The following is a 144,179-nucleotide window of genomic DNA, read 5'->3' as shown; positions in this document are numbered from 1 at the left end:
TGAGTGAGTGATTGGGGTTTCACAACGTACTCAACAATTTTTCAGTCATATGACGACGAGTCCTTACAGTGCATGTAATGTGCCTCATAGATGTAGGACGGATTTCCACCGCTCTTATCTAGTGCTGCTTCACTGAGACGACTTACCAAAGGCAAGTAAGCGGCCCCGCCCGAGCCATTATACTGATACGGGTCAACCAGTCGTTGCACTATGCCCTTCATGCTGAAGGCCAAGCGAGGAAGTTACAACTTCCTCTTTTAAGGTTTTACGTGTGGCCCGACTCAGGATTGACCCTGGATCTACCGCCTCGCGAAGCGGACACTCTACAAGATATCTGGGCTGGTTAAAAAGAGGAAGAGATATATATGACTTTTCGAAGAGCAAAAATAGAAAGTCCCTTTCCAGCTGAATAACTGTAAAATACACCTACAGATACATCGTTCTGACGTGACAGGAACAGTTTGTTTATTTATTTATTTATTTATTTATTTAAATGCTGTCTACCACCATGATCAAGACGTTTTATGGGTGGAGGAAACCGGTGTGCACACGAGCGTCATCGAATGCATATTGTAACCAGTTGTCACAGAAGCAATTGGAATATTGTTGAAAGCGACAAGAAATCCAAACACTCAAAACAAGTTTCAAAAAATCAACTTACATCTGCTAAAAAGTTTAGTATGCTGGGAAGTTCAGGCATTTGAAAGGGGTACTCTGTGACATTGATTTCACTGGGAGGTACGGGGCACGTGCTGCTGATACCCGCGCTCTGGAGGAATCCTCGAATCTGGTTGGATACTTGTCTTGAGATACCTGCCCAGTTCTCTCGTTCCATGGTGTCCACTAATGTGCACATGTCATCATACGTGCTGAAAAAAAAAAGAACCAGGAAACTACTCATGTCACGTCACAAGTGTCGGGCGAAAATGAAGGAATTTGGTTATAAATTACTGTTTGCTAAAAATATGCGCAGCACGTGTGAATTGTGATCGTCAGCTTTTTTCGTGTGTGTATTATGTGTTAATTTCCATGTTTTTATCTCGGATGATCACCACCATGTCTGCGCGAGTTAGGCATGTAGGGGCGAGTAAAAGAAAATGGCTACTGCCGGCCAGATGTCCCGGATGTTGCATAATCTTACCATGATCCGACGTTAGAGATGCAGGGCACCGTGATATAACCAAGGAAGGTACTCCGTTTAATTGTCAACTCTAGACTCGCCGCACTGATCGTAGCTGAAGAGTGGGCGCTAGACGTAATGCGCATGACACCCGGAAGTATAACAGGCATTGGCGAGATGGACAAAGACTCTATGTGGAGAACTTTGTCAGGGCCACCTGAAGGAGAAAGAAAAGAGAGAGAGGAAACATTAACATCAGAGCCTGTCTGCTAATGTATACAATCTGCCATATTCAACGTGATATTCTGTTAGCCTAATAGAATCTTTATTTATTTATTTATTTATTTGGTGTTTTACGCCCTACTCAAGAATATTTGACTTATACGACGTCGGCCAGCATTATGGTGGGAGGAAACCGGGCAGAGCCCAGGGGGAAACCCACGGCCATCCGCAGGTTTCTGACAGACCTTCCCACGTACGGCCGGAGAGAATAGAATCTATGTTGAATTAGTACATGTTTGTTATATTTAACAGTACAATTTGCTGCAATAGCAGAATACATTCTAGCATTACTCAGACAACAGACTTTCTGTTAAAGTTAACAGATTAATATTTTTAGCATAAATTGCATTTTAGAGGCAAATAAATGTCACAAAATATAGTAAGCCTATTTTGGTGTTGAAACCTACAAGTGTTGCTAGTAGGATAGCATCCTACCTTCCAAGCCTTTCTAAGACCAATAGAACTCTCAGTGAAAGTTCAGGCGAGACCTCTCTTGACTGGAGTTTCCAATACCATTTATTCATTTATTTCCAGTCTGTCTTAAAAATATCGATCAACGCTGTGCTGATTTTGCAAACACGTTTCACAGAATGTTCTAATGCATGAATGATTTCGAAGTGTGAAAAAAGTACAATATAATATAAAATATATCACACAAATCATTCTCTTCAACATGAAAGCTGAGAACAATTAATTATAAATTATTATTATTTTATTCATATAACTGTTGAGAATCTCTGCCCTTCATGAGAAAGTATAGAGCTGCCACTCTGTGATATAACGTCAGTAGCACTGAAAATTATAGGCCCCAGCATTGCAATGTTTCTTCGTCATACGACTGATAAATTGTCAAGACGTAAAGCCCTAAACAAGCATACATACACACATTTTAATTGCACTGTCCTTGTTTTTAGACACTTCCTGAACATTACCACTTGGTTAAGAAGGTTAAGACAGTTGCAGAAAAATGACAGATTTTAAGAACTTTTGTAAGACATTTGCTAATTAGTTCATTGAATACAGACCCAGGTCTATTCGCAGTGTACCTGAGTTTTGTCCAAAAGACTATATTTGACTTGGACTCTGAAGGAAGCTGAACTGGAAATCAAATAAAGGGCCACAACAATTTGACGACAACGAAAACCACATGTTAAAAGTCTGTTCAGAGGTCATTATTGAACAACTTAAGACGAGCTAATATACAAGGCCAGCGAGATGAGGTCAACAGCCTACTTGATACTTCAATTCTCCATCTCCCCTGAACACCGCGACCCTGAACCGGAAGTGTTGATGGGATGTCCACCCTGGTGACGAAGGTGTCGAAAGTTCACTTCCGGAGGAGAGTTCAAGATGAGTTCATACCCGTATGGAAGTATCAGGGATTTACGTGCATGATCCTGTTAGAAAGCCTGTATTTGTCTGTCCATCACCAAATGCTGATTGCCATGAAGACGATCGATGCAATTACAAGGGATTTATCTGCATGCTTGGAGATTTAATTTAATTTAATTTAATTTAATTTAACTCTTTATTTGTTTTATTGAGGATGACCTACAGCCAATGGCCACGAGGGGATCTCCTCAAAAACGACATATTACATACAGATATAAGGGGATATTTAGAGATATAAAGGACATATCAATGAACATGCAAACATGCACATATAAATATATACATATAGGTAAACATTACATTACAGTAGACATAGAAATTAAATCATCAAAATTCTGAGAAAACAACTAAATGGATTTTAGGTAACTATTTAATAGGTAAGCAACCGCCAAACTAAGCCCCAGTACCCTGGATATTCCAGCTTTCTCAGTTTATTTATTTAATCATTTGTTCATGTGTATGTTGTGTTTCTGTGTCAAATGCTGTGCTAGCAAAAGTGGTTTATATATCACTGATTGCTTTTCAGACGAGAGGAGATAAATTCGCATTGTTGTGGATTTGTATTCTTGCGTAGTCCAAAGTACTTCCTCACGAACAAAAGGCATGACTCTTTTGGAGGTAATGTTTGTGTCAGTCTTTAATTCGAATGTATTTCAAAGACAGATGTTCAAGTGAGATTTGACTGGTGGGCGACTGGGGAACTAGTTCATTCTATGAAATCAGTGTCGTGATTGGATGACTTCAACTTTGTCGATCGGTCCCACTACCCTGACAATTCCAGTCATATTTCCTCTATAACATTAATGCGTAGGCTATATCATGAAATTTAAGCTGGTGGGTATACTGATGCTAACTGGCAACTTGTTAGGTATACTGACGTCATCCCATTGTCTGGTAGATAAGCTAACGGTAATTTACAGGTAGTGACGTAGGCTGACGTCATATCAATATCTGGTAGATAAGCTAACGGTAATTTACAGGTAGTGACGTAGGCAGACGTCATCCCAATGTCTGGTAGATAAGCTAACGCTAATTTACAGGCAGTGACGTAGGCTCTCGTCATCTTAATGTCTGGTAGATAAATTCATTGTAGATGAAATCTAGCAGTGACGTAACCAGGCGCCAGCAGAAAGCTCACAGGCTCCGTTATATTCAACATGGTTCTTGCGGGCTACCGTAGTTACGACACCCCCTCAGTCCCGCTCTCACTGAATCAGGTTTCACCTTGGTGTGGAGGCTGGGAGGATGGCCGGGTACAAGGATTCGTGTCCGACACAAACACAGTCTAACCACAAAGCAAACTTTATAAAGGTCAACATTTTTGACACAGCAGTTTGAAGAAAAATGTCCGCTCACGTTTAGATACGAGGTGTGTGTATATATTGGTGGAAGGAGATCACGAGTTTTTACACGAGTGGTTATGTCTTTATACCCACACCAGAACATATGAAATATTTTTGCAAATTTTCGAAGAATGAATAACGCTGTAATAACTTATATTGTTACTTATTGTTATTGTTACTGTATAATGTCAAAATATCATAAGACAATCTTATAATAAATGTTTAATGTCTCATTGTTAGCTTAACTGCCTATAAATATTAGTTCTGTTTCATCGAACAAAGTATGACTACCCTGCGCATGTTCAAAATGTGCTAAATGTATCAAGAAGTATGATGATGAGATCCCATCGAGCTATAGTTAGCCAGGTAGATATTGCATTGTCATAGTTTCAAGGTGATCCCTACACCCTCGCCTTTTGGTGCTGGAATTTCTCACCCTGCCCCCAAATCCTCCCTGTCTGCAATATTTCGGTCATATCACGGCGGTGTCTCCTCGTCATGCTTATTGCAGACCGGTCCTAATGCGGACATATTTAAGGTGCTGCCTCACTGGAGCGACATGCCGAATAACCAGACACGACACCCCCACCCAGTCACATTATAACGAAGACACCAGACACGACGCTCCACCCAGTCACATTATAACGAAGGCACCAGACACGACGCCCCACCCAGTCACATTATAACGAAGACACCAAACACGACGCTCCACCCAGTCACATTATAACGAAGGCACCAGACACGACGCCCCACCCAGTCACATTATAACGAAGGCACCAGACACGACGCCTCACCCAGTCACATTATAACGAAGGCACCAGACACGACGCCTCGCCCAGTCACATTATAACGAAGGCACCAAACACGACGCCTCACCCAGTCACATTATAAGGAAGGCACCAGACACGACGCCCAGTCACACTATAACGAAGGCACCACACACGACGCCTCACCAGTGATATTATACTGACACAAGGCCGACAGGTATACTGTAATATCCCACCCCCCTCTGTTTAGCGACATGTAATGGCGAACACGTCTTTTTAGATAAAACATGTCACAGAGAAACGTTTGGGGATTCAACAACGTCACCGCATGCTCAAAGTTCAGCGCAGTTTGTATGTGGCTTACTGCGTGGCTGTGTGAACTTTACTGCATGGTTGTGTGGCCTTTACGTGATATTTGCATCAGCATTAGTCTTACATAATGTGTCGTCAAACAAGGACCTTGTGTTCAAATAAGTAGTATCGTAACCGTTAATTTTGAAGTTCTTGCCATCCAGTGTTTTTTTTTTTCGGTTTGTTATTTTGTCCGGTTCGATGATTCTCAGAGCGCTTGTTTCAGAGCCAGCAAAAGATCAACTTTTATACGAGAATTAGACCACGCATACAGATTTCACTCTACACATGTCAGTGCTATTTGTTCCCTTTTTTTCTATCTATGGCATAGTTTATTGTGCCATTGTGCACAACATGTGGACAATGTGCCATGTGCATAACATAAGTAACGCTTATATAAACGTAAACTTTAACTTCAATGGTCAAAGCAGAGAAATGCCGACTCTATTCATACATTGCCTATTCCCCGCTCATTTGTTTACGTCACTTCAAAACAATATTTGCATTAGGGGGAAACAAGTAAATGCCCAGAGTTGGTTTTTTGGATTTTGTTGCATATGTACTGAAGAGCCTGTTCTTCCATTTGTTCCGTATATAAACATGTGACTAAATAGCTAACATGTATACATCTAAAAACTGTTATCCTATGAATAATTTTTATATCAGACTGATACAAAAAGAATGACGGTTTAGGAGCAGTCAAAAATAATATTTCCAAACTATTAAGAAAGATACTTTACGAGTCGTTAAGAAATATACTTCACGAACTGTTAAAAAAGTGCTTTACAACTGTTATCCTATACTTTACGAATTGTTAAGAAAGATGAAAGGTACTTTAGAAATTAAGAGAGAAACTTTACGAACTGTTAAGCATGATAGTTTGGAAACTGTAAAAGATGACGCTTTGCATCCTGTTAAGAATGATACTTTAAGAATTACTAAGAACGATACTTTCCCAGCTTAGCTGGTGCTAAGATCTGCCCTTCAGATTTTTTAATTTTTCATGTCAAACAGAATAAAAGCAAAACGGCTTGTACTGGTTTTGAACTCCACGTAGACAAATCAGAAAGCAGCCGGTGTAAACGTTAATTTCATTCGCTTGACCAGACGTTTCCCGTATTTAGGTTACGTATAAATACAAATTAATTTAATTTAAATTTGATTGAACTTCAACATAAACCAAAAGAACAACATGATTGTAAAAAAAATACCTTACCGCAGTCATTCCATGATAGAACACTGTACTCTCTTTTCTGCCTTTTGCCGCTTACTAAAACTAGAACGGCCACTGCCCATATTAAAAACTTGAGAGAGCTCACAGCGACAGTCATGTTGAACTGTAGCTTTGTCGGGCTCTTTCGTTCACACTCAATGTCAACCACCTAATAGCCTTGCAATGCTTAAACGTGGCCTAACGAAAGTTTATATAAGTGTCTCTGCACCCAGATAAACTTTTGCGTCACGTGATCGAAAGATACACCTCGGGATGTAACGAGTGCGTGTAAACAATTCCACGGAACGGATGACGGAAAGAGTCGATGACACATCTTTCTCATTGGATATTATTCTCAGCCATTCTCAGGTTTAGCTTGTGGACGTGGGCAAAAATAATTAATGTAGACAATCCTTATACTGTGTGTACATGATATAGATACATATTGAATATACATATTTTTATAGATAATATTCAACTGCAGACTTTGTGAGTTAAACACATTTCACAACAAGCAAAATGTGAACAAGTGTTGACTATGTTAGAAGAAATCGATTTTAATCCAAAAGATGTAAAGTATTAAAGTTCACTAAAATCACTCACTTTTATTTATTTATTTATTTATTTATTTATTCGCCGTCACAAGGAGAATATTCATTGCGTTGAAACCAGTATGATCTGACTCTATTACATGTACCCTCAAAGCGTAAAGGAGAAGAAAATTTAAATATTAATTAGATACCATTGAATAGACTGTGCTTTTCCTCGCAGGTGCATGCCATAAAAAATTCTAAAATGTGTCCCTCAAGTTGATAAATCATAAAAGTCAGCGCCAAAATCCGCTGTGGGCGACTCCATTTTGCTTAAGGACTAGTCCTGAAGTCTTCTGTCTTAGGAGGAGAATTGCCGTCGGAAACCACCGAAGTTCAGTTCGTACATTTCTGGTAGAACTCTTCTTCCCTGAAGGTAGCGAACAATACAATTCGTTTTCTGCTTGACGATAGGGAAACCGGAATGTTGGACGTAGGTTCCGAGTTTACACGAACAAGCCGGCGGTCTTAACGAATCTCAATGACTGAGAGGAAGTATAAATTACAGGGTGTTAAAGATGGAGGACGCGATGTACTCAGGCTTTACGTGTGTGGCGAGGAAAAATAGCAAAATTATGCAGCAGGCACCACCAGATAAAAAAAAATGTGCTCTTTTCAGCCTATAGTGTCATGTTTTTAAGTTTTCTGCTTTAATCTGTAAATTTGAAAAGAAAGTCTGTTGTCTGACTGATGCTAGAATGTAGTCTGCTATTCCAGTAGAATATTCTGTGAAATATAATACACATGTCGTATTACGTATTAATTCATCATAACCAAGGAGGGAGGGCGGGGGGGGGGGGGGGGGGGGGGGGTCCGTGGCTCAGTTGGTTAGCGCTTGAGTTCAGTTGAAACTCAAGGCGATAAGTGTCAGTTTCGGCCATTAGCGACTATGGCATAATTTTTCTGCGAAAGGAAATAAATCAGCCGGATGTCGTAGCTCAAATAATGCTTGCCTTAAGTGGGCAAAGATTCGTGGAAAGATAACGTGACTAAGGTAAGTAAGCATGTAAACAGAAATGACAGTAGGACCTTGACCCCGTACCCTTAACCCTCTCCACCCCTACCCTCTCCCACCCACCACCATCGTCACTGACACGATTTAACGGCTACAGTAAGTCATAGGCCTAATTTGACATCATCTGATCAAAGGCTAAATTCCTGTCTATATGCGTAGCCTATACATAGCGCCCGATTCTTATGACAACCATTTACACTTCAGCTGGGGAGTTCGAAACAAGCTTCGGACGATATGGTTATACTGTTATGAGTGATGAAGTTTTAGTTGTTTCACGAGCCAATGCAGTGTGACAAGCGCAGTCCAATCACCAGGTGTTGTCGAAGCGTATGCGTATTGTAAGGTTGTCTGAGATGAAATTTTGTAATCATGCACTCTCCCAACCTAAGACAAAATAAAAGCTGTATTTTAAAGCTCTTAAACTTGGGACATCGGTATGAGACATTTTACTATAACACGAGCAAACTGAAATATATAGCGCACTTGTATATTATATAAAATTATACGGGGTCCTGGTAGGCTCAAATAAATAAATAAATAAATTACACAACCGTATAATTAAATGTTCTCCCTTACTTCTCGAAAGTGTAGGTAATTTTTTTTTAATGATTTTATTGTCGGGTAGAATAAGAATAGCAAATATCCCTCTTTGCGTGGAATGGCAGGCGTTTTACTAGATTTCTTACCTTATGTTCTGGCAAATTTTTAATTTTGGAAATTTTGACTCTTAATAGATGGTCCACATATTTTTTTTTAGATATCGCTGTAAGATATTTAAAATTTTTTCCGAGGTTAGTCTACGGAAAACAACATGAGGGTTTATATGCATAATTGTTTAAATTTTTCACTTCTGAACTACTGAATATAAATTCACTGGGCGATGGACATTGACAAATTGTATAACACTGAGAGGCGGCAAAGAGACAGGGCATCATTTTTTTTATAAATCAGTTGTTATGGCTAAATCAACAAACGACGTTTGGATTTAGATCCTCGGAAAATATTTCAGAAAATCTATAAGCAAATAGCCCTTTTTCAAATATAAGGACATGGCAAACCATTTTGATACATTTCTTTTTAATTACGAGCTAAGAACAAAAATTAGTTTCCAATTAGGGTTACTATACAGGGATCACGCCTGGGGTCCATCGCATTCAGGGTCATTCGTGTGTCAGCTGTCAAGTACTGTAATGGGCATTACGGGTCTATCCATTAACCGCAGACGCATTCGGTGGCCTAGTGGTTAGAGCGTCCGCCTCAATGTCATATCATGCCTGGTGTCTTCAACATGACATTTTAGTGGCGGCTCATGAAGACACAATACATGTACACACACATAATGACTCCTCGTCGTCATACGGCCGCAAGAATGTGAAGTACAACTTTAGACTCCAAGCATACATACATGCATTAACCCCAAGACTAAATTCAAAACTACGTTAAACTGGGAAGAATTATTGTATCCCGTGTTTAACGTACACAAACCACCAAAGATCTAATATACAGATTATAATAAAGTATAAGACATTCAGACGGATTTATGAAGAGAGAAGCTGTCTACAATGGGAGACTCGAGGAGGAGGTACACAGGCCGTCCGAACGACAGAAGAAGGCATCGTTTTCTTCTGTGACGTTGCAGGACGTGTTTACTTCATATATTTTTATGAGCACACATACACCGATACCGATATACGTAATAAAGGAAAGAACAAATTAGTTCACAGCTTTGGACTGTCTTGATACAGACGGGAAGGAGTTTTACGAGTTCCCCATTGCAATCACTCCGGTAAGACACAAGGAATACCTGTATTTTGGTGTATGATACAAACCAGTATCCACATCGCGTACCTCACTAGTTCACATGTTCACATGTTGGTGTACCTCAGGTGCACACTTTGGTCGTAACTGTTCATACATCGAACGTGGCTATCCTATATCTGAACACAATCACAAACAGTGACAAATATTTTGGACACTCCGTTCGTATCTACAAACATTCACATACTTTTATTAATGAAACGAGACACATTATATTCTTACGGCATAAAACACCAAATAAATAAATAAATGCAAGGGGAAATTGTGATATCTTGATTGTGATGCTATGTATGTGCGTATGTTTGTAGGCCTATGCTTGGGGTTTTACGCCGTTGTTAACAAATTTTCAATCATATAACGACGCCATGAGTCATTAGGTGTGTGTACCTATACTGTAGCTTTTTCCATGCCGCCATTTTAGCATCATGCCGAAGACACCAGATATGACACCCCCACCCAGTCACATTATACTGACATTGGGTCAGCCAGTCCTTTCTCCTTGTTCTAGCCTCCAAGAGCTGAGTGCCAAGCGAAAAAACAACAAGTGCCATACTGACGTGTTGGTATGACCCGATCCAGGCTTGATCACAGGCCTCCAGACTTCGAGGCGGACGTTCTAACCCTTTGGCCACTTAAGCGGTCGTCGTATATAATGCTATGTTGTAAAAATTTCACATATTTATTTAGTGTTTACAGTGTATGTATATTCATTTCAGAACTTTTATTTTAACAAATTTCAATCACGTTCCGGAACAATAAGATCGCAAGCTCGAATACAGCCCTCGCTGGTTTGACTGTAGCTTTTTGTTAGGTTTGTGAGGCACCTGTTGAAGAGGCGGCTGTTTATATACTACGATCACTTCGGATTCTTAGACCTATATAGATTTGTGAAAAATTCCATACAACATTCAACAAGCTACGTTAACGGCTTATTCTTACTAATTATAACGTGCGTATACGACTGACAGCCGGGATCAGAGGTCAGGGTCAAAGGTCACGTTCAGACGCCGACCGCTTTAATACGAAGGTCACAGATTGCCTTATGTAACTGAAATTTGTTGATATAAGGTAAACCCTATATCAACAAACGAGTCTACGTTCAGTAATGGACGGATGTATTGAATTACAAGAGTAACTCATCAGAAGTGAACATAAGCGTGAGTTTGTCAAGATCTGAGTAGATTTCGACGTACTAGTAACTTTTTTTCGCGTTACCTTATGAAAGCATACATTACATGCATGGGCAGGTTGAACAGAACATGAGAAAATTTGAAATCCAAGAGCAGTATGTATGCCTGGGGTTTAACGTCGGTATAAAGCACAATTCTCTGAATGTGTGTATACAGATTATACATTACAAGTATACCCTGACAAGCATATATCCGTCTTTACAAAGAAACATCCGCATAGGAAATTTGATTTCTAAGAGTCGCTATCTAATAGGAAGCTTGAAAACCATGTCCGCCTTTATGCTCCACAAGGTAAAATTCTGAGAATCCAAATGCCTTCGTCAGTTATGAAAAAAAAGCCACCACTTGAAGTCTGGAAATACATCGTTTGTTACTGACGTTACAGAAATGCTTCACGGGACATTGAGAACATTTCTGTGACTGCAAAATAAGCATAACGACATCCGCGATCAATCTTAATGAGAATGAGCCTTCATGGCTGTACTTGATTTGAGGCTGGGATTCCGTCGAAACTCTGCAAATATTACCAATGGTCTAGATCTCAAGCAAATAAAGCTCTCTGGGTATATTTGTATTATTAACTCAGATTCTTCCGGCATCAAACCCGGGTCTGGTCATATCAAAGACTTCAAAAATCATGCTTGTTGCTGCGTCGCTTGGCGTTGATCACTGAGAGGTAAGAGCAAAAGAGAACTGCCTGGTTGCCCGCTGTCGGTAGAATGTGACTTCGCGCGGTGTCATGTCCGGTGTTTTCGGCATGATCTTAGAACAGCCCAAATAATTATACCTTTCAACAAATATGAGCTTAGTTTGTGCACGTGTAAATAGTACAAATACGAGTCTGATATTTTCTGAAAAGCAATAATCTGAGTTATTCTATTTGGTAAAGCCAGAAAATGTGTTTTCTTTAGAGAATGTGGATTTTTTACCACAAGTCACGTTTCTAGCAGAGAATTAATTACATCCCGTTGTCAGGGATACAGGTTAATAACTTCTATACGATGAGTGGATCATTTGTTATCGGCAGTTAAGGAACATGGTTCACTGGACATCGAGAACGCTTCTGTGACTCAATTTGCATAATGACTTGTTCGGTCAGTGTTGACACAGTGCCAGGTTTGAGTACTTAGCCCATTCATAACAATAATACAAGTATATACAACGCAAAACTGTGATGCATGTGGCATAGTAATGTATTCGCTGCACGTACATGTAGGCTACATTATATTTGATACAGACGTACCGTGCAGCATTTAGGGGGAACTCCATGGCCGAGGTGTTTAGCGTGCTAGCACGCCGCAATGACTTATCGTGCAGGAGCCTCACACCAATGCGGTCGTTGTGAATTCAAGACCAATTCATGCTTTCTTGTTTTTTGTTTTATTTTGGTCGTACGTGGGAAGGTTATCCAGCAATCTGCAGATGGTCGTAGGTTTAATATTGGCTCTGCCATCATAATACTGGCCGCTGTCGTATAATTGAAACATTCTTGAGTATACGGCGTAAATCACCAATAAAATAAATAAATAAATAAACCCACAGCATAGAGAGTAGAACCAGAGCAGCCACGACAGTGTGAATAGCTGAAAAATGGTCACACGTAACCAGAGTCAGTTTGCTTCAGCTGGGGTTTTATTCGAACTGTTCATGTAAATGCTTAAATGGTACCAAACTGAACGACCCCCAGCAGCACACAACAAACACTTGTGTTGTATGAACACAAAATTCCCAACAAAAGTCTTGTGTCATATTTGAATTCCTCTATCACGTGTTGAAATAACACAAGGTCTTCTTTGTGTTTTATTACTGTGTTACACTTCACATTTATTTAACACGTTTGTGTTGGGGTAACACATTTCTGTCTTGAATGAAACGGTCGTGGTGTCAAATTTAAACAGTGTTTTTGTGTGTTAAAAGATGCAGCGATGATAAACATAGTAATATATTAGAGGGCTCCAGGGCTTGGGGTTTAATGTCGTACTCAACAATTTTTCAGTCATATGACGACGAAGGAATCTTTAGGGTGCATGTACGTGTAATGTGCCTCCTTGTAGCAGGACGGATTTCCACCGCTCTTTTATTTAGTGCTGCTTCACTGAGACGACTTACCGAAGGCAAGTAAGCCGCCCCGCCCGAGCCATTATACTGATACGGGTCAACCAGTCGTTGCACTATCCCCTTCATGCTGAAGGCCAAGCGAGGAAGTTACAACTTCCTCTTTTAAAGTCTTAGGTGTGACTCGATCAAGGATTGATCCTGGATCTACCGGTCCCGAGTAATATATTAGAGGTCGCTGATCTAGAATTACTTGAAATGCTGTGTTGTCATCACATTTAACATGCAATAACGTTATAACAATGCAAAAGGACCAGGCCTCGGGGATGTTTAGTCCGCCAGGAGGGACCAGGTCTCGAGGATGTTTAGTCCACCAGCAGGGACCAGGCCTCGGGGATGTTTAGTCCACCAGGAAGGACCAGGTCTTGGGGATGTTTAGTCCACCAGGAGGGACCAGGTCTCGAGGATGTTTAGTCCACCAGCAGGGACCAGGCCTCGGGGATGTTTAGTCCACCAGGAGGGACCAGCTCTCGGGGATGTTTAGTCCACCAGGAGGGAACAGGCCTCGGGGATGTTTAGTCCACCAGGAGGGACCAGGTCTCGAGGATGTTTAGTCCACCAGCAGGGACCAGGTCTCGAGGATGTTTAGTCCACCAGCAGGGACCAGGCCTCGGGGATGTTTAGTCCACAAGCAGGGACCAGCTCTCGGGGATGTTTAGTCCACCAGGAGGGAACAGGCCTCGGGTATGTTTAGTCCACCAGGAGGGACCAGGCCTCGGGGATGTTTAGTCCACCAGCAGGGACCAGGCCTCGGGTATGTTTAGTCCACCAGGAGGGACCAGGTCTCGAGGATGTTTAGTCCACCAGCAGGGACCAGGCCTCGGGGATGTTTAGTCCACCAGCAGGGACCAGCTCTCGGGGATGTTTAGTCCACCAGGAGGGATCAGGCCTCGGGGATGTTTAGTCCACCAGGAGGGACCAGGCCTCGGGTATGTTTAGTCCACCAGGAGGGACCAGGCCTCGGGGATGTTTAGTCCACCAGGAGGGATCAGGCCTCGGGGATGTTTAGTCCACCAGCAGGGACCAGGCCTCGGGGATGTTTAGTCCACCAGCAGGGACCAGGCCTCGGGGATGTTTAGTCCACCAGCAGGGACCAGGTCTCGGGGATGTTTAGTCCACCAGCAGGGGCCAGGCCTCGGGGATGTTTAGTCCACCAGGAGGGACCAGGCCTCATGGATGTTTAGTCCACCAGGAGGGACCAGGCCTCAGGGATGTTTAGTCCACCAGGAGGGACCAGGCCTCAGGGATGTTTAGTCCACCAGGAGGGACCAGGCCTCAGGGATGTTTAGTCCACCAGGAGGGACCAGGCCTCGGGGATGTTTAGTCCACCAGCAGGGACCAGGTCTCGGGGATGTTTAGTCCACCAGGAGGGACCAGCTCTCGGGGATGTTTAGTCCACCAGGAGGGACCAGGTCTCGGGGATGTTTAGTCCACCAGGAGGGACCAGCCCTCGGGTATGTTTAGTCCACCAGGAGGGACCAGCTCTCGGGGATGTTTAGTCCACCAGGAGGGACCAGGCCTCGGGGATGTTTAGTCCACCAGCAGGGACCAGGCCTCGGGGATGTTTAGTCCACCAGCAGGGACCAGGCCTCGGGGATGTTTAGTCCACCAGCAGGGACCAGGTCTCGGGGATGTTTAGTCCACCAGCAGGGGCCAGGCCTCGGGGATGTTTAGTCCACCAGGAGGGAACAGGCCTCAGGGATGTTTAGTCCACCAGCAGGGGCCAGGCCTCGGGTATGTTTAGTCCACCAGCAGGGGCCAGGCCTCAGGGATGTTTAGTCCACCGGGAGGGAACAGGCCTCAGGGATGTTTAGTCCACCAGCAGGGGCCAGGCCTCGGGTATGTTTAGTCCACCAGCAGGGACCAGGCCTCGGGTATGTTTAGTCCACCAGGAGGGACCAGGCCTCGGGTATGTTTAGTCCACCAGCAGGGACCAGGTCTCGGGGATGTTTAGTCCACCAGCAGGGGCCAGGCCTCGGGGATGTTTAGTCCACCAGCAGGGACCAGGCCTCGGGTATGTTTAGTCCACCAGGAGGGACCAGGCCTCGGGTATGTTTAGTCCACCAGGAGGGACCAGGTCTCGGGGATGTTTAGTCCACCAGGAGGGACCAGGCCTCGGGGATGTTTAGTCCACCAGCAGGGACCAGATCTCGGGGATGTTTAGTCCACCAGGACAATAAATATTTATTGTCAATATATTTTTCCAATGGAGTTGATTTACGTCTGCAATAACTGATGTCTAGATTAAAATTTCAGCAAATAAATGTCATAAGACATTACTTTTGGTGCCAAAACTGGCCAGTAGGATGTCATCCTGCCTTCCAAACACGCATCGAAACATCTTTCTAAGAAATCTGGCAAAATGAGTGAATACCTGCGCCTTCACTCAAAAAAGTATGTTATTGATTTTGACAAAGTCTGAATGATGCTAAAATGTATATTCTGTTATTATGACAGAATAATATTCCGTTAGTGAAACACAACCTTTATGTCGAATTAACGGACCATAAGTGCATGTGTACTTGTCTGCTGCAGTAACAGATGATATTCTGTAGCATCGCTAAGCTCAGTTGGTTAGCGCGCTAGCACAGCGTAATGATCCAGGAGCCTCTCGCCAATGCGGTCGCCGTGAGTTCAAGTCCAGCTCATGCTGGCTTCCTCTCCGGCCGTATGTGGGACGGTCTGTCATAAACAATTAAATCTTAAAATGCTTTGTGAAACGTTAAAGGGTTTTAAAGGTGAAAAGTTCGTCAGCGTGGTAACAAATATTTCTCGGTTTATCAGCAACCTGCGGATGGTCGTGGGTCTCGACTGGGGTCTGCCCGGTTTCCTCCTACCATAATGCTGGCCGCCGTCGTATAAGTGAAATATTCTTGAGTGCGGCGTACAACACCAATGAAATAAATAAATACATCAAACAACAGACTTTTTGTTAAATTTGACAGATTATTATGTTGTTGTTTTTAGGTCAATGGCAACGTTATATTTGGTGGAGCAACACGTGCAACACTTAAGCCATATTCAACGCTACTTCTAATGTACTTCAGATGCAAATAGTACAAATCCTTGATACTCCCGTATCGTATAAGAGGTTACATTTGCATACTGGAGCCGTGCACTCTTTTGAATATGCATGAGTCGTTTGTGATTTGTCACTTCAAATCGATCGTTATATAGTGCCAAGCAATTTCTCAACTCGCCTTATTATCGGAAACGGACAGTGTGCTGAGGAATATATACGGGTGTGTAGAACGGACTTTGAGCACGTCCGAAATCACATGTTTTGTAGCCTAATCAAAGTGAAAATGTTAACTGTGTGCTGGACTTTCGTCTGGGTAATAATACTGCAGAAGAGAGGTGAGAAACATTTATTTAGGTAGTTAGTTAATTAGTTATTTGATTGGTGTTTTACGCAGTACTCAAGAATATTTCACTCATTCGACGGCGGCCCAGCATTATGGTAGGAGGAAACTGAGCATCAAGAGCCCGGGGGGAAAACCCACGACCGCATCCGGAGGTTGCTGACAAACAGAGAAATATTTGTAACCACGCTGACGAACAAAGCATTTTAAGATTTAATTGATTATAAATTTTTTCTTTCGTTTTAATAAAGCTTCCGTCCTGGCGGGCCATGGCTACCATCACGAAAGCGCTCTCCGGACTGCCATATTCGCAAACTACACCCGATCAATACGGCCCGTATTGGACCAGTCTAGATCGGTGCACGTGCGAATCTCATTCGAGCTGCTAAACATAGAGTTACTGGTAAGACTTCTTTTACTGGAAATTCCGAAATGTATATGATATATTCTTATAGACAAGCTTGACCGTTGGAGCCTATGTGTGACGTAAGTAAGAGTACTCTCACCGCTTATCTTCTCGCATGGAACCAAATCAGTATTCATCAATAAAATGGTTTCAGGCATTAGTTTGAATCTTGTTGTGCGTATTTTGGATAAACAGAATGCGTTTGTATCAAGTATTATCAGAAACAAATGTTGAAACAGACCGTTTGTGATGTCTGACATCATTTACTGCCTCATCACCGTGACCCGTGATTTCAAGATTTTTCTGTGGTAGTGATGCAAAGCGAATGTCGCGAGCGGCGCATGCGTTGTAAGGAGTTTGGACCCTTTCCGGCCTAAAACAGTCCGTGCTCTGGTCCATTTTTTTTGTCTGTCCACCCTGCTGTTTGTATAATGTGTATGTTAGAGAACTCTTCTGCCTAAAGAATTTCTGGCCCAAACCATGTGGCCAAACTGGTAATTGCGTGCCAAATGGTATACATATTCCAAAAACATAATCTGTTCATTTAAAGGGAAAGTCTGTTGTCTGAGTGATACTGGGATGTATTCTATTATAATATCTATAATAACATAATGGGTCATATTCGCATAATCGCCTGTTAGTCTAATACTATCTTTACTATCTAAATACTTTGAATTTATAGCATATGTTTGCTGTATTCAACAAAAACAAAAATATGCTGCAAAATGACAGAATAATCTGTTGTAGTACCACAATACATTCTGACATAATTCAAACAGCAGACTTTCTGTTAAATTTGACAGATTATTTTGTTGAGAGCCACTGTGTTGTTTTGTTCTGATTTGTTTTGATTGACGTCTAATGTTCCTTCGAACACAATTGCATTCAAATGTACTCTTATGCAAGTTGGACCTACCCGAACATGAATTCATAGTGCCGCCTCGCTAAAATGCTATGCTGCAGACAACAGATTTGACGCCTTACCCATTTACAGTATACTGACACCGAGCTCACCGGTACTTCTTTACCCTAATTCCTCAACCTTTTCGCATATGAAAGAGCAACTTTCAGTGCCATTTACGCATGTTTTAAATTTGATTATGGAGAAAATTACATTGGCTCGGTTTGGTTTTTCAGGGGTTAAAAAAAAAGTATAATTTTATCAGTCTTCACAGAAAAATCCCGCCAGAATTTGCTTGAACGAACACCTTGCAAACACGCCAAAAGGCTGAAGAATTACAGTATTTTATTTATTTCCTTGTTGTTTGTACACCTTTCTCAAAATTTTATGACTTCATACGATGAGTTTGAGTTGTGTTAACGAAGCCAGTGGGCCCGGGAAAACCACATACCTTTGTTAAGTTACTGACGAGCTTTTCCACGGGTGATATATATACTTACATGACAGACAGTGGTCTTCGTCAACGAATGTTATGCTGCACAAACAGACCCACTTCATCGGCCGTTCGTTATAGACACGGCTCTTGTAATGCAAAATACCGCTTGTCAGGGCGAATTTTGTTTTAAAAAACCCCCACAAGACTAACACGCGAATTTCACGCCGTTTATGGTCATTTAACACACGCACTCTCCAAGAAAAAAATGGAAAATATCTAATAATCTAAAATTTAGCCGAAAGTCTGCTGCCTAAGTTATGCTAGAATGTGTTTTATGACTTCAGTAGATTGTTCTGTTAAATAAAACCCACGTACTGTATTAACTCAACATAAAGAATGTATTAGGCTAACAGGAATTTGTGCTGAACATGACATTGTATTATGATATAATAACAGAATGCATTCTTAGAAAGTTACTGGCCGCCCTTGTATAAGTGAAATATTCTTGCGTGCGGCGTAAAACGCCAATGAAATAAATAAATACATATAAAGTGATTGGTGTCAGACTGGGCCACTGGTTACTAATATCGTGTCTGAAGGTGTCTCACTGTGTGTTGACAAAACCGAAATTTTGTTTTTCTTAGAACACATCCATATCGCCAGAGTTATTTTCCCGTTATACACCATCCCAGTAGAATAATCGGATTTCCTGTTAATAGTCACTCACTCCTCCAACATGCAACTGTTACATCGGTCAGTTACTTTGTGTTACAGGATATCACCACACAGACCATGAAAGTCACGGCCTGGTGTACAGCGGTAAGTCACGGTCAAGGGTTTTGTGGTCAGTCACGGTCTCGTGTATAGCGGTAAGTCACGGCTTGGTGTATAGCGGTAAGTCACGGCCTGGTGTATCGCGGAAAGTCACGGTGTATTGTGGTAAGTCACGGCCTCGTGTATTGTGGTAAGTCACGGCCTGGGGTATTGTGGTCAGTCACGGTCTGGTGTACCGCGGTAAGTCACGGTCAAGGGTATTGTGGTCAGTCACGGTCTCGTGTATAGCGGTAAGTCACGGCTTGGTGTATAGCTGTAAGTCACGGCCTGGTGTATCGCGGAAAGTCACGGTGTATTGTGGTAAGTCACGGCCTCGTGAATCGTGGTATGTCACGGCCTGGGGTATTGTGGTAAGTAACGGCCTGGTGTATTGTGGTAAGTCACGGCCTGGTATATTGTGGAAAATAATCGCCCGGTGTGCTGTGGTAAGTCAAGGCCGGGTGTATTATGGTAAGTCACGGCCTAATGTATTGTAGTAAGTCACGGCTTGGTGTATTGCGGTAAGTCACGGCTTAATGCATTGTGGTAAGTCACGGCCTCGTGTATTGTGGTAAGTCACGACCTGGGGTATTGTGATAAGTCACGGCCTCGTGTATTGTGGTAAGTCACGGCCTGGTGTATTGTGGTAAGTCACGGCCTAGTGTATTGTGGTAAGTCACGGCCTGGTGTATTGCGGTAAGTCACGGCTTAAGGCATTGTGGTAAGTCACGGCATCGTGTATTGTGGTAAGTCACGGCCTGGGGTATTGTGATAAGTCACAGCCTGGTGTATTGTGGTAAGTCACGGCCTAGTGTATTGCGGTAAATCACCGCCTAATGCATTGCGGTAAGTCACGGCCTGGTGTATTGTGGTAAGTCACGGCCTGGTGTATTTGTTGCCCTTCCTATGGTCTGGCGCAATGTAGGGCTGTAACACAGACGAGACGAGACAAATTATTTAGATGGCACAGAACTTTTAATTGAAGATGGCGGACAGTCAATCTCAATACAACGTATACAGTGATATCACATCATAATTCCGGACAGAGTATTTCCCCCTGAATTAGAATGCCATTGAGAATTGTCTCCCCTGAATCGCTACAATCACAAGCGGGTTTATGTACACCCTTTCGAACATTGACTGAATTAAGTCACTTTGTTACATACGTAACTACACTGAGCTCTTAGGGTTACTTGTATCATGAATACAAATGCATCAAAGCTATGAACTCTGCCATACTAGTGTAGCATTATATCTCAGACTAATTCTAACAAGGATTTAACGCTCTTGGGCTTGTAACAACAAGCGAACATGTACTTTTAGAGTTATGAACTATTCTTCCAAAAATATCTTCAAAGCTAATCGCCAGATCAGCTAGGAACTACAACACAACAAGAACTAAATGGCGTGTTACCGAGGGGCAGGTGGCTTCTGAATCTTACCTGTAACACAGACGAGACGAGACAAATGATTTACATGTCATAGAACTTTTAATTGAAGATGGCGGACAACCGATCTCATCCTCCCGATCAACCAATCAGAACGATCGTTTCGCTCAGTGTCAACGCACATGTTGGGGATTCCCCTCCTGTGTAACGCCTAAGAGTTATGTCCCTTAGAACAACATTGCTAGTTACCTACGATCACTGCATACTGTGGTAAGTCACGGCCTGGTGTATTGTGGTAAGTCACGGCCTGGTAAGTCACGGCCTGGTGTATTGTGGTAAGTCACGGCCTGGCGTATTGCGATAAGTCACGGCCTAAGTCACGGCCCCCACGACACTAGGATGGATGCATATTTTGTTTATCCGTCCATTTCAAACAATATGATATTTAACATTAAAACAACGCACCAATGCCATCGCTGCGAGTTCAAGGCTGGCTTCCTCTCCGGCCGTATGTAACAATGACTCCAAGCGAACTACAGTGCTGACCGCTGTCGTAAAGTGAAATAGGCCAACTCTTGAGTACGGGGGATAAACAAATCAAATAAATAAATAAACTGAAAAATCATGTGCTTCGAAGGGAATATATCCTAATATAAACTTTTTATTGAAGGAATTTCAAGGTTTCCCTGGAAAGTTCTCCACTATTTACATCGATTGTGACTGCGTAGTTTATGTTGGACAAATTGAGTTCGTAAACAATACACATTTACCTTTAAATCTGTTAACTGTCATTGAGAGAGCTATACCCATTTTTCACCCAAAAGGGGGTGAAAAGTCTTCCTGTGTTTCACCTTTCTTCTTTTATGCTCAAATATTTCACCAGCTCAGTGATTCTCACAACTCCTGACCTTTACAGAAATGGAAAGACGAGTTGTTGGTTTGGGATAAAATCCAATATGGTGGCTCGGGCAAGTTCTACGTCCATGCTGAAGACGAATTCGACGTGTGGACCCCATATATCATTGTCATGAACACGTGAGTACCGTTAGCATAATAATACCATTGAAATACGTGTAAATTCGCATTTCGTTGGGTAGGGCCTATTAGTAAGGAACTTTTTCCGGCTACATGTCTGCTGTAATACTGACCTAACCTGTGTAGTATATTGTGTATTCTTGCCCTTAGTGTCTAACATTACTTCCTGACGCCAGTGACCTTGACATTGTTCAAGATTTTCTGTGCTAAAGTTGCTAAGCGACAACGTACCCCTGCATTAAAGGGGTACGCTTCTCACTTGGGTTTTCAGGATTGGTGATTTTGTGAAACTAGGAAACGCCGATTTTCCGATGGTGGTAAAATCATCAGGCGAAGTTACCATGGAAACGGGAGTGTCTCTCTCAACGCACTGTGACGCGGACATCACGTACTATCCGTTCGACACGCAGTCATGTGACATCGTCATCGGAACAGTTGTTTACACTCAATCTCAGGTCAACATGACGATAGAGGAGATTCTTACCGAGAATTACCGAGAGAATGGAGAGTGGGAGCTGGTTAATCTTGCGGGATCTCGTCACGAGATCACGCTGGACGAGGAAACCGAGACGTTGTTGACATTGACCTTGACCTTGAAACGTTTACGTCCCTTTTTCCTGATCAATCTCGTTGTACCTCTGATGTTGCTCAGCGCCCTCAATGTGGTGGTGTTCGCACTTCCGGTGGAATCAGGGGAGAGAATTAGTCTATCGATCACAACTTTACTCACGTATGCCGTGTTCCTTTCGGTCATCGGGGACTCTCTGCCCAACACATCGAGGAGCTCACCAATTGTCGGTAAGCCTGGACAGCTTGACAACAGACCTTTCCGAACTGTCGATCAAAGACACGCAGTTGACCGATCATAAGTAACATTGTTGCAAATATATCAACCGATGTTCCACACATTGGTTACAAATGTTCAATCTCTGTAACGTCATGACGTACAATATATCTTAGATCTGTTTCATTCTTCCCAGCTTAGCTCTCAAAAATACAAATTTGTAGACTACCGTACTCTTCCATTACTAACCTGGAACTCAGTCCTTCCCCGTGTGCTGTCCTCAGCAAGCCAAGTTGTACGCTACAAAAATGTGTAATCCTTCAGTTATTCTTACCATTAGGCTACCGTTAACACAGATGTATCTGTGACATCGGTGGCAAGCCAAATTTCGCTAACCGCCATTTTGAGTCTGCCGCACTCGGCATCGTTCGGAAAAAGATAAACCCGTCGACTGATTTGATTGAAACCAATGAGATGTACACCATCTTAAGGGCAATTGACAAATTGTTAGGGAGTATTACCTTTAATTTGTGTGTTGATAATGAAGAGAAATGATATATGATCAATTATATTGTGACAAAAGATGGTCTGAAGTTTGGGAAGCGCAGCCTAGTCTACCCTAGCAACCGAGTCACGTGATTTGAAAATGGCAGCTTGCGAACTTCTGAAAAAATAAATGAAAGTATTTTTACGTATAGTTTTCAGTTGTCTGTATGGTGAACTTTACTTCATATTTAAGCTTTCTTTTACTTTAATGTGTAAGCTAAGCTGGGAACATGGCTAACCGATCTCAGAACTAGACATACAGTTGCTTTCACCGAGAATTGAATGAAAAGTAACGTTGTCACGACAAGGCGTGGTGGGACATCTGATGTGTTGGATCCACCCAAGTCATACTGTATCACGTAATCTGTCAAAGAATGTTAGGCAACTATTACTGATTATTAACTATAACATGGGCGTTTGAAAACGTTTCCCAAAAAATTATTTAGAGTAGACGAACTATGGCGAAAACTGAAGGGTTTGTGACCTTGAGAAGTTTCCAAAGGGAAGGGGTGTCATTTGTGCTTCTGGAACACAGTGAAATAAGAGAAAATTAATGTTTTTACCTTTAACAACAAAAAGAGTTCAAACTCGAAACTCCTTTACCGTCATTAATTTGAAGAATCTAGGTTAGGTGTTTGTCTGGCTTGTTTGTTAGTCAGCCGATCCACTGATCCAGGTTAAAAGATCCAGGTTATAACATTGGCATGAGAAAGTAGGTCACCTGTCAATCAAAGTCAGATAAATCAAAACAAAGCACCACCAAACGAGAGACCAAAGAAAAAAGCGGAAACACCAACACAGACAAGCAAAACAAACAAGCCAGACAAACACCATACAAAGTTATCCCCCTTGAACCCCTTTGGCATCAATGTGAAGGAGGAAAGGATTCCCCTTGGACCCCTTCGAGGAGGGGGAAACGATGTCAACTTTCGATGGAACTTCCTTTTTGTCTTTCTTTTTTTCTCTCTTTTGATTGGTCAATCTGTGGCTGGTGTTTGTCTGGCTTGTTTGTTTTGCTTGTCTGTGTTGGTGTTTCTGACGCATTTGCCTTAATACAACGTTTTTAGGTATAAGTTGTTCCAAATTTTAACTCATAATTGTCTGGGTACATTCTCAGTAATGATAAATGAGAGGCCAAAAGAAGTCCAAAAGTATCGTTACCTACTTGAAGATGTCAAAGTCTAACACCTCGGCCTAACCAGATTTTTTCGTAGAATCGAGGTCTACCGTCTAGAACGGAGGTAAATGAGTAGGTACCGGTACTACTTCTCAGGTTTAATTATTCATTCTTGTTTTTTGTGAACGCTGTTTATTTTTCATTACAGGAGTGTACGTCCTGAGTACATTTGTACTGAGCGTTCTGGCAGTCTGCCTCAGTGTTCTGCTTCTAAACCTCCATGGTCGCCAGGGGGAAACGGTTCCGGTGTGCCTGCAAAGGGCGTTCAGATGTAGGCTCTGCGCATGTCTGACATCTGGATATCGAGGCTGGAACGGAAAAGAGAACGCCAATGACCCACGTGGCGATTGTAGCTATAGAAAAACCGGACCTGCACCAGAGGTTGTTTCTGTAGAAAAAACGGAGGTTGTGAACGGTGAGGAATTTCCCATCGAAGTTCACAAAGGATCTAGGAGAATAGAAAGAGGAATGGTAGGCGTCGATGTGAAGAAGACGGCCCCCGGAAAACTTGAACCTGACGTTGATTGGCACACCGTTGCCCGAGCTCTCGACAGAATCTTCTTCTGGTCCTTTCTGACCGTCTGTATGTTGGTCTGTCTGGTCGTTACCACACTGTGGGTCTCCCACTGAGCATTGATCATTTGAACAGACTTTGTTAATGAGTGCTCTGCAACTGACCGCTTTAGTTGCAAATGTACTATCCATTGTGCCTAAGACAGCACTTACCTCATCGACTCAAAGGGAGATCGACTCATTTCTACGATTTTTCTCGTCACGCAACTTTTCTTAAACCACACAGCCCTTTAATGATTGTCTATATCAGCTTTAAGTAACTCTAAAATGAGAAACCTTGTGGACATTGCTGTTGTCAAACGTGATATTACGTGAGTTCAGTTTTTTTCTGACAGTTCACTGAGGGCATGACTGAGTAACGTGCGTGCTGTTATAAAAAAAGACATAAAAAACAAAAACAAAAGACAAAAACAAAACATATGCTTCCGTCCACTAAATCTATTTCATTGTTTTTAACGCCCGACTCAAGAATGTTCATTCATAGGATTTATTTGAGTGGTGATTTACACGATTCTAGAGAATATTACACTTATACAACTGCGGCCAGTATTAAACAGAACCCGATGGAAACCCACGACCTCTCGCAGGCTGCAAGCAGATCCTCCTATACTTACCACTGGAGAGGAAGCCAGCATAAGCATTGACTCCTGACAACCACATTGGTGACAGGTTCCCGGGTACACTAACCTCCTCCGCCACTTCACGCAAAAGATGGCGTTAAGGTTTACATGTGGTTCAAATCCGGAGTACCTTGGGTGAACCACCGACCTTAGACAAGTTACCGATGAACTTTTCCACGTGTGTCGTACAAACTTGCTCAACATTCTGGTGGAAGAAAACAACATTCTGGTGGAAGAAAAATCCTACCTGCCTTTACAGCACAGCGGTCCAATTCCTTAGTTCTCTCGCCACTCATTTAAAGTTGTCAAAGAAACAACTATGGTGTACAACTTGTACTATTAGTCCTGAACTTAAGATTTGTACTTGAACGCTAATTGTCATTCATAAATTTCTAAGATGGTTCTGAGTATACTGATGATGAAAATTCCTCAGGCAAGTCACCATTTTAGCAAAGGCAACTGTTCCGATATTAAGATTAAGTCTGACTGAAGTCTAAGACTGATTCGTGATCTTGGGGCCAGAACATAACTGGCAGCAATACCAGAATCAGCGGCCACAATATCAGAAATAACTGGCAGCAATACCAGAATCAGCGGCCACAATATCAGAAATAAGTGGCAGCGATACCGGAAATAGGAGGAAACAAGATCAGAGATAAGTGGTGACAATATCAGGAATAAGTGGTGACAATATCAGGAATAAGTGGCAGCGATATAGGAAATAGGAGGAAACAAGATCAGAGATAAGTGGTGACAATATCAGGAATAAGTGGTGACAATATCAGAAATAAGTGGTGACAATATCAAAAATAAGTGACAGCGATATCGGAAATAGGAGGAAACAATATCAGAAGTATGTGGCAACAATACTGGAAACAAGTGACAACAATATCAGAAATAAAGAGGCAACAGAATCAGACATATTGCAACTGGATTTCTACTTTATTTCATAGAGACCCGACATCCGTGAATCCCAATCAAACCTTTGTGGGTCCACAGCTTATCACCTGACAGCATTGTGATGGATAAATACAGAACGGAACACACACTGGGGGAGGCGAAATGCACGAGAAAGGTCCGAACAAATCACACTCGCGTCGGTTTGTCCGTTACATTTTTCAACAAATGGATTATATCTAAAAATTACTTAATAGGAAAACGTCCAATACAGTTCGATACGTATAGAGGGGTTGCAAGAAACATTACAAACATGTCGGAACAACAGCATGTCGGTCATACTGGAGTCGTGCTACCATGGCTTGGTACAGCCATGGTATTCCAATATGACTGCCAGAAGTACGTCATGCAACCCCTCTACTGGGGTGTGCCTTAACACACAGTTTCCATTACGGAACTTCGTAAAATGCTGTGCACTTTCGATCGGGTTCATGGTTTTCATCACAACGGAAATTCCTTTATTTTCCCCCCTGTTCACTTAACGGAACTTCCGTCTGATTACGATAATTCTGCTTAATCTTGGGTCACAACCTTTTCACCATGGACCATTCGCCAACGGTAGCAACGTGATTTGTTCTCTTGGGAAATGGAATATAGTCTCGTAAAACCTCATACGATCCCCGATGTTTCAAGGCGTCCTTTGAACAGTGACCTTTCTGATGTCATTTGCGGACGAATCTAATTTGTCAACAATCACATTTAATCATTAAAAAGGAAAGAAAAAAACCCCAAAAAACCCCTGAATGTTCAAGGAGATCGTCAAATGCATTCTGTTTAAAAGAAGTCACCTTTTTCTACTGTTTCATTCCAAGAAATAAGCAAAAAAAAAAAACGCTTTCGGTACTAGTAAAACACCAAGTAACGCGAGATTACATGTACTCGAAATTTTACGAGACTACACACTTGGCCACCAGAAGAAAGGAAAAACAAAGGGAATTGACAAAGACAAAATAAAATCAATATTAGATATAACAGCCGTTTAGACATGGAAATCTTGGGTATATCGTAATAATGCTAATTAGGTATCAACTCGTCAAATACTGCGACAATCCGCATTTTGATAGAAAAAAGCGTGAGTGCATACTTAAGTATAAACCACACATGAAACAAACGAAAAAGTTTCTATATAATAAATTGTACCAACATTTAGGCCCTACATAAATAAACAATGCCGCTGATTTGTTTCTGTGGGCACTTCTACACGTATCATTATTTAAACACAAGTCCTTAAAGAGAAGAAATCGTAAAACCGATAGATATAATCCACAAGATGCAATTAATGCTGGGAAAAAGAGGTGCAATTTTTGCAACTCTCGTCACGTTGAATCGATTCATTTTCAATCAAAAATCCAATGGGGAATCTCAGAACAACTTCCGGTCACGTGTTCTATGTACGGTAACAGGCAGCTTCCCCTTAAACTATAGTTATAGTTACCATTACAGATGTCATCGAAGTGGGTCGACAAAGAAGTGATACAATTATATGAAATATTACAGCAAAACAAGTGGGTAAACCCACACAGTCTGTCAGCGATCACTATTTTTTGCTACAGCATTTCAAACAATCGCATATAGATCACAGACTCCGTAATTAGGTACGTCTTCGCATTTTTATCCCAACTTCATATCTCTTGCGCCCTAAAACTGCAGAACATTATATATATATATATATATATATATATATATATATATATAAAGTGGGCACTAAATCTTTTGATTGATAATACACAGGTCAACAAACAGTCCACGTAAAGTGTGGTGTACATGTGCATTGTAAATAAACTATACAAGGTATGTGTGTGTGTGTGTGTTTGTGTGTGTGTGTACATATATGTACACACACACACACACACACACACACACATATTCAGACGCGAACACAAACACTAATCAACTCACTCACGATTTTTCACGACATAATTTAATATATATATATATATATTAAACATTTCTTCTTATGTGGGATTATCCTGTACAAGATCAACGAATTACACAGATTAACTATCACAAAACTCTCAATGAGGCGATATTAATCAAAGTGTCAACATAAATTAATTATGAGTGATCAATATACATTGCCATCAAGAGACAGTCAAATAAACCTACAACTGATATTGATAAACTTCCAATACATGTTATTTACATCAGTGCGCTCTATCCTGTTCTTCTGCAATTATCGCGGGAACATTTTTGCTGAAAATGTAAAATTCTACCATGTGGCAGGGCGATCAATAACAACTATGTGCAAACGCCTAAACGGAACATTGAGCAAAAAAATCACAAATGCGAAAAACAAAAAAATGATAAAATAAAAAAAAATTATGACCAAAAGTACTAAAAAGAAGATTATGCAAACTATAGGGATTCCAATAATGTACAGATAATGGTTTTAGAACCGTTCAGAGGTAGAAAGAAACGCATGCTTTTCTCCAGCCTTTGGAGCGAATATTGTTGGTAGAGCTATAAATATTTATACCTCCCTACATGCAGGTGTAGAAGGTAAGCCGTCTGGAGAAATGAAGGTACAAAGCGGTATAAAGGTCAAGGGTACAGCTCATCTCGAACCTCGACAAACTTCGACTTTGTATAGACTGTCATGTGAAAACGCTGCCATGCCGTCCAATCACAGTCATATCTGGTCTAAAGCATTCATTTCGTCTTGCATGAATTTTACGACCTATTTCCGACAATAACGTAAACATCACAGGTTTGAGTGGTACTTCGATTGATAGAAGCAACAGCATTTTTATTATGAACAAGAGTTGTTTGAACAAGATGAAGAAGGGGAAAAGGTATCTTGGGGAGTAAAAGCAATTTGCGCAGAAAAATCACAATCCGAATAGGTAGGCCTATGATTCATTGTGGTAAATATCTAAAAATGGAAAAAAAAACAAACAAAAAACCCCACAAAAAGACAAAAAACTAACTAAAACAAAGCCTTAATTGCATTTTCTTGAATATCGTCTGTACACCCTGTTACCTTTTACACCTTCATTCCAAGAGATTCCAAGATGTTGCCATGGAGATAATAAATATGCATCACATAACCATCACTGATGTTGTACTACAAAACACGCACAACAACGACCACATGTGACCTATGTAAAAACACTAGGGTAAATATGTCATAAATCTATACCAAAGAAAAACGTCAACACAAATACTATGTAGTAAAAAAAATACTAGAGCACAAACTGAATATAGGCCTACACTTAGACCACTTGATGGTGTTCTAACGATTGGCTAAAACAATAAAGTAGATGCTGCTAACGTAATGTACATTTTTTTAAATTACAGTGTCTTTACGGCGCTGATGTAATTACTTCACACTACTGGATTTCTTTTTCCAAACTTCAGAAACAAAACAGGTCTTAAACTGTAAATATTTTCAACTTTCATCACTTTGACTTTGTGTTTATATTCTTGAAGTTACCAGCTTACTCTTCAAACCCACATCATCGCAGACAAAAAAAGAAATTCAGGAGACTACCCATGTAGGACATATTGCAGAGTCCCAGCTAACAAACATGATGTCGTCTTACATCAAGGATATACAAGCAAGTTCAAATGGCTTTCGAATCACTCAATCTTTCACAATTTAACATTCCACTTTGTATTTTAATGAGGTAATTTATGAGCAAAAAAGAATGCACTACACCATAAAGGTTTGTTTAAAATTTACCGTGACTTTAAAACATGTTTATTTATTTATTTGATTGGCGTTTTACGCCGTACTCGAGAATATTTCACCTATGCGACAGCTGCCAGTGATATGGTGGACGAAAACTCACGACCATTCGCAGCAGAACATTTTTGAAGCCACTGGTACAGCTTCTATGATGCATCGAGATTTGCTTGCAGTCCAAGTCAAACTTTCCTTATGAGCTTTTCTAATGACCTGGTTAAATTTTTCATTATCCAATTTTCTGCTGGTACAGATCTCTTATTACTGAGGTTTCCTATCAACCGTGGCCAGGTTTGCTGTCTTTGTCAGATCTTTTGTTATGACATTTGTTTTAGTCTAGTTCAGTTCAGATCTTTCATTATGAGACTTGTTTGCAGTTACAGTTACACGTTTAGTTATAAAGTCAGTCAGATATTTAATCGTAACATATTTTTGCAGTCCTAATCAGTCCTATCCTGCACAAAAACTTTTCGGGATAAAAACAATTTTCAGAACTAACATGGGTTTTGCATATTTTCTACACTTGTGTCCATTAAGATGTTAAATCTCTTGCTCTATTTATTATTCTCCTAAAAACAGACCCATTTCAAATGTTAAGCTTTCCTCCATCAAATATATCCAACAATTCCCACTATAATCAAATCTTTTAACATTTGAGACAATTGACATATCCCTTCTTTTTGCAACTTTACACATCAAATCTTTCATGCTGAAACCTCCTAAATCAAATTCTTCAGGATCATCCTTTCCAAATTAAATCTTTTACGCTCAAATCTTCAGAATCAAATCTTTCAGGCTCAAACTTTTAATCTGAATCCTTGAACTGCAATCTTTCCAAATCAAATTTTTAGAATCAAATCTTGCAAATCAATTCTCTTAGGCTCAAATATTTCAGATTTTCAAATCAAATCCTTGAGGCTTATACCTTTCCAAATCAAATTTTCAGAATCAAACCCCCAAATCAAATCTTTCAGGTTCAAACCTTCGAATCAGACCTTTCATTTCTAATCCTTCATGCTCAACCCTTCTTATCAGCCCTTCACCCCTTTCAAAATCAAATCTTTCAGGCTCCAACCTTCCAAATCAAATGTTTCAAGCTCTACCCTTCCAAAAATCCCTCAGGCTCCAACCTTCCAAATCAAATGTTTCAAGCTCCACCCAAATGTTTCAAGCTCTACCCTTCCAAAAATCCTTCAGGTTCTAACCTTCCAAATCAAATGTTTCAAGCTCTACCCTTCCAAAAAACCTTCAGGCTCCAACCTTCCAAATCAAATCTTTTAATTCCAGATCTAGGATAATGAATCCAGGAAAATGATGTTCTGTACCCAACCATACAACTATTTATATATACTTCCTTACACAAACACAATTGTTATCTTAAAAATCTAACCACGTCTCAGATAAATTACACTCTTGGATGAGACAATAAAATTGACACAAAGTTCCTCTATGATTCTTACTTCTCTGCTTCCAATATTTCTTCAATATTATCCTTTTTACCCATAAATATTTTCTTCCTGATATTAAAAACAATGTTACCATTTAACAAACCCGTACACAGGAGCTTATTTCCTGGTGACTATAACCACAAATGATCTGGCACCATTAATAAATAAGCACATCTTTATTAATTCGCTTTGCCTTTTTCATGAAAATCTTAATAGGAGAGTTTCCAGTTCAAACTCTTTTATTACTGAAGGTAAAAGAAGTCCTACTGTATCAGGTTACCTGTCAAAAATTTTAAGGCAAGTATTGCGAGATCACATTTACTCTCACACAGGCATGTGAAAAAAGCTTTGCAAAAAGTTTATTTATAGTAGACAAATGTTGTAGACTATTAAAGCGTTGAATGTTCGTGAACTTCAGGAGTTTCTAAAGAAAAGAGGGGTCATTTTTGACTCTGGAACACAGTAAGACAAGTGATTGCTAAATTAATGTCAACAAAGGTAGTTCATGAGTCACATGATACGTAAGGACAGTTTTTACCTTCAACAAAAAAGGAGTTCGAACTTGAAACTCAACTATCATGCTTCCCTAAATGACATAAATGGTAACAAAATGTGATAAAATACCAGTAAGGCATACGAGAAATCGTCTCCCAGTTCATACATGGTTACAGTAACACAGTTACCTCCCTTTGTGCTTGCTGAACATTTCACCAGCTGTGAGGCTTTCAACTAGCCTAAATCAATTTACGATGCATGTAACAAGCTGACACGCCAAATTTTTGTAAAAGTGTAACCTTGACGTGAATCAATGACATGACACAAAGGGAGGCCACTCTGTAGCCAAAACATCATAACTCCCAAGATCTTGAGTGAGTGTGAAATCACCAGTCCATCTATCACAGCAGTAAAGCTAGTCCTTGTCTGGTATGTCCTAAGAGATTTATGATTTACAATTTCTCTTCCAGATCCATCCATCTTTGCACTCTCAGCCATTTTGTTATTCACATATTTACATTAACGCAAACCTGGTGGTACCAAAATGTTCAATTCTTTTCATTTTTAAGTTGATCTTCTCATTAATAATTGAAAGCGGCAGTAGGAAAGTCTTTTCCACAGTGTACTAACTGAAAATTAATATACATGGTTAATATTCATTTCATATCTTGTTCTTTATGACTTGTTCAGCTATGCAATACTGTAAGTGTCGTCAAAGACGACAAGACATAAATCAAACAGTAAAAAACCGCAAAATGGGGAAAATAATGTTCTGAGATAACTACAATGTCCATTTGTTCACATTACAAAACAATATCACAAATAATAACACACTAAACAAAACAAAAAGATCAAACAATTGTAAAAAAACAAAAAAAAAAACAAAAAAAAAAACACAGAAAAATCCAAATCCAAATGCATGCTAATTTAAAGCCTGTGCTAGCCTGAGGTTATGGGGTAGGAATGATTCGGGGGTGTGTGATGGACAGTAACAAGAACGCTACTGTCGTGATACCTGCTATAACAGTGAAGATGACCAGCAAAATCATCAACACCTAAATTGTCATCTTTAGTATGGGTTAATTATAACAATACTTGATGTAAACTACACATTATTAATTCTACCTATCACACTGTAGAATGCTTGAAAAAATGTCTCGCATACTGCTGGAAAAAACCTCGTTAAATATCACGACCATTATGCGTGAAAAGTCCCACAGACATTCTCTCACTTGTGCACACTGTCTCACTTGTGCACACTGTTTCGCTTGTGCACACTGTCTCACTTGTGCACGTCTGTGGAACTCGTTAATTAATTTGCCTATTAAATCATAATTATTGAATGTCAACTGCCCTGCGCAATGTCTTACTTGTGCACAACTTGTATTCAATGTCTTACTTGTGCACAATTGTGGAAAACAGTGTTTAGTTTGCTTATTAAGACATTTTTATGCCTAATCTTAAAACTGAGCACATGCTGTGCTACTGGAACAACGTGCAACATAAATTTCACTTCACCGCTACAAAGGACAATTTGAAGAATGAGAATAAAAACAAAAAAGAGCCCAAATGAAGCCTACACAATTAATTAGCATACCATCTATCCAAGCCATGGTGTCCACTTCATTTCTGCATTGTGGACTTCCAACATGCTGATCAAACACAGCTTTCAAGAAATCCCGGCTCATGAATCAATAGAAATCTAAAGAATTGAAACAGAGCTTTTGTCACCTAAGAAAAGCATGGTGGCGAATCGTATCGCGCTGGCCACCACAACAGACAGAGCAAGCGTAGTAATACCTTGATCTGGCTCAAGGAGCTAGGCGCAAAGCTTACAAGGCAAACCGCACAGCGTTACGCCTTACTGTCACCCGGCTCAACCGGAGATGATAACAATGAGCCTGCATCACTAGGGGGATCCACGACGATTTCTGGAGGACGAATTAGCTGCTCTTTTTCTTCGTCATCTATGTAGAAGGTAACCGGGACGCCTTTTTTGCGATTTCTCGTCTTTGGAGAATCTGCATCTTCAGAGGAAGGATCTTTGGGACTGCCAGGGATTGTGGGTAATTTCTCGCCGTTCTCTCCTTGAGCTTTATCCTCCTTGCGTTTCTCTGACTTCTTGCTGTGCCTCTTCTTCTTCCTGTTAAGTAACAAATGATTTCATAGGCTTTATGTTCTGCAGGCATTACGTTTATCCCTGACATCCTGTGGGGCGTAGCCAAACAATCTACATGTCTACATTGTAATTCTTCAACCTTTTCACAATGTTTGCAAAGTGTATGTTCAGGCATATTCTGAAGGCATTATTTTATGTAGATTGATAAAGATATACTTTTTGTGAAGTTCTAAAACTGGCCAATCCCAATCCATGTAGTTTTGTCTCCAAGATTAAGTTATACATATGTATAAATATATGTAATATATAAGTATATGTATATGTATACATAGCACTTGAAGTTGCTCTTTCAGATGCAAACAAGTCAAGGAATTAGGGTACCAGGGTATTAGGGTACCAAGGAATTAGGGTACCAGGGAATTAGGGTACCAAGGAATTAGGGTACCAGGGTACCAAGGAATTAGGGTACCAGGGAATTAGGGTACCAAGGAAATAGGGTACCAGGGAATTAGGGTACCAAGGAATTAGGGTACCAAGGAATTAGGGTACCAAGGAATTAGGGTACCAGGGAATTAGGGTACCAAGGAATTAGGGTACCAGGGTATTAGGGTACCAGGGAATTAGGGTACCAAGGAATTAGGGTACCAGGGTATTAGGGTACCAAGGAATTAGGGTACCAGGGAATTAGGGTACCAAGGAATTAGGGTACCAAGGAATTAGGGTACCAGGGTATTAGGGTACCAGGGAATTAGGGTACCAAGGAATTAGGGTACCAGGGAATTAGGGTACCAAGGAATTAGGGTACCAGGGTATTAGGGTACCAGGGAATTAGGGTACCAAGGAATTAGGGTACCAGGGAATTAGGGTACCAAGGAATTAGGGTACCAGGGAATTAGGGTGCCAGGGTATTAGGGTACCAAGGAATTAGGGTACCAGGGAATTAGGGTACCAGGGTATTAGGGTACCAGGGAATTAGGGTACCAAGGAATTAGGGTACCAGGGTATTAGGGTACCAAGGAATTAGGGTACCAAGGAATTAGGGTACCAGGGTATTAGGGTACCAAGGAATTAGGGTACCAGGGAATTAGGGTACCAAGGAATTAGGGTACCAGGGAATTAGGGTACCAAGGAATTAGGGTACCAAGGAATTAGGTTTCTCTGACGAGATTCAGTTGACAAAAATTTCCCAATCTATGAGGTGTTAGGCTCACTTCTTGCTATTGTTTTCTCCGTGATCAACTTCATCCATTTGTCTGATGTTTGTGTTGGAGTCTGTGGCCACGATTGTTTTCCAGATCGCAGTTTTGGACATTTCCTCGGAGATGTTCACCTCTTCCGAGAGATCTTTAGTAAGAGTAGACTTTTCCACGGGCAACATCACATTCCCGTTAATCGGGAACAACGGCAGACTGTTGTTCTCCAATAAGGCTTGCTAAAAAAACAAAACGTGATAAATTTTAATTACTGTTCTAGATCGCTAGCACTTAAATTCTTAGTAAAAGTTGGAAAACTGGAAAACAAAACTGCCTCTTTTCGCTCACACTCCATTATCTTTCCAAGTCTCCGTAGTACACAAACATAAAAGGTACTCTGAGAGCACACATCTCCACCCACCACGGCTAAATGTGCTACAAATCCCCCGAACCACAAGACAACATTGCATTTATGTCCTCTTTCACAATAGTAAAAGACATTCAAAAAACTTCCAGCCCACAACTAAAATGTAATGCATTGGTGCTTGACTCAAGGTCAAACAAATGCATTTTCCTTACACAGCCAGACAGATAAATAAACGCTGGCAAAAACACAACAATCTTATAGCGCTGCCTCAATGGAACACCATGCTGGAGACACCAGACAAGACACCCCAACCAGTCATATTATACCGATGCTGCAGGGTTACCAGTATTTAGCCCATTCATCTTATGTTGAGCACCAAGCGAGATAGTGCCACAATTACCACTGTTAAAGTGTTAGGTATTTGGTAGGTGTCCCACATGTTAGGTATTTGGTAGGTGTCCCATATGTTAGGTATTTGGTAGGTGTCCCACGTTCCTGTTATTCATTTCCCTCACTTACATCTTCTGGGCCAATCATAGGTACGTACTTGTAAACAGCATCTTATGTTTAAAACTCTGCATAATGCGTCTGCAGATATACCTGTAGTGTTACAATTCTGCAGACGGAAATGGATTTATTTATTTCTTTATTTGATCTGTGTTTTACACCGTACTCAAGAATATTTCACTTATGCGACAGCAGCCAGCTTTATGGTGGGAGGAAACCGGTCCAAGCCTGGGGGAAACCCACGACCATCTGCAGTTAGCTTGCAGACCTTCGCACTTACGGACTGAGAGGAAGCCAGCATCAGCTGAACTTGAACTCACAGCGACTGCATTGATGAGAGACACCTGGGTCTTAATGCTGCTCTAGCGCACTAACCAACAGAGCCATGGAGGCCCCGCTGGAAATGGAAAGGAGAGTAAATATGGTAAAATGACCCAAAAGTTTGTCCATGATTATTTAAGTTGCTTATTTTCCTTGATTCTTAAACTTGTGTTGATCTTACAAAGGAAATTTTGTAGGAGAAATCGAAGGTCATTTACCATAATGACCTGCAAGTAAAAGAGCAAGGTCACTTTTTAAGAAACAACAATTATGTACCAGTCATAACAAAAGGCTAGCTAAACGAGTAAATCTAATGAAAAATAGAAAATCTATGGGGTAAACCATGATCCCATATTGCTATTAAAATATTAAGCTACAAGATAAAGCAGTGTTCTACTGAATCCAATCAGCATATACCTGTATTTTGAAAATTTTCCCTTTGAATCCAAAAACACTTTTAACTCCTAAACACTGCCTCAAAAAGACAAAACCAAAATCCCATGCAGAATAAAAATTTGTTATGTTATAAAAAGCAAAGCCCAGGAAACGTTAAGGGCAAAAAGGGATAGAGGTAACAATGCAGCTGAATGCCATATGCATCAAATCTTTAAAAATTACTGATGCAAATGATTCCCGATAGCAAAATAGTTCCTTTGTTTTATCTTTTTGTTTTTCAAGAACACAGCAATAAAACAGAACAAAACTTATCAAGAGACATTTATCCAGACAGTCAAAAACCCACAAAAAGATGAATAAAAACCTAACGCAAGAAAAGGAATACAAATGGTTGATTTCCTCACCCCCAAAAAACAAGAGAAGATGGACTGAATGCCTGATGTCTAACCTCTAAAATGTAATTATGGTTGAGTTTTTACCTCGTACTTAAAGGAGAACAAAACATAAAAATGACGCCACAACCAGATGAAACAGCGTCAAAACTTATTTGCAAATATGATGTTTAATATTTTTGGGGATTTTTTTTTCACGAGAAAAGGGCATTTGAAAATATTTTTTGTATGGTGGGTATTTGGGACCAACCTTTGGTATTTATCATTGTTGCATAATAATGTTCTAAATAAGGATGTGATGTTGTCTAATAAATGTATCTGAAGATAACTTTGTTGTTTATATCGAAACATATGCATTTAGCCCCAGATTATGATAATATTTATGAACATATTAAGAATATAACTATGATCCAAATTGAGGTTTAATACATTTGTTAGTAGAACAAATTCTAGCACAAAACTATTTATTAAACCTGTGTTACATCCTCATTTATGACATTATTATACTAAGACTATATATATATATATATACCAAAAGGTGATTCCAAATACCCACCACACAGAAATCATTTCAAGGGTCTTTTTCTCTTTGACAAAAAAAAAAAATCGAAAAAAAGTTGAAGACTGCATTTACGACTTTTCTCACTCTTTCATCTGAACTTTATGTCATTTTTATGTTTTCTCCATCTTTAACAATTATTCTGTCATGGGATAAATGAGTGAGTAATATATATACTTTGATTGCTTGTGTTTTCTTAGGTCCATGCTGCAAAAGTGTTGCCACCACTGATTAGACACCAGACATGACACCTCACCCAGTCACGTTATACCTAACAACCACCCAACCAGTCCTGTTTCCTTTCTTTGACCACTCAGTGCTGAGTGCCAAGCGAGGGAGCACTAAGTACAAGTATGACAGCTGCGATCACTACTGCACGAGTAAAATTGACAAATGTCCGGATGCCAAAGGTCTCATATACGATGGCAGCCAGCTTTGAGGAAACTGGAATACCTGGAGGAAACCATAAACTACTGGTTCACCATGCCTGATTCATATGCTCGCTTGTTGAAGGTTCAATATACTTGCTGTTTCACGCCACAAAATTTTTCACTTATCCAGCAATTTGTTCTATGTCAGGACGAAATGTTTAAGCTTTTCCATAAAAATAAAATAATGACATAAAACAGAAAGACATAACATAATATCCACAGTATGTATGACACCCATAGGAACTTGTCTGTATGCTGGTAGCCTTCTGAAAAGGGTGCAATGGCCTTTGTTTTTAGTAGCCTTTAAAATAGGGCCCCAAAGCCAGCCAAACAAACATACATGAAGACAACAATGTCCTCTGGCCAAATTGACCAGTATAAGTAACTTCATATTTATTTATTTATTTGATTTGTGTTTTATGCTGTACTCAAGGATATTTCACTTATACGACGGCAGCCAGCAATTACGATAGGAAGAAACCAGGCACAGCCCGAAGGAAACTCATGACCATCTGCATGTTGCCGGCAGACCTTCCCATATAGGGCCAGAAAGCAGCCAGCATAACTTGAACTCACATCAACCACTCTGGTGACAGGCCCCTGGGTCATTGCGCCATGCAATTTTAAAGACTGTCATTTCAGCGAACCATTTGTTTTCAGCAAACCATTTGCGATATTGAAATGGAGTTCTATCACACGTCCTACATATGACATGTGGCAGAACTCCATTTCAATATCGCCGAACACTTGAAGACTGCCACTCTTATACATGTGCATGATGTTGCATGATTTTCCTGAAGACTGTCCGTGGATATGTACACTGTTCAAACAGGAACCAAGTTTCCCAGATGACAATTTTATGTAAAAATACACAATACATGTATATTTATAACAATGACAACAAGTGTGTGATTAAAAAGGTGCTTAAAATCTGTGGAAAGCTCTAGCTTGTGAAGTGCAAAATATGTCTAGGTTTTAATAAAAAACAACAAGTGATCCTAGACAAAGGAACAAGCGACAAAAGATATCACCTAAAAGAAGATTTAACAAGGCCACCATATGGATAAAAAATTTATCATGTCTGAAATTAGTGAAGTATCTCTTGGCACAGATGTCATAAAGGTTAAATGTAGGTTGGCACAGAGCTTGGTGTAAGACCGCATGAAAATCACTATGCAGTTATAACCAAATTATGCCTTCACATACTAGCTTAAAAGTGGTTCAGAAAAGTTCTGATACATCACAATGGCCTCGAATCAAAAATGTGTTTTACATAATATATAAATTAAGGAATGATAAGCTTCGTTTACAATTGCATTAGAAATGCATTTTAATGAAATTGCACTTCATGGAATTGAGAAAGATGCAATTTCATTGCTGTGGAAAAACTTAAAATCAAAAAAGCGAAGCCCTTCTTCCAACCTTTTCAGTTCACACATTGGAATTTTGCATTTGTAGTCTTGGGAGTGCAAACTCCTTTTTCACTGGAACAAATTCTTTCTTTCTGTTTTTTTCTTTGGCAACTCTAGAACTGTTAGATCCTTTAAAACCTTATGGATGTGTGCACAAAATCCATGCCAAAAACCATGACAAAATTGCCACTTTAAAATGCACCATCTACAGAGTGTCATCCACACCACAAAGCATTCACAAAGGGAGGTAATCACACTTGACCACTGTGACCAATGACAATAAACACAGACACCGCCCTAAAACACCTTGTGGAATTCTGGCACAGTCATGCATACTTACCCTAAGCGAGTATTGCTGAAACGTACAGGAATCCAACATTTACCTCCATACACAGAAGAGTTACACACATGCATTGCTTTCAACCTGCATCCCAGACCATTACACATTTGGTTGAAGTTTTATACTTATTAGCCACAGTTATATGTTGACAGTCAATAGTCAGATTTTAGTGAAGGGGGGGGGGGGGGGGAGGTTAACACAGAATGAAACAAAGACCAAAATATTCCTCTCTCTGATAAACAATTTCTTTTCGAATTTTGCTAAATGGAAGAATCATGCATTTCAGATTTTGGGACTGTTTTGGACAGTTTATAAAGAAAACAATTCAAATCTAAGCAATGAGACTGAAAACTAAAGAGATAAATTCAATGAATGCAATGTTTTAACTTCCATAAAATAACTGTGGCCAAATTCATGGTGTATATGCGACTGGTAGGATATGACACACAGTGATTTCATACAAACCTTAAAAGGCGTCAGCAATGTCTGGCATGCCCTGATTACAAACTGTACTGATAGGTCATGCTACTGGCGCAGCTTGAGCTTACAAAGCAGTCGCGCGTTTGTGTATGTGCAAATTTCATGATTATCATTTAATTATTAAAATCATTTCACTTGACCGTACGTAAAATACCATTTCATTTACCAAGAATTTCAGCTCACAATATCTGTCGCAAACTAAACGAACTCTCACAACGAGGAGAAATGAGTAGCTCAATGGTAAATGGCAAAATTTTCGGCAAACTACAGTGCCTTTGATCATTACACAAAACTGCGACTGCTTTGTCAACAAGACAGGAAAGGGTCATTCGTATAGGTATGAAGACTAAAAATACCACTGTGTACACTAAAGGATGCAACATCCAAGAGGACCTAGACATTTGGGTGTAGGGTGGAGCTAACCCGCTAAACTAGTGGAAAAAGTGGAGGATTTGTAAAATGGAAATGGGTTTTTTTTTTTTGTTTTATGCCTATTCAGGGTCCAAAATTTCAGTAAAAGAAAAATAAAATAATAAGAAAACCTCAAAATGACACGAAATTCAAATTTTAATAATGCTTTTTAATACTTTGAATTATAATTTGATATTTCACGACAGAATGTTTACACGTTTATCCTATCAGTTCGTCATTAATACAAAGTTGCAGAGGAGAGTGAAAAGGGGTGTGGACCAAACACCTATTATGGTCTATAGGGAGTGTCTGTCTAACTCCAGTGAAAGGTGTTCCAAACTGAGGTTCATTAAGGAAGTTCTCTTTGATGTTTTTGGCTGTAACATCTACATTGTAACTGTCGCCACTCAGGGATGAATTGCACACTGCCACAAGGGTAACGGGTACATCTGTCACCAGCAGCAGAAGGAAATTGGCAAGACTCAGGCCCTATTTAGAACTGTGTTTGTGTATTTTAGACAAAATGATTCATGTCACAAAATCACTTTAAAGACCGCAAACTCCAGACCCTCATACTGAGAGTGTATGTTGAACGCAAAAATAACATTGTGGGCGTGGCTTAGCAAAGGAGTGTGGTCTGAAAAGGGTGTGACCTAAAAAAAAAAAAGGTGTGGCCTAAAAGAAAGGGGAGTGGCCTAAAAATGTGTTACCTCCTGATCAATCTTTTCCTGGTCCTCTTTGGCGCGGCGGTGAGACTCCGGCATGATGTCATCCAGCCATTTCAGCTCTCGCTGGGTGAATATCCAGTCCAGCCCTTTCCTCACAAAACACATGGCCAATACCTGAACAGAGACGGAGGCTTATTTAGGCTACTATGACAACGCACAGCCAGTGGAACTCGTCAGCTGAAGGTGTGCGGCTTAAAACCACATCTTGGGAAAAAGTGTGAGAAATTTCAATCACAACCTGGCACATTACCTGGTTACATTACATTATTCGCTAAGTACCAGAGTTTATAACAGTTCTGCTAGAAGACTGTCGGATGGATGCTGGTAACACGAGACAGATGAGATACTTCAAAAAAGTCAGATAGACTCTTTGGAACGTAAACAAACTCACAGCATGCCAACAAGGGTTAGAATTGGCAAAACCAATGCCCAAGCAACCAATAGCAGCACCATGTGGCTTTATTTAAGTTCCTAATGCAAAACCACGATTTAATGTATTGTCACCAAATTACATCGAACATCCTAACTCCGTGCCTAAGGCCGCCTTTCAACATGTACCTCATGTGTTGATGTGGCCGAATTACTGACTCACCATGATGGGAAAGGCAATGGAGATGCTCTTTATCGTCTTGATGACCCACAATACGACCAGGCAGATAATCTGGATCAGGGTGAAGATGTGCACTCGCTTGGTGCGCACGTGACGCAGGTACATGTAGTCTGGCTGGTACTTCTGTGGCATGAACAGGATAAGGGTGCGACTCACAAGCTGCATACCTTTCAGTGAGGACACTCCCATGTAGAGGAAGACTCCGTACAACACGGGCATAGGGATGTACTGAAACAGAGAAACAACCACTGACTGACTAACTGACTGACTAGTAAATTCCTACTTGATACTCAAAAATACTCAAGAATTTTTGACTTACATGGACAGTCGGTTTTTTGATTGATGGATTGCTAATTGGATGCTTTTTTAACTCACAATTTTTCACTTAAGAGATGGACTACATGTATAAAACCTTCAGGCTTAACTAACAAACTTTTTTAAGACATGCATGGCATACTGGTGGTAGACAAGTGGTTTTCCATGAAAGCTTAGACTGTGTCGTCATCCACTTTATATTTTTAACAAACATAGCATATTGAATGGAGAAGTCCAACAGTTTGTGTGTGTTAAGTGGCAAAATCCTCAAGTGATGTCATTGGTCCCAATATGGTCAGACATCAGAAAGGCCAATGTAGAATCCAAATGCATTTCAAATGCGTTTTATTATGTTGACAAAATTCTAAAAAAATAAATTAACCTGCTTTCCTGGACAGTGTTTCCTGGATGGTCTTTCATATTTGTATCTTTTTTGCCTTTCAACAAAATTCCACATAAAACATACAGCAAAATCTGTGAAAACCCACCATGCTTAGGACAAATGAAAAATGTCGGGTTTGACAGGTCAGCGGTTTATTGGGTGTCCTGTGTACAGGCCTACATGTACGTGCATTGCCTTTACAAAAAATGCGAAAGCAAATGTACGTTTTTGAATTTAACGAAAAAAAAAATTCGACCCATGGTTAACTGATGAGCGGCAGGGCGCTACCTTCAAATCATTTCTTCCATCAGCGTGACGAGTGCGTTGGCGTCTGACTCGTACCGGTTGTCCTCAAGTCCATCCACATAGACTTGTTTCTTTTTAAGAAGGTCAGCTTGAGTCAGTTTTGATGATTTATACGCTTTGATAATTTTAAACTTATCGGCGAATGGCATGATTCAGCGAATCGGCAAATGACATTTCTATCCTGTGCTGCTTTGCTGGCCTTTCAGTCATGTTTATTGTTTTGAACATATCGCAGCTATGTTGTGCTGTATTCTGAAAGCTGCTTTTATGTACAAGTGCAATGTATTGGCTTTTTTCTGGGTCTGTTACTTAAGAAACAACAAACTCTTATCCTCAAAAGACTACAGTGGGTCAGGGGGCTTTAAGTCATTGCTTGCAGGATTAGTGTTGGCTTTGTTGGCTGAAGTGGCCATGGCTGGACACGTGCTTTGCCGACGCACACGCAGTGCAGTGAAAGGCGCTATTTATACAAAAACGGGGTATCTAACCCTGGCCTGTGACCAGAGTTGACAGAGTCCAGTGTATCAAGGTTGGGTTGTACATATTTCAAATGGATCAAAAAGTGAGCCGCATATTGTGGACAGTGTTGACAGGTTCCACTATATCAAGTGAGTGAGTGAGTGCTTGGGGTTTAACGTCGTACTCAACAATTTTTCAGTCATATGACAACAAAGGAGTCCTTAGGGTGCATGCACGTGTAATGTGCCTCCTTGTTGCAGGACGGATTTCCACCGCTCTTTTATTTAGTGCTGCTTCACTGAGACGACTTACCGAAGGCAAGTAAGCCGCCCCGCCCGAGCCATTATACTGATACGGGTCAACCAGTTGTTGCACTATCCCCTTCATGCTGAGCGCCAAGCGAGGAAGTTACAACTTCCTCTTTTAAAGTCTTAGGTGTGACTCGATCAAGGATTGATCCTGGATCTACCGGTCCCGAAGCTGACGCTCTAACAACTGTGCTATCCGGGCCGGTCCCCACTATATCAAGTCTGGGTTGTATGTATTTCAAAGGGAACAAAAAGTGAACCACATATTACGGCTGGCCAGTGTTGACAGGATTCCGGTATATTGAGGTTTCACTGTGTCTCCTTTTCACATAGGTTTCACTGTGTCTTCTTTTCACACAAGTTTCACGTTGTCTTTTTTTCACACAAGTTTCATTGTATCTTCTTTTCTTTCCAGCTTAAACAGGAAACAAATCTTACTTACCAATGAATAAGTAACCAAAATATTCATGCCTTACCCACAATATACAGAGGTCCAGAACACAGAAGAAATGACCAAATATATAAATCTTACCCGCAATACAGATGTCAGGAATACGGAAAGGCCAATTGTCAGAAAAATCATCACACCAGTAACTCTCTGCTCTCTGAAAACAAAAACAAAGAGCAGGGCCTTTTTTTTCTTGTTGTTGTTTTTAATCATTTGATTGATGTCTAAGCAGTAATCAACAATTTATCACTTATAACAGGTTTATGGGTAGAGGAAAGCAAGGAGAGTAGAGGAAAGCAGGGAGAGACAAGGAAAGTGGGAAGCCTTAAAAATACCACCACCTATTCCCAGGTACCTGATAACACTTCCTGACAAGAACTCAAGTGCAATGACCCAAGAGCCTCTCACCAATATGGTCACTGTGAGTTCAAGTCCAGCTCATGCTGGCTTCCTCTTCGGATGTACGTGGGAAGGTCTGCCAGCAGCTCTGCCTGGTTTCCTTCCCACCATAATGCTGGTTGTCGTTGTATAAGTGAAATATTCTTCAGCGCAGTGTAAAACTCCCATCAAATAAATAAATAAATGTAATGCTTCAGCAAAATCAGCCTTTTGAGCAATACAACTGGGATACGGGAAACAGGATAAGAGAAACTGGGATGTAATGGAGACCAGGATGGATGTCTCAATCCGGGTTGTGGAAAAATTGAACTGGGAGAAACAAGAGTATCTTATGAAGTATCCGATCAACCTCAAGCAACAAATTTTACGCCATACCCCGCAGGGAAACCAGCTGTGAGCATTCACAGGTTGCTGGCAAACCTTCCAACATAGAACCAGATGAAGCCAGCATGAGATGAAACTGAACCCACAGTGACCAAATTGGTGAGAGGCTTTCGAGTCGCTGTGCTGCACTAGCATTTTAATCAATCTACCACAAAGGCAATCTTGGTTAAGTAAAGCAGTCCACATCACGTGGGGAACAAGGGAGTTGTATACATCAAAGCTGGCGTCTGACTGGTAACAAGAGAGAGTAAACCTCTTGACTTCCTGGTTACCAGAGAGAGTAAACCTCCTGACTTCCTGGTAAACCAGAGAGAGTAAACTTCCTGATTTCCTGGTAAACCAGAGAGAGTAAACTTCCTGACTTCCTGGTTACCAGAGAGAGTAAACCTCCTGACTTCCTGGTTACCAGAGAGAGTAAACTTCCTGACTTCCTGGTAAACCAGAGAGAGTAAACCTCCTGATTTCCTGGTTACCAGAGAGAGTAAACCTCCTGACTTCCTGGTAAACCAGAGAGAGTAAACTTCCTGACTTCCTGGTAAACCAGAGAGAGTAAACTTCCTGACTTCCTGGTTACCAGAGAGAGTAAACCTCCTGACTTCCTGGTTACCAGAGAGAGTAAACTTCCTGACTTCCTGGTAAACCAGAGAGAGTAAACTTCCTGACTTCCTGGTAAACCAGAGAGAGTAAACTTCCTGACTTCCTGGTAAACCAGAAATAGTAACCCTCCTGCCTTCCTGATAACCAGAGAGAGTAAACCTCCTGATTTCAAGCCATAGACAAAACAGTGAGAGCTAAAAATGAACATTTAACCTCACTGAGCAAAAGAGCGAAAGATTATTACGACAACATAGGTCCTGGACCCCGCCAAAACTGCTTGCAGTTTTTTGAGTTAGGCTTAATGGGATTGATTACTTGCATGTGGCAATACAGTTATTTACTGCCTATAAACAGCCAGGTGAAACACTCTTTCCAAATCAACTGAGCTTTAGAATGTCTTGTATGGTGTCCACCCTTCAACCCACGTTATTTCAAATAGTTATTGCACAATCTGTTTTCGGGGCCTGCGGGGCCGATGGAAGTTAGCACGCCAGCGCAGCGCAATCACCCGAAAGCCTCTCACCAAGCGGTTCCTAAGAGTCCATCTATTGCTGGCTTCCTCTCCAGGCAGCCCGCAGATCCTCCTACCATAGTGCTGACCACGGCTGTGTAAATGAAACATTCTAGAATACTACATATAACACCAATCAAATAAATGAAAAAACAAATCACAAGCTGTTTCTCTTACCTCACCCCCAGGAACTTCGGCCTCTCCCCTGGGGCTGTGCACTCAGATTCTACTTTCAAACTCATCACGTGAGTGATGGAGAGGACAGTGGCGGCCACAAACCACGGCAGACCCAAAATCGAACAGATGATAATCAAGGTGGCCACGATCATCAGATCAAGGTGGTAACCATGCCCCTTCTGCCAACGACAAATACAGAGAAATCCACAAAAACTGGATTATAAAGTACCATAAACCTTGTGTCTAAGATAAATACTCAGAAAATGAATTTTACACTGTGCCACACCCCTTTTGTCAAGGATAAATACACACAAAACATCGATATTTTAGTCCTTTAGCTGGTAATCAACCCCTTAATCAAGAATTTTTTCACCCAAGTGACAGAGGCTGAAATAGTAATATTTTTCTACCTGCTGAATGCACTAGGCAAATTTTTTTTCTTACACCTTTCAATAAATTTGTCCACTTTAAACACATCTGTTAATTAACATGTTTCCCACATGGAGACATATATATGCGAATAACATTCTGTATGCAATAACTGTACCCTAAATTAGTCGAGAGGCGTTAATTTGACATACTGAGTAACATCATAGGGTTTGTATATAGATAACTTCTGATTTACCTTAAAATAACCATAAATTCTGCCCAGGACTAACTTGCCCAGTTCTCCTGATTCCTGGAGTTCTACTGATGTTAGAAAGCTGTTCTGAGGTTTGCTTGGAATACTGGATGATATTCTACTTGGAAATTGTAAGGTTGAGCACCAAAAGTAAAATTCTGTGACGTTTATCTGACTCTAAAAATGTATTTTTATGGACAAAATTTGAGATCATTTAGGATAAAAAGTCTGCAAAGACAAGATCTTTGTCAGGCAAGTTCAGGCAAGTTAAGACCTTTGTCAGGCAAGTAAAGACCTTTGTCAGGCAAGTAAAGACCTTTGTCAAGCAAGTTAAGATCTTTGTCAGGAAAGTTAAGATTTTTGTCAAGCAAGTTAAGATTTTTATCAGGCAAGTAAAGACCTTTGTCAAGCAAGTTAAAATCTTTGTCAGGCAAGTTAAGATCTTTGTCAAGCATGTTAAGATAGAACTAAAATGGAATATACCCTAAATACCTAAAATTCTGTCGATGGCTAAGTTGTTCATTTTCCCAGACTCTGGGAGTTCTATTGATTTTAGAAAGGTGCTTTGAGAGGAATTTGGAAGTTAATAATCCAACTGGGAAAACGTAAATTTAGTGTTAGAAGTAATATCTCATTACACTTAACTGCCTCCAAAAATGCTCTTTTGTGGTCGAATTTTTAGGTCATCAAGGGGACTTATACACAAGCAGTGTTGAAACTACCCAGAAAACGTCTAAATGTGGAAAATAGGGGCGTCTGTTTCTGATGGGTTAGCACACTAGCGCAGCGCAATGACCCAGGAGCCTCCCACAAATGTGGTCGCCGTGAGTTCAAGTCCAGCTCATGCTGGCTTGATTTGGCCATACCTGGGAAGTGCTGCCACCTGATGGTTGTGGTTGCCTCCCACCATAATGCTGGCTGCCGTCAAATATGTGAAATTTTCTTGAGAATGACATAAAACACCAATCAATTAAATGAAGAAAAAAATAAATGTAGCAAACAAGTTTCAGTCCACTGTGACTGTGAACAATTGGTCTGCAAAGTTTTTCTCACCTTTAATTTATTTTCTTTCCTATTGACAATGACTGCCGTGATCTGCTGATCCATGAAGATCAAGATGCCACCCAGAAGAGCGGGCAGCACAGCTGCCAGAATCGTCCACCAGGGGTTTTTCCCAAGCGGGTGAATGAACCAGCTCTTGCGCCCCGGGTTGGTTGGCTGAAACAAAGGGAGATAAATACCAAGCCTCGCTAAAATGAGAAAGATGCACGTATGTATGTATGCTTGATTTTTTATGCAGAGTTTTCCGTTCTTCTGTCAGGATATCACCTTACCTTCCAAACCAACCTTCCAAACCAACAGCTTTTGACAGTCAACAGAACATAGATATTATGGGAAAACGAACATAACTCTGCAATTTTACTTACCTTACTGTTTTTGAAAAAGCCAAGAATTTATGCTTTCTTGTTGGGTTTTTGCCAACATCATTGCTTCACAGAAACAATAATGTTTTTCGCCTAGACAGAGAAATGTGGACAGACTCTGCTTACACGTTCAACATCAGGGGCCAGTTGTTCAGAAGTGTATTAAAAGTTAACACAGGTTCAACTCTTAACACCAGTCTTAGTCCAATACAAAATTAATCGTTTCTCAGTCCAGACTAAACTTAACATGGGGCTTAACTGCTTCTATACTTCTGAACAACTGGGCCCATGTAAGCGTAATAAAGATTGAAGAAACAGGGATTAAACATTCTGCATTTTGTTCATTTCATCCACCTTTTAGGGTCTCTTAGGAGTTTTTTGTAAAGCATCTCAAGTGTTGGCACAAAAAGTATCATTTGAAAGCCATTACACGCTTCTGAAACTGTATTTTTACATTCTAAACTTTAGGTGAAACACAGCATGTCCATCGTCCAATCAGAACTGTCCTCCTTAGGTGATACATACCTGAAATTTGTCTGGCACCTGCAGCTTGGGCGTGGCCACACCAAGGAGCAGGTCTAACCCAATCATGGACACGATGGCGATAATCACAGCAAAGTCACTTATTATGGAGCGGCCCTGTAACACAAGGGGGGACAACTCTGTATGGTAACTGTCATTCATATACATATGTACATCTGAGAATGATTCATGATAACCCTGGTCCTCTGGACCAATCTCAGTAAATTGAAATTTCAACCATGTTTTTCAGGCCCATGGACTGCCCCATTTCTTTTTTTAACACAATTATGGGCTGCTTTAGACATGACAAGGCAGTAAGGTTGGGCGGCTGTGAGAGTTTTAGGTTTTATCTTTCTTCTGTTCTGTTTTATTAAAATAGATTCTAGATTGTCAGCTTTAATATTTAAATTCCTCTAACATTTTCCTCTTGTAACAAAGTTGTCATACATGTAGATTTCGCTTGTGGTTTGTTTTCTTGTTTTTTTTTTAAAAATGTACCGGTATATCTGAGAGCTAACAGTCACATGTAGGAAAGGGTTTAATCCAATCACATCCACGATGGAAAAGACAACAACTACTTCAATCCAACAACCACAGGCCCCTAGCCAGGATTTTGCAAGGGATGGGGGATGACTGTCCTAGCCATAACAGCCGGGTGTTCGCAGTCCCTCCAGCCCCGAAGAATCAGCCATACAGTAGCTGGAGATGTCTATAGTCTGATTCAAGACCAGTTTAGATCTGGTTTAAGTCATAGTTTAAATATATTTCAATATTAATACCCTGTCACCCATGAAGCTCCTCCACTGGTAATAAAAATGGATATTTTCACATACATGCAGATACCGCATACATGTAACTATCACATTAAACTTATTTCTTAAAGAGAAAGAACTTTTTTAAAGTACATGTATTCCTTAGCAGACAGTCTATTAACTTAAGATCTAAACAAAAAGAAATTGTTTTATTTACGTTTATTTCACATATCTTTTTGATTTATTTCATTTTTTGTGATTTCCACTACATCAAATACAAATAGCACCATGGACATGAATGTCATTTGTTCAGGAATTATGACTGATTGTATTGGGTGAGGAAATTTGAAACAAAACAACATCCTGTGACCTGTGACTAACGTCACTTATGTCAATCAATTAAGTTACTTGTAAATTACATACCATCAGGATCAAATGTTTTTTTTTTTAAATAGTTACAAAAAAAAAAATAAAATTCATTTTCTTGAATAGTTTTGACTGGTCTGCTTGAGAAGAACTTTGTATAATGATTTTCTTATGCTGTGAGATTGTCTCATGAGTACGAGGCTGCACGTTGTCGTTGTTCCTTTGACAGTTGCAATTGTCTGGTTGGTAAAAAAAGATCGCATAGACTTGTTCTGTGTGGCTAGTCTATCGTGGGTGGACTGACACTCCCTGTCCAGCTGACCCAAACTGGGCATGCTGTTGGCAATGTCTAACATTCAAGTTTAATTGTTGTGCAAACTTGTTGATGCAAGCTCGTTGATCCATGGCTGTTCATTATATATGCGCGGTCAGCTAAATGTTAGAATCTCGGTAACCTCCTTTTGGGGGTAATAGCTGTGGGGCTAACCAAGGTTTCCGATTTTACAGTTACTCTTCGATATTTGGAGGGCAAAAAGTCATCCTGTAACGGAAAGCGTTGTGCAGTGAATACGATACGACAAGCTGACGACAGTATTTACACTTTTGTTCTGCAGAAAAGGACAGCTAATCGAGTAAAAGGTTTTGTGACTGCAGAGTGTACACTATATGAAGTAGAGGCACGCCACTTACAAGGCACACGTTACAAAAAAATCAACTTATTAGTCAAGAAAGACAACTCTGTACATAAAGAGAAAGATCTATTAATCAAGAAAGACAACCCTGTACATAAAGGGAAAGTTCTATTAAATAAGGAAGACAACTCTGTACATAAAGAGAAAGATCTATTACTCAAGGCAACTTATACATGAAGAGAAGTTTGTGGAAAACTGGGAAAAAAAAAAAAACAGAAAAAAAAACACAGTTTATCTGAATTAAATAAACTGTCATATAAAGGCATCAACATGTAGTTGAAGGAAATGAGAGTCTCGGTACAATGGCAACCTCTGAATTCGGACAAATATCAGCTGCCGCATCTGGTTAGCAATACGAACATGTATCTACGTGTATTCACCAAAAATTTAACCGGGCATGGCACCAACTCAATATGCCTAGCGACCAATGATTTCAAGCAGATGTATCTATCCATTAAAATAAAAGGAAAAGACCTGTAAAAACCAAAGTACGCATCCCTAAATAGGCCACTTAAAAACTATGCATAACTATGCTTTCATTTATTTCTTTAGATTTTTGTGAAAAAAGTTAAAGGTGTTCAAACATTTGAATTCTAATGTGGGTTATAAGGACCATACTATTAGAGGTTAAGAGTCACAGGAAGTTTTTCCAACTCTAATCACAAAACTGATTTTTGGAATAACTGTTTTTCTCTGTGAGTTAAAGATAACTGAAATAATGTCCCATAAAGCCCACCACTGACTTCAAATATCTGAATGTCTTTCAACACTCTTAAACAAAAATCTGCAAAAATAAATGAAAGTAGTTTTTGGCATAGTTTTCAGTTGTCTGTATGATGAATCTTACTTCATACGTTAGCTTCTTTAACTTTCCCAGTGTCTCTCTTCAATATAAAGAGTCGCAGCCTGGACATACAGACAGACAGATGGACGGACAAACAAACAGAAAGACAAAATCACTATATGATATAAATATAGCACACAAAACCCTTGCATCTAGATCATTAACATGAATGACATTTATTGGACTTACCCGTGTTGGGAAAAAACGTGTATTTCTGAAAGCCTTCAGGGCCATTGCCAGCGTGAACGTCCCAATAAACAGAAGAACGGAACAGAAAAACACATCTGGAACGTAACGGCACCCGTCTCCAATTAAGGTCCCATTCAGTTCTCTGCACTCTTCCACAGAGAGATTCGACCAGAACACAGAGATGTTCATCGTCATCCCTTGTGTAGCGTTTTTAGGAGGTCCGCAATAGCAGTTGTCAATCCAGCGCACGCCGCCATGAAGGAGGGGCGGAGTTTCGTCGATAATGTGAATACATTTGGCTAGCGCCTCTTTAATGAAGATCAGCGAGATCAGGGCCGCGAAGCTCTCTTCCGTGAAACGCGTGATATACCGCACCAGAGCGCTCAGATCAAATGCCACGATGATGATCAGGAATAACCCCGTCCATAAACCAATCCAGAGACGGAAACTGAGATAATCCAGACCGTTGTCACTGGAAAACAAGAGAGACAAGGACATTCATGACAACACCTGACTGAGACAAGGCCTTCATGACAACACCTGACTGAGGACTCTGTAAAACTGCGTGATATTTAGGTCATGGTTGTCACTGTAAAACAAGAGAGACAAGGCCTTCATGACAACACCTGACTGAGGACTTTGTAAAACTGCGTGATATTTAGGTCATGGTTGTCACTGTAAAACAAGAGAGACAAGGCCTTCATGACAACACCTGAATGAGGACTTTGTAAAACTGCATGATATTTAGGTCATGTGATACGTTCAAATATTGACCTCTACACAAAAATAACACCATCACACACAGATATTATTACATAATTCGACAGTGCTAAGATTTTGCCATTAAATCAACAAGAAAGGCCAAAATTATTACGTACTGTCATAACTAGGATTGTTTATTGTATGAGTAAGGATTGCAGAGTAGTGACTTCGTATGTTACAGAGTCCATGGTGGTGGCAAAAGACACTGTGGAGAATTCAGGCACAAGATTTACCATAGCTGTCTTTGATATGCGAATCGTGAGCTGCATTTGGATGTCCATGTACTATGGAAGGTAAATACATCCCTGTGAATGCCCAAGGAAATGTTTAGCTATGAGGTGAACAACTCCCTTGTCTTTGATTGGCTATCTTTGCACTATGGGTGGCCACTGCAACACTATGATTAACCAAAAACTTTATTCAAACTGGACACCGACACCGATAGTATCTGATCCCCCTCTCACAATACCTCTCCTTACTTCATACAGGCGGGCTAAAAATGACCGACATTAGGAGACACCCAGGGTAGCTTGTCAGTTATCAGAAAGCAATAAAAAATAGTCATCTCACAGGATGAAATAAGATTTGACAAGGAATGCCCATATCCCATAAAGCTTAATAAACAATGAAACCAGCCAAGACCGTAAAAAAATCCATTGCTGTGCATAACCCACCCACATCGCAAAAGAGTGTCAGTCAGTCATGTCATTATAGAGGCTCTTTTGTTTTGTTTTTCTATGCAATTTTTGAAAATTCTTGTATAAGAAATTCACATGGAGAGTTTCTAAATAATTCCAATGAATACTCTAAGATATTCGAGGGTCAGACAGGTTAGGATTTACGCACAATGGACATATTTTTAATGACAGGCGTAACACAACTTCTTCTACAACTAACTTCTCTTCTCCTTGAAAAAGTGGTTTTGCTGAAAACTGTTTTTTCTTATAACTGAATTGTGTTTCAGTTTATCTTTCACATGCAAACAACCCAAGTCAAACAGATCGTTATTTGATGACTGTCCTAAATGACCTAAAATTTTGTCCATGACTAAGTCGCTCATTTCTCTAGATTCTGGAAGTTCTCTTGATTTTAGAAATGTGTGGAAGGGGAGATGATATCCTACTGAGACAATTCAAATTTTAGCACCAAAAGTAATACCCCATGGCATTTATTTGCCTCCAAAAATGCTCTTTTGTGGTCGAATTTTTAGGTCATTTAAGGTAGTCTCCTCATGCAGAAGCCTTCCATCCACTGCCTTTGCTGACAGAACTCACACATCTGATACAGCTGGCCAAAATGGCTAAGTGACGTAACCCAAAATAGCTAAGTGACATAACCGAAAATGGCCAACCGACACAGCCCAAACTGGCTATCTGACACAACCCAAACTGGTTAACTGACACAACCCAAAATATCTGACACAACCCAAACTGGCTAACCGACACAACCCACAAATGACACAACCCAACATGGCTAACTGACATAACCCAAAATGGCTAACTGACACAACCCAAAATGACTAACTGACACAACCCAAAATGACTAACTGACACAAACCAAAATGGCTAACTGACACTACCCATAATGGCTAACTGACACAACCCAAAATGACTAACTGACACAAACCAAAATCGCTAACTGACACAACCCAAAATGACTAACTGACACAAACCAAATTGGCTAACTGACACAACCCAAAATGGCTAACCGCCACAACCCAAAATGACCAAAGGAAACAATCACAAGCTGCAACATGATGTTGCAAAGTTACTATGAATAAACATAACATAAGGCCGAATACGAAATTTTTTTGTTTACAAAATTCGTTTAAAAAGAGATCAGGTTTTAAATATGGAGATTATTTATGGTCCTTTTGTGGGTGATCGGCGACACCAGGTATTGCTTAAGTAATTTTGATTTTATTGGAAATGAGAGGCTCCTAAGTCTACAACCTGCCTCCATGTAAGAATATCAATCAACAAACACCTCCACTTCAACCAACAGGAGAGTTTCAAGTTGGAACTCTTCTGTCACCAAAGGTAAAAACAGTCCTACTTTACAATGTGACTTGTGAAAAATGTTAGGCATGATTTGTCCATATAAATTTACGGATCACCTGATTCCCCGTTCCAGAAACACAAATGACACTTCTTAGGAATTTTACATTAACAAACGTTCAGCTTTCCAATTTTCTTTCTCATACGTCTGGTCTAAATGATTTTTTGTGAAACTTTCTTAGATGCCCATGTTATAGTAAATGTGATCAAAAAAAAAAAAAAAGTCACATGACACAGTTGGATTTTCATTACCAGTTTGAACTTGAAACTCCCCTATTAAAATCTGTACTCATTTGCAAAGGTATTGTTTCTCATATGGAAAAATTCATTGGTTAACACACTCTGATAATGTCATTTTCCACTCGTATCACAAAATCAACTGTATTTGAACAAAGCACTTGGGTCGACAGATTTGAATGGTCTGTCGTGGAGAAACAGGCAAGATTTAATGATTGGAAAGAGATGTGGTCATACTGGCAGAACCTGGTGTATTTATTTGATTGGTGTTCAACGCCACGCTCAAGAATTTTTCATTTATGTGATGGTGGTCAGTTTTATGGGTGGAGGAAACTAGAGAGCCCAGAATAAACCACTAGCTTTAGGCAAATTACTGACAAACTTTCCCACATGTGTTATACAGATATGCACACAGTATCAGTTGGTGGTAGACAAATGGTCTTAAACAAATATGCACACAGTATCAGTTGGTGGTAGACAAGTGGTCTTAAACTATGTTAGACAACTCACTTGGCCACAACTTAATGTCACCACAACCTCACATGCAATGACAGCGGGTGAATACAAACTCCCTGCCCAAGGCCGGATTTGAACCCGCACCTTGAGCGTCCTAACGAACTCAATGAAAAGGCTAGCACCCTTAACACACTAAGATTAATCAGCCAATAATCGCATGATTTTGTCATTTTGATACTTACAAACAGAAGGAGTGAACGATGGTTTCAAACACGAGCACTGGACCAGTACTTCCTAATATGGTCAGAGGTTGGCCAGCACATAATGCATATACTATACCACATATTGATCCAGCAAAGATACTCTCAAGGGCCGCCTGTCAAAAAACCAAAGCAGGGGAGATAATCACATTCTGCAGGCAAACTCGCATTAAAACAGGAACAATGTCACACAATTTGCGGCTTACAAATTTACCAGTACAGGCTATAAGGCTTGAAAGTTCAGACGCAGAGTTAAATTTGTAGAAAAGGCACAATGAATATTCTAGTCTTTTTGTTTATTTATTTGAGTGGAATTTTACACTGTATTCAAGAGAAGGAAACCTACTACCATCTGCCGATTCATGTAGCTGGTAGACTCTTTATTTGTTATATTCATTACAAAAATTAAGGGGTCAATTGCACCTATCATTATTACCAGCATAATGGTACGTTATCCATGGTTTACACAAGACAGTGCCATATACATATGGTGTCATACTAGTACTAGGTTGTCTCCCTTGATATACAGAGGGAGCATTCCGTTCAGGTTCATTGGACCCTGCCAGTGCAGGGTCATTGATATATATGTATAGTGATGTAACAGTAGATCACGATGTCAATGTAGTTAGCCAGACACAAACGCATTCACGGGGTACTTTGTTACCGATGTACAGCAACGGGACATGCAAGGTAATGGCAGTCCCCAAGTGCCAAATGTAGATATGTATAGGTTATGAAGTTCCATGATATTAATAAATGGTATGGTCACTGAAGCTTGGGACTCGGGTTAATTCGTAAATACATCATCTTGGTTCACTGATAACCTGACAGACACACGGACTAACAGACACACAGACAACCAGACAGACATGCCCAATAATATAGCCAGATGGCAAGTTATGCCTATGCTACAACATTGTAGTCTTTGGGGCTTTGGAAATCCTCACTGTGATTGCTCAAAACAGTTATTTCCCGAAGCCTAAATTCATAATTATCGATTTCCCAAAAGGTTTTTCTTAGTTTGTACTCCTTACTATCTTCAAATGTCTAGGCTTTTCAAAGCCCAAAGTTGAAGATTCCCAGGCTCATTTGGATAATTTGTTTACTTATTTGATTGGTGTGTAACGTTGTACTCAACAATATTTCGATAGAAGCCAGCACCATGCTGGGAGGAAACCTGGCAGAGCCCGGAAGGGAACCCATGACCTTTTGCAGCTGAATTAGGATAAATAGTGTAAACTCATGAAACGTCATCTTATATGTTGAGCTTTCTCATCAACACAGTAGTGCATCAACCAATTTCACGGACAGCAGAAAAATCAGCATATGTCCACTGTATATACAATCCAAGCTCAAGATTGTCCTGTATTATGTCTGTAGATTACCTTACAGTACATGTTCCGTAATGCTTCTTAATTTCCAGGGTTTTTTTTACGCCTAGTGGTGTCCCCTACAAGGCCCAAGGCTTATCATATTTAGTTTAGTGGTGTTCCCTAAAAGACCCCAGACTTGCCATATTTAGTTTAGTGGCGTCTTCTAGTAGACCTCAGACTTACCATATTTAGCCCACCTAGAAGACCCCAGACTTAAAATATTTAGTCTAGTGACCTCTCCTAGAAGACCCCATGCTTATATATTTAGTCTATAGTGGCCTCTACTAGAAGACCCCATGTTTACCATATTTAGTCTTGTGGTGCCTCCAAGTAGACCCCAGTCTTACCATATTTAGTTTAGTGGCGTCTCCTAGAAGACCCCCGAAGGTGATGATGGGAGTAAGACAGGCGAAGTAGAGAAAGATGAATGAAGCAGCACACTGGATGTGCAGCGCATCTTTGAAGTCACTCGCATACACCGGAATTTTACGCCGGATGTCGTCTATGAGTCCCCCGAAAAATCTGGTCAGAGAAGAACACTTGTCATCAGTAAAACCACTCTTTTATTGCCCCTGTTAACACCACTGGGAATATTGGAGTGTTACAAATGAGGAACATTTCCTGCCTGAATAGGTAATTCTGTCCTCAGCTGGTCTAGTATAATAGGGGAGTTTCGACATGCAACTCTTCAGTCGTTAAAGGTAAAAACAGTCCCTTTCTATCTTGTGACTTGTCAAACATGACAGGCACCATTTGCTGACCTCAATTTGCTGATCAAATCACCTGTCCCGCCCTGCCCTCGAGGCACAAATGACCCCCCCATTTCCTTCAGAAACTTCTCCAGTTTCACCAATGTTCAGCACCTCAATTTTCTTTGCCACTTGTCTACTCTAAATAACTTTTTGTGAAACTATTTTTTCAGGTGCACATGTCACAGTAAATGTAATCCAAATTAGTTGTCTATCATTTCTGCCAAGTTAGATGGTACAGCAGGATGTTTTTTTTTACCTTCAGCGATAAAACGGAGCGAGCTAGAAACTCCCCTAACATTGATTCCTACCTTTGTGGCGATCTCCTGCAGGAAAACAAGTAATGTACTCCACGTGCTAACAAAATCATCAGTCATGTCAACTTGGGCCTATTGTGCAGGATATTTATTTGATTGGTGTTTTGCGGCATCCTCAAGAATTACTTATGTGAAGGTAGCCAGCATTACAGTGGGAGGAAACCGCACAGAGCCCTGGGTAAACCCATGACCATCCGCAGGTTGCTGTCAGACCTTCCCACGTTCGCACAAGGAGGAAGCCAGCATGAGCTGGACTTGAACTCACAAAAACCGTGTTGGTTTAAACATAAATACTTGGTGGTGATGGTGAGAGACTGCTGTATTATCATTTATGGGCTTTATTAATTCAGAGTTTTCTGTGTGACCATCTATAATTTGTTCATAATGCCAAGGTTGTCTCCCTTTGACTTTATTTAGAAGTTATGGCAGTTTATTTCTTTGATTGGTAATTTACGTAGTGCTTAAGAATATTTCCCTTAAATACAACGGCGACATGCATTATGGTGGGTGGAAACCAACGACCATCCGGAGGGTGACTTGAACTCACAACGAGTTGGTGGGAGGCTCCTGTGTCATCCCTAGCCCCCTTGGCCACGGAGGCCCTCGTGACTGTCACAACATAGCGTGAATCTCTGCAGCCAAATTTCCTATTTCTTACCGTCCTGTTCGCATGAGGGTGGGATCACAGTGGTCTGTTTCATCTTCAGTCTCAATCAGCTTGCCGTTGGGCAGAGGAGTCGTGCCGGCAGTTTTACGTCCTTCCTGTTCACACATACACAAAATGTACTTTAATATCAGAATCAGGGCCAAATACAGTCTTTTAATTTGGGTACCCTTCCAGTAAGCTAATTTGGGCTAAAACATTTTCCCAAACCTAAACTTTATGTCTTATATACAAAGGGTCTTTGTACAGTCAGTATACATGAAGATAGGAAATTTCCATAATTTCAATTTATTAAGCAAATACCATAAATCTTCATGTTTTTGTGTATTACAACCATGTTACCTGATCCAGACAGGTTGTTATATCACTTCTAAGAAGTTCATTATATACCTCCACCTGTACAATACATTTACCCAGCAAAATGTGGTGAAATGTTTTTAAATTACGTCAAAAGTTATACTTTACTGGTTGAATTTGTTAAAGATTTAGGGTATATCCGATAATTTGCGTTCTTTACGGCGTGCTGTAATTTTTTTAGCAAAATACCATAGGAACAGATATCTTTTTTTTTTTGGGGTCTGCTACCAAGCTTATTTTAGATTTTTCACTGTTATACATTGTACAATGGCAGGTCAAGGTCTAAAGTAAACCACCAGACAACTGCTGACAAACTTTACGATGTCAGACATACACATTCACATAGCCATTATCGGGCAAAGGCCCAACGACAACCAAGGCTGGATAAGTGTGGCATGACACAGTCAGCTTACCTGTGAAGGGACGCTCTTGGGAGGTTCGATTCTGATAGAGGGATCCCACTCACCAGGGGGCAGCACTGTCACCTGGTCCAGGAACTCGTCGATGCCAGCCACCAAGTCCTGACGATTCCGTGCCTTGTAGGCAACATCGTGGAAGATCTGAAAGGGGGACAAAAATGGATAAATCAACGACCCTGTCCTGAGGCAATGAAGGTACTAAAGAAGCTATACAAGTGAATTTGTTTTGTTCCAATCAAATGTTTTGTCATTATTTCAAAGTAGCCCAAATAATTACCTTTCACAAAATATCAGCCTCTTCTGTGCATGTGTTACCAGTAAAAATTGTTCAAAAAACCTTTAAAAACCAGGTCTCTACGGTTTCCGATAACTCTAACATGGCGCATCCCATGGCCTCATAAGATTTCTTAGAAGCTGAATTACACAAACTTTTAATCAGTTTCCTAATGAAAATGTCACAATACTTCAGAGCCTCATTTCGTTTTAAAAATGAAGTAAAAATTACTGAACAAAAATCATTCTAATACCTCATCTGACATTAACGTTGCTATAGAGCGTCCAATCTCGTGATATTTCCCAGCATTCCCCACAGGACCGAGCAGGATGTAGAGGAACCTGGTCGGCACAGGAACCTCTGTCAGATCAGCCAATAAAACAGACTTTGACAAGCGGACGAAGGCTGTGATTGGATGGTTGAGGAATTCCACCTCTCCAACCATGATGTTAGAGGCTTCAGCTCCTTGTGGAATCTTCTTCATGAAGTGCAAATTTATCTGCAACAGTAATGGTTAGGAATTTCTGTTCATACAAATTTTTAAAACTAAAAATCAAAAAAATTTATCTACAATGACAATGGCTGGCAAATTTCGGTACAACCAAATTTCTAAATCTTCATCATAAGGTTCAAAATTATCTGTAATATTTAGCAATTATTGAATGAGCAAATTTCTGAGTCTTCTTCTCAAAGGACAAATTTATTGGCAACAGTAATGATTGGGAATTTCTGTACATATATTGTGCAGTTTGTCGTTTTCAGACTTGAATCACACACCCGATACTACAAATGGAAACAATGACAAGGCGACTAAATCCATCATGAAGGCTAAAACATAGTGCTGATCATCCTACCAACTGAGGTAAAAGCTGGCTAACAAAAAATGGACCTAATCAGTCATCTTCTAACTGCCAGCATCTACCTTATGTGAGGACGCATTTTCCGTGAGATCGCCAGCAAACGACTGCGTCGGCTGAAGTCCTGCAGTTCCAGTTTCAGCAGACAGCAGGTTAGGGAAGGTCCCTGTGCCATGTCCTCCATCGTGTGCGCTTAGGCTAGCGCCACTGCTGCTACTACGGTGGAAGTTCGGGACACTTTTACAACCTATGCCCTTCTCCTCACCTGTAAACACAGGGTTTAAATACAACTTACAAAACATTTCCAGGCTTACTCCAGGTGCTTGGGATAAATACTCTACAAGCTTCAAGCAATTCACAAATGATCTCATCAGTTGAACTTTCTTATCAACACAAACTTCTCCAGGAAAATATACAGTCCAAACTGAGGTTGGATCTGAAGTCTGTCCATAGATGAGTCCACACTACATGTGCCAAGTTGGTTATTATTTCCAACCTTTTCCAAGCCCAACCACAGGAAACCTTGAATGTCCAGGCTTTTCCAGACCCAACCACAACAAACCTTGAATGTCCAGGCTTTTCCAGGCCCAACCACAACAAACCTTGAATGTCCAGGCTTTCCCAGGCCCAACCACAAGAAACCTTGAATGTCCAGGCTTTTCCAGGCCCAACCACAAGAAACCTTGAATGTTTAGGCTTTTCCAGACCCAACCACAACAAACCTTGAATGTCCAGGCTTTTCCAGACCCAACCACAACAAACCTTGAATGTCCAGGCTTTTCCAGGCCCAACCACAAGAAACCTTGAATGTCCAGGCTTTTCCAGGCCCAACCACAAGAAACCTTGAATGTCCAGGCTTTTCCAGACCCAACCACAACAAACCTTGAATGTTCAGGCATTTCCAGGTCCAACCACAGAAAACCTTGAATGTCTAGGCGTTTCAAGGCCTGGAAAAGTTACTTTGAATTTCCAGGTTTGTCAAGGCCTGGAAAAGCTACTTTGAATGTTCAGGTTATTCACAGCCAGGAAAAGAAAACTTTGAACTTCCAAGGTTTTCATGGTTTTCAGAACCCCGTCCAAACTCTGGAACCAAGCTCACGAGTAACTGTATATACACTGCAATGCAAATTTTATTGTTGTCCTGCAAAGTTCTTAATGACTGAACTGATTAGGTTTAAATGTGTACTAAAATAATCCACTCATAGCAGCAGTTTCATATATAGAAGACAAGGGGCCACAAAATCAATCTGCACACAAAAACCCATCAAAATTGGACAATATTTGGAGCAGTTATCGTATAAAGACAATCAATGACAATTACGTAAATCATTAAATATGCAAAACTTATGTATGGATACAGCTGGTTTTAAAACTTGAGGGGGCCTGCGGGTCTCAGTTGGTTAGCACGCTAGCACAGCGTAATGACCCAGGAGCCTCTCACCAATGCGGTTGCTGTGAGTTCAAGTCCAGTTCATGATGGCTTCCTCTCCAGCTATAAGTGGCAAGGCCCGTCGTGGGTTTCCCCTTGGCTCTGCCCAGTTTCCTCCCACTATAATGCTGGCCACCGTCGTATAAGTGAAATATTCCTGAGTACGGCGTAAAACACCAATCAAATAAATAAATAAATATTTATTTGATTTGTGTTTTAAAATCAAAATTAGTCAATATTTGGAACAGATAAATCGCATGGGAATGAAAGATTGACAGACAGGTTAACCCAAATTAAGATTAGTAGCTTTTGACGAAGTGTGGGAAGGAAAAAAAATTTGCTCCATGTGGATTTGAATTCATAACTAACCTTGTGAGACTAGACCACGGGGTTCAGAATACTTTTTGCCAATGTCTGCCAGACTGCGGATGATGGGCAGGTGTATCCGGCTGCCATTTTCGTCTCGCTGTTTGTGTCGTTTTTCGTGTTGGTGATGATGGCGACACATGAGTGCCTCCCGAACTTTGTCTCTCAGTTCCTCCTCAAGCTGCTTGGAGGCCAGTAAGTTGTCTAGGATCAGATCTGTAACAAATGACGAGTGGACCCATATAAACAGAGCAACACAGCAAAGAACATTCATTATTTATTTATTTCATTGGTGTTTTTAATATGCCATACTCAAGAATATATTCACTTTATCAATCCACCCCATCACACGACCATTCGTAGGTTGTTGGCAGGCCTTGGGTTATTGTGCTGCACCAGTACACTAACCAGACATTGATCAGTATTTTATAATATTGGAGGTCTATTCTGTCTCGTTCAACTAATGCCTTGTTCCCGCTGCAACCCTGCAATGCGACCCTAATCAGTGTCATAAGGCGGCAAATCCAGCTCTCATAATTTTGGCTGCGACTTTTGATCAGAAGGGTCGTTAGGCCCCATAGGCAAATATCACAAAAGACATGGAACAAGGGGAGATAACTGCCCATAGACATGCCAACTGCGATATTACAGACCCATGGACCGTAAATGAATCAAACATAGAATGGCAAGACAGTGTGGCCACTGATGACAGATGAACGCAACTCACTGTACTTTTTCCTCTCCCCTACGAAATACAAGATATCCAACACAGGGACATAAAGGGAAGGCAGCATAGTTTTTAATCCTCTGAGGTGGTGCTAGTGTGAACCATTGTTACATCAAAAGTGGATAGTGGCACAACCTCTTACTGTCTTTTATGTGACAGTATCATGATGAGCTGGGAATGGAACATCTGACATCAACAAAAATGACATCGAGGTCATGTTGCCTGACGTCTGACAGGTTCCCTTTGAAGTTTGACCAGCCAACAGCATGGCCGTGAGAGGAAATGTAAGAAACAAAACAAGGGGAGATAACTGTAGGCTGACCTGTCAACTGCTGCATGGTGGTCGCCTCCATATCGAGGATAACGGTACCACTGAGGATAGAACATCTCAGCTCGAACAGGGAGTGGAGAGAGAGCGTGGCCACATGAGGTTTGGACCAGCGCTCTCCCCCTTCTTCCACATCTTCCTCAAACTTGATCCACCTGCAAATAAAACACATGAGCTGTAAAAACATGTAATCGTTTTATTTACTTGTCTCATTACCTGTATACTTGCGATCAATATGAGTGTAGGAAACATCAACCTTTGGCAAGATCTAATGGCGAGCATTTCCACACACACAAGAGGTTTCCAGTAAACTTTATGTAAGACTACACAAAGAGCATTATCAACTGATCATTACCACCAGGGCCCCTTTATCAATGGAAGCAGGCAAACTCTGAAAGATTCCGTCTAAAAAAGTATTATACCTTTGGGTCAGTTCTACAAAGAAACTACGATGGTAACAGATATTGTTGTACACACTTTCTAGAAAAGTCCCCAGCTCTCTTGTGTGCTAGCTATTGAAACACTTGTTTGTGTAATAACTTCATGCTAGGCCACATGAACTGTGGAGTCACGAAAATTCAGAGTTTGAGGCTGGGACTGGCAATTTCTAGAAGCTCACCTGTATTACAGATCAGTCAATCTTGGCTATACACACATAAATACATTTTCATCAGCTGCACCAGTTAAATTACAATTCGTGCATTTGACGGAAGTACATCCTCAAGGAAACACGAATACAATGACTGTCACCACAAAGCTACCTGGCCGTCTCTTTCCACTCCATTTCTTCCCCTGTACCCTGAAGTTCGTCCATCTCGCAAAAAATATCATGAGCCCTGTGTTCTTCATCTTCCTCATCGCCGAGCAGAAACTGGACACGCTGTGAGGGAGGGGTCGCTGTGAGAAAGTCAAATAAAGGTCACATGAGAAGGTCAAATAGAGGTAATGTGAAATCAAATTGGATAACTTAAGAAGTCTACCAGAGGTCACAAGATGTCAAACATAGGTCAGTCATATGAGAAAGTCAAAGGTCATATGTGAAGGTCAACAACAGGATACACGAGAAGGCCAAAGGTCACCAAAAGACATTGCCTGTGTGAATTCAAAGATAAGTAACATAAAAACATCCCAGTATAGGTCAGTGTACTGTCAAATAGAGGCTACCAGGGACTAGGAGTAATGGAATGTGAACTAACATACAGGTAGCGCTTGACTAAGAATGTAACAGGTATTCTAAACCAAAGGTGTGCACGAAGATTAATCAGATACGAGTTGAAGGGTTACCTTTCTTTGAGCTCAAGAACAAGGTCAAAGAAAGATCAGAGAAAACTGATGCACATTGCAAATGAAAGATGGAACATTGCTAGGGAATATCTGGCTTGGACAAAAATAAATTCACACGCAGTCAGAATGCATGCATGCTGATGGAAAGTTGACAGACCTACCACAAAACTGCTTGTAACGATTAATGTGTCAGAGATACCACAAGAAAGGAGGATTCAAGTCAAATTTTAACACTGCTATATCACTTTCTATAACGCTATTATCCTGTACGTCTTTATACACTGAGATAATAACACCATAAGCACATGCACATATTCAGTTGTGTTAAATTGTGTAACTCTTTCCATGTTTTGATTTATTTTGTTATTTGACTGCAGTTTTTACAGTTTACTCAAGGATATTTAATTGATATGACAGTGGCCAGCATTATGTTGGGAGGAAACCTGGGCAGATCCTGGGAGAAAACCACCAACCATCTGCAGGTTGCTGGAAAACCTTCCCACGATGAATATTTTCTTACATTCATGTAAAAAAATAAGTTGTCAATTTCACAAGTTGTTCAAAAGGTCATCATTTTAGGCATGATATGATAAGAAAATATAGCATCATACGTGTACGTGGAAAGTTCTGCCAGCAACCTGCGGATGGTCGTGGGTTTCCCCCAGGCTCTACTCTGTTTCCTTAAACCATAATGCTGGCCGCCGTCGTACAAATAAATAAGTAAAAAACGTTACCCTATAAAAGAGGCTGCTAAGAATAATTTGTAGATTCACCACAAAATTGGTCACCAGAAAATATCATCAGCGAAATATGTCAGGGCAGGTATCAAACCATCAAAGCAGATAATACCACAAGATATCCGTCAGCTAGGGCATAACATGTAACTGTCACAAGAAAATATGAAACAGGTAAAATTTCATCACAAAACCACCGGAGCAGATATATGACCATGGGATTTAGACCCAGCTATCTACATGTTTCACAACAAAGTAATGTGGGATATAAAACTATCATCACAAGGTCCAACGAGATACATGTTGATATCACAACATGATATCACAATATCTGTCATCACAAAATATCACTAGATTGGATCATCACACACAAAAAAAACAACAACAACAAAGAAAATTTCCACAATATATGACACTATAAACATGTGGTTAATGGACTGATGAGTACACTTGCAAATTTAAATCTTTTTGATTTGAAATTGTCACAGAAAATCTATTCTTCCAGTGGAATGGTCATCATATATGCGCATTTAATTTACCATAAAAATCATATGTAACATGTATGCAAATTTGTTAATCATTAACTACTGATCAAAGGACTGACAATCAGATGAAATAAAGGTGACGCGTAAGTTTATTCTTTCAACTTTATTCAGTTCTGTTGGATTTCTTCCATTAAGCTATTATCTGATTGCTTTTTAACCTATTCATCATGGTCAAGAAAGTTTTGCTTATATGATGACCCTCAGTTTTATGGCCGGGTGGAGGAAACTGTAGTGCATTTCCCAAGTTAGTGACAAACATTCCTGCATATATGATAAAATAGATATGCACACGGATTGATTGAAGATAGAATGTTAAACTATGCAAATCATCAGCCGCACGTGAGCATGATTGACCACCTGATACTCTGACCATGGTCGCATGATCACTGACCAAACAGATCACATAAACCATAATCACAACCCCTTGTACATCTGCAAAGTGAAAGATCCTGACTACATCATCACTACAAAGATCCTGAATACATCATCACTACAAAGATCCTGACTTCATCATCACTATAAAGATCCTGAACACATCATCACTACAAAGATCCTGAACACATCATCACTACAAGGATCCTGACTACATCATCACTACAAAGATCCTGACATCATCACTACAAAGATCCTGACTTCATCATCACTACAAAGATCCTGAACACATCATCACTACAAAGATCCTGACTTCATCATCACCACAAAAATCCTGACTACATCATCACCACAAAGATCCTGACTACATCATCACTACAAAGATCCTGACTGTGACACAGCAATTTAATAGCAAACGTACAAAACGTTGAATGTCTGAGCCACGATGGAAGCCCTAAGGCATGCATGAGCAGACACGATGTAAACATATATTTCCACAAAAGGCATAATCGACCAAAGTTTGTTTCATGCAATATTCAACACTGTTGATGAGCCGGGTTCCAGGGACTAAAAAAACACACATACTTTGTCCCATAAACACAAAAACCACTCTCAGATCAGTCAACTCCCTTGATTTCACCAGCCATCACACATGCACAATGTATACATGTATATACGCATTACCACCTGGTTGCCATGGTAACTGATCAATTTAATCTTGAAGTACACAAGTGTGATAATCAAACTCAGGTATAGGCTTTGTCTTTGAAGGAGGGCTTCTTGAGCACAGCTAACTCTACTTGATTATATCTTTCTCCCTCTGCTTCACTTAAGTTTCTCAGATGCAGGAGAACTTAGGAGCTTGTGCACTTAACCTTCTTAATAAAGCCAGTGCTGTACATTAGGGGTAGTACAAAAGCTGCCACCATGCACTTCAAAGAATCTCTATGATTATCTTCTGCAGTACAAATCCAACATGCCGTAACAACCTAAAAATTCTGTGCAGTTTTCGAGGCAAATAAATGTAGTCAAATATTACCATTTGGAGCTGAAATATACATTTTTCCAGCAGGACATCGTCTTACCTTCCAAATAAACCTCGAAACATCATCATAGGATTACAGGTAATAGAACTCTCAGAATCTGGTAAACTGTGCAACTTAGTAATGGACAACACATTAGCTTATTTACCGTAGATGTTTTGGGGAGAATGATTATATTCACTCCAAAACTGAAAAAACCTTTATCCAGTGAACCACGCCAACGACAAGAAAATTAAAGTAAACGAACTTACGTAACAGAATTCTGTTCGCGTGTTTCAAAAAGATCCGTTTACATACACACAAGTGCACTTGCTTTTCCTAGCTGTTGACAATGAGGAGCCGATGCATCCCAAATCCGAAGACGGCTTGATTACAAACAGCAGAAATATAAACACTGCACCGGCATCAGCAATCAATCCAGAACTCTAACTACTTTTTTCATAGATCAAGTACAAAGATGCGATGCATGTCCATCAGGTTTATGCCAATTGGTATCAAGACAGCAGAAATCAGTGTGTGCCGAAAAATGAAATCTAACCAAACGTTCAGTAAAGAAACTAAAACCTAAATGCCCAGTTCTACCGGGAATGGTGGAGGTGGTGATGGTGGTATGGATGCTTGTTTTTCTTCTTGATCATGGAGTCCACAATTTCTTCAATGCACATGCTACATTTTTTTTTTACAATGTACACTGGTCTTTTTTACTTTCTTCTTTTTAATAGAAATCCAGGCTACTTTTAATGTCTCTGTCAGCAGCTTGCGCATGGTCATGGGTTTCTGCCCGGTTTCCTCCCACCAAAATGCTGGCCGCTGTCATATAAGTGAAATACATGTATTCTTGAGTACGGCGTAAAACACAAATCAAATCAAATAAATAAATACTTCTAATGTCTGATTCAGGATGCATACAGTTTTTAAGATTTCAAATGTCCACACTTCTTCTTAATACGGTTTAAATTTCCAGGCTCATAATTTAGATTTTCCAGGCTACTTGAAATAAATATTCCACATTTAATAATAGCTTGAAATAATGTAAAATGACCTTAATAAGTCGACCTTTCAGTCTTTCACATAAATACAGCATTGCATTCAGCAATTAAACACAGATGTAGGAGAACAAATTTACCCTGGGAATATCAGAATACTCTAGTCAGTCATTGAGATTCAAGAAAGTTGTGTAGACTTGATTTCAAGGGCTACTATAAAAAAACAAACAAAAAAAAAAACAGATTCTCCAGACTTTTCAAGGAAAAGAAAAGTTACTTTCAACTTCCACACTTCTCAAGGTCTCTTATGAACTGTGTCAAATTCTAGAAATTAGAAATTCTAGTGTAACTTATTTGACTGGTCTTTTCCATATAGTGCCGTTCAAAATACAATGTGCACTTAAAGCCGTAATAATGTCAAATGAGAGCTGGTCATCAGTAAACATTACCTGTGATTATGTGAATGTGGGTTCACTACAAACATTTGAGGTGGTATGTCTTAAGTATTAACCGAGTAAATGCAACATGGTTTCATTTTACAAATCGCCTTTTCGCAGGTAGATTTATATACGCACAACATTGGGTTGCCATGGCAACCTGGATCAACGGCACTGTTGGAAGAAACGAGAAAATAAGTACAACAGGTTAAATTGGACATGATAAAGCAATTTTAATACTATGTTAATTAATCAGTTTGCTGTGTAAACATTTCTCAGACACTTTTAACAAAGCACACTTCAATTGCCCATATGAAACAGGATTACAGCCTATAGCGCTCTGGTTTAATAATCCCACCAATTTATTTAATTATGTTAAACCTCACGATTTTATAAGTATATTTTCACTTCTTAGGCGACAGCTTCTTCACCAGTTTGAAGAAACTGTGGTGCCTGGACTAAACCACCAGCCTTTGGCAAGTGACAGAGCAACTTTTCCACATCTGACTCTTCAGGCACAGATTTTCACAGGTTCTATGCGTACATTACGCCATATTGATGAGTGGAGAGTGACCTACAATGAACACTCTCCATGACCATCTTAGTCTACGTCCAGCCTTTCGAGCGTTGTCGGCCATGTCTGAGGAATTGAGAGATCAGCATCATAATGCCCAGACTACAATCACGCCATCATGAGGAGAAAAAAAATGTGATAAAAGCAAGCTTATAGGTAAAATGGACTCTTAACGCCAATTCACTGTGAATACCTTAATAATCATAACTACAATGCTCTATCCTCTGGAAGAATCTGTTTTTGACGGACACATTGGCTTACCACCTTCTATATATTACTTATTTGTTTATTTGACTTGTGTTTTACACCATACTCAAGAATAATTCGCTCATACGAAAGCAGCCAGCATTATGGTGGGAGGAAACCTGACAGAGCCCAGGAGGTAACTCACGACCATCCACGTTGCTGGAAAGGCAGCCAGGATAAACTGTAATTCAACCCATAGCTACAGCACTGGTGAGAGGCTCCTGGGTCATTGCACTGCGCTGGCACACTAAGCACCTCAGCCACCTTCTGTAAGTGGTGTGCACTGCATGAAATACACTGCAACTGACGTCCTGAGACATATAGTACAGGAACAGATAAAGTCTGGCGCTGAATGTGTATAGCTGTAAGCCAACTTAACATAACATCACAAAAACTGATCAAGAGGAGCTGATCATGCAGCAACTGTAAAAGTACATAAGGTTACTTTGAAGAAGAGTTGTCTACCCTTTCTGACCAGTCACACGATACAGTATAGGGTTTATTTTACCTTTAGTGACAAACGAGTTTGATCTTAAATCTCCACTAACGAACTGGTATCCTGCATCATACCTCTTCTCAGTGACCCGCATTTAACCCTGGTGCTATCATATCATTAGCACTCATGACTACAGACAGCATGACAATGAGTATCCCATTTCAGTCTCTCTCCATAACACGTAGTTGTGGTTGTAATCAAGGCATCCAGCGTAATTTAGCACAAGTAACCTTATGCACTTCTGCCTCCTTATACAATATGAATCACGAAGACAGTCACAAATCTGCTCTCTAAATTTTCCACCAAGGTGTCAATGTTAGGTTGTTGTTGTAACTTAACATCCATTTGCATTGATGTATTGTACATCACTCAAAGTTTAGCACCTTTAAAGTGATACATTTTGCTTGATAATGTTCCACATTACAAAATTTAGGTGAAATACAGTACTTTAAACACCCATTTTGTAACAGAAGATAATACACATTTTGTAACAGAAGATCTTCAGATTTTGTACCTTATATACCCATTTAAAGGCTTTGTTCTGTTTTTGGTCAAAGAAGCAACTGGTATCAGACTACCTTGGCTTTGTAAACAATATCTTCCAGCAGAATTGAAAAGATGAATCATGATACCAGATTTCTACAGCTCTCAAATATTTAGCCCCTAATATGAAACCCAGATTGACGCGAACGCCATACTTGTCCACTTCTCTGCCAAATAAGCTGTGTTTCCACAGACATAGTATTGCATTGGTTCATCCAATTGCTTAATGCTGCCTGTGTAGACAACTGCGATTTAATGCGCAGTTAAAAAATGGGGCATGTTCCAACATGCTGTTAAGCAGAAGATTTAAATATCAATCAAATACCACTGAAAACAGTATGCTTTTCCTTGCAGGTGCATGCCATAAAAAAATTCTAATATGTACCTCAAGTTGACAAATTGTAAACAAAGTCAATGCCAAAAACCGCTGTGGGCGACTCCATTTTGCTTTGCAAGAACTGGTCTAGATCGGGAAACCGGAATGTTGGACGTAGGTTCCGAGTTTACGCAAACAAGCCGGCAGTTTTAAAGGTAGGCAACACACCCTCAGCATAAATTACAGGGTGTTAGAGATGGAGGGCGCAATTTATGCCAGCTTTGCCGTTTTCAGGCTTTACGTGTATGGCAAGAAAAAATCGCAAAATTATGCAGCAGGCACCACCAGACAGAAAAAAAAATGTGCTCTTTTCAGCCTATAGTGTCATGTTTTTAAGTTTTCTTCTCCTTTAAACAATAGCACAGAGTCCGTTGAAACACTCAAGTATGCATGTATTTACGTTAATTCCCATTCTAGGAAGAACTACCACTAGAAAGTAATCCAAAACGTGTGTCCGTCAGAACACATCAGGACAGTATAGTTAGTATGTTTAGGAATTGTGACCTTGGATCAAGAATTTGACCAAGTAACATGAAAATCGCTTACCACATCATATTCACTCTCTTAGTGTGGTATCAGTTACTATCTGTATCACGATGTTAACAATAAACGGGTTAATTAATAGATTTCATCTTACTGCTAGCTGCTAGTCTTAGTGACTACCCTAATCCTGCAACCTTTTTGCAGATTAAAGGACAACATTTCTGAGTGATTTATGCACCTTTTGAATCCGATTTTGTGAACTACAGTGACTGGATTGGTCAATTTCAGGTCTTCACAAACAGTCTAATTTTATCAGTCTGTGGAATAATGCCATCTGAATACGCTTCATTCCCTGTCTTGCAAAAACGTGAGAATCAATCACAAATACAAAACAATTATATTGAAGTACAATTTATTTATTTATTTCCTCAGTGTTTTGTGCATATTTCACACATCTTACACAATGGTAACTAGAATTACGGTAGGAGGAAAGTGGTTTTTGTGTTGCATAAAATCTGACTTTTGCACTATGTCCATTGAGACATCCTATATATGTAGGCTAGAGCACTAAGATTTTAAATCTTCAGGCTTTTTCAAGGATGTTTCAGGCTACTATATTATATACTACTATACTATACTATAAATATTATACACTTATAAACGCTTTAAAATACGGCAATAACCTTAAGTAGAGGTCTTACACCTATACAAGAAGTGTAGCAATCAATTTGAAAGATGTACAGAAACAATTTTCTCAAAGAAAAGAATATCAGCATAATTATGCCTAACAGGACTGGTTATAGTTCTGTAAACTGCGAGGCTTTTCCAGGCCAAACTTAAAAAAAATCCCAATATCAGCTCAAGTGTCCAAGCTCAAAAATAAAATCTTTGGAGACTCATTACCATTTTTCTGATATGACAGAGAATAAAGCAGATACAATTTACTGCAGTAACAGTAAAAGGATTTGATTGGTTGATCAGTCAATTGACTGACTGTTGATTGTTGGGTAATGCCATACACAAGACTGTCATCATTCAATGGGATAGCAGGTAAAGCCTATGGATGGATTAAAGCCTACCCAGATTATTTATTTATTTATTTATTTGATTGGTATTTTACGCCGTACTCAAGAATATTTCACTTATTATTCGACGGCGGCCAGCATTATGGTGGAAGGAAACCGGGCAGAGCCCGGGGGAAACCCATGACCATCCGCAGGTTGCAGAAAAGACCTTCCCACGTATGGCCGGAGAGGAAGCCAGCATGACCTACCCAGATTAAACCACCATTCTTTGTCAGGTGAAACAGCAATTAATATCGTTCATTACAAAGCCAATTAATCCTCAAACAGGAGTTCAAAAAAAACACACACCTGAAATTAGGCCTCTTCAGTGTCTGCTTGCTCCACAGAACAACCTTGCTTCAAGTTTCAAGGTCATTGAGAAAACATGTCTTATAAAAGTTCGCGTCATGGTTCTGGGGAAATATCTCTTCACCTCGGTTACAAAAAAATCTGACAAAACATCGTCCACTAGTGCTGCTGGGATAAACCTTGCCGCATGTTAGAAACAAAACAATTGGGGTACACTAATGAGGGCTTGAGAACTCCCCTTAATCTAGTTTCTGTCCCGGTACAGGTGCATCCTATTTTTTGACACTGAAGTTCATTGAAAATTTATTTATTGAGTTTCAAGATTTTTATTGTTCTTTCTTTTGCAAGGTCAACTGCAGTACGCTTTTCAGTAAAAACTGTTGTCAACAGTCTTATACTTTTATTTTATGGGATTTAGCAAGGATTCTTTTTGAAAATATTTCATTAAGTATTTTTAATATTAATTTTTATAATTGTAAAATTTCTGTTGTACGGAAAACGTACATCACTGTGATCATGTGATTTCAAACAACAAACTGCGATGTCACACTTCATTTTCACCTAAAACAGGTCAAAAACTATACAGAATAGGCATTTTTAAACATTAAGATCCCAGAGCCACTGGTAATACTAATTTTTGTTGTCAATCATGTGAAGTGAAATGACAAACAAGTTTGTGACTTTTCCTTTGCTAAGTCAATGTTACTTGATGACCATTAAAGTGCTTGATGATGGGTGGTATTTATATACAAGGCCTATCTCCACAGCAACAGAATAAAAAGAAGTTGTCATCTGTATGACCTTGACGCATTATTTTTCAAGGTCACCCAAGGTGTATTTTCAAGGTCATGCACAATTATTTAAACTTGAACATATGTTTCTGAGTATTATATATGCATGTATGGCTGTACTGTCCTGTGTTGATGAGAACAAGATATCTCAAACTGTTATGTTATAAACCACCAAAGTCTCAACACTTACCATGCAACATCCACTGCTAAGCAATTCATATAAATATACATGTACATGTCAATTTAATGACAGGTCACTTTTAAGATGAAGACAGTCCAACAAGATGGGTAGAATAGGGGAGTTTCCAGTTCAAACTCTTTTATCCACAAAGGTAGAAAAAGTCCAACTGTATCATGTGACCTGTTAAAAATGTTAGGCAACTATTTTTGATCACACTCACTATAACATGGGCGTCATAAGTGTCATAAAAAGTAATTTAAACTAGTCGAATTATAGAGAAAATTGAGAATCAGAACGTGCGTGAACTTCACAAGTTCCTAAAGGTAAGAGGTGTAATTTGTGCCTGTGGAAAAGGGAGAAACAGGTGATCAGTAAATTAATGTCAACAAAGGTTGCCTAACATTTTTCAAAAGTCATTTGGCACAGTAGGACTGTTTTTACCTTTGACGACAAAAGAGTTCCAACATGAAACTCCCCTACAGGGAGAGGCAGAGAGAGAGAAAAGACAAATATTCAGCTGGCACATATAGAATATATGTACCTACCTACAGATTTCAGGTTGTCTTTGTCATTAAAAATAGAGAGGGAAAAAAATACAAACAGAAAGTAATATGCACAATAGGCAATCTTAAAGAAGCTGATCGAGGGCGAGAGAAAAAATTCATGGAAAACAAACTTTTTAATTAATCATTAAACCAGACTGCAGGTCAGTCAATTAAAACATTCCACAACCTCAATGCTTTTTACATTTTAAAGTTGAAAATAAATGCTTTCAAATGTTCAAAATTCAAAGTGGTCACGAAGGTTTGTACACGATCTGTGTTTAAAGAATAGAAATATTTGAAAACAATTGTGCAAATCCTAATAAATCAAAAGTAATTTTTTCAGTATGGTTTTACAAATTATCACACCAGTCTTTCAAAGCTGGCTTAAATCTAAGTTATTCTTTAACTTTTGAACAATTATTTAATTACTTCAACAATTAAAACAGCCCTTTAAATCAATGAAACACAAAGAAAAAAAAACATGTAATCATAATTGCCCTCACCCCTAGCCCCAAAAAGAAAATATATGTAAAATTTGATTTCAACAAGGTTGTAACATAAATCATTCATGAAAGAGTTCATTTTATTTCATATTCAAGAATTAATTCCATTACTTTCCAAAGTACTTTTCACCAACCACGATGTAGCTCCCATAATGACCAATTGCTTTACAAACACCTGAACTCTGATCTATTGATACAGCCTCAATACCCCAGTTCATTCGGTGATTTCACTACCCAATCAGAAACAAGCTACTCAAGAGTTTTGGGCATAGTGCACTGGGTCCTAAATATAATTATACAGACAGAGAAATACATCTTACGTTTCACTGACTAAAAATTATTCTTGAAACGTACATTAATATAACATGCTTGAGAAATTGTCATGAAATTTCAAAACCATCCAAATGGCAGATGTCAAGTATTATATCTTCATTAGTAATGCATTTCACATCAGAAAATTTTCTGCTAGCTCCCACTGGTAGTAAGAGTTGCTTCTCTTGCGGGTGAAAAAAATCCAATATCACCATTTTTCTTCACTACTCAAAATTCATACAGAAAGTTTTCAAAACAATTTTCAAATTCAATTTTTTTTTTTGCACATCCTATGAACCTGGATGCAATTCGAGACTAAATTAGAACCATGCTGATAAGCAAGCGATCTAATTTCAGTTACATAAACAAAGTCAACATACTCTCATCCTTCAACCACTTTGGTTATCCAAATTCCCACATGGAACTATGCACAGACTATTGTCAAACAATTTTACCATTACCACGCAGTTTGTACTCCAATTACAGCTGTCAAATTTACTTCCATGAGGCAGCTGAACTTTTCATCTACATTAATCAAAACTTTGTGTATGAAAATTTCTTTCAAAATGGTTGAAGAATAATGAACTTTCATTCTGTAAATTGCTTTATTTTTTGTTTGCATCGTAAATAATAATGGAAGAGCTATTCTAAAATGTCCATGCTGAGATGATACTGTCCTAGCAAGAAACCAAAAACGGCAATACACAAAAAAGGGGAATTTTATCACCAATATGCAGGCAGCAAAATTCAATAGTTACCTGAACGACTAAGTTCATCTTCGGCTTGAAGAGGGAAAAAAAAAAAACATCACAAGGTGTGACAATGTGACATAACATCCCGCAAAGAGGTGACAAATCATCTGTAGACTATAACAGATATAGATCGAGCAAACACGAGAACCTTGAGAATCATGTTTCTCTCATCAAGGAGACTAATCAAGGAGAAATAATGAACACATACATTTACATCTGGACTGATTACATATAATCATGTGGAAAGTAACAAAGTTACAAAGTTACAAAACACCAGTGGCCCCCAAAATCGGAGGACACACTTCATAAATAAGATAAGGCCACACCAATTTTAATTGTTGTTTTATGAGCTGAATAAATCTTTTTTACAATGTTGGTGGAGGGTATGAAAATAAAATTTGGAATATTATCTAATTTGTGGAAAAAGTTGATTATCCAGGCAATTTTTTCTGTTGAAGGAAAATCCATAGTTGGAAAGCCTAGAAAAACAGGAGATTAGACAAACTAAAAAGGTGGATTTTTCATTTTATTTTTATTCCATTTGAATTTTTAGAATCAATAAAACACGCAATAAAATTGGTGTTGCCTAACCAATTCCTTGAAACATACATTGCTTAAAATAGAAGGGGATGAAAACGAAGATTTGGGGCCTTTGCCATTCTCCAAAGCTAAAAACTGGCATTTCCAGAGAATAATACTAAAAAGCAAAGGTTAATCAACTGAACAAAAAGCCCACCACTAAGCAATTCTCATTCTAAAGGGTTATAAAGCATGCCTGTGGCAGTCAATTCCAATAAAGATTCAATACCTCCAAACTAAAAGTAAGATTAAAGAGCAGCACATTGATTTGGCAACTCCCTACAAATGCCGAGAGAATTCACGGACAAGCTAGGTCAACAAAAATTACCTCTTATCAGTAATTTGCCATGCAAAAATGCTGGAGTAATGAAATGCGTACATAGCATACACATGTAAGCTTTGACCATAAAAGGCAATAAAATGAAGACAAATAATTATGGCTTAACACTACTTGAGCAATAATGCAACCATATCGTGGCGATCAAAGGAAATACAGTATGATTCATCAAAAAAAAAAAATCAGAAGTATTAAATCCATTTAATTATTTCATTGGTGTTTAATGCCATACTGAAGAATATTTCACTTGTACTACGGCGGCAAGCATTATGGTGGGAGGAAATCAGGGGTAACCCATGACCATCTTGCCGGTTGCTGACAGACCTTACCAACTACGGCTGGAGATGAACCCAGCAATGAGCTGGACTTGAACTCAAGGTGAGAGGTTCCTACATGTAGGTCAGTGTGCAGCATTAAATCAATATGCAACCAATAAAATATGTACATTAAGCCAGAGCTTTGACAACGAAAACTATTATTCAGTCGTAAAATCTTCTGAGCATTTAACATTTAACCTATACTTCTGGTGAAAACCTCAAAACATCTGTTCTCTAAGCTATGAAAAATGCTGAAATCATTAATCTTATTTTTGAAAAATATGAACAGATTTTGCTAACAATGCCTGTCTGTAAAGAGACTTATACCACACTGTAGAGTTGCTAATTTGTTTCTTTTACAAGAAAAACCTATAACAGCCAAACTGCGATTCAAAATCAAAATGTTTGAACGGCAATCATTAAGCCTAAATGACGCATGCATGCAAGTACAGCCATTATAAAACATGATGGAAGGATTTGACCACAAAATGAAGAACTTTTATAGCAGAGCAGCTATGGGCTGGACAGAAAAACAAAAGGAAAGAAATTTATACATACCGCCAGAAGAAACCAATCAATGTCTCTTTGGGCTTATTATTTATAATTAACTGACAATCCGATGTCAATTTACAGCGAGAGTTGGATCTTTGAAGATGTGGGACAATCACACAAGTAAGTCATGTACATCATGAATAATTTACTCCTCAAAGTCCGTCCCGTGATATTGTAAATGTCAACGGCCAATCAACAGCTTGCTCTATCTGTGTTTATGACATCCCATACATATACTTTCAGTCACTGAGAATTTATTCCGCTTTTTTAACACCTCAGTCACAGAAAGAATTTATGTTTACTTTCTTCACATACTGAATCAGGGGCTGAAATTAAGTGTCATCAAAATGCCAATAGCTCAATATAACTAGTGTGCTTGGCATGTTTGAAATTTACCGGTCCTCATCTCCAAAAATAGCTGGTAAATCATTTAAATAAATCATTTAAATAGATGAAAAGCTGATCAACATCCAGCAGAAGCGGTATTTTTAGACCATTGTGTGTTTGCTACAAAAAACTGGGTACAGTCACTGGTCACTGAATTAAATATTGACAAATTACAGCCCGCTCAGACTGTTAATGCTTGTTTATTAAACTCTACTGGCCGTACCAAACTTCCACAATGCGTAATATGAATTTGAAGAAGGGACAAGGCATTAGAATATTTACCAGCTTTATAGGCAAATGATTAACGAAACTTACTTTTTTTTATGTAGGATATTATTCTACATTTCGCATTCCAAACAGACTACTTTTTTAAGACAATTTGTATTCTTAGAAGAGAAATGTAATTCATGGCCAAAAAATAGGTCATTTACACCTACTATCATGGAGAAAGAATATTAAAAGAAAACATTTTTGCCATGTCTTAAATTTTGCCATTTATCAAAATCCTTTTATTTCCGGTTATGGGGAAGGAATGTTAAAATGAAACATTTTTGTCATGTCTTAAATTTTACCATCTATCAAAATCATTTTATTTCCTTTTTTAGTCTTATACCACTCTGAAATCTGTTAGCATGTAACCTAGTTTTTGTGTAGATCTACATGTAAGAATGTAAATTTGTGTGAAACAAGCAAATGAATGAAACCAGAAAAAAATACAGTAGTTAGTGTAAAATGTAGCAAACTAAACATGTTTTGAAGAAGGAAAACTTTCTCCACAAACACAATCATAACACAGCTGACAAAAACCTGATCAGCTGGACTAAGCTCACGTACAAATTTGTGGGTGTTACATTCCAAAGCCCTGATAGCGGCATTAAATCTCCATCAAAAGCTCCTTTCAAACGCATCTTAGAGGTCACCATCGCATTTCAAGCCACTACACTTGCCACAACAGCACAGCCGTGGTCATATATGCACCTAGTCGCAAACAGTGGCCTTTAAATTTTGAGGCTGCACATGCTTTTCATGGCCAACATTTCAAAGTAAAACTTTCTACTTGGCATTTTCAGTTTCTCCATAGTCTTTACCATAAAGTTACTGCGAATGGGGACACGATTTACAATGCAGAATTTCAATGAAACAGATATTTAATGTAGTAAGCATGCCATCACTAGGTTAATGCATAGGCTGTCAAGTGAAAATCAGCACCCAGAGCTCCGATGCACTGCGAGACACATTTCCTTTTAAAAAATGGCGACCATCTGAAATGTGAAAGTGACTTATTGGTGGCAGTAATCCATCAAACTTCATGCAAGAATGCATGACAGAACGGAAGAATTTCGATCTTAACCTCTTTAGTCATTAGAGGTAAAAATAGTCCTACAGTGGAAATAGTGAGCTGGATTTGAGCCTGTAACCTCTTTGTGGTAAGGAAGGCGACAATCAGCTGTGCGCGGCGAGCAAAATGCCATTTTCATCCACACACATATACATGTCTCTTCACCCTGTTTATAAGTACACCTTCTGGAAAACGGGAGCTTGTATTTTCTTATTTTTTCATTCCCTAACACCTACATTACGTGTCCATTTCTCTACTCGCACAGAATTCGTTTAACACAGGAAAATATAGTCCATCAAATCAGAAAAATTTGTATCACAAAGCAACACTTCCCTCCACAAAAATTAAACACTGTTTAAACGCTGTACTGTTGTTCCTTAACCATTTCACATGTTTGCAAGGTGTTTACTCAAGCATATTCTGAAGGCATTATTCTGTGTTGGCTGATAAAATTATACTTCATGTGAAGCCCTGAAACTGTCCAATCCAGCCAACATTGGGATTTGGATTGGAAATGGGATAAGTGGGATTACGAAGGGGGATTAGGAATGGTGATGTGTGGATTCAGCATGGTGGTAAGGGATGGAAACTGGGTTGGACATACATATAGGGATTAAAGATAAAGTGGAGATTGGACAGGGGATTAGAGATGGAGTGGAATTTGGGACGGAGTAAGGTATGGGAGTGAGATTAAGCATTAAGTGGGCATTCAGGGTAAAGCAGGGACTGGACAAGGGGATAATGGGTTAGAGGTGGCATGGGCACTGGGCATGGGGATAATGGATTAGAGATGGCATGGGCACTGGGCATGGGGATAATGGATTAGAGATGGCATGGGCATTGGGCATGGGGATAATGGATTAGAGGTGACATGGGCATTGGGATAATGGATTAGAGATGGCATGGGCATTGGGCATGGGGATAATGGATTAGAGATGGCATGGGCATTGGGAATGGGGATAATGGATTAGAGATGGCATGGGCATTGGGCATGGGGATAATGGATTAGAGATGGCATGGGCATTGGGCATGGAGATAATGGATTAGAGATGGCATGGGCAGGGGAATAATGGTTTAGAGATGGCATGGGCATTGGGCATGGATTAGAGATGGCATGGGCATTGGGCATGGATTAGAGATGGCATGGGCACTGGCCATGGGGATAATGGATTAGAGATGGCATGTGCATTGGCCATGGGGATAATGCATTAGAGATGGCATGGGCATTGGGCATGGCGATAATGGATTAGAGAAGGCATGGGCATTGGGCATGGGGACAATGGATTAGAGATGGCATGGGCATTGGGCATAGGGACAATGGATTAGAGATGGCATGGGCATTGGGGACAATGGATTAGAGATGGCATGGCATGGGCAATGGGCATGGGCATAATGGATTAGAGGTGGCATGGGATCTGAACATGGGGATAACCGATTAGAGATGGCATGGGAATTGGACATAATTAATGGATAGAGTGAGGGAGTGGGAAAAGCATTCGGGATTGGCCAGGCTAGCAGTACATATTTACTCTATGGTACCTGTTTTAATTAAAAATTTAGTTCTAACCTTGCACTTCTACACATGAAGGCAAATTAAGGCTTGTGGAATGTCACTTCTGCGTAGATTTGAGTAACACATCAATGTAGTACATGTACATTTGCTTGATCTGTGTTGTTCTTTTGTCATAAATATATTTTGGTCTGATGACACCTTACAAACAGTACGATGATTAACAAGTTCTTGTATAGCTGATTTTAATGTAAAAGCTGTGGTATGTTGTACACATACCCCTGCTGTGATTGCCATAACAGCCAGGTATGTGTACACAATTACAAAAAACAAAAAAACAGGTGGCTACTTAAACCATAGGGTTTGTTATGCAACAGCTCCGTGTACACACATAATAGGCCAGATCCAAGTTGAAGATTTTATCAGTAGAAATCAGAGATGTCCCTATCTCTTTGGTTTTTGACCACCCAACATGCCACAAGATTCTCATTTATGAGGAAAACAAATCAGGTTATAGCAAAGATAACAAGTAGCTTCCTTTTATGGTCTTATGGGGTCATCCATAAAGTTCAAAATTTTAAATTTCTTTAAATTGAAGCAATAACATGAAGTGCCATATCATAGAACTACATCGAAAATGCAGTAACATATCACTGGATCAGTGGTCAAAATTTTATCAATTTGATGAACATTCTGCATTTAGGAATTAGAATTTAGAATTTCAATAACTATTTTAGAATAAAGCTCGACATCTACTTGTCAAACGGGGCTACTGAGCTAGCAGACTGTTCTCCTTATAAAGAACTACACATCTCCTAATTTCTCAATCTGTTCATATATAAAAAGAGTTACTTTCATTAAGATTTGTGCACATTTATAATTTGATTCTGAAGACAAAACTAGGCCAACTTCAGGGCTTCACAAAGTTTAATTTTTCCAGTTTGCACAGAATAATGTCCTCGGAATACTATTGAATAAGCTTCTTCTAAACATGCAAAAAAGTTGAAAAAATACAATTAGCACCATACTCGACATACAACTTTTCAATTCAGCTACACTGTTTCCTCCCCATCACACCGACTCCCTTCACAAGACAAGCTCACAGCCCTGCGCATAAACCATTATACAATCCACTAAGAAATATTAAAATACAGGGAGGGCACAGACTTGCAAGGTATTATTATTATTATTAAAATCAAATATAATTAATAAACTAAACTAAAAATAAAATGAAAGGAAAAAAAGCAAGCAGAAAAGCTTGTGGTTCATACATGCATGTTGGTACATACGAGGTTTGGTCAGATCATTGGCTTCAGATGGCGCGTGGCGACTGTGGTGTTTCTTGTGGCGACGATGTCGCCGGTCGCGAGGCCGTGGGAAGTGGACACCAATGTAAACGGTGTCCTGTGAGCGGTGGTCTGAAACAGAACAAAAAAAAAATCGTGAGAAACTAGTTTGGTGCGAACTTACATGAAGTCCAACAGCTGAGCAGCCTAAAAAAATGGAAAGAGGTTTTATGAAATGAACATATCGAAATGTGGGGGGTCTCCAAAAACCCACTTCACGAAAAAAAAAAAAAGCCATTTAAATTAAGGCATTTCTGTGTTTACACAGTTCTCTGTTACCCTTTAAGAATTCGAGGCACAGGTTATTTTGGACTTTTTATACATACACTTTTAATTTTTTATTTGATAGCAGATTGATAAATTCCATACTGAATAATTTCACACTTTTCTGCTTGTGTCAAGGTTTTACTGGCGGAGGAATCCAAAGTGAATGAGATAAAAACCAGTGACCTTTGGATGGGCAAAAGGCCACTGATTCTTTATTGTAATGAAGACCCCATGAATATGGAGGCCTGGGGAGTGTACAAATCCCCTGTTCATGGCCATGACTGAACCAATGCCTCATGTGTCCCAGCTCAGGAATATATGCATGTAGGCTGAGGGTTTTATGTTATCCTTAACAATTTTTCACTGATATGATGACAAGGAGTTATTAAGTGTGTGTACCTATACTGTGTCTTAATTCTTGTGGCAGGGAGAGGCCATTCCATATAAGTTATTAACATGGAATCCACGAAATCTGTTTTCTTGTACATGCATTAAATGAACGAATGAATGCTTGGCATTTAACATCATAGTTAACAATTCTGCGGTAATATGATGAGAAGGAGTCATTAGATGTGTGTACATTTACTGTGTCTTCTTGTGGCACGGCCAGTCCAGGCTGCCAAAGTGCTGCCGCCACTGAAGTATCATGCCGAAGACACCATACATGACACCCCACCCTGTCACATTACTGGTCCTATTTCCTTGCCTCTCAGTACTGAGCGCCAGGCAAGGCAGCTACAAGTACCATTTTTCAAGTCTTTGGTATGGCCGGACACGGGTTTGATCCAGAGGTCTGCTGACTCCGAAGTGACCCACAACCTTGTGGTACATTTAGTACATTTGGACTGGATTCTGGTGAATTCTCGCATATCAAATTCATGTTTAACCATTTAGATTCAGTTGAGAATAATGGCAAGGTCTGTAACCATTTCGCTGTGATGAAGTATTCCAATGTACAGAACTAGGATTTCATTGCTGGACAGCTTGAACCCCTCCATTGGCCGATACCACTGAGTATCGGCCAATCAGGGTGTGTTTTGCATCTGCCGCTGTCCACTGAAAGCACGTGGCATATGCTGTAGTTGTTCAGAAAGCAGATTATGATTTTGACTTTGGGAAATAAACCCATTCATGACATTTCCCTTAACATCAACAAGGAAGTTCCCTTTTCTGTCAGGTCAAGGCAATACCTGTAGATGTTTTAGTTTCAGAAAACATTTGGGTTCCTGAACTGTTGGGCACCCGAACTAAACCAAGTTGCATTAAAACTAACAAACTATTTAAATGAAAATATGATTATTTACCTGGTTAAAAAGAGTTTGCTTTACATATGTTTTTTATTCACGTACTTAAAAGCTCTTAAAAGCCTAAAATATCACTTAGGCTCAGTAAATTGCCTGAAGCTGATGGTTTATATCCTGTGCACTGGCTAGTTTCCTCTGTCATATATTGTCATATATAATAAATGCTTGAGCATGGCTTTAAGTAAGTACTCTCAATCAATCCATATTACATTATTATCTGTATCTACGATTGGACTCAAGTTCAAAACCTTACTCCTATTACAGATCGGGGGTCGATTAGCCGGACAAGAACAGAATGTCAATGTTTTCAAAAACAAACAAAAAAACAAAATTGAAATGTTTATTATGTCAAAATTTATGCCCCTGTTGATTAAGTGTAGAACTTCCTGTGATGCACTACACTGCATATAGTCGGTGATCATATCTCAGTTTCATCTGTATTTTATATATATATATTGTATATACATACATGTAATTAACTTTTTGTGTGAATGTGTGTATGCATGAGGGGTTTTGTAACTACCTCATATCCCTCAGAAAATAAAATATTATTATTATTACCATTATCATGGAGCTCTCTGCATAATGAGCCAGTCAGACAACAAAAATAAGAAGCAGTGTACACCAGAAATTACACAGCTGTAGCCGACTCGTGATTGTTCTACCATTACAGAGCTCTAGCAGACTCATGATTGTTCTGGCATTACACAGCTCTTGCAGACTCATGATTGTTCTGGTGCTGGAGCTCTAGATGACTCGTGAATGTTCTGGCATTACACAGCTCTAGCTAACTCGTGACTGTTCTGGTGTTACAAAGCTCTAGCAGACTCGTGACTTTCTGGTGTTACAGAGCTCTAGCCAACTCGTGATTGTTCTACCATTACAGAGCTCTAGCAGACTCATGATTGTTCTGGCGTTACACAGCTCTAGCCGACGCGTGATTGTTCTGGCGTTACAAAGCTCTAGCAGACTCATGATTGTTCTACCATTACAGGGCTCTAGCCGACTCGTGATTGTTCTGGCGTTACAGGGCTCTAGACGACTCATGATTGTTCTGGCGTTACAGGGCTCTAGCCGACTCGTGATTGTTCTGGCATTACAGAGCTCTAGCAGAATTGTGATTCTGGCATTACAGAGCTCTAGCCAACTCATGATTGTTCTTGTGTTTCAGAGCTCTAGCTGACTAATGATTGTTCTACCATTACAGAGCTCTAGCGGACTCATGATTGTTCTTATGTTACAGAGCTCTAGCTGACTCGTGAATGTTCTGGCATTACAGAGCTCTAGCCGACTTGTGATTGTTCTGACATTACAGAGCTCTAGCAGACTTGTGACTGTTCTGACATTACAGAGCTCTAGACGACTCGTGATTGTTCTGGCATTACAGGGCTCTAGATGACTCGTGATTGTTCTGGCATTACAGGGCTCTAGATGACTCGTGATTGTTCTGGCATTACAGAGCCCTAGCCAACTCGTGATTGTTCTACCATTACAGAGCTCTAGCAGACTCATGATTGTTCTGGCGTTACACAGCTCTAGCCGACGCGTGATTGTTCTGGCGTTACAAAGCTCTAGCAGACTCATGATTGTTCTACCATTACAGGGCTCTAGCCGACTCGTGATTGTTCTGGCGTTACAGGGCTCTAGACGACTCATGATTGTTCTGGCATTACAGAGCTCTAGCAGAATTGTGATTCTGGCATTACAGAGCTCTAGCCAACTCATGATTGTTCTTGTGTTTCAGAGCTCTAGCTGACTAATGATTGTTCTACCATTACAGAGCTCTAGCGGACTCATGATTGTTCTTATGTTACAGAGCTCTAGCTGACTCGTGAATGTTCTGGCATTACAGAGCTCTAGCCGACTTGTGATTGTTCTGACATTACAGGGCTCTAGCAGACTTGTGACTGTTCTGGCATTACAGGGCTCTAGATGACTCGTGATTGTTCTGGTGTTACAGAGCTCTAGCCAACTCGTGATTGTTCTGGTGTTACAGAGCTCTAGCCGACTCATGAATGTTCTTGTGTTACAGAGCTCTAGCTGACTCGTGAATGTTTTGGCGTTACAGAGCTCTAGCCAACTCATGATTGTTCTGACGTTACAGAGCTCTAGCCAACTTGTGATTGTTTTGGCCTTTATTAACAGAGCTCTAGCTGACTCGTGATTGTTCTGGCGATGAGTGAGGTCTGACAGCCCGTCAAGTCTGACAACACCTGTCTAAGCCACACATGCTTTACACCTGTATAGGTAATCAACGGTGCAGATCAAATAGATCCCCCAGGGGCGAGGAATTAGTTTATACAGAGTTGTCTACTGAGACTTTCAAAGTACTTTATATTCTTAATATATGATTCAGTTTTTCTCCTTTTTTATTTTTTTCTTCTTAGGTTATTTTAATTTTTTTTTTTAGCTTTCATCTTTGGGTTTAAAAATGGATTTAAAATACAACTATCTTTGGGATCCAGCGGTCAGTCAGAAAATTAAGTACGTTAAGTCAAAGGTGATCACTGCCAAAACAACTCTTGCTTTTATAATACACAGTCTTCGTTTTTATAGAATCTTTTCACGTATCTTTTAAGCAGAAGGAAGTAGAAAAGAGTAGAAGTACAAAAACTGCAAATGTACACATGTACACGTGTATATATATATGTACATGTAAACATTAAATGTCCAACTCATACCCTGCTTGCTGCTCCCATAATCAATACCTCAGGAATTAATAAAATTTTCCCTCCTTGTCCGTTTACGGCAATTTCATACTGCCACCATGGCAACCTGGTGAGAAATCTATATAAGTGATGAGTGGAAATGAGTACATATCTATGAGTTTACATACCCAAGCAGTCAGGAAGGTTGGGTTATCGAGGTTATCTTTTATTCAACACCCAATACACAGTTCCACGCCACTTACCTAAATTGTGCATCATTAGTCTATGTTGCCATAGTAACGCAACATCCATTTTTTTTATTATTATGAATAAATCTTTTACAATGTAGACAGATGTAGATGAAAACTTGTTTTATGTGATATATACCTGTAGTATACCAGAGGAAACTCAATGAAACTGATAGCCTCTCGAAAGTATGGGTATTTATAAGTGCTGCAGGTGTTACTACATGGTGATCATTTCCTCATTTATACCAGGACATAGATTACAATGCAAATCCTGGGAAATATTAATAATGACAAAGATCGGGTATTGGGAGTGACTTTTGTTGTGCAATGGTGAATTATTTAATAGTTTTGAGTTTGCAAAGTTGTGAATATATGTATGCACGAATGCCTGGGTTTTTACATCACATGACGACAAGGAGTCTATCGACGTGTGCACATATACTGTGTCTCTTTGTGGCCAGGCAATTAAGTCCAAGCTAGGCTGGCGCAGAGGTGCTGCCAATGAATTATCATTCCGAAGACACCAGACAAAAAGCACTACCAATTCACATTATACTGACATCATGTCAACCAGTCCTGTTTCTTCCCTCTAACCTTGCTTGTATATTTGATTGACTATTTATGCCATACGAGAATATTTCTACATGGAGACAAGAAAACTGATATAAATGGTGACAAGGTCACTGATATAAATGGAGACAAGGTCACATTGATATAAAAAGAGGCAAGGTCACTGATATAAATAGAGGCAAGGTCATTGATAAAAATGGAGGCAAGGTCACTGATATAAATGGAGGCAAGTTCACTGATATAAATGGAGGCAAGTTCACTGATATAAATGGAGGCAAGGTCACTGATATAAATGGAGGCAAGGTCACACTGATATAAATGGTGACAAGGTCACTGATCTAAATGGAGGCAAGGTCACATTGATATAAAAAGAGGCAAGGTCACTGATATAAACAGAGGCAAGGTCACTGATATAAACAGAGGCAAGGTCACTGATATAAATGGAGGCAAGGTCACCAATATAAATGGAGGCAAGGTCACTGATATAAATGTTGATATATCACAAGCTAGTCGTGATAAATAAAAGACATAAAAGAGCAATTAACTTGATTTTTGACACAAAGCTACATTGGTTGGATTGGCAAATGTCGGAGCTTCACAAACAGTATAATTTCATCAGTCTACACATAAAAATGCCTTCAGAATAGGTCTGAATAAACACCATGCAAACATGTGAAGAGGTTGAAGAATTACAGTGGTGACCTTGAACCAGTACGTCAGTGTCAATGCTCTAAACAAGTCCAGGGGGATACTCACCATGAATATCTGCATCGCTTGGGGTGTGAAAACTGGCAAATGAGCCGAGGTCCCTGATTGGTTGATCAAGAGGTTTATTATGATCCATGGTGACAGAGTTTGTAAGCAACACCAACCAATCAGCAGTCTTCTTCCACAGCACCCTGTTCCTCTGAATCCATCCTCACTTTGATGAACAGCCACTCAGAGAAACCTGCAGAACACAAAGATACCTCTCCTATCAACATTCATATCCTGGTAAATGACACATGTACCCTATATTACCTTCAATTTCGTCCACAACAATGCATTATTAGAGGCACATAAATGTCACAAAATATTATTTTTGGTGCTGAAACTTAAAATTGTTCAGTAGAATATCATCCCGTGGTGTTTCAAGCAAACCTCAAAACACCTTTCTAAAACCAAGATAATCTCTTAGAATTTCTAAAAATGGGCAAGTTATTCATGGACAAGATTTATGGTCATTTACGGTATATATTTATTTATCTGATTGGTGTTTTACGCCATACTCAAGAACATTTCGCTAACACAACAGCCCCAGCAATACGCATACACATGTAGATGCTGTATATTTCTGGTATGAAATATTCAGCTTTATTTCTTAGCACGTACATTGTACATGTAATTTAGGATGTGTCCTAACTACAAAGCTTCTCAGCTCTAACCAAGCAGACCCCCCCAGCAGTCAGTCCAGAAATTATAAACTACCAGTAGCCTGTGTTTGTGACGTCTGTCAAAAATAGAAAACGAACGTGATAGATGTTTAACAATTGTGGCGATAAAGGGTATGAATAGCTGGGCGCTAGGCTGGTCCCATTTTCCCAGTAATTTCATCCTTGCTGTCTTTTCTGCAAACTCCCTAACACTGACAGAAAATATGTATACAATACAGGGGTTATTGAGAGATACAAAATATGCCTCAAAATCAAATCTTTTGGGCAAAACCTTCATGTCCTTTAAAACCATAATTTTCATTTTAGAGTCCCTTTTCATGTATCCTTTAAGCTGTACTGAGCACTGCACATACAGGTGTACCTGTATCCTTTAAGCTGTACTGAGCACTGCACATACAGGTGTACCTGTATCTTATAAGCTGTACTGAGCACTACCTGTACAGGTGTACTGTATCCTATAAACTGTACTGAACACTAGATATACAGGTGTACCTGTATCCTTTAAGCTGTACTGAGCACTACACATACAGGTGTACCTGTATCCTATAAGCTGTCCTGAACACTACATGTACAGGTGTACCTGTATCCTATAAGCTGTACTGAGCACTAGATGTACTGGTGTACCTGTATCCTTTAAGCTGTACTGAGCACTACACATACAGGTGTACCTGTATCCTATAAGCTGTACTGAGCACTAGATGTACTGGTGTACCTGTATCCTTTAAGCTGTACTGAGCACTACAGGTACAGATGTACCTGTATCCTATAAGCTGTACTGAGCACTACATGTACAGGTGTACCTGTATCCTATAAGCTGTACTGGGCACTAGATATACAGGTGTACCTGTATCCTTTAAACTGTACTGAGCACTACACATACAGGTGTACCTGTATCCTATAAGCTGTCCTGAACACTACATGTACAGGTGTACCTGTATCCTATAAGCTGTACTGAGCACTAGATGTACAGGTGTACCTGTATCCTTTAAGCTGTACTGAGCACTACACATACAGGTGTACCTGTATCCTATAAGCTGTACTGAGCACTAGATGTACTGGTGTACCTGTATCCTTTAAGCTGTACTGAGCACTACAGGTACAGATGTACCTGTATCCTATAAGCTGTACTGAGCACTAGATGTACAGATGTACCTGTATCCTATAAGCTGTACTGAGCACTACACATACAGGTGTACCTGTATCCTATAAGCTGTCCTGAACACTACATGTACAGGTGTACCTGTATCCTATAAGCTGTACTGAGCACTAGATGTACAGATGTACCTGTATCCTATAAGCTGTACTGAGCACTACACATACAGGTGTACCTGTATCCTATAAGCTGTCCTGAACACTACATGTACAGGTGTACCTGTATCCTATAAGCTGTACTGAGCACTAGATGTACAGATGTACCTGTATCCTATAAGCTGTACTGAGCACTACACATACAGGTGTACCTGTATCCTATAAGCTGTACTGAGCACTAGATGTACTGGTGTACCTGTATCCTTTAAGCTGTACTGAGCACTACACATACAGGTGTACCTGTATCCTATAAGCTGTACTGAGCACTAGATGTACTGGTGTACCTGTATCCTATAAGCTGTACTGAGCACTACACATACAGGTGTACCTGTATCCTATAAGCTGTACTGAGCACTAGATGTACTGGTGTACCTGTATCCTTTAAGCTGTACTGAGCACTACAGGTACAGATGTACCTGTATCCTATAAGCTGTACTGAGCACTACATGTACAGGTGTACCTGTATCCTATAAGCTGTACTGGGCACTAGATATACAGGTGTACCTGTATCCTATAAGCTGTCCTGAACACTACATGTACAGGTGTACCTGTATCCTATAAGCTGTACTGAGCACTAGATGTACTGGTGTACCTGTATCCTATAAGCTGTCCTGAACACTACACATACAGGTGTACCTGTATCCTATAAGCTGTACTGAGCACTAGATGTACTGGTGTACCTGTATCCTATAAGCTGTACTGAGCACTACACATACAGGTGTACCTGTATCCTATAAGCTGTACTGAGCACTAGATGTACTGGTGTACCTGTATCCTATAAGCTGTACTGAGCACTACACATACAGGTGTACCTGTATCCTATAAGCTGTACTGAGCACTAGATGTACTGGTGTACCTGTATCCTTTAAACTGTACTGAGCACTACACGTACAGCTGTCATTCACTCCCATGTATTTTATGGAATTTCATTACCTCATGATCAGGTCGATGGAGAGATCTGTTACATCAACAAACCATCTTTATTCATCTCACCTTCTTTATAGCAACCATCTTAAAAAGCTATCCCAACACTCAGCACCATGGTGACTTATGACCTCTTCCAAACATGGACATGCTGCCATGGACATTACATGCACACTACATCAGACACGTTCTGACTGCACTGTACCACATGTCTACCTGAAAAATCACTCGACACAAGACCTCTGGCGCCCTGGTTATACACTTGCACTTAACAGGTAAAATTTGTAAAATGATACGACTTTAAAGACGATTAAAAAATGATTAAAACTACAAGGGCACAAAAACTGGCCAATACTGACCTAAACATACTTTACATTTCACACCCCCGTCAGAACATTGCAAGTACACCCTCATGAACATCCACTGTATAGGACCTAAAACTTCGTCCATGACAACTGAAGTTGCTCATTTTGCCTTTGCCTACCATCTACTGATCTTAGTGAGTTGTTTTGAGGTTTGTTTGGCAGGTAGGGTAACCATCCACTTGCAAAAAAATGAAAGTTTCAGCGCTAAAAATAATATTTGTTCAATCACAATGGGTTTTTTTTTTGGGGGGGGGGGAGGTCTGTTTTTGCTGTCATGCCTAACTGGGACAGCCCACATTTTTCACAGTTTAATTTTATCTTTGTACCCTCAGGCACTGAGAGCAGATTCATTCTGATGTAAAACAACAATTTTAATAGGTGTGGCCTTAGCCATATGGTGGCATGTCTTGTAAAACAACAATTTTAATAGGTGTGGCCTTAGCCATATGGCGGCATGTCTTGTAAACAATAATTTTAATAGGTGTGGCCTTAGCCGTATGGTGGCATGTCTTGTAAAACAACAATGTTAACAGATGTGGCCTAAGCCATATGGTGGCATGTCTTGCAAAACAACAATTTTACCAGGTGTGGCCTTAGCCATATGGTGGCATGTCTGAAATTAAGATACACTCACAACCGGGCTCTGGCACCCAGATGCTCCTCGTGGACTTCACTTAAAGCTACGATCTACATGTACAAGTCAATAAATTCAGACACGAATCTTCTGACCACCAACATATAAAGGTTAACAGGGTACTGATCAGAGATCAATACAAGGCTGGTTAGTCACCTAGCACTGGAGTATTGATCTCTGCCACTCACTCCTCTTTAAATCATTGATTTGATAGATTAAGATCAAACACTGTTAAAACTGAAACACCGAGAAAACCTGACTTTTAATAACGATTATCCTGAAAAAAATAAAAAATGTCAACCATTCAGCTTTTCTGACCTTTCATGCTCTGTTTCCACAATATATTCAGATTATTACCAGGGTCACAAGTATACATTTTACTTGTAATAAACTACTAAATGTGATCAAAATTTGATTTCCATATCCTGTATCATTGCCACTATATTCAATGCCTTCACAACAGCACAGTGCAGTTTCATTCAAATGGCAATGGCAAACACAGATTGACATGACAGATGCTGTAGAATTCTGTTGCTGATTATCAGGGCTTACACACCACCCTACAGAACATAAAAACTAAGAGAGCACTTAGTTTCACTGGACCAGTGGCCCAGCAAAACCTAAATAATCTAGACGAAGGAAAAAAACAAAATTACCAAACCTGGGAATTGAACTCAGATGTTTATGATTGACCCCTAGCCAGGTGAGGGCTTACATGCAGATGTACATGCATAGGGTGTATGTACTAAACTTAAGTAGACTGGGCATGTAAAATTCCCACACAACAGTAAATCAGGTAAAACGAAACACATGACTGAGGTAGCCAAGGCCAGCTCTTGAGAGACAAACTATAGCTAGCCCTGGACAATGGCACAGCAATAACTGGATTCTATAAGTGCTGTAAACAATGACCATACCAAGAAAAGATACAAAGTTTTCCAGACGGGGGAACTGCACCAAATGAGGGATACACTAAAGTAGACTGGACCAGCTGGGCTGTAGGCTGACCATGGAACAGGATGACACATGTACCAGTAGCTTAATTTTCTCAGCATATAATCAAGGAAAAAAAAATGTCCAAATGTGGAATTGAACTCGGCTCCACTTAGGGCCGGAGCTAACACTAATTAAGGTAACATGGACCATTGGTTTAGTCCAGATGGTCTGTAAGCTAGGGATAGCATGATAGATGAATTTCCTCAGCACAATATCAAGGAGACAGGATATAAAACTGTCCAGACAGGGAATTGAACTTTGCACCAGACACCTATCAATCCACTTGGTACAACGTAGAACAGGTTACAATGAAGTAGCCCAGACAAGTTGTTGAGTGACCACTTTGTCATTAAACTTACAATGAAACAGGATGATACCTTAATTTGCACAGTATGGTAAAGATGATAAAGGAAAAAAAAAAGAGTGTCCTGACAGGGAATTGAACTCCGTTCCAGATGTCTACATCTATGCACCAGGTTGGGCCAAAGGATAATACACTGAAATAGGCTTTAGAGAGACCAGCTGGACTGTAAACTGACAATGAGACAAGAAGATACCTAGATTCTCAAAGTACAATAAAGATGATAAAAATAAACAAAAGAAATCCAGACAGGGAAGTGAACTCGGCTCCAGTAGGCACATATATCAATGCACTCTGTAGGCCCAAAGGTTACAGAGAAGTGGACAGAGCCAGCTGTTGAAGAGGCCAGCTGGGCTGTAGACTGACAATGAGACAGGGTACATAGCCTGTACAACATGCCACCATGCAAACTGTAGTTATGTAGGAAGCAGCTGAGTGGCACACTTAACCTCAACATTTCATGGAAAGTTCACAGAATCTGTCAGGTTTCTCAAATCAATATCGCCAATATGGCCGCCCACCAGTCATAGATCCCGACCAATAGAAAAACAGAGCACTGTCAGCTAAATGTACTGACCCTCATGCTGGGCAGGAGATTGAGAAAGCCAAGCTCAACAAAAGCTAAACCCCATCTCTACTCTTTTCGCTCGGATCCTTATCAACCCGTTTGAACAGTTATCTTGCAGGGGTCAATTCTTACTTCTGGCTCTCAATCGCAAACCATCAATTACAGTTCCGCTGTACATGTGCGCAGCAACTCGGGTGCTCTCGGAGTCGCACTTGTTCCAGGAGGAAATTGAACACGATCCTAAACAATTGGCGTTTGCGCACTGACTGACACGTTCAATTTACACAGCTCTGATTTGACAAATGTGCGTTCATTTAGAAATGGCATTAATGCTGCCTTTCTCACCTCTGCACAACTGCGTAGAATTTAATACTGACAGAGTTTCACTCTTTCTTTTCTTTGACATTTCCACACAGTGTCATACTGTATGTTAAAGGGTAGATGAAACGTTGTATATGATGTCTTCCCAACACAATCTATCATCAACTCTAAGTTTCACTTAAACATTTTTAGGTAGGCAAATGCCTCTAAAATGCAAATGGGGTCAGTATCGATTAAGATTAAATTACATTTAGGATTTACTTTCGATGGGAACCTGATTCTCCCTATAACTCCCGTAAACCAAATTTATGGGAATCTACTTGGATTCATGTACGAAAGTCACAAAAATAATTCTCAAAATGACCAACTGTTCTCAAATTCCCAGTTAATAAAAATGCATATACATATGTACGTATAGTACAACCATAAACATCGCCATAATGCGCGTTTTGTTCGACTTTTTCTAAACGTTATTTCAAACGGTGTTGTTCTTTGTCAGAAAAACACCAGAACCTCTGTAATGACAAACAGGGATCAAAATAAAGCGTGAACTAGTCAAGATTTTGAAAAAAATCTCCTACCTGCTGGTTTTTTCCCCAACTTGCAAGCATATTCTTATGGATTTTTCATAAACTACAAACTGACAATTAGTGAAATATAGTGATATTTAAAGGTGAACTGTCTCGGGTTGATCAAATTTTTCTAGCAAAACTGACACAGTATATCCTAGAGCCATCTGAAGTGATTTAAAGTATTCAAATTAGGGAAAAATGAAAGTAAATTAAAATTAAAAGAATTAGATGTTGTAAAAAAACAATAGTTTTATGAAGCTTGTTAATCTCTACACACTTGTCCACCCTTGATGTCCTCGTTGTCTATGACAACCATACAGTGAAGCAGTGCCGTTTTGAGGAATTATGAGCCGTTTTGAGGAACCATGAGCTGTTTTGAGGAACTATGAGCCGTTTTGAGGAACTATGAGCAGTGCTAATCGCACATCGAATTAGGATGGCATTAGTTTTCATGTCGTTTACTGTGTAATACTAATGCAACTGTTTAAGTGGAAGAAAGATCTTGGAACATTCCTTCGCGCTTCGTACCTTCTTTTCAAGAAATGCACAGTTACTCAGCCTTCTCCACACCAGAAAGAATTCAAGAGAATCAGTTATGTGTTAATGTACATACATGTATAGCTATTAAAAAATATATATATTTCTAAAATGTTAAAACTGAACTATATAAATATTATGTATATTTTTTTAATTTGTTTATTTTTTATTATTATTATTTACTGGTATGGAACTTAAATATTATAACAATATGTACTTCTGATGGAGATATCCTGAAAATCAAACTTTTATGTCTGTATAAAAGTATTATTTCCTAGCCATAAAATGGATTTACAAACTGCCTTCCTAAAATAGACAAAAACCAATTAAGAAGCTAAAAACAGCATCCATGGCTACGCAAAACTGTCCTGACTGTAAACAAGGGCTTCGCATGTATGTTGCCATGCTGTTCAATACGAGTGTTGGCAGTTCAAATTCTTATATCACTAATCAGGGTAAAAATATTCCTACTATATCATGTGACTTGTCAAAAAATGTTAGGCAACTTTATTTGATAATGAATTTACAGATACTGGTTAACAATTGACATCTACAGCTCTTTTCTTCAAGAATTTCTTAAGCTCATAAAACATCAGCTCCCCAATTCTCACCAAACAATTTACTTTAACATTTCATAAAACTGTCTACAAAGGCCTAAGTTATAGCATTAAATAAATGCAATAAAAAATAGTGTTTTCTACAGTTTTCTCCCCTGTCTACTTCTCATTCTATTTATTTATTTAGTTGACAGGTGTTTCACCCTGTGCTCAGGAGTATTTCATTTATATGACGGCAGCCAGCATTATGGTGGGCCAAAAAAAAAGGCACTTCTAATTCTAGATACATTGGCTGGGTTTATTCTACTAGTCAATACTTGAAAAATCACAACCAATTAAACGACAATACCAAGGTCAAATTTAAAACCTTAACTGTCACAATAAATATATGTACATGTTTTTGGTATTGGAAGTTTTGGAAATTTTGGTACGTTTGTCTTTAAGTACCATTTATGAGCTGGTAGAAAACATATAGATATATATATATATATTTTTAAAATTTTGACCTAGGTACTGAAATGGCTTGTGGAATTGGCCCCATGTTGACGTTAGCTTAAATGCGAAGAAAAAAATGACACTACAGGCTGAAAAGAGCACATTCTTTTCTATCTGATGGTGCCTGCTGCATAATTTTGCGATTTTTGAAAACCACAAAGCTGGCATAAATCGCGTCCTCCATCTTTAACACCCTGTAACTTATGCTGGAGGTGTGTGGCCTCTCCGCCAATGAGAATCCTTAAAACTGCCGGCTTGTTCGTGTAAACTCAAAACCTACGTCCAACATTTCGGTTGTCCCATCGTCAAGCAGTGGATGTTGGCAGTGACTTTATTTATAATTTATCACCTTGAGGTACATATTAGAGTTTTGTTTATGGTATGCACCTGCAAGGACATGCATACTCTTTTCAATGCTATTTGAATGATATTTAAATTTTCTTCTCCTTTAATCTTGTTTTTATGGATCCTTACACTTCTACTCCAGTGAAGCTGTTTACCTGTCATGTACATGTAGAAGGGAGGGAGAGAGAGTAACTTATGGAACAACTTACATAGCCTCCACCAGGTAAAGATAAATGTAATCTAAGACCTTGACTTGTTTATGTTGCAAGGTCTGACCGACCTGACCAGCTCCATGCACATATTATGGAGTCATTTTGATGTGGGTGAAAATGTTAAAATGTCAGGTAACGTTGGTAAACACACAATGTGACCTTGGTGCCTACATGTTCATTGTATAACGTATGTAAACACAGTAGGCAGTATTTATTTCCACTGTGCATTAAAAGTAGTATATGTACTCGGTATGTTGATCTGAAAATCCCACCCTGGTCACTTTTTAGCCAGGAAAACTAGAAGCTTAAAAAGCACAAGCATATTTCCGTAAGGTAGAAAACATTTTTAATAAACGCAATTTAGAGTTATCCATAAAAAAAATTCCTTGTTGTGATTAACCTAACCACATGAAAAAAAAATGTCAGCAAGCAGGGAATTTTTTTTTTTTGGCTGGCTATTAAATGAAAAAGTAAGGATTGTGAAGAAATTAACATGGAAGATAAAAATAAATAAATAAAACCTTTCTGTCAAACACCCAATGTAAAGTTTACGAATATGTCCCCATTTTTTGGAGGCCCTGGGATTTGAACTCGCAACCTTGCTGCAAGGCCAAGGTTTATTTGTCAGCCAGCTGCAACAATGTTAGCCAACCTGGAACACAGACAGTTTTTCAGCATGATCCCTTCACCTCTTTGTACTGTACATGAATCGGCACCAGTTTTGAGACAAATATGCATACATGCATAATGAAACCCTCCAGCTATTACACTTCACTTTTTCTTGTTTATCTCTTTTTTTTTTCTTTTTTAAAAACTTGGTTAAGCTTTGTTCTCAAATGCAATTATGGTTCCAGCAAGCTACAGATTGGCAGATCTGCCATCCTGCTTCTCCGCCATGACTCTCATTTTTCACTGGTTGCGCCTTCAATTTACTTTTAGCCCGATTCCGCAATTTCAGCTTCTGTGTCAAACCATCAATATATTACGCAATAACTTACTTTAATCACAACACTTCAAACGATTCACCAATCTACTGGCTTTCCATAGCCTTTGTTTTGACAAATACTGAAACATCACTATTGCTCAAGATTGTATTTGCCTAACCATTGACAACGTGAGAGACAACATCAAATACTGTTAAAATAGTTCATCATCCTAGGAATCCACTGATTACTTTCAAACACGACCATACATGACTCATGTTTTTCGTCATTCTGGGAATGCATCGATTACTTTCAAACACGGCCATTCACGACTCATGTTTTTCATCAATCTGGGAATGCATCGATTACTTTCAAACACGACCATACATGACTCATGTTTTTCATCAATCTGGCAATCCATCGATTACTTTCAAACACAACCATACATGACTCATGTTTTTCATGATTCTGGCAATCCACTGATTACTTTCAAACACGACTATACATGACTCATGTTTTCCGTCAATCTGGCAATCCACTGATTACTTTCAAACACGATCATACATGACTCAGGACTCATTCACTGATTACTTTCAAACACGATCATACACGACTCATGTTTTTCATCAATCTGGGAATCCATCGATTACTTTCAAACACAACCATACATGACTCATGTTTTTCGTCATTCTGGGAATGCATCGATTACTTTCAAACACAACTATACACGACTCATGTATTTCGTCATTCTGGCAATCCACTGATTACTTTCAAACACGATCATACATGACTCATTCACTGATTACTTTCAAACACGATCATACACGACTCATGTTTTTCATCAATCTGGGAATCCATCGATTACTTTCAAACACGACCATACACGACTCATGTTTTTCGTCATTCTGGGAATGCATCGATTACTTTCAAACACAACTATACACGACTCATGTATTTCGTCATTCTGGCAATCCACTGATTACTTTCAAACACGATCATACACGACTCATGTTTTTCATCATTCTGGCAATCCACTGATTACTTTCAAACACGATCATACACGACTCATGTTTTTCGTCATTCTGGCAATCCACTGATTCCTTTTATATAGAGTTTGGGCTTCACCTGTCTAGATGGCCAAAGCATAAAAGATATTAAATATCATAAGAAAAAAATTTTCAATCAAACATAGTCAGTTTGAGTTTTGCACGAAGATGTTTCCAAAAGGTTTCATAAATTTACATCTACATCTATTTGTTTAACAATTCTGTTTTTAAAATGTCTCCAACAAACCATGTCAAACCAAATGATGGTTGCTCAATACTCAATCAAGCCCTTTACTTGTATTGATGATGTCAAACAATTAACATTTTTAGTGCATTACACTGGATGTAGTGTACATTGTAATTTTTCAACTGTTTCGCATGTTTGCAAGATATTTATTCAAGCATATTCTGAAGGCAATATTCTGTGCAGACTGATAAAATTCTTCTTTTTGTTAACTCATTAAATTGGCCAGTCCAACCAGTGTAGCTTTGTCTCAAAAAAATGTAGTTTTACCTTTTAAAATATGCATAAATTGCACTGAAAGTTGTTCTTTGATAGATGTTAAAAGGTTGAGGAATCAGTGTTGTCCAAGTTCAGTATCAAACACTGCATCTGCGCAAGTTATGTGCTGGAAAGCGCCATGTCCTTCCAGATAGTAGGTGGACTGAAAAATGACAATGCTTTGCATGCGCAGGGAAGAAAACTTGAAGCAGTGTCATTTATTACCACCATCATCCCTAATTCAAAGAAATTACATTAGCTCTAAAGTTACAAAGAGTTTGTCAGACATAGGTCATGTAGGTTGGTTTCAACTTGTATGACTTTTCACTGGACGCCAACTTGGAAAGTCATCTATCAGCTCCCTGTAGACTTCCAAAGTGTGACATGATGTATTGCTAACTTGGTAAATATTACTTCAATCTTGACAAACTATACACCGCTGAATCGAGAATATCACTGCTTCATGTGAGTGAAATGCCCGGATGTGTGCTGTCTCAAATACTCTCAAACCAAAACTGTACGAGAAGTCAGTTATTTTTTCCTGATTTTCTTCTCCATCGCCCCTTCTTCTGTATGACATGACAGACATATTTCATGGAATACCCTAATTCAACCCATTCAGCTGCCTCTACACCCAATATTTTGAAATATTCTGAGAGACCTACGGAGATGTAGAGTCATGATTTGCACAGTTTTATAAAGCTTGCATCTTTCACAACACACACAAATTATTTTGGCATCATTTTCATAACAATGGTGTGAATAAATTCCAATGAAAAAAGTGCTTGGGAGTTCGAAAAGTTGGAAGATTTAAAGAATATTCCTCAGACAATTGTTCTTACATGTTGTAGAGAAATAATTTGTGCAGTTTTATGAAGCTTGCATATTTTGGGACAAACACAAATTTTTTTAGCATCATTTTCATAATAATTGTGTAAATAAATTCCAATGAAAAAAGTGCTTGGGAGTTCGAAAAGTTTGAAGATTTGAAGAATATTCCTAAGACAATTGTTCTTACATGTTGTAGAGAAATAATTTGTGCAGTTTTATGCAGCTTGCATCTTTCGTGACGCACACAAATTATTTTAGCATCATTTTCATAATAATTGTGTGAATAAATTCCACTGAAAAAAGTGCTCTGGAGTTTGAAAATGTTAAAGATTTACAGAATACCTCTCAGACAATTGTTCACACATGTACACGCCACTCTGTGAAGTAACCTCAGACTCAGACAGTAGGGTACACCAATATCACACTCAAGTCCTAACCCTTGTACAAAAAAAAAGCCCTTCAGAAAATCAATCATCTACAACCCTATCCACCCATAGCCGAAAATGGAACAGTCTCCTATCATCATTGATTAGGCTAATCCCACACAGGACCAGTCCTTTTACAATAGTGTTAATCAGGGGTGGTCAGGCTGGAGGTATATTAATCCCTGGCTTTTTTCCTACACTTCAAAGTGGGCTTTACCAGTCTGGCACTGTAATTAACACCTTGTCTGCGGGTGACAGCCGACAAGGAAGCGCACAGTTTCCACTGGATCGAGGATATGCTAGTGTCTGCTCAAAGGTTCTTTGAGCAGACTCTAATAATTTAGAGTACTGAAGGCAAGGCTTGACCAGAAACTAACACAAACATGCCCAATATTATATGCGAGACATGATTTCGAATACTGGTTAGCAAACATGGATATTAACCCTGGCAAAACAGTACAAGAAACTTTACAAGTTAAAGTTATTCTTTGAATTTGAAATTTGAAACATAAATCTGAGAGATAATACAATATGCATTATTCATAGAAAGGTGCATGTACCAACGACAACTGATCAGACCTTTATATAACTATACAAGTACGAACGGCACCAAAAGCGCTCATATCGAACACTGATCCTTGTCAGATGTGAACTCTTAACCTCGTCAACCAATAGATTTATTTTACTTATGTAATTGATGTTTTTCACCATACTGAAGAATATTTCACTTATACAACGGCGGCCAGCATTACTATAGGAGGAAACCTAGCACTGCTAGCAGAGCCTGAGGATATCAAGAAATACAATCCACACTCCACAAATGTTTTTGTCTGTCAGAAAGAGCAGACTGTTCCAGAAGTTAGCTGTGTGTGTGTGGGGGGGGGGGGGGGGGGATATGCACAAAGCGTGACATGTCAAATTTGTAGGCCTCCATGCACATGTGTATGCAGTAACAAGGCTAAGTGGCATCATCAACCCATGTGGCAGGTAACTTGTGGGTATGAAGAGCCTCTATCCATAAGAGAGAGTTCATGTGCACTCATAAAACTTAGTCAGAAGCTGTGACTAAAACATAAGTTGACAGAAAACACTGTACTGTAGACTTTTACATGCATGTAACAGAAAGAAAACAACCAAAAATAATCTCAATTCAAAGGTTGACTGGAGTTGGATTTGAACCCTTGATCCCATAAAGCAAAACGTGCCACCCTGATAGAAAATGCTCTGTAGCTGTAGACACAGAGAGGGGTGTGATCTCCCACACAGATAAAGAAGTCAGTAACAAGTCTCAGTAGCATCAACAACTCCTTCAGCAGATAAACATGTAGCAAGACGAGGGTCTAACGGTGAAAGAGACTTGATTATAACACTCCTCAAGCTTCCAGCGACATGGTCCTTTGCATGTATGTAACAGATACAAACAGAGAATAAGAAAAAAGAAATGCTAATCTAAGGCTGACCTGAGTTGGATTTGAACCCTTAACCTCCTCAAGCAAAAAATTCCACACAGACAGAAAATGTCCTGTAGTTGTAGACATATACAGATATCCAATTATCAGACGGAGACAGCACGTAAAGTAACAAGGCCCAGTAGCATCATCAACTCCTCCAGCAGATAAAAGCTGAGCATGAGCAGAGTCTAAATAAGTACCCAATAGGTTTGGATTTAGGTCTTGCTTACGTTGGTTGTTCTATTTTGGTGGCCCAGTGCTCCATTTGTACCCTAGCCAATACAGATGCAACCCCTGCTCTGGGGAGGGGGGAGGGGGGATGGTAATGATGCACATACAGATGTCTATGGAAATGCCATCAACACTGAATACGTCATTCATGAGCAGAACTTACGATGCAGAATGAACTACGGATTATGCTAAAGTAAGACTCTGTAACACAGCCACTAACAATAAATAGTCATGTGGTGTGTAAAAGGCAATGTAGCCTATAGCGTTGATGATAGTGGCAGAGTTCCAATGACGATCTCCGAGACACTCGCACACGTGTGGATGTACATACTGTACGTTAGCACACTAGATATGTCTACATGTAAGAGTAACACAAGATACAAAATGCGCTTCCCACAGCTGCCAATTTTGAGCAGTCCAGTCGGGATTTCATGTAATAACTGTACGCAGACAGAGTAATGCCCAACTACGTGTGTGTCTATGTACAGTACATTTAAACTGGCTGTTTCTCGATACATACAGACTGATAATATGCACAACTAAACTGTAACATTCGGAATTTGAAACATACATAGAGGATATTGCACAGTGAAGGTTAAGTCCCATAAATATTGTTCGAGTGAAAGGTAGAAATGATAACCCACTTGACGTTTGTTGAAAAGAAAAGAATTAAGTCAAGTAGCATAAACCTTGTCCAGTTGCCATCTAACTCAATGTTAAAACAACATCTATTTATCTATTTTCACTCAGGATTAACATCTTTTTTCTAAAGAAGAGCTGCATTGTCATTTAAAATTATTGATCGTAGCTCTAAACTGCTGGCATGCTACAGAAAGAGCATGTCTTGGGCTACAATTTGGTACAAGTTTCACATTTCTAGCTCCCATAGCTCTCGAGTTACAGGTCACTGAAATTACCCAACTAAATTTTAGTTTTTTGACTATATTTCAAAAAGTTACAAAGACAGGCAAAAAAAACAGAAGCAGATTCAGAATCAGCTGCCCAAAACACATCAAGAAATGAAAAATAAAAATGGAAATCTGAAAACTAGTTGTGACATCACAACTTCGACCAATGGCGACCTTCCACAGTTCTTACTGAAGTCAACGATTTTCTCAAACTTACTGTAACTAACAACGCTATCGATTTCAAAACAATCCTTTCAGTGGTTCGTGAGAAGAAGAAGTTTAAATTATTTCACATAAAATGAAATTTGGCCGCCAAACCACGTAACCCAGAAAAAAATCGGGCTACGTGGTGCACAGCTTCAAGTATAGGGGAATAATACCGCAAATCTTCAAGTCAATCAGTCTAGGCTGTAGGTGGCATACATAACTGAATAAATAATAATAGTAATTCAAACGATATCAATATGTGTCCTGCAGGACTACCTCCAAGGACCCCAAATAAAGGTACATGTAGATCCCAACACTGCAGTCACTCTTTCACACATCACTAATGTTTACCTTAAAGGTACATGTAGATCCCAACACCGCAGTCACTCTTTCACACATCACTAATGTTTACCTTAAAGGTACATGTAGATCCCAACACCGCAGTCACTCTTTCACACATCACTAATGTTTACCTTAAAGGTACATGTAGATCCCAACACCGCAGTCACTCTTTCACACATCACTAACGTTTACCTTAAAGGTACATGAAGATCCCAACACCGCAGTCACTCTTTCACACATCACTAATGTTTACCTTAAAGGTACATGTAGAACCCAACCCCGCAGTCACTCTTTCACACATCACTAATGTTTACCTTAAAGGTACATGTAGATCCCAACACCGCAGTCACTCTTCACACGTCACTAACGTTTACCTTAAAGGTACATGTAGATCCCAACACTGCAGTCACTCTTTCACACGTCACTAACGTTTACCTTAAAGGTACATGTAGATCCCAACACTGCAGTCACTCTTTCACACATCACTAATGTTTACCTTAAAGGTACATGTAGATCCCAACACCGCAGTCACTCTTTCACACATCACCAATGTTTACCTTAAAGCTACATGTAGATCCCAACACCGCAGTCACTCTTTCACACATCACCAATGTTTACCTTAAAGCTACATGTAGATCCCAACACCGCAGTCACTCTTTCACACATCACTAATGTTTACCTTAAAGGTACATGTAGATCCCAACACCGCAGTCACTCTTTCACACATCACTAATGTTTACCTTAAAGGTACATGTAGATCCCAACACCGCAGTCACTCTTTCACACATCACTAATGTTTACCTTAAAGGTACATGTAGATCCCAACACCGCAGTCAGTCTTTCACACATCACTAATGTTTACCTTAAAGGTACATGTAGATCCCAACACCGCAGTCACTCTTTCACACATCACTAATGTTTACCTTAAAGGTACATGTAGATCCCAACACCGCAGTCACTCTTTCACACATCACTAATGTTTACCTTAAAGGTACATGTAGATCCCAACACCGCAGTCACTCTTTAACACATCACTAACGTTTACCTTAAAGGTACATGTAGATCCCAACACCGCAGACACTCTTTCACACATCACCAATGTTTACCTTAAAGCTACATGTAGATCCCAACACCGCAGTCACTCTTTCACACATCACTAACGTTTACCTTAAAGGTACATGTAGATCCCAACACCGCAGTCACTCTTTCACACATCACTAACGTTTACCTTAAAGGTACATGTAGATCCCAACACCGCAGTCACTCTTTCACACATCACTAATGTTTACCTTAAAGGTACATGTAGATCCCAACACCGCAGTCACTCTGTTCACACATCACTAAGTTTTACCCTTAAAGGTACATGTAGATCCCAACACCGCAGTCACTCTTTCACACGTCACTAATGTTTTCCTTAAAGCTACATGTAGATCCCAACACCGCAGTCACTCTTTCACACATCACCAATGTTTACCCTTAAAGCTACATGTAGATCCCAACACCGCAGACACTCTTTCACACATCACCAATGTTTACCTTAAAGCTACATGTAGATCCCAACACCGCAGTCACTCTTTCACACATCACTAACGTTTACCTTAAAGGTACATGTAGATCCCAACACCGCAGTCACTCTTTCACACATCACTAACGTTTACCTTAAAGGTACATGTAGATCCCAACACCGCAGTCACTCTTTCACACATCACTAATGTTTACCTTAAAGGTACATGTAGATCCCAACACCGCAGTCACTCTTTCACACATCACTAACGTTTACCTTAAGGTACATGTAGATCCCAACACCGCAGTCACTCTTTCACACGTCACTAATGTTTACCTTAAAGCTACATGTAGATCCCAACACCGCAGTCACTCTTTCACACATCACCAATGTTTACCTTAAAGCTACATGTAGATCCCAACACCGCAGTCACTCTTTCACACATCACCATGTTTACCTTAAAGGTACATGTAGATCCCAACACCGCAGTCACTCTTTCACACATCACCAATGTTTACCTAAAGGTACATGTAGATCCCAACACCGCAGTCACTCTTTCACCACATCACTAACGTTTACCTTAAAGGTACATGTAGATCCCAACACCGCAGTCACTCTTTCACACATCACCAATGTTTACCTTTAAAGCTACATGTAGATCCCAACACCGCAGTCACTCTTCACACATCACTAATGTTTACCTTATATATTTACAATGTACTCACTCGCTGGGCATTTTTAAACCTACATATTTCAAGCCAATTATATACCGAAAGAATAGACATGCCGTAAATCACCTGTAATTTCACGGAATTTCCCACGAACTAATTGCCCGGCTGTACACTCAGCAGCACGGAAGGATGACGGATTATTAATAGCTAGTTGTCATGTCAAAAATCCTGTCAATTTATACTTGGTTCATTCCACATCAATTTCAGGTGATTTTTCCAACAGAATAACACAGTCGTGGTGATTAATAGCAAGTGAAATATCCCATAAAATTGTTGGTTGACATAATTCAATTTTGATAAATCTGCGCACGCTACAATCCTGTACTGCACCAGATAAGAACGATGCATAAACGGCTTTAGCCAAACAGGAAATAGGCGACTTCCTAGTACACTGATTTCTCCTGCAGGTGTGACCTCTGGATATTGACAAAACAGGCAGCAAAATCAATAGCAAAAAAGTGGAACAGAACTGCCTGGAGTTATGCAACAACCCTACAAAGTATGTTAATAATACTGTGTATATACGTTCCGCAAACCGTCCTATAAAAAACACATTATTATTAAATGAACCTGGCACAATGACCCAGGAGCCTCTCACGAATTGCGGTCACTGTGAATTCAAGTTCAGCTCATGCTGGCTTCCTCTCTGGCTGTACGTGTGAAGGTCTGTCAGCAAACATACGGATGGTCATTGGTTTCCCCTGAGTTCTGCTCGGTCTCCTCTCACAATAATGCTGGTCTGACGCCGTATAAGTGAAATATTCGTAATAGGGCGTAAAAACACCCATCAGTAGAGGAAGCGAGCATGAACTGGACTCACAGCAACTGCATTGGTAAGAGGCTCATGGGTCAGTGCGCCATGCTGACACTCACAGATTGATATACAAGTCCTACACCGCCAAATGAGACATACATGCGATGTATTAACACTATTCCAAAGATTATATGATATTTACAGGACAATGGTGTACTAGACTTTGTAAAGTCTGGGGTGTCAAAATGATTATCTGTTTTTTAAAGCCAGCCAAACAAACATGAGTGAGAGATTTAGGACAATTCTGGTTGCACAAGCTTAGGTGAGCTGAGATGAGAGGTTGGGCAGGTTGGACATGCTGGAAAGAAGTAGGGGTTGGAGGAGCATAGGTGTTTTTAATTTCTACCTCGCTTAGACGCTTGAAAATTTGACCTGAAAAAAAACTGAGATGATTGAGTACAGTGCATTGACACACCTAGATACCTGACCTTTAATAATGTATCACCTGTGGACTCCATTTTGCCTCCTGTTTTCTTTTTTTTTTAATCGATTCTACAGTACTAGATCTAAAAAATCTGCCCTAAAAAAACGCACTTTAAAAGGCAAATGAAAGGTCATACATACAATATTACTTCTAGCTCTGAAACTTGCATCCTTCCAAAGGGATATCATTCTACCTTCCAAACAAACCTCAATAACACCTTTCTATGATCACCAGAACACACAGAATATGCAAAATGAGTAACTCAGCCAAGGACCATAGTTTATTTACCAAACAAAAGATCATTAACAAAGCCACAATGGAATTCTGGAGCGGTTATTGCGTTAAGGAATGCGACATTTTTGATTTAATCAGATTACATGTGAATGGACCTTCAACCTCTCTGCACCAAGTCACAGTTTTGTAATTGAAACTGTAACAGAATGACTTGACCAACTTATTGAACTACATCCTATTGTATTCTCATCACCATGACAGTGAAATATTCCAGCACATGTTCATAAACCTCTTAAAACATAACTAACAAAAAAAAAAAAAAAAGACTTCTGTGATAAAAGCATTTTGACCTGGACACTGGGCTTTGTGCATGTGTATATCTAACCGAACAACTTCAAGGAATTTTACAAAACTGTACAAACAATTACACAATTTAGCATCTCGTGTCTACAAGAAAGAAGTACTACCTTGCAACAGGCTCCAAAAAGTCTATTATTTCACCTGCACTATGCAACATCATGTTTCCTGTTGCTCTACCTTGGTACATCCCATGTCTCCAAAGAACTCTTGATTAAAAGTTGATTTAAAGAGTTGCCAAGCATATTTGCAATAACTCAAGCTACATTATTTGTTGTGTTTTCTTTTAAGTGCTATTGGCAGTTTGAAAGGAAGAACTCAACTACGTCCAAACTTCCTTATTCAACAAAAGCCACCTTAGTGTATAAAAAACCCTATGTTCTTTGTCCAAACAACTCATGTACATTGAACAGTACCAAAAATATATCCTTTTTCACTGTACTTTTTCATTTATAATTTTAAGAGCCTCTGGGAAGAGATATGTTTATGTTGGTATCAGAAAATGAAACAATACATACATATGTATCAGTTGTTGTTGCAAAATTTTGTTACAAAGTTCTGCACAAAAGACACATTCACAAAGGTTGATACTTACATGTACATTCGAACATGTTACTGTTAAAATTACATGTAGCAATATTAATTGTGAGCAAACTGTTGCAAAATTTGCTTTAAGTTCTATAAACAAAGAAATTTGATACTTACGTCTCATCCACTGTTCTGCACATTTACTGATAAGGTTTACACCTACTGTATATTAATACTTTCATGATCAACATTTTAAAGTCGATCTGTGTAATCTGAAACATGCACCAACAATCGATCCATTTTGTGAATGGCCCTTTAGTGCACATGATCCAAATATGTAAACAATGTCGTTGATTCCTTCACAAGTAGATACTTCATAGGTAACTAAGATATTTCTTCTTCCTGAACAATGCTCATTTATCAATGCTAGACTCGTTCACCGTGTCAGAGACAGCTTACATCAACCTCCCCAGAAAAACATTTCTCTTTGAAGATAACCATCTAGGCCATTGCTAAAAAAATCTTAGCTAGGTGTAAACTAACCTTCTGTACATGTATCTTATCTAGAAAAGGGAGATGCAACCTGTACATTTTGCTATAAAATGTTATCAGTTCAGTAATTTAACAACTTGTTTGTTTGTTTGTTTCGGGAATTGGTGTGGTAACATCTGTAAACCTGCTACATGTACAGATGTGTACATGTCATTATGTATCAGAAAGGCATGTATGAAAAAGATAAATGGAAGGATGTGAAAATCACACCTGTAAGCCATTTTTGAGTATTCGGTTTTCATTATTACCCTAAAAGACCTAAAATTTTACAACAAAAGTGCATTTTTGGAGGCCAATAAATGTCACAAAATATTGTTTTTGGTGCTGAAACTTTTTTCCAGTAGAATATCATCCCATGCTCCAAGACAACCTGAAAACACCTTTCTAAAATCAATAGAACTCTCAGAATCGGGGAAAATTAGCAAGTTAGTCATTTTGGGTACATATAATGTACATCTAAAACTTACTTATTTTATTTTTTGATAGGTGTTTTACGCCTTGCTCAAAAATATTTCATCTATATGACGACGGCCAGCATTATGGCGTGAGGAAACCAGGCGTGCCTCTAGAGCCTTCACCTCTGAGCTAAACATCAAAGCCTAGCCTGACCCATTACTTTTAGCATTTAATTTAAATAAAACTTACCCTACAAACCCTATCAAAGACGAAGTTCTGAATATTACTAGCAAATCCTCAGCTAGCTTGTAAGATGTTACTGTTAGGTTGAGCTTACTAAACTGATCTAAACAACAAACAAAACCAACAATGACATTGACAATATTACCAAACATTTCTTCTGTCAGTCTCATTACCTGCCGGCATTTAACTGTTTTAACGCTGAAGTTAAAAGTCTCTAAATAAAACTAATGCATCAAACATTTCTTTACTTATTTATTCCATTAGTATTTTATGCCTTACTAGAGAACATTTTACTGATAGGTCGACGGCCAGCATTATGTCGGGAGTAATCCCAACAGAGCCCCGGGTGTAAGGTACATGTGTAGGAATCTCTAACAAAGAAACAGGTAATGCTAAACAACAAGTTTTTCAAGGAAGGCCCTACAGGTGTATCACCAGGTACAGGTATCAGTCAATGATCTGTGGGATAGGCCCCTTAACTTCTATGTCAACAGACTATCTCTCAACCCTTGCACCAAACCTGGTTTACAAACCTACAACAGCCCTTTCTAACAACATTACCCAGGCATTTGAGAGGCGCTAACCCCTACTGGAGGACAGGTAATCAAACTCTACTGTATCACAGATTCCATCGTTTCCTATTATGAAAGGTGCGATGCAAAAATGTAGGTAACCAAGGTATGTTCCAGTGGGCCAGTTCATTGCCCGACAGTCTACTGTTTGTAGACAATTCATCAACTTTCAGGGCGATTTACGCACCTTTTTACTTTAATTTTGGAGTCAAATTTTGAGCAATTTCAGGGCTTCACAAGAAATTAAATTTTACAAGTGTATGCAGAATAATGCCCTCTGAATATGTTTAAATAAACATTTATTTATTTTTTTATTTATTTGATTGGTGTTTTAAGTACTCAGAAACATTTCACTTATACGATGGTGGCCAGCATTATGGCGGGAGGAAACCAGGCAGAAGCCCAGTGGAAACCCACAACCATCCACAGGTTGCTGACAGACCTTTCCACGCACGGCCGGAGAGGAAGCCAGCATGAGCTGGACTTGAACTCACAGCTACTGCATTGGGTCATTACGCTGCGCTAGCGCGCTGACCACCTGAGCCATGGAGGCCCCTAAATAAACATCTGAAAACATGTGAAAATGAGGAATTACAGTACATGTATGCATCATGACCAGGCTTCTGTAATATATCCTCTGATCAATCTTTATTGAGTGTTCCTCTTTCCAGTTTGCACAAAATATATTAAAATGTACATGCAAGTTTGACATTTTTTAACCAGATTCCAAATCAAAGGCTGTCTGATATCCAAACCATTACATGTACCTCACATAAACCAGAGTTGAAATGCATTCCACTCCTTCCTCCATCTCCTCCCCGACCAATATATAAAATTGGGGTACATGTGTATATAGCATGTGAGTTTCAAAGAGTTCCTAGCTACATGTACATGGTACTAAGTGGAACAACAGTATATCTTGCTTTGGATCCAAAGTATTGCCTTCCACACTGAAATGTCTAGAGGTGCCATTACAAATGTCTCAGGTTTTTCAAAAGAGCAGTAAAACTTAAGTCAGACTTTAATCGTAATACTGGTCTTATCCCCCCCCCCCCCCCAAAAAATGCAGAGGATTTAAGTTAATACCAGGCTTAAACCCAAATAGGCCTTTGAACAATAAAGTCCTGTTGCTTAGCCTTCAATGTAACATAAAAAACAGGAAATAAGAACGTAGGGGAGTGTATGTGATAAAGGTGTGTGTGTGGGGGGGGGGGGGAAAGGGAGGTTGGGTAGTAGAAGACTGATATGGGACAGAAGTGCAGAAGTCAAATTTCAAAATCATTTTCTCATACCTTTCCTAATACTACAGCTACAGAATATGTCCTCTAATTTTAAGTCTTACATGTAATTTAGGCATGTTAAAGCATGTCTAGTTATACATGGAGACATATACACACATATATAAATATATATATATATCAAGCCTTAAAAGCACAATTTCTATCTATTCTATCAATACACGTATTACACGACCAGTCAGGTCACGTTTACATGCACAAGTACGTACATGTATATTATATATTTGCTGCCTATGTTGACCTGCATGTAAGCCATGCCAGTGTTATTAAGCCTAAATTTATTAACCATTACCATTTATCATATTCATCTTATCTTTATTATGTCATTATACACGTGGGTCATCTACATGTGGGTTTATCTGATTTATTTCATTGGGACTTTTAACGCCTTACTCAAGAATACTTCACTCATATGACAATGGCCAGCAATATGGTGGGCTGAGAGCCCAGCGGGAACCCACGATCATCCACAGCTTGCTGGTAGACCTTCCCACTTATGACTACAGATGAAGCCAGCATGGACTGAGCTCACAGTCACTGCATTGGAAAGATTTATTTCTTTGATTTATGGGATTCATCATTGATATTTTACGCAGTAGAATATTTCACTTATACGGCAGCAGCCTGCATTATGGTGGGAAAAAACCGAACAGAATCCAAGTGAAACCTGAGACTATCCATAGGTTGCTAACACAGCTGCCCCCGTGTGACTGGAAGCCAGCATGAGCTGGACTTGAACTCACAGAGACAAACGTTGAGGGATTTAGGGTCATCTTATTTCTACTTCATGTACCTTACTTTGTAAGCCACATGATTTTTTTTTTTAATAACAGCATGATATCCCAACAGGACAATAAAGAAATCTGTCGTCTACACTGTAAATATGTAATATATACTTGTACATGTCATATCCCAACAGGCCAATACAGAAGTCATGTATATGTGTCTATGTAGGTATAAGTGTAACTATAAGTATACATGTCTATGTCTCAAACCTTAAATGCCACATTTCTACCCGATGTCCCAAGGGGCCAATACAGAAGTCATGTATATATGTCTATGTGGGTATAAGTGTAAGTATAATGTCTATGTCTCAAACCTTAAATGCCGCATTTCTACCCGATGTCCCAACGGGCCAATACCGACACCATCCAGGGGAATGTCTGCATGTCTAAACGCCTAACTTAAACAGCAACATTCCCATGCTACATGTATATCCTCGACAGGTATATACAGACACCATTTAATATTTCTGACTCCCACATGTAGGTAGGTAGACGAGACTTAACGCATAACACTAACCCTTGTTCATGTTACACAAGAGAAATTCATTAGCATTAGTTAATTATCAGTGATCAATACCAGGCTAGAATATATATGTAGCTCCGGGAGGTCAAATGAGATACCCAAATAGCCTCTGTTTCAAGGCATCGCCAGATAGATTGGCAACATGTACAACTAGATTCTAACAAAGGCTGACAAATTATATCCTTGTTGCTAAAAACATCCACAGAAGGGAGGAATGGAAATGTACAGTAACATGCACACACTTTTTCACACATCTATATGGCGTACATGATTATACAAATTTGCCCAAAAATGTCAAATAGGGTGCTGAAATATCCCATTTTAAGGTTTCTTTTAAATTTCTTTTTATTTGTGTTTAGATTACATTTGTACCCTGATGGTAAACAGTTTGGCCAAAATACCATTCGCCCAAATTTAAGTTGAAAAGTTGACAAATTAATTAATCCAGTGGGAGATTCAAGGTACACAGGCCATCCAAAAGAAAGTACACTACGCATCATTTTCTTCGTTGCATGAGTACTTCACATATGTTTTACAAGCACACATACACCTATAATTGTGACGTAATAAAGGAGAGAACACCCGTGTTCGCAGTTTTGGACAGTCTTGATACAGACAGGAAGGGGTTTTACGAGTTCCCCATTGGACAGGAGAACGGACAGCCGTAGTGCAGCTAACCATTACCAGTAACATATAATCCATATTCTGAGACCTCCTGTGGTTACATGGAGGTCCTCAAATAACTTTCAGGGGCCTCCGTGGCTTAATTGATTAGCTCGCTAGCGCAGCATAATAATCCAGGAGCCTCTCAACAATGTGGTCGCTGTGAGTTCACGTCCAGCTCATGTTGGCTTCCCGTTGTGCAGGTCTGCTGGAAGACCTTCCCACATACAACCATGGGTTTCCCCCAGGCTCTGCCCGGTTTCTTCCCATCATAATGCTGGCCGCCGCCGTACAAGTAAAATATTCTTGAGTACAGCATAAAACACCAATGAAATAAATAAATAAATCAAACAACTTTCCCTGCTGACACATTTAGCTAAAGTAATGACCTCACTGTAGTACAGATCAACCTCTGCATCACAGAGGTCGCTGGTTCAAGTGTAAATAGTACCCGATATTCTAAACTACATGTATGCATGTGTGCCTGTGGTTTAACATTGCACTTAACAATTTTTCAGCCATATTACGATGAAGAGTCATTAGGTGTGTTCACATATATTGTGTCTTCTTGTGGCAGGGCAAGTCCATGCCACCACTGAAGTATGGCAAAGACACCAAACATAACACTCATCACACTGACGCCATGCCAACTAGTGCTGTTTCCTTGTTCTAATCTCTCAGTGCTGAGCACTATTAATGCAAGACAGCAGCACATACCATTTTTCATGCAAGTCTTTGGTATGACCCAACCTGGGTTTCATCCTGAGGTCGATTAAAAATACATATAAACTGAGCTATCCACACTGAGGGTATGAAAATACCCTGAAAGTATATACATACATGTAAAAATACCAAGCTTCAATAAGAGCTGGAGAGTGTGTGTCATACATGTATACAATATCAGCCAGTTTTGCATGTAAATATCTACATAATCTACTCACCAACAGTTCTGCTATTAAAATCTAACCTTCACAGATTCAGGGCTGAAGTCCTGAATGGGTGGTCGCTACGTTTCCTGCCCACGTCTCTCCCAGCATATGCACAGTGCTTAATCTCTGCCAACAGACCACTTGTCTGGCCACACAACAGGATGGGATAAGGTGTGTGAACAAGGAGTTTGTTCTTAATACATGTGCAACATTGCTTCGCCTAATATACATGCACATACATGTACATGTTATTGTAAATGTATTGTTTATGAAGAATGGGGACACAAAGACAAGTCAGAACGCTATAGGAACCAGGATCAAATACATAGACACCTAAATACCCTTTAGAGGTGTCCATATAACTGGTTAACCTAAAAAAAAAACCCCAAATTATACAGAATATTCCCAGATAAATTAAACTAACATGTTTGAAAAAAATTCCTTATATTCATTTCAAGTCAAGAACAATGTGTTTATTACGTTTCCCTTTGTATAACATAAATCTAATATACTTATCACACTTTATCTTGCATTACTATTTTACTCCATTTGATTTTATTACTCACTTTGATTATTTTTTTCTTTCTATACATACACTTATATTATTAATTAACTTTAAACATTTTTATTGATTTCGTATGCACATAAATAAATGTTATTATGCACCTATATCATCACTGTGGCACCGGGGTGGGCAATAATCTGCAGATTTAAAAACAATGCCCTGACTTGCTACAGGGTTTACCAACATCAACGACGAGGCATTCTTAATTCCACATGGCCTAAATAACCTAAAATTCTGTCCATGACTAACTTGCTCACGCATTTGCCATGATTCGGAGAGTTCTACTGATTTCAACACACATGTAGGTATTTTAACGGTTATTTGGAAGGGAGGGCAATATCCTACCGTAAAAATGCAAGTTTCAGCACCAAAAATAACATTTTATGACATTTATTTTTCCCTGTAAAAGTGCGTTATTACTAATGGGTAATGTTTGTACAAGGCAAAGTCTATACTGTTACCCATCCATGTGTAACAAGTGCATACTTTGCCTGGTTTCTTCTCATCATAACGCTGGCCGCTGTCGTATAAGTGAAATATTCTTGAGTACGGTGTAGAAGACCAATCAAATAAATAAATAAATAACAAATGTATTGTCTGATAAGTATTCCATATCAAGTACACCGCCTCCCCCCATCCCTATTCAAACTAAAGTAAGGCATAGCGCTAAAGAATACAAATGCCTTCTAAAGAAGCTTATGCTTTCGTTCTAACCTATCCTAACCCGTTCAACTGAACAGCATGAACCGCTATAATCAGGCTACAATTGGCAATAGGTCATACCAAGGTTAATACACATACCACACTGTGAGCATGGCACCGGAAAATCTCTAAAACTTTGGCAAAATTCTAAAATCATGCACAACACTATATAACGTAAGACACCCTCAGGTTCAAGCCCAACTTTAATACACACGCATAACAAATTCAGACTTCTGCGCAGAGAAAGAAATACATGTATAAATAAAATTGCATACAAGTGTTCAGATCTCAACAATCAATTTTTTTTGTTTTGTTAAGCCTTGCCACATACTGTTATGCTGTACAGTATGTGTCTTGATAAACTATGAAAATATTATCCTCTATGCAAACAAGATATATATACTTTGTTGTGAACTGGGCACACCCAATACAACTCTTTTTTCATAAGCAAGCCAAAACTTTTTCAACATCAGGCAACACCAATTTAACTGTTATTCATGGGCCAGCTGACACGAAAAAATTCACACTTCAACAGGCAGCCAGAAACATGTATTTTTCATTTTGGCCTTAATAAGAAAAATGATGCAGGTCATGAAAATTTCGTAATCAAATTCAAATCAGCTTTGAAATCAATCAACAAAGTACTGTTGTTTTCTGGACAGCTTACATATGTACAAGAAGACAGAACATTAAAAAAAACATTTTTGACAGCAATTCAGGAGTTCAAACAATAAGCAAGTGAGGCATGATTCTTTTTCGTTGATCAAATAATAATAACTGTAAGTTGTGAAAGAGCCACATATTTTGGGGTGCAGAAAACCAAAAGTGAAACTACCACATTCAATGAAATACAAACCAGTATTAGTCATTAGCAAGAACACGAACACAACAGGCTTACAAATGACAATGTCAATGGGATAAAAAAAAAACAAAAAAAACCCTAGCCTAGACATTTGTTTTACAAGTGTCGGTATCTTTAGCATAATCTATAGAATAAGGGGATAACAACAATTTAAAAAAATGAATATATACATGTACGTGAATTTTATATAATTCTACATCCAGCCGTACGTGGGAAGGTTTGCAGCAACCTGCAGATAGTTGTGGGTTTCCTCCAGGCTCTGCCCGTTTTCCACCCACAATAATGCTGGCTGCCTTCCCTGGAGAAATAATCTTCGATATCGAAGAGGTTCAATTCATACAGGGCTGGTATTGCTGTGAACACTGCATACAGGGGCAACACTAACTCATGAAATAAATACATTTCACTGACTTCCAACTGTCATAAAAGAAGTTACCATTTAAGCTTTTTTCCACATAAATCATACAAAAATAATATGTAAAAATAAATATCAACAAATATTGATAATGAAAAAACAATTGTGTTCAAGGAATTTAGAAATAACAAATGCAAAAAAAATCATTTGTATTTGTCAGTATAGGGTGAACAGTCACTGAAACATGAAATGGAAAACGAGGAACAGTGGAATATCAAAAAGTACACAGTACTGAATTTACACTATGAACTTAAAGACTTGGGTAGAACGACATCTTTACAAACGCAACTCGTGGATGAGTTGGGATTTTTCTCACATGTCATGTTTAATGTTTGATATCTGGGATTCATTTTGTTCAAAAAGGTAAACGAATGTATGTTTATTCCGTATGTGGTATAATACATCGTTACATGCATGGTGCAAACCATGGCACTGGTATATTCAACTTCTGCTATACTCCACCAAAGGAAACAAACTGATACGGTATTAACAGATGGCCTGTTGGTGATTGCTCGCTTCAGGGTTATCAGTTAGAACCAGCATGCGATTTGTGACAAGGCTCTTCCGAACATTTTCCACGAGCCTTTTCTCGGCAAGTGGCGAACGATTGGAAGTCTTCTGCGTACATCTGCACCTTTGCTGCCATTCGACAAACCACCATGTCTTCACCTTGGGGGGAAAATGCCAGACAACAGCAGAAGAGATCGCTGGGCTAGAGACGAAGAAAATGGTGATTTCTAAAGACTGAAGTGAAATCTTACCTTGCTGAATGGCATGAGGAAGCTGTGCGGGGTCTGTGATCTGGCTGAAACACAAAAGCGTACGTCCCCGGCTCGGTTAAATTAAAAACTAACCAAAAATGCAAGTACGTCCTCTGACAGAACCGTGCGTGTTTCTCAGGCCAAGAGCATGCGCCGTGCTGACAAAGACCTTTCCATGGAGGCTCTAGAGTGGGGTAGTCAAAGAACGCAAAACGTCGAACAAAGATCACAAACGCCTGGGTGCATACTGAGCCATACTAATTAAACCATTTATGGTGGAGGTATTTCACAACACTTGTATCGTATATCACAAAAACTAGGCGAAATACTACGGCGTTTGGCTGTGACATTGTACCGCGTGGTAGCATGTACCTCTCTGTCGCCTCAATATGGTACTGAGATCGATAACAACGTTGGGATGCGGCTCGAGCTGTTTCACGTGAAGAGCGACAGATCAGCTGATGACGTCAAGAACCCAGTTTCTCTTCAATAAACGAACAAACCCCTCCAAGGGCTTTAGACACTCACGAATTTATATATATATATGTGTGTGTGTACATCTGACTCAAATACTGAAAGGCTTCCCCTGGGTATTTTCTTCGAAATAAAATCAATTTTTGATATTCACCTGTATACATGGTATATGTGTCTTGTGTCTCTGTCCATGTGTAGGCCAGATATATTATTGTTGCCTCTCTGCAATCCTTGCACATGTGGCCAGTACACCGTACCGTGTTCATATATACAGCCGTCATTTCACCGATAGATGAACCCAGCTGTCGTCAATGTTTCTTTTCTGTTTCATATGTCATTATTAAGCATACATGTCAAAATCCATGTGTATGAGTTCAAATCCAGCTCATTTCTTTTTTGTTGTTGCTAATTGATTAATCTGAGAGTCGAACGATGTGAAACTTTATACAGTACATGTTGATACAGAATAACAACTGAGTAATCGATCATCTTTAATTTGATGCCACCATTTCTAACGTTTATTTCAGTCAATCAATGCTGGTAAAATTACATTGAATCACGGCCATCGATCGCCATGTTTGCAGTTAGACTAGGCAATAATCTTGTAATGAAATAATGCAACCATTCATCTCATCATAATAAGTTACAATCAAAGGGCTTAAATAGCCGCCTTGCTCATTCAGCTAAAACGTGGTTTTTGTTGTAGTCGGTGAGGTCACAGGTTCGAATCCAGGTGTCGCTAGTTCGCCGGCAGGCTCCAGTATTAAAGTTAGCAGATATGTTAAATACGCGATTTTCTCTGGGTTGTGGCTGCATGGTTTCTTCTACCGAAAAAATATACACATTTGATATTATATTTGATATTATAGTAAATTATAACACCGACCACGACCAATTTCTCCTGCCCAGAATTAAAAGTAGTTAATAAGGCTAGGGATTGTTTACAGCCCAAATATACCGATTCTGTCACACCAAACAGCATTGCCATCATTTCCTACGACCCCTTGATATGCTACCGGTCCTTTCTTCCATTCTTGACCACGACTTTACATAACACTTATACAATGGCCACGAACAGCATTGAAAACGACTCGACGACAGACTAACGGGGTTATCTCCCCTGAATCTGACATTTCCCATGCCTTTAATCTTCATATGTAAAACCTGAGATTAAGACAGACTTAATTCCAGGTAAAACTAAACAAGATCGAGTCTGTTTCCTTCCTTGAAACGACAAATCTGTCTACATGGCCACATAAGGATTTCTCTACGTAAGCATGACGTCAGAAATCTTTTTTAAAAACTCGAATGGCTTGAATTAAAACCAATAAACACAAGACAACTTGTACCAACCTATACATGGTGTTATGGATATGACAGGAACTGCTCCCATAATCAGATATTATCAGGTATCAGATAAACTTGTGACTGTCACATTTTCAACTCATATGTCAAACTTACAGAACTCAAGACTCAATGTACTCAAGATCATTTCACTTATACGACGGCGGCCAGCATTGTGGTGGGAGATAAACTCGATCACGACCATCTGCAGGTTGCTGGAAGACCTTCCCACCTACGGTCGGAGAGGAAGCCAGCATGAGCTGGACTTGAACTCACAGCGACCGCATTGGTGAGAGGCTCCTGGGTCATTGCGCCGCGCTGACGCGCTAGCCCCATCGCATACGGAGGCCTCTGTTGTTCATTTATTTATTTATATATTTATTTAATTGATGTTTTACGCCGTACTCCAGAATATTTCACTTATACGACGTCGGCCAGCATTATGGTGGGAGAAAATGAGAGAGAAGCCAGCATGAGCTGGACTTGAACTCGCAGCATTCGCACTGGTGAGAGGCTCCTGGCTTATTACGCTGCGCTTAAGCCATGGTGCTAGGGGTGTGTAAGTTGTGAGTACATTTAATTCACACGAAAAGTTCTAATAACTTCTCCTAGCACATGCGCAATGCCGGCCGCCGTCGTGAAATGTTCTAGTATAAAACCCAATGAAAGAAGTCCGGTAGATCTAGATGTAATGGCATAATAAAGATGAATATGATAAATGATTAATAAGTGAGTGAGTGAGTGCTTGGAGTTTAACATCGTACTCAACAATTTTTCAGTCATATGACGGCGAAGGAATCCTTAGGGTGTATGTAATGTGCCTCCTTGTTGCAGGACGGATTTCCACCGCTCTTTTATCTAGTGCTGCTGAGACGAGTTACCGAAGCCAAGCAAGCCGCCCCCGCCTGAGCCATTATATATATATATATATATATAAAACGCCTTCTTAACTTTCTACATTCTGTTATATTCCAACTGCAGTTTCAAACTTCATGTTATTTTCAAGGAATATTCCTTTATTTATTTATTTGATTGGTGTTATACGCCGTACTCAAGAATATTTCACTTATACGACGGCCGTCAGCATTATTGTGGGAGGAAACCGGACAGAGCCCGGCGCAAAACCACGACCATCCGCAGGCTGCTGTAAGACATTCCCACGTACCGTCGGAGAGGAAGACAGCATGAGCTGGACTTGAACTCACAGCGACCGTATTGGTGAAAAGCTCCTGGGTCATTACGCTGCGCTAAATTTAAGCTTAAAAAGCCTGGTATGACTTACATGCAGGTAAACGAGTGAGTGAGTGAGTGAAAGTTTTAACGTCGCTTTCAACAATATTTCAGTTTTATCGCGACAATAAAACGTCAAGTAGTCGATCTACTACGGATAATTCATTTACTATTCAGTCAAAAAAGGACATCAGAAGTCACATAACAAACACAGACGGTGGTTTAAAATTACAGCTTTCCTGCCATAGCAATGGTAGAGTGAAAATCAAAAACAGTATCACTTTCTACAGAATTGAAAAGTTCTGAAAGAGAGCTCACGTGATAAAAGGAATCTCGTACAGGAGCAATGCAGGTAAACAAAGGCATTAGTATGACTGATATAAAATATGTATACATATGTACTACCTGTATGGGTTATGGATAATAAAAACGTATCATTCATGTAATAAATATATTGTCTATATATAAGCCGTTTCACAAAGCAATATTTGGTTGTCGGCTAAAAAAATTTTGCCTCAGATTTACAGCTGCAGTTAGCGCAAAATCTTTAGTCACGTCCGAAACAGCTAAATTGGTTTTTGAAAGTATTATGTTTTTCGTTTTTAAAAGTTTGCTTAGTGATTAGAAAATATTCAGAATAGGCTGAAATTATCTTATTTCAGAGCAAGTAAGTCGCCCTTTGTTTACAGACTGTGTTGAAAACGAAATTAAACAGGAAATTATTGCCCTTTTCTGTTAATAATATATACACAGTAATTTCATTTATTTATCTGTCGAAGGTAATTTCAAAATTATAACATTCATGGCACATAGTTGACTATGCACAGTAAGTAAGCTGTACGCTTTAAACAATTTTACTGTTGTGAAATGGTTTAGACACTTTTTGTAGTAGTCTGCTCACGGCATGATACTTACTACCAGACCAAAGGGCTATTTACACTCAAAAATTGATCTGTGATATTCAATACAAAGTCTGTTGTCCGAGAATGTATTCTGTTATTATAACAACATATTCTGTCATATTCAACATGACATAGTTTTAGTCGTGTGGAAATAATAGATTGCGTATGCAATATTTAACAGAATAATCTGCTGCAATAACAGAATACATTCTAGTGTCACTCAGACAACAGACAGCATGAAATACCGCTAATATGGAGCGTTAAACCTCAATCAATGACTGATTTACTAATTTGATCTGAAGTATGTTTATATGTACATGTACTACTGTACAGGTTAGATTATTGACATCGCTCAGATTAGTGGATAAAGAGCGATGTACAGACGATATTTGTTTTATTTCGAGATTGTCTTTTGGGGAAGCTCATACTGAGTGATTATGTACTGGAAACAACTGTTACTGTGTATGTACAATAACGCTTAAGTACACGTGTCTACAACCTGGTCCCTGACTTGCATTGTTTTACAATGTGTTTGAATATTAAATGTGATGATAATTAATAGAGCATTTTAAAGTAAAAGAAAGCTAATATATGAAGTAAGATTCATCATACAGACAACTGAAAACTATCCGAAAATAATACGTTTATTTATTTTTTTCAAATTTTTTAAAGAGTGTTGAAGGGCATTCAAATATCTGATTACAATGGTGGAAATCATGAGTCCTATAGACGGAATCTAGGAACTGATGTTCATCAGAAGGAAGGAATTTTTGGGAACATTATTTCAGTAATCCTTTAAAAACAGTTATTCCAACATTCAGTGTTGGAGTTGTATGATTAGAGTTGTAAAAACTTCCTGTGACGTCAGAGTTGTAAAAACTTCCCGTGACGTCAGAGTTCCTAAACTCTGATAGTATGACTCATAAAGCCTACCTTAGAATTCAAATATTTGAACGCCCTTAACTCTCTTCACAAAAATCTAAAAAAAAAAAATGAAAAAAAAAAATAAATAGGTGAAGGTATATTTATGCATAATTTTACGTGGTGAATTTAGTGATGCCTTTTTCGATTTTTAGAGGTCTTTCCGTGAAGTAATTCTGAACCAGTAACGTCTAATATGACTAATTAACATTGCAGCATATATTTTCTGATAATTCTACGAGAAGGGTTTTAGTTTTTACTGTTTAAGCCTTTAAATGAACAATTAGGATAAAATCCTAACTGACTGGTAAAACTGACAAGCTGCCGTATTTCACCATTCACTTGTGACTATTAGCCAACAACATCACACTATGGCTGTCGTCGCTGCTGTTTTTATATCATATATAGTCCCATTCATGTATTCTGCGTTAAAACGAAGTTTTAATAATTCATCTTTGGACATCATTTTTGGTGTATAACAGTTCAGTAAATATATAATTAAATCTATATACTCTCTACAAACGACTGTGTACCACAGATACACACAACTGTGACAAAATTGAACACGTACGCTATTGTGTATTACAGGTACATAACTTGTGTACTACGGACACACAGTTCGTGTATACACAAGAACAAAAACGTATATTGGTGGTACAAACTGTTGTGTACGTACCTCTAGTACACACAAGTGTGGATGTTCAATTTTGTTACAGATGTGTGTACCTGTGGTACACAGTTGTTTTTAAAAAGTTGTTATTGTGAAATTCCCTGTACACGCAAATGCACGCTGGATGCTTGTATGTACGGTTTGAAAGCTTTTGTAATTGACTCTGCATGGTCACAGCAGATCTAATACACACCCTCAAAGGGTATCTTCCGCTAAACCCCTTGTACCTGAGGTATACGGATTGCACTTCCGCTGATCTGTCAGTCTCGATTACGGATTAATTCGTTTTATCAGGAACGGGTTCTTTCGTTATTACGGACGGGTTATAAACCGACGCAAATGCTGTCCGTCACACCCCAGGGAATGGATTTAACGGGAGATGGTTTGAGGGTAGTTGACCAAGCAGGTTCTCATGCTCGAATCCAGCTCATGCCATGCGATTTAGTTAGTTTTTCGTTAACATCATACTCACGAATTCGCCACACCTACGATGGCGCTCACTATGATGGGTGGAGGAATCCGTGGCGGTAAATGACCGCGACCTTTAGCAAGTAACCAACGAATTTTCCCACATGTGACGTAAAGATATGTACACCATACTTGTGCGGAAAGACAAGTGATATTCAATGAACGATAGACTGCATTGTCGACGGCTAAATTATTCTCACCAAGGAACCACGGTAAAAACGGGGGAATGTACTAATCCATTGACCAAGGCCCGATTTGAGCGAGTGAATGAGTGCTTAGGGTTTAACGTCGTACATAACAATTTTTCAGTCATATGACGACGAAAAGAGAGTCCTTAGAGTACGTGTAATGTGAGTCCTTGTTGCAGGATGGATTTCCACGCCTCTTTTATCTAGTGCTGCTTCAATGAGAGCAATTAAGTAACCCCACCCGAGCCTAGCTGATATACCAGCTGATACGAGTTAACCAGCCGTTGCGTTTCATCTTAATGCGGAACGCCAAGCGAGAACGGTCTTAGGTGTGACCCGACCAAGGACTGGCCCTGGATTTACCGCCATCGAAGCGGTCGCTCTATATATCTGTCCAGGCCGGATTTGAACCCATAACGCATCAAGACATATCTGATCAGGTAAATGACAAATGGTAGTAATTTTGTCCTTACTTGTATATTTATACACAGACCTATAGTACAAATATTAATTGTTATATAGCCGGCTGAGATTCTGCTCTATAACCACAGCAATGATTTTATAAGTGAAGTATATTGGTCTATTGATAACATATTCAAGACCGCGGACATCCGGGCATTTGCCGTTTTACTCGCGCCAACACGCACACTCGCTTACACACGGCGGTGAAAACATTGAATGACATATGGAGTCAAGGCAAAGATCTGTTTTGGGGATTCATAAGTCGAAAGCCAGGTTTTGTTGAGGTTCACAATTTATATATGCTGGACACATTGTTTTGTTGTCTTAAATACAATAATTTCTGGTTATTATCAGCCGTACTTCTCTAAATATCACCCAGTGTTTTTCCCTCACCTTCCCATTTTATGTTTCACCTCGTCGTCTGATTGCCGCTGACGCTTACGGGCGAAGTGCCCGGATGTCCTTGGTCTCTTTGCACCGCTTTAATTTCATTGTATGTTAAATGTGATGACTACACAGCATTTTGAGTATTTCTGAACGAGTAACGTCTAATAAATTGCAATTAATATCACAGCATTTTTTTCCCTTCTGCCTAATTCTGCTACAGGGCATGTAAATTGCCACTATGAACAGTTAGAATAAAACTCTGACTGAGGTAAATTGACAAGAGACCGTATTTCACCGGTTACGTGTGACTATTTGCCAGCTATCGCACCGTCGTCGCTTCTCTAATTTTACCGTCTATGCTGTCCGTCTTTAATTATATCGAATATGACGTCACGGATCGTATACATGCAGGTCACAGTAACCCGCCATAGCTGAAGAATGTGTAGCGCCGATCGCGCTAAAGATCGCGCTGAAGATCGAACCATCTGATCTAATTGATCTGATATTCAGAGATTAACTCCCGCGGAAGGAGAGGCAATCAATCTCTGCTTTGTTCCTTTCAATATAGGCCTAATTTTAAAGAGATCGATTAGTATATTAGTGACACGAGTAAACGAAACACAAATCATTTACAGGCATTGGGCATTCAAAGTAAGACTTGAGGATACTATATGAGTTACAGCGGTTACAAATATTAGGCTTCATGTGTTTGATATAAACCTGTTTGATATAAATGTAAGTTTTGTGTATAAACGTGTTTGATATAAACCCACGTGTTGTATATAAACGAGTTGTCTATAAACGTATTTGCTCTAAACATGTTTGATATAAACGCTGGTGTTGTATATAAATGAGTTGTATATAAACCTTTTTACTCTAAACATATTTGATGTAAACGCTGGTGTTGTATATAAATGAGTTGTATATAAACGAGTTTGCTCTAAATACGTTTGATATAAACGCTGGTGTTGTATATAAATGAGTTGTATATAAACGAGTTTGCTCTAAATACGTTTGATATAAACGCTGGTGTTGTATATAAATGAGTTGTATATAAACGAGTTTGCTCTAAATACGTTTGATATAAACGCTGGTGTTGTATATAAATGAGTTGTATATAAACGAGTGTGACCAGACAACTGTAAATAAGTTGATTGTTTTCCATATTTATGTGTAATGAAAGTTCTCGTGTCACAATATGTTTTCCACTTATCACTGTCTCTGTACGTTTTGTACTGCTTGAATATAGGCCCGTTGTATGTTATTGATGGGTTTGTGTCATTTCCTGTGTTGCCTCCCTTACATTTATGGTGTCAGAAGTGGGATGGCAGCACACTCTATAAACAGTGACTGGTCCATTGGCAATGTACTACAGCCCTAGTCCTGAGCTTTGACAAATCCTTCCGAAACCAGATTTAGAAGAATCTGATAGTGAAACGAATGACTAATAAGCAAAACATCCTGTAACAGTGTGTGGCTGTGCCTAGACACAGGTGACGGGCTCCTTGACTCTGAATGACAGTTCTGCTCATTTTGTCTTTCAAGACTCTGAGGTGGCCCTGAGGGGTTGCTCCTGCCAAAGAACTGTTGCGAATCTTATCAGCAGATATATCCTTTCGGAATGTTTCTTATGATTTGGTTGACGCAGCAGCATGTTGTTACATGTAGTTTACATGCATTGATCTCTGTCTGATATCTCACTCTCTCTCACACCTGTTGCATGTTAGTATCTTTACCATCAGTCAAAAGAGATATTGAATTTGATGTAATAAAAGCAGAAGTGGAAGCACTTACCAGGGTGAGAGATGAAAGTGGAGCTACGATTGAAGAGATTGGACGACAACAAGAAGGACAAGAAACAGCAAGCAATTATTAATGATCGTTACATACTGGCTAAATATTCTGGGTCGGAAGCTGCTGATGAATAGATTGAGGACGCTGAACGTATTCTAAGAGCAGAAGGATTGCTTGGGCGTGAGGCCTTTGATTTCTTGGTATTTCACCTAGAGGGTGCCGCAAAAGCCGAACTAAAATGCAGAACCTGCCGTGACAGTGTTGACCTGTTCAAAGCTCTAGGAGAAGTTTTTGAGGAGAGACAGAACAAGTCCGCACTCCTCAGACAGTTCTTTGATCGTCGGCAGGAAGCAGGAGAGACAATCTCACAATATTCACATGCGTTGGTGGAGTTGTTTCACAGGCTATATCGTGTTGCACCGGAACCTGTGATGGATATGGACAACATGCTTCGTGACCAGTTCATAGAGAGGGTGTATTCGTCAAGTCTGTGATGGGAGCTGAAGAAAGCTGAAGCGAACCGGACGCTCGGGAGCTGGCAATGAGGTTCATGTCTGATTTTGAGGGAACTGAGAAACCAAAGCCAAAAAAGCTGCGGACATGGGAGCTACTGTGGATTGTACTGAAGCTCAAACTGAAGTCAGCTGTTTGACAGAAGTAGTCAAGCAACAAAACGAACTATTGAAGACCTTAGTGAAACAGCAGGAAGCTCTTACAAAACATCTTCAGGATCAGAAAACTTGGTTTGAGGAACAGGTTAGAGCAAAGAAAACAAGTGGTAAGGGCAGATGCAATTACTGCGGGAAATATGGACACTACCAAGCTGAGTGTAGGTCCTATAAAAAGGATCATCCAAATACTGTTGAACAGAGTCCTTTAAATTAGAATGCCCCGTGGTTGAGAGTGCGACGACAGGGCGCATGCCGAAAGTCCCTCAGACTGGTTGGAAAACATTGTAGGGGAGAGCCCTACAAAGACAGTCAATATTACCGGTGTTCCAGTTAGCTCCTTGTTGGACTCTGGATCCATGGAGTCTATCGTCACTGAAAGATTTTACCGCACTAGAGGACAGGGTGAAGCTACAGGAAGGTAAAACCTCTCTTCGGCTCAAGGAAGCCAATGGAACCTACATCCTCAACACAGGCTATATAAAAGTAGATGTAGAAGTGGACGGTATTCGGATAGAAAACAGAGGGATACTGATAGCCAAAGATGACAAAACAGATCGTTGAATTCTTGCGCCTACTATTATTGGAACTAATATTCTTCGACACTTACCTGGGTACTCCAAGCTTTTTCCAGAAACTGAGGAGAGGGCTGGTTTTGTCCGAACTGCTGATAAAGAAAACGTTCGTGTTCCTGCTTAGTCCCAATGTGATGTACGAGTCGTTGCCAAGGCATAAGGCCCGTGCGCGCTAGTGGAGACATTGTCTTCAAGACTTCCAGGAAATATCCTGCTTATGAGAACACTGGTTAATGCTATCAGTGGGAACTTTTTTGTTCGAGTTGTAAACCCTGGGGAAGCGGAAGTCTGGTTGGCACCTAAGACACGGGTTGGTGTGATTTCAACAGCACAGACAGAGACTGGTGACATTCAGATGGACGTAACTGTAGATCACATTTCTGTGGAGCAGTACTATGCTACAACCTGATCAACTCCTGCCAGGGTTGAATTTGGACGACTTCCCTGCAACACCGGCAGAGAGGTCTCGCGCTGAAGACCTCTTTAGGCAATACAGCTCTGTATTTGCGTCCGGACCAGATGATTTGGGCAGAACAGATGCTATAAAGCATTCCGCACACACACGACAGATGACACTCCAGTGAGACTACCGTACAGAAAAATACCGTCTACTCCATTGGACGAAGTGAAAGCTCATCTGAAGGACATGCTGAGGAAAGGAATCATTCGAACGAGTGCCAGCGAGTACTCTAGTCCCATCGTTCTCGTCAGGAAGAAATCTGGGTAGCTTCGTATCTGTGTAGACTACAGGCTTCTGGACGCGAAGACCAGGAAGGACTCTCACCCCCTACCTCGTATTGAAGAATCGATGGATGCACTCGTTGGGTCTCAATGGTTCTCAACGATAGACCTCCAATCTCCCCATCATCAAGTGGAAGTTAAGGATCCGAAGCTACCAGTGGATATCCTGTGTAGGAACAACTTTTCCGAGGATGACGGTGGACCTGACGACTGGGTGGCCGTGCATCAAAGTCGACTCAGAGAGGCTTACAAGTTGGCAATAGAAGATCTACCGCTGCCGCAGATAGCCGTAAAAGGTCCTACGACAAGAAAGCGAGAGACTTACCCTTAGCTCTGGGTACTCGGGTGTACCTGAGAAACCATGAGGTTCTCGGGCGGAATAAGATACAGGACTCGTGGGGCGAGAGAGTTTTTAAAATCACAGACAGACAGGGAACCATTGATGTGTACTTGTTAGAACCAGCGGATGCATTGGGGGAGACAAAGACAGTGAATCGTGTTGGAATTCGTTCACCCACAATTAACCCGGATCTCCAGCATCCGTGTCATGAATCTTCGGACAAGGAAGAGACAGTCTACAAAATGTTCCAACCGTACCCTCAACAAGTATCTCAGGAAACCTCAACTCGTGGTCAGTGGCTCACAGGTACCAGGTGATCCATTACGACGCTCCAGAAGAGCTACCGCTGGACAACACTCCAATTCTAACCAACTCCCGGAGTCAGCGGTTTGTCATTAGTTTGCTCGAGGACGATGCAAACAAAAGTAGGGGTTGATGTGACCAGATAAATGTAAAAAAGTTGATTGTTATTCATATTTGTGTGTACTTAAAGTTCTCGTGTCACGATATGTTTTCCACTTATCACTGTTTCTGCACGTTTTGTAATGTTTAAATATAGGCCCGTTGTATGTTATTGATGGGTTTGTGTCATTTCCTGTGTTGCCTCCCTTACACGTGTTTGATATAAACGTGTTTGATATAAACTCAAGTGTTGTATATAAACGTGTTTGATATAAACACACGTGTTTATAAAGCGGTTGATGTTCTAAAACTAGTACCCTGAGGGAAGGTGAGAATTATGATTGAAACTCCAGCTAGCTTACTTATATTCATTTATTTGAATGGCGTTTATGTAAGAATATTTCACTTATACGACGGCGGTCAGCATTATGGTGGGAGGAAACCAGGCAGAGCCCGGGGGAAACTCACGACCATCCACATGTTGCTGACAGTCCTTCCCACGTGCCACCGAAGAAAAAGCCAGCATAAACTGGACTTGAACTCATAGTGGCCGCATTGGTGAGAAGCTTTTGGATCATTGCGCCGAGCGGGCGTGCTCTCGGCCTCTCGGCCACGGAGGCCCCTGCTAAATTATAACACCAAGAGATTACATTATTAATCTGTACAGCTATCACGTCATATATGGATAGACTTTCGTTGTGCTAAATTCAGCCGCTGTTCCACGTAAACAAGTAATTAACAACATAACTCGTGTGGAAAATCTTTCTGGAAGAGTATGTTAAAAAATAGTATTTATTTATTTATTTTAATTGCTGGAGCTCAACGCTGTCCTCGAGAATTTTCATTAGTATGACAGCAGTCAGTTTTGCGGGCGGATGAAACAGCAGAGCCTGGAGTAAACCATAAATCTGCGCCAGGTACCTGAGAAACCACTTAAGTTAAGGCCCGACCGAAAAAAAGCGATTAAGAGCTAGATTCGAACTCTCGACCTCATTGCCCAAGGGTTTGACAGTCCAGTCAGCCAGCAGTTTAACCTTCTGAGCCACTGCATGAGCCCCTCAATATGCCCACATAGGCATACATGGCTGCTAGCTTTCGAAAAGCTGAAGTGTTTCTTTGCACGTGCACAATGAGATTCTTCACAGGTCATTAAACAAATGCTGAAGAAAGTTTTTCCTCTTAATGGATAACAACTGATTTACGTCATAGAAATCCAATGCGGAGGGAAGAAGTGTGTTTGTCGAGGATCACTGGCGGCGTTTTTCTCAAGCCATGACCCCGACCGGAAACTGTTACCATAGTACACAGTGGTACCGTTGCTAAGGAAAGCAGACCACCATCCGAACGTGCCAATCGTTATGATGTTGTGATCACAAAGGCTGAGTAAGGCCATGTCCACCTCGGCAGAATTCCGAGACACTATCACCGTGTCTCTGTCCTTGATGTTATCTTTGGTCCATTCTTCGTCGTCTGAGCAGACGATGAAAATCAGAGGTCTACGAAACTTCCTACGGAAGTAGTTCATGGCTTTGTCCAAGTATGCCTTCCCGGGAACTACGTAACCTACACTGATAGACTCAGCCGAGAGTTTGTCAGTTCTTCTGACGTGTACGCCAATCGCGATGACTTCATCGTGCGCGTCGTCGTTTTTGCGCACAAGACGTTTGCTTTGGGTTAGCAACTTCCTTGCCTTTTCAAGGGTCTGGTGATTGAACGTGAACTGAAGTCTAATGTCGTTCTCCACGTGCGAGAAATACTTCCACGACTGAAGATACCCATACAGCTGGACTCGGTCACTAGCCAGAAAGTCCATTGTCTCTTGATCGAATGCGCATGCGCGCTTTTCGGTGTGGATTCTATATCCGGAGCAAACATGCTCAGTACGCACAGCCTTTAAACCTGGAAAAACGCTCCACAATTTGTCACTTTTTGCCATACCAAACGCCATATGCTTGGCCTCAGCAATGCCATAAGACGACGCATATTGGAACATCAGATTTCCCAGCCCGCCCATGAATCTAACACAGATTTGACCACTCGGCGGTAACAACGTTTTTGAGCGATCGAACAACCAGCAGATGGAGATGAGTATGGTCACCATGCATGCGCAGAGTAGTGTGCACCACCATATTTGTCCACCTGTACAAAAAAAAGCCAAAGTAAAATAAAACCGAAACACTTCGTTTGCATTTCAAAGGAGATTGAAGTAAATGGTTAAGATATACTTAAAAAGAAAAAGAAAAAAATTAGATAGAAATCTATATAATCTAACCACTGGTGCAACGTGGATGTGGTTGTACGTGGTTGAAGTCTTGCGACAACTGATATTTTGCTATCGCGATCTAACGTGGTATATTGCTTTTCCTTTGTTCTGTACAGAGCTGGATGATGGGCCTTTACCATATGCGTTTGTCACTGCATTACATCAATAGTAAGGACCGGTTCCAAAGGTCGCAAATAAAACCCCCTCCGAGGTGCGTCATGTTGCCGCCGATGGTGTTATTTTGGGGTCTGTTTGCAGGCGTACTGGTTGTAGTTAGTGGGTCATGTTACGCAGTGGTGTAACGCCGGCTGCAGCAAACCGCTAGCGGCTGCAACATTCCGCTAGCCGGCTACAACATACCGCTCACCGGCTACAACATACCGCTCGTCTGCTACAACATACCGCTCGCCGGCTACAACATACCGCTCGTCGGTTACAACATACTGCTGGCCGGCTGCAACAGGACTCCCAGAAAGATGCTGTGGCGGCTGCACGAATGGCGAACATCATGTTACTTGTGGGCCTTATGTTTAATGTTACACGAGCTCACTGATTTTCCTTACCATTTATATAATAAATTTGTCAAATTCAAACTCAAAAATATATATCCCCTAACTTTCGCGTGGTACAATGCCATACCATCACAGGCAGCTTGCACTTTTCTCTACGACAAAAAATGAATCTAGCATGACTGCCGTTTTTTTAGCCGTGGTTAGTAGAAGTGAAGTCATCGCATTTTGTTACCCTGGTAAACACCAAGGGGTGGGAAGTAACACTGGCAAAGAAGATTTCAGTTCTACTCAAAACATACAAAGTTCTGATACATTTTAACTAGGTGTATCCAAACTAAAAGTGCAGAAATTAAAATTGCATCAACAACCGGAACTGTCTGTGTGACAGTATATCCCAACCAGTGCTCCTTCACTGTTCAGTTCGGGGGCAAATCTTCGACACAACTGCCCGAATTGCGCAAGTGTAACGTTGAGGTCGCTCTGACCTTGCCCTACACCAATGGTAAGGCTCCACCGTCCCGCACTATCTATAAACAGTAAGGATCTACCGTCCGGTGCTACATCAATAATAAGGCTTCACCGTCCCGAACTATATATCAATAGTAAGACGCCACCCGTGACCGTCGAACACAATATATCAATAGTAAGGCGCGACCGTCCCGCACTATGTATCAATAGTAAGGCTCCACCCGTCCCGCACTATATATCAACAGTAAGATGCGACCGTCCCGCACTATATATCAACAGTAAGATGCCACCGTCAGGCACTATATATCAATAGTAAGGCTCCACCCGTCCCGCGGTATATTAATAGTAAGGTGTCACCGTCCTGCGCTATTCGTATATATCAACAGTAAGGCTCCACCGCCCCGCAATATGTACAAATAGTATGGCGCCATCGTCCTGCACTATATATCAATGGTAAGACGCCATCATCCCGCACTATATACCAATTCAAGGCGCCACCGTCCCGCACCATATAACATTAGTAAGGCACCACCGTCCCGCACTATATCAATAGTAAAGCTCCACCGCCCAGCACTGTAAGTCAATAGTAAGGCTCCACTGTCCCGCACTATGTCAATAGTAAGGCTCCATCATCCTGCACTATATATCTCTAGTAAGGCTCCACTGTCCCGCACTATATATCAATAGTAAGACGCCACAGTCACTCTCTATATATTAATATCAAGGCTCCACCGTCCCGTACTATATACCGATTGTAAGGCTCCACCGTCAAGCACTATATTTCAATAGTGAGGCTCCACCGTCACACACTATATATCAATAGTAAGGCTCCACCGTCACACACTATATATCAATAGTAAGGCTCCACCGCCCAGCACTATATACCAATGGTAAGGCTCCACCGTCACGCACTATATATCAATAGTAAGGCTCCATCGCCCAGCACTATATACCAATGGTAAGGCTCCACCGTCACGCACTATATATCAATATTAAGGCTCCACTGTCACGCACTACATGTCGATAGCAAAGCTCCAACCGTCCCGGACTATATATGGATGGTAAGGCTCCAGCATCTTATACTATATACACAGTAAGGAACCTAGCTTATTTTACAATAGTCCTGAAATGAGCCGCCTCTTTCATGCTTCATACTACTCGACTCGGGCTTGAACCCGGGACTTGTTACTGGCGACCTCGAACTAGACTTTTCTGGCCTGTCTGGCAGTACGTGTCGTAGTGTATTAAGTGTATGTGAAAAGACAGATTCACCGTTTTATGCAGTGCCACCTACATAACATCATAAAATGACGTAATCTTGAAACTGATCATAAAGTAAACAGCTAAACGTTGAGCCCCCATTTTATTTCGGTGATTTAGTTAGCAATTCTTTTTAAGAACATTTTTTTCTCTTTTTTGCGATTTTTTTTCTGAACGATGTGGTACAGATATGAGGCCGGTCATACTAACGCCATTTCAGCTGGAATCCCCAGACCTTTGACATCACGAGATCTTCAATATACCTCTATTTAAGTCAAATCGTCCAATCCTGAAAATAATGACAATACATGCTGAGTAAAATTAGTCTGCACATTATATATCTCGATTTCCTTCAATATCAACACGACCGATTGGGCCTGATTGTTCCAAAGTAAATAACATAAGACGGGTGTTAGACCAGACTAATTGTATTAGAGACTGGTACTGAGTGTTAAGCCTGGCTTAACGTTAGCACACTTTTGAACAACTCCCCGTGATCACGAAGCGATCTTAGACTGGAAAAGACGTCTAAAAATCGAAGTAAGCATCACTGAGTAGACCACATAAAACTGAGCATGAGTATACTTTCATATGTTTCTTTATTCCATTTTTTGAAAAGAGTTAAAGGCGCTCAAACATTTGACTTCTAAGGTAGGTTTTATGGATCATAATATCAGAGGTTTGGAAGTTTATTCACCTCTAATCACGACACTGAATGTTGGAATAACTCTTTTCACCTATGAGTAAATGATTACTGAAATAATGCTCCCAAAAATTTCTTCCTGGAAAAAAGGTCATGTGACGTCAGAGCTCCTAGATACCGTCAGTATGGCTTATAAAGCCTACCATAGTTTCCAGATATTTGAATGCCTTTCAACACTCTCAAAAAAATCTTACAAAACAAATGAAAGTAGTTTTAAACATAGTTTTCGGTTGTCTCTATAATGAACTTGACTTCATAGTTTAGCTTTCTTTCACTTTAAGTCAAAATTTCTATCATCAAATTTGACATGTTCATTTCCATTATTTCAGCTGGAATTTGTTGTACAACAACTTACCCATAATTTTGACTTACGTCTAAGTTCATTTTGTGATCCCAGGACCTCGTCTCTGATGATTATCATCAGAATTATTATAAACATCTCCACCACCACCATCACCATCACCATTGTCGTCGTCATCGAACGCTTCACCTTCATCGTCAGCATCATTATCATCGTGTTCATCATCATCATCAAAACCCCCACCACCATTATCATCGTCGTCGTCCTCGTCATGGTCATCGTCGCCGTCGTCGTCGTCGTCAACATCATCATCATCATCACAAATATTGTCATTGACCTCATTATCACTTGGACTGTTATCATCCTTAATTATTCTCTTGATCATTGCAATCAAGATCTTAGAACGTTATATACTAAATAATACTCATCATCAGTCATCGCCATTACTTTTGACAATATATCGTCAGTATGAATTATTAATCACTTATTAATCAATCCTAGCTCACTGTTATATCAACTCAACATCAACAAACAAACAGCAATAATATCTTAATCATTGACATTCTTACCGCCTACGGTACGCAGCTTTATAGGGCACCATGCAATGAGGTATATTAGACAATGCACTGCTCTTTTCAGCAGTATTGATCAGTGTGTGCCACACATTCAGCTACGGATACCCTGTTATCTGTGGGGAGATAAATTATATGTATTTCTTCTCTATATATGTAACCAGATTCATATAGCTTGTAACCTATGTGATATACTGGCTCACTGTGTGAGGCTAAACGTTCTACTAAAGAGCAACCCTGCAGGTCATGCGGTGCCGAGGTAGTTAGCACGCCACCGCAGTGCAGTGACCCAGGAGCCTCTCACCAAACGGTCGCTGCGAGTCCATGTCCAGCTCATGCTGGCTTACTCTACGGCTGAACAGGGAGGGTCTTCCAACAAGCTCCGGATAGTCGTGGGTTTACCCTGGATTCTTCCGGGTTTCTTCCTGCCATAATGCTTGCCGCCATCGTATAAGTGAAATATTCTTGAGTACGGCGTAAAACACCAATCAAATAAATAAATAAACAAACCTGAACGTTATATTATATCAGTGACATATACATTCATGAAATCAATTTCCAAAATGAATAAATAAATAAATAAATTGATACACTGTCTGTGAAATGAGAATGAAAATGAAGCAATAACAGTTAAATAAATAACCGGATAACACGTGTCACTTATACCTGGAGATATAGGGGATGGAAAGTGGGCTACATAGCCTATATATGTCAGAAAGAGTCGCTGCTGCATACTGTAGTAACAGTAAAACTTTATTTAACAAAGATATAGTAGGCCCTACTGTTGTAGTCTGAAGTCTGATAGATCTTCACGACGGATTTGGTGAAACTGGCAAATCGCCTGACTTAAAGTCGCAACCAAACCAGCCAGCCGAAATCGACGAAATACAAGAGGGTTTAAGGCGAAATATTTATTTATTTATCTGAATGATGTTTTACGCGGTACTCAGCAATATTTTACTTATACGACGGCGGCCAGCATTATGGTGGGAGGAAACCGGGCAGAGGCGGGGGCTGCTGGCAGACCTTCCCACGTACGGCCGGATACGAAGCCAGCATGAGCTGGAATTGAACTCACAGCGATCGCATTGGTGAGAGGCTCCTGGATCATTACGCTGCGCTAGCGCGCTAACCAACTGAGCGACGGAGGCCCCCTTTAAGGCGAAATAAGATCCCACTAAACTATAAGGGTTTACCGAACGAAAACTGAGGCCAACGAGTGAACGCGTGCTCTGTTTCACAGTTATATGTAACTCTAAGTACGTGTAGGCCTACCTGTTCTAGAATTTTTTACCTGTACGATCCTGCGTCTCACTCGACCGACATTGCTACTGATGTCGTAGATCTGTGCTATGTCAAAGCATCCACACCACAAAGTACGACGACAGCTTAACAAGAGACGAAGTACACCAACCTCCGGCCAGGGTAAAAACAGTGACGTTGTAAACTTCGGCGCTATACTGCCGCAGAATCTCATATCCTGGAGGTATATAGATTTCTTCGGCACTCTTGTCTATACACGTGACAAAGCATATGACACAATGTGGTTTACATCCGTACATGTTTGAACGTTCAGTTGTGATTGCCCCTCTGTGTCTATATATAGTGACATAAACCCGGATACAGCAAATCCTACGCTTGGTCTCACTTGAATTTAAGGCTCGCATGTATATCTATCTATATCCGTTTATTCACCTCTATCTTAACCGTTTATCCATAAACACTCTATCAACCACCACGGTGATTTGTGACTGTGAGTAATAAAGTTTATAGTGTAAGGTGTGCGCATTAGGGCTGATGTACTGTACGGAGTGTGCTATATCTGGATGTGCAAAGGGGATATAGATGTACCACAAAGCTTGTGTACGAAGTGTGCTATATCTGGATGTGCGCGTGCCTGTCTGTGTGCAAAAATGCTAGTACACTAATAATGGATGCTAGTATATATGGGGTGTGCTGTAGCCTATGTACGCGTGCCTGCCTGTGTGCAAGAATGCTAGTACATAATAATGGATGCTAGTATATACGGGATGTGCTAAAGCTAATGTACGCGTGCCTGTCTGTGTGCAAAAATGCTAGTATACTAATAATGGATGCTAGTATATACGGGGTGTGCTATAGCTAATGTGCGCGTGCCTGTCTGTGTGCAAGAATGGTGGTACACTAATAATGGATGCCAGTATATATGGGGCGTGCTATAGCTAATGTGCGCGTGCTCGTCTGTGTGCAAAAATGCTAGTACTCTAATAATGGATGCTAGTATATATGGGGTGTGCTATAGCTAATGTGCGCGTGCCTGTCTGTGTGCACTAATGCTAGTGCACTAATAATGGATGCTAGTATATATGGGGTGTGCTATAGCTAATGTGCGCGTGCCCGTCTGTGTGCACTAATGCTAGTACACTAATAATGGATGCTAGTATATACGGGGTGTGCTATAGCTAATGTGCGCGTGCTCGTCTGTGTGCAAAAATGCTAGTACACTAATAATGGATGCTAGTATATATGGGGTGTGCTATAGCTAATGTGCGCGTGCCTGTCTGTGTGCAAGAATGCTAGTACACTAATAATGGGTGCCAGTATATACACGGGGTGTGCTATAGCTAATGTCTATCTGTGTACAAGAATTGTAGTACACTAATAACGGATGCTAGTATATATGGGGTGTGCTATAGCTTATGTGCGCGTGCCTGTCTGTGTGCAAGAATGCTAGTACACTAATAATGGGTGCTAGTATATACGGGGTGTGCTATAGCTAATGTACGCGTGCCTGTCTGTGTGCAAAAATGCTAGTACATCATAATGGATGCTAGTATATACGGGGCGTGCTATAGCTAATGTGCGCGTGCTCGTCTGTGTGCAAAAATGCTAGTATACTAATAATGGATGCTAGTATATACGGGGTGTGCTATAGCTAATGTGCGCGTGCCTGTCTGTGTGCAAGAATGGTGGTACACTAATAATGGATGCCAGTATATATGGGGCGTGCTATAGCTAATGTGCGCGTGCTCGTCTGTGTGCAAAAATGCTAGTACTCTAATAATGGATGCTAGTATATATGGGGTGTGCTATAGCTAATGTGCCCGTGCCTGTCTGTGTGCAAGAATGGTGGTACACTAATAATGGATGCCAGTATATATGGGGCGTGCTATAGCTAATGTGCCCGTGCCTGTCTGTGTGCACTAATGCTAGTGCACTAATAATGGATGCTAGTATATATGGGGTGTGCTATAGCTAATGTGCGCGTGCGTGTCTGTGTGCAAGAATGATAGTACACTAATAATGGGTGCCAGTATATACACGGGGTGTGCTATAGCTAATGTGCGCGTGCCTGTCTGTGTGCACTAATGCTAGTGCACTAATAATGGATGCTAGTATATATGGGGTGTGCTATAGCTAATGTGCGCGTGCTCGTCTGTGTGCAAAAATGCTAGTACACTAATAATGGATGCTAGTATATATGGGGTGTGCTATAGCTAATGTGCGCGTGCCTGTCTGTGTGCAAGAATGCTAGTACACTAATAATGGGTGCCAGTATATACACGGGGTGTGCTATAGCTAATGTCTATCTGTGTACAAGAATTGTAGTACACTAATAACGGATGCTAGTATATATGGGGTGTGCTATAGCTTATGTGTGCGTGCCTGTCTGTGTGCAAGAATGCTAGTACACTAATAATGGGTGCTAGTATATACGGGGTGTGCTATAGCTAATGTGCGCGTGCCTGTCTGTGTGCAAGAATGGTGGTACACTAATAATGGATGCCAGTATATATGGGGCGTGCTATAGCTAATGTGCGCGTGCTCGTCTGTGTGCAAAAATGCTAGTACACTAATAATGGATGCTAGTATATAAGTGGTGTGCTATAGCTAATGTGCCCGTGCCTGTCTGTGTGCACTAATGCTAGTGCACTAATAATGGATGCTAGTATATATGGGGTGTGCTATAGCTAATGTGTGCGTGCCCGTCTGTGTGCAAAAATGCTAGTACACTAATAATGGATGCTAGTAAATATGGGGTGTGCTATAGCTAATGTGCGCGTGCGTGTCTGTGTGCAAGAATGATAGTACACTAATAATGGGTGCCAGTATATACACGGGGTGTGCTATAGCTAATGTCTATCTGTGTACAAGAATTGTAGTACACTAATAATGGATGCTAGTATATATGGGGTGTGCTATAGCTAATGTGCGCGTGCCTGTCTGTGTGCAAGAATGGTAGTACACTAATAATGGATGCCAGTATAATGGGGTGTGCCATAGCTAATGTCTGTCTGTTTGCAAGAATGCTAGCACCTAATAACAGAAACTAGTATATGTAAGGATATAGGATATCCTTGTCGTATTTATCATTTTGAAGCAGAGGCTTCGGAGTATCATTCCAAGTATAAATTGAAGTATTTTCAAGAAACGTAGGCGGATGCACACAGGGAAAAAGTAGTGACAAGTCAAGTTTCGCTGGCGTCTCACTGAGTGGTTTTGACCTCTATCAGCCGTTGGTTACTTTTGTGAAAAATTTTCACGGTCAACCCCTATCAGGAATATGCAGTTGTCACAGGGCACTAGGATGATTACGACCGGAGCTTTCGGGGCTCGCAGATTTAGGAGCAGAGCTGTGAGGCCAAACGTTAACATGTCAGTAAATGGATACTTAGTTGTGATTAGTGTGGCCGTGTAAAGGGTGTCCAATTCTGCGCAATAAAGTAGGAATACTGATTGTGCTTCAGTGCGCGAGCCTCTAAGTACTTCCGGTCTATCTCTCCAAAATATAATCTGGCAAATTTAACACAAATTCTGTCGCCTGAGTTATGCTATACAATGTAGTCTTGTTATGCTACAGATTATTCTCTTAAATATTGCACAGATATTCTGTTAATTCAACATAAAATATTGTATTTGTTACGTGGCCTCACGCCCATGGTCCTCGTCGTCATATGACTGAATAATTGTTACGTACGACGTTAAACCCCAAGCACTCGCTCACTCACTCACTCAACCATCACCCATCAACATAGTCTGTTAGCTTAGTTCTCAATTATCCTCAATGTCCAATAACACACAGTAACACAACAATGCTGATTTTGCAACACCAAACCCTTTATACATCCTGTCGACTTCCCGTCTAGGCCTTACATCATTGAAGAAACGTCACCTCGCCTTTTCTTTACAGAACACTATATAAATGTTAAAATCAGGTTTAGTGGTCGACAAGTCCGAATATATATAAAGAGTGGCTGGTTTCATTGAGAAAGAGTGATATCGGAGGAAACCGGAAAGGAAACCACTGTAGATTGCCAGATATATATAGCTGACTATGTTATGGCACGTGTTGCCGAACATATAAGTGGCGTACACGTGGTGCGATTTGCATCGATTTGTGGAATTCAACTGGGGCCTATATTTGGCCTAGTGGTTAGCTTGATACCGCAGCACAATAACCCAGAGGCCTCTTAACACTGGCCTCATTGTGAGGTCGTTGTGATGTCAAGTCCAGCTTCTCTGGTTCCCTCCCCGGTCGTACGAAGGAAGGTCTACCGGCAACCTGCGGATGGTCGTGGATTCCCCCCCCCCCCCTCCGCTCGGCTCTGCGACGGTTTCCTCCCACCATCAAGCTGACCACCATCGAATAAGTATGCTTGAGTACGGCGTAAAACACCAATCAACTAATTAACTAAATAAATAAATATTATTTACGGTATTCGAAAAATCGGCAATCGTGATATAGACTTGTCCTATTCTAATGAACTAGCCGATGCGATAAATCAAAATATTCAAGGAATAATCATCATATCTTTATGGTCATTACACTGACAGATTATGCTCATACCGAGCAGTTGTATGTGTTGTGAATTAATGCAAAGTAATTGAAAAAACAACACAAGAGCAAAAACTCCTGGAGATAGCGTAAGTTCATTTTGAACTCTGTCTTATTATACAACACAAACAAGACCGAGTAAATCAAACCAGTTTATGGCCATTTTGTTATAAAATACAGATAGAAGTTCTATGACCGTGAGTATTTATGTTCATATAGATATAAAATCGTTCGGAGAGAAAATTATACGTGAGCGTGTCAAAACAATTACACTTCGTGTCAGTCTGATATGTAAGGTACATATATATAATACATGTATTTCGAATAAGTTATATTCGCGATATTTAAAGGCGAAGAAAATTTAAATATCAATCAAATACCATTCAAAGGAGTATGCTTTTCCTTGCAGGTGCATGCCATAAAAAATTCTAATATGTACCTCAAGTTGATAAATTATAAATACAGTCCGTGCCAAAATCCGCTGTGGGCGAATGTTGGCGTAGGTTCCGAGTTTACACGAACAAGCCGGCAGTTTTAACGACTCTTATTGGCTGAGAGGCAACACACATCCAGCATAAATTACAGGGTGTTTTAAGATGGAGGACGCCACGGACTCAGCGATTTGTGCCGGCTTTGCTGTTTTCAGGCTTTACGTGTATGGCGAGGAAAAATCGCAACATTATGCAGCAGGCACCACCAGATAGGAAAAAAAACATGTGCTCTTTTCAGCCTATAGTGTCATGGTTTGAAGTTTTTTCTCCTCTAAGGCAGTAAACACATGGCATACAGCGGTTTACATGCATTTTTGCCAGTCCAAAGGTAGTGGAAGACAAATGGTCATAATATTGCTAATACCGGGTGTCACAGCTCCATGCTTTCGCCTAAAACCAGCCCTCTGTCCAGTTGGAAGCCTGAGCCAAACGTGATCCCTCCTGTTGACCTTCACCATGGTCAGGCCACGCCTCCGGAAGGTGAATCGTCACCCTTGACAATCCCCGGCATTCAACAGCACCTTCCTGACCAATCAAATTCAAGATTTCCAATGGCTGCACTGAAGACGAACATGGCCGAAAATGATTGCTTCCTAGAGATGCAGAGTCTTGAGAAATTGGCGAAACTGAAAAAATATAAAAATTCATGTTGGGAAGGACATATATTTTATTATATTGATTCGTGTGTTCAACAAGTTTCAGCTGAATCCAACAAAACATTGGTGAGGCCTAGTTTAATACACGGCGCGACTTTAAATATTTGACATGTTAGTCAACAAAAAAGAAATTCGGGCCTGAGCTGTGGGTGGGAAAGTTGATAACTTGACGCAGCAGAGAGAACCAGTTTTCGGGAAGGGATTTGTGAAGACTAGGGTGCTATTTACATGTTGATCTCCACGCACCTTTTGAGGTCATGTTTCCCCCGGTCACGTGCTTTGACTGGTTTTTCATTGATTAAAATGAATTGAGAGATGTTCAATTTACATACAAAGAAAAGCAGTGTAAGTAAGACGTTCTTCATTCTAGTCTCTGTCAAGTGACACTGTCGTCCATGGGTTTTCTGCGCTCAACTGTTCGCGATGTATACATTTCATAAAGTGATTTATTTGTTTATTTTGAAAAGCTCTCTACTTACACTTCCATCAAACAACATGACGGTTCCGTATGCGGATGATTAAAACACTAGACCACTCGGGTTCTGATGACAGAGAGTTTTTTTTTTCTTTTTCGGACGCGTTTAAGACAGATGAACATCGTAAGGGTTGAATGCGCATGTGCTTGTGTCACATGATTTTTTAACGTGGACTACATCTGAAAAGGATCTCCTCCATATCTGATCAGCCTCATTCAGGGAAGCATGAATGAATCGACGTGAGTAGTGACATCGTTTACACGTCAACAGCACCCTAGTCTTCACAAAAGCCGTTCCGGCTGGACGCGAGAACAAGTTTGAAGTAATCTAAGAGTCAAGTTCGATTTTTGTATACAACTCGTAAACATAAAAGGAAAGTTCCAAGTTGATAATCGCAAGACCCATTTACCAAAAAAGCAACAACCTTAAAACTCTTAGCATAGTTCCCAAAGGAATATGTAAAACAATAATGTATATACGTATTAAATAAAGCTGGTAATATGTATTAAAGAGAGAAACGGTCATTGGTGTCCATTGATGCAGGAAAGACAGTGTTTATTCTACGCATGACGTCCAATTAAAATTTCAATCTCGGTTTCCACGTCAAATGCAAACATAGGCATCTCAGTCACGCTTTGAATGCGACAGTTCATAACACCAGAATTCTGCTGGTGGACTAAGCATCCCCGAGGCCTTGTTCCTGCTGGTGGACTAAGCATCCCCGAGGCCTTATCCCTGCTGGTGGACTAAGCATCCCCGAGGCCTTATCCCTGCTGGTGGACTAAGTATCTCCGAGGCCTTGTTCCTGGCGGTGGACTAAGCATCCCCGAGGCCTTGTCCCTGCTGGTGGACTAAGCATCCCCGAGGCCTTGTCCCTGCTGGTGGACTAAGCATCCCCGAGGCCTTGTCCCTGCTGGTGGACTAAGCATCCCCGAGGCCTTGACCCTGCTGGTGGACTAAGCATCCCCGAGCACATGTCCCTTTGCATTGTTTTAATGTGATTGCATGTTAAATGTAATGACAACACCGCATTTTTAGTAATTCTAGACAAGTGACGTCTAATAAGTGGCAATTAACATCACTGCACACCTTTTTTACCTTATTCTGCTTAATTATTCTGCACATTGTGCTGGGGGCGTGTAAATTTCTACTATTTATGCATTTACAAGAACAGTTAGAATAAAACTCTGACTGAGGTAAATTGACAAAAGGCCGTATTTCACCGGTTACGTGTGACCATTTGCCATCATTCATAACCGTCGTCCCTGCTCTGGTTTTAATCTCTATGCTGTATGTCTATCATACTGTCGTCGCTGCTCTGGTCTTCCGCTCTATGCTGTAAGTCTA

The 144,179-nt window shown here is 39.9% G+C and overlaps 5 protein-coding genes across 15 annotated transcripts in view; 1 reads left to right on the top strand and 4 right to left on the bottom strand.

The window, feature by feature from the left end:
* LOC135464884 (ganglioside GM2 activator-like) overlaps positions 1-6,622 on the bottom strand; it is an 8,540-nt gene extending 1,918 nt beyond the window's left edge. Inside the window, exons 1-3 of the mRNA XM_064742453.1 lie at positions 6,472-6,622; positions 1,142-1,337; positions 662-869 (exon numbers count right to left, since the gene is read on the bottom strand). Of these exons, the coding sequence (XP_064598523.1) occupies positions 662-869; positions 1,142-1,337; positions 6,472-6,586 (519 nt within the window). The 5' untranslated portion in view covers positions 6,587-6,622. The remainder of the gene's footprint in view (positions 1-661; positions 870-1,141; positions 1,338-6,471) is intronic.
* A 12,471-nt stretch (positions 6,623-19,093) lies between these two features.
* On the top strand, positions 19,094-25,379 carry LOC135464889 (neuronal acetylcholine receptor subunit alpha-6-like). Its single transcript, XM_064742458.1, has 4 exons — positions 19,094-19,120; positions 21,419-21,537; positions 21,809-22,335; positions 24,193-25,379. The coding sequence occupies exons 1-4, from the start codon at positions 19,094-19,096 to the stop codon at positions 24,672-24,674; spliced, it is 1,155 nt and encodes a 384-aa protein (XP_064598528.1). The 3' UTR covers positions 24,675-25,379.
* A 7,334-nt stretch (positions 25,380-32,713) lies between these two features.
* Positions 32,714-118,089, bottom strand: LOC135464643 (electroneutral sodium bicarbonate exchanger 1-like). 10 transcript variants are annotated; one of them, XM_064742116.1, is made up of 23 exons: positions 117,750-118,089; positions 88,154-88,346; positions 82,304-82,432; positions 76,000-76,023; positions 64,179-64,314; positions 63,412-63,572; positions 62,366-62,578; positions 60,633-60,832; positions 59,964-60,209; positions 59,431-59,577; positions 58,655-58,758; positions 57,278-57,452; positions 55,540-55,673; positions 51,786-52,257; positions 48,946-49,059; positions 48,050-48,214; positions 46,375-46,553; positions 44,391-44,463; positions 42,071-42,316; positions 41,461-41,592; positions 39,860-39,874; positions 35,153-35,373; positions 32,714-33,965 (listed from the first exon to the last, which is right to left on the bottom strand). In XM_064742116.1, the coding sequence occupies exons 2-23, from the start codon at positions 88,239-88,241 to the stop codon at positions 33,677-33,679; spliced, it is 3,663 nt and encodes a 1,220-aa protein (XP_064598186.1). In that variant the 5' UTR covers positions 88,242-88,346; positions 117,750-118,089; the 3' UTR covers positions 32,714-33,676. The 10 variants fall into 10 exon arrangements, with proteins under 10 accessions (XP_064598186.1, XP_064598187.1, XP_064598188.1 ...); XM_064742117.1 differs by lacking the exon at positions 117,750-118,089 and adding an exon at positions 108,661-108,885; XM_064742118.1 differs by lacking the exon at positions 117,750-118,089 and adding an exon at positions 106,193-106,377.
* A 12,059-nt stretch (positions 118,090-130,148) lies between these two features.
* Positions 130,149-135,962, bottom strand: LOC135464859 (galactoside 2-alpha-L-fucosyltransferase SEC1-like). 2 transcript variants are annotated; one of them, XM_064742428.1, is made up of 3 exons: positions 135,392-135,962; positions 134,029-134,107; positions 130,149-131,454 (listed from the first exon to the last, which is right to left on the bottom strand). In XM_064742428.1, the coding sequence occupies exons 2-3, from the start codon at positions 134,060-134,062 to the stop codon at positions 130,514-130,516; spliced, it is 975 nt and encodes a 324-aa protein (XP_064598498.1). In that variant the 5' UTR covers positions 134,063-134,107; positions 135,392-135,962; the 3' UTR covers positions 130,149-130,513. The 2 variants fall into 2 exon arrangements, with proteins under 2 accessions (XP_064598498.1, XP_064598497.1); XM_064742427.1 differs by lacking the exon at positions 135,392-135,962 and having other exon boundaries at positions 134,029-134,666.
* Positions 134,902-135,207, bottom strand: LOC135464888 (prostatic spermine-binding protein-like). The gene has a single exon (XM_064742457.1). The coding sequence runs from the start codon at positions 135,205-135,207 to the stop codon at positions 134,902-134,904; it is 306 nt and encodes a 101-aa protein (XP_064598527.1).
* Positions 135,963-144,179: the final 8,217 nt, after the last annotated feature.

The sequence above is a fragment of the Liolophura sinensis genome, chromosome 4 (genome assembly GCF_032854445.1).
Source record: "Liolophura sinensis isolate JHLJ2023 chromosome 4, CUHK_Ljap_v2, whole genome shotgun sequence".
In the NCBI taxonomy this organism is placed as follows: domain Eukaryota; kingdom Metazoa; phylum Mollusca; class Polyplacophora; order Chitonida; family Chitonidae; genus Liolophura; species Liolophura sinensis.
This window is presented reverse-complemented; position numbering and strand designations above follow the sequence as displayed.

What these genes read in the sequence shown, in the direction of transcription:
- LOC135464888 (XM_064742457.1), bottom strand. Translation starts at nt 135,207, where the DNA reads ATGATCAAGAGAATAATTAAGGATGATAACAGTCCAAGTGATAATGAG.
- LOC135464859 (XM_064742428.1), bottom strand. Translation starts at nt 134,062, where the DNA reads ATGTCAAAGGTCTGGGGATTCCAGCTGAAATGGC. An exon ending in GGGATTCCAGCTGAAATGGC is followed by an intron (nt 131,455 to 134,028) that starts GTTAGTATGACC and finishes TTTTTTGTACAG; the next exon opens with GTGGACAAATATGGTGGTGC.
- LOC135464889 (XM_064742458.1), top strand. Translation starts at nt 19,094, where the DNA reads ATGAAAGTCACGGCCTGGTGTACAGCG. An exon ending in TCACGGCCTGGTGTACAGCG is followed by an intron (nt 19,121 to 21,418) that starts GTAAGTCACGGT and finishes TGACCTTTACAG; the next exon opens with AAATGGAAAGACGAGTTGTT. An exon ending in TATATCATTGTCATGAACAC is followed by an intron (nt 21,538 to 21,808) that starts GTGAGTACCGTT and finishes TTGGGTTTTCAG; the next exon opens with GATTGGTGATTTTGTGAAAC.
- LOC135464643 (XM_064742112.1), bottom strand. Translation starts at nt 82,598, where the DNA reads ATGGCTTTTTTTTTTTTTCGTGAAGTGGGTTTTTGGAGACCCCCCACA. An exon ending in CACGTTTTTTCCCAACACGG is followed by an intron (nt 49,060 to 51,785) that starts GTAAGTCCAATA and finishes CTTGTGTTACAG; the next exon opens with GGCCGCTCCATAATAAGTGA. An exon ending in CCGAAGTTCCTGGGGGTGAG is followed by an intron (nt 44,464 to 46,374) that starts GTAAGAGAAACA and finishes TTTTGTTTTCAG; the next exon opens with AGAGCAGAGAGTTACTGGTG.